This window comes from Leptosomus discolor, chromosome 14, assembly GCF_034619465.1.
Source record: "Leptosomus discolor isolate bLepDis1 chromosome 14, bLepDis1.hap2, whole genome shotgun sequence".
Taxonomy (NCBI): Eukaryota; Metazoa; Chordata; class Aves; order Leptosomiformes; family Leptosomidae; genus Leptosomus; species Leptosomus discolor.
Window position 1 is genome coordinate 12,498,888 of NC_141404.1, and position 143,667 is coordinate 12,642,554.

Genomic DNA, 143,667 nt, shown 5'->3' on the forward strand with positions numbered 1-143,667 from the left:
AGATACTGAAATATTTGGGGAAAAAAAAGATTGTTAATCCGCTCTAAATAGTAATGTTTCTCTAAATAGCCTAGAAGCATCACATTGAGTTAGAGTTGGGAAGAGATGTACGGGTGGTTTTCATTTTGAGGGCTTAATACTGCACATACAATTTTTTATAGCTGTTTTATCTGAATTCGTGACAGTTAGATTATCCCTTGTCTTTCTATTGGTGTATAATATTTTTAGTATTCAGAGATCCCTAGTTCAGCAACTGTAATCAAATAATTACAGATGCTATTAGCTGAGTTACTGCACCAATCCCGGTATATTTCAATGGGTAATAATTTAATAAAATTAGCACTTAACTTCTAGACTCCTCTGCACAGAAATGAAAATGAAATGGAAGTGCTACTCTTAACTTCCTTCATTAAGAAACTCCAGCTTTGATGAACAGGATCTGAACATCCAAACATTTAGAACGTTATTTCCTAAATTTCTACCCCTAGTGGCATTTGCGGGAGGACACCGAATTAAAAAATAGAACAGAAGCTCTGCATTTATATAAACCATGTGTGAGAGGGGAGATCGGAGCAGTGATGCCTCCCCCTCTGGCCGCGCTCCTGGAGCAGAGCACACACTGAGCAGTTATCTTCATCAGAACTTTGCGTGGCAGCACGGCCATACAAGTAGCAGGTAAAAGGGGAAAGGTCTCTGTCTGTAAGCCGTTCCTCTCCATCCTTAAGCCTCGTCTGTGAAAGAGGTTGCTCATCAGAAAGGAAAGGAAGATGGTATATCATCAAAAACGTTGGGAAAGAACAACAAAGGGAAGGAAGGCAATGGATACCAGAGTGCCTGTTAGCGTTCCCCTCCAGTGTCTCGGACATGGACAGAAGGCTCAAATCTAGATATGATGATGATTACCCCTCGTGATGACCTTCGGTCTTTAAAATTCAGTGTCTTTGCTTTACATGGTATAAGTCATATAATGATGACTTATAATAACTCTATTTCTCAAATATGAGTTCAAAGGTGGATCAAATGCAATGCAGTACAAATCCCTGCTGTCAGTGGCTGCACATTAAGGAGTCGTTATATGACTTACACCATGTAAAGCAAAGACACTGAATAGATTTGGGAACAATGGTGTAAACTAGATGCGAGCCCTGCAGCTGCAGAGCAGTTGAGTCTCTTTAGGTGTTTCCTCTGGGAGCTGCTGAGGCAGCCTGAGATGTTGTTTCTCACCTTCCCCAATCCCCCCATTCTCCGAGTGTTCAAATCCTTCACCCGTACACCATAAAAAGGCAGCCTGTTGAATTTATGTGGCATCCACAGGGGACAGAAGCTGGGACAGTGAACTTGGTGCTGGGGCAGATCAGGAGCATCCACTCCATCCATTCCTGCGATGCTGCTGTGGGGCTGCCATCCTCTGGCCGGAGCCTGCTGCGGCTGTTCTGGCAGTGGATGTTTGCACATGAGAAAAAATGCACCTGAGCATTCAAAGGAGACCGAAACAGTGAAGGATCTCATTGTGAATACAGGAGAAACGAAATAAAAGGATTACAGAAACTAATGGATTCATTAGCAGCATTACAGTGGTGTGGACGCTTCTGACTTTGGAATTCCCTAAGCTCCTGCTACAAAGCCTGCACGAGTAGGGCAAAGGAGGCTGACAGCCATCTCAAGCAGCAAGGCAAGTACAGAGCAGATCTTCCCTGGTGCACAATCACAGAGCAGTGGCTTACGGACTTTCAGAGTCCAAGGTTTCATCCATTTCCTGTAATAACTGTCTGTTAATTAATACTGCTGATTTGTACCTTTATAAATAAAAACAAAGCTGTTTGGAACTTAAATGCTATGGGATCGTTTTCAGTAAACTAGACTGCAGGTAGCTTTTTTCCTTCCGTCTGGCTCAGGAGTGAATAACATTTTGGCAATCCTGAAGGATACTGTTGTTCCAGGTGTAAGCGTGGGGACTCTGCCCTTCGGGACACTGGACACTCCCTGGTATAAAACTTTGTGACTGAAATTCTCTGCTCTGTGATAAGTGGAAAATCAGGCATATTTTCGTAATAGTGTTTCAGGTAAGCAGGGAAAAATAAATTCGAATTCCAGATCAAGCCTTTTGTTGAAGCACTACCCTATTGCTGGGTTTAAATCCCTTCTCATTCTCAGCCCCATCTTTGGATATGGTTCCTCACTTTCTATGCTGTGTGTTGCTGTGTGCTATTAAGGGAATGTTATGTTCCACTTGAGAGGTGGTAAAGTGAAAATCATACAAATACTTAGGGAGGAGCTCATTGAGATGCTTCAGGACTTAAAGGGCTATGAATTTGCAAGCTCTACTACATGATCTCCTTTTATGGGATATATTTGTATCAAAATACGGTATTTTCATGCTCAGATTTGACACATAGATTCCTTCCAACACAAATAGAAAGATGGCATCAGTCATCTGTATTTAAAATCCAAACAGAGGATGTTGCATATAGGAACTGTCATTAGGTAATGAGAGAGAAGATGCCAGTAATTCCTATTGATCCTCAAAGTGTGACCCTGAGTGAGGCCCTGAATCTTTCTGTGCCTCAGCCTGTGATGCTGAGACATGATTAGCACGTGTACTTTATCAGCAAGGATGTTGTGCAAGTTGTTTGATGAACGCTTGCAAAATGATTTGCGGCATTTGAATGAAAGAGGCTGTGTAATTGCAAAGCACTGCTGTGTTGTATAACTGCACATGTTGCAGGAAGTGTATGGCAAGTCACTTGCTTGCTACCTGCTGAATAGCCCATGAGCAAATTATCCTTTTAGTGCTGGAAGGAAAATCCTGTTACACTGAAGCAGAAGTGTGGATCCTCTGCCTTTCTGGGCCATTTACGCTTCCTTGTGTAAAACTCGATGGTAGAAGTTCGCTGCTGTGTGCTAAGCAGATTTTCATAGTGGTGTCTTCTGACTTGAAATTGTTATTTAGGCAGAGAAAAATCAGTGAAAGTCAGTAACTTCCATCTCAACAGCAGGGAGAAAATACCACACTTCAAGTGTGTCTCCATCAGGATTGAGACCTTGCCACTGGAGGTATCTTTGTCCCAGAGAAGGAGCGCGATGCTTGGATGTGTATTGTCAGTCCTCTCTACTCCTCACATGTCCAGCTGGAAGGCCAGATCCATGGATGTCTCTTATCTGTCACACAGTACTGAGCCCTTCTGAACAAACGTGTATGACAGTGAGGAAACTGGTCACTGGACCTCACTCAAGAGCCAACATCCCGTATCGCTTCTCTCCCTCTGCCACCTCTGACTTTAGGTTTAATGCCTTCTCTGATTTCCTGACCCCCGAAGTACACCATACACAGCTCCAGCCAGAACTTCGTCCTTCTGCATGTGTAAATAAAGCAACTTTTTCTTGATATTTGCGTTAGAATTCACAAACTGCAGCAGTGCAGAGAGGAAACAGTTCAGCTGTCACTTTTGCCACCAGTTTTTCTCCTAAGCAGGTGCTTTTATTCAGAGTGCTTTGCTTCTGTTTTACAGCTTTACTGCAGGCATCGGGCAACTTTGACGTAAGTATTTACTGTTAAAGTCAAGTCAAGTAAATACTAAAAGCAGAATAGTATTTACTGTTAAAGAAAGTTGGTAGGACCTGATCCAAGCACTGGCCTGTGTTGAGGAGATGAATTCTTACTGATTGGGCCTTTTGCCCCTGTAAGAAACCAGGTTATTAAAACTTCCTGCTTGTCTTTTGACTCTCGCTCTGACACTTAGAGAAGAGGCTGTGTGTGCCTCACCCCGTGCATGCTCGGCGGGCACAGGAGTGCCACTCATGGCGTTGTCCCCTGTGGGAGCAGCGCTGGGAGCCTATGGCAGTTTCCCTGCCAAGCTTTGTTCCCCCACTGAATGGGAAACCCCCTGTGGGGTCTTTCTGTAGCTGCTCGCTTTCTGAAAGCGCCGCGGGGCCCAGGAGTGTGTGTGATCTGTTTATACTGCATGCCTACAGTGGTCATTTCACACGGGTGTCAATCGGGCTTGAAGAAGGGGCTGAGTCTGGCGGGGACAGAAAGGAGCTGGAGGACATGCAGAGCAGGGGTGACTGCTCCTACTAGGGCCTGCAAAGGCCGTGTTTATGGGTGCGCGCTGAACAAGTGTGGGGAGAGGGCAAGCATTTCAAACCCCTGCAGTATGATGACAGTTTCTGTGGATATACAAGTTAATCTGCTCTAAAAAGCATTTTTAACTCTCTTTTCATCACTAGAAAGAATATTTGTAAGAACTGCCCCTGGATCCACGAAAGGCCTCTTGGGCCCAGCGCAGCAGTCGGTGGCAGGGCACGATGGGAGAGTAGGACAAGCCCCCTGGTACTCCCCAGCCCTTAGGGAGCGTGGTCTGGAGCCTCAATGCACCAGTAGTACCTATATATTTCAGCTCTTCTTTTCTTTAAAGAACAACAGGAAAATGTCCCAGCAGTGCCCCACAGAAGCAGAGGGCGGACAGAAAGTCACTTGTTGGGGCTGGAGTATTCACTGCCACTGTAGCAGGCTCAACACGGGAAAATACAAATTTAAGGAGCTGGACCCCAAGGCTTCTTCACAAGCATTTCTGTGTTCACGTAGACATTGATGCACTGGAGTGCTGGGTGCATAGTTTTTTGGTTTCTTGATATTTTACCTTCCTTTCTCACTGTAGCAGCTGAGAAATGCCATAGAGCTGAATTCTGCCTTTTAGGGACGGTCACCACTATACAAACATCCCCCAACTTAGGGTTTAAAAATGCTTTTTAGAAATGTTTGTGCAGTTCATTGTGTTCCACGTCAGGGTATATGCCCATTCATTTTGAATGTGAATATAAAGTCCATGGATTCAATGTAACCTACTTCAGTCCTCAGTAGGAATTTCACTGGGATGGAAGGTGTAAAGCTGCTGCTCAGCCCTGGACTCGAGCTGATCTTAGAGAGGATTTGCTAATGTTTAAGCTTTAAGGTAGCACAAAGACAAGAAGTTTAAATTGCTATAACTATCTTACCTAGATTTAATTTCAGTCCGCCTCCTTTAAGAAACTACTCATGAGCTTGATTTGAATAAGCAGCCTTTAATAATAAGCCCAGATGTGCTTATGATTGTAGGTGATCTGTTTCTGTAATGGTTGTTGAATTATTCTATATGATTTGGGAAAAACCTCCCAAAACAGATTTTTAAACAAATAAGCCAGTTTCTTAGGCAGATAACCAATTTAGGTGATGATCTAGAAATAATTATTCTTTGTACTGCTGCAGTTTAAAACAACCATCAGTCCATGACATTTTGAGCTGTGCTTTAGACCATATGTTGTCAAAAATCAAGCCTTGACTATTTCTGTGAATGAATGTGTGCCTCAGGCAGTTTGCAATCCACCCGGTGGGCTCAGCGACACGTCCCAGGGAAAAGTCAATGTCCCCCTGCTTGTTCTGACACTCAGGTGAATTCGATGGGCTTTGCAGCTGACAGAGCCGAGACTTGGAGGAAAGCTTGGCAGACATGAGAAGACTCCGGACTACACAAGGCCTTGGCCTAGCCTGGGCCCTGGCTCTTCTGGACGTGAGACCACAGTTCCCTGCTTGTGCTAGATCCAGGCCTGGGTTCAAACGCTTGAAAATGACCCAGCTGAAAACTGCTTTTTGGGCTGTCAGGCGTTTCCAGGCGTGTACGGGCCCTGCAGGACAAGAGCTGCTGTGCGGTTTGTGCACATGTGTTTGTGGCCAAGAAGCCGCGAACCCGTGTGTGACAGCCCCAGGGATGGGGTGCACTGAGCGTCCCCAGTCACATGGGCGCCGACAGCACCACGTTGTACGGCCTGAGACAAACCCAGAGTTACTGAAGGCCAGAGAGCCAGTTAGCTGGGAAAAATCATGCACTTAAATGGGCAAAATTCTTAAAACTTCCAAGAGGAAAGAAATCTGGGAAAGCATTTCAGATTTCTTCTTTCAGAATGCAGATCTAATTTTTTAGGCCAAATGAACAAAATGTCTGTCTAGAGAGCTCCAGAAAGAGGAACAAAAGTAAACTATAAATATTCAGCTCTTGATTTCAGGTTTTAATAAATGATGAGCTCTGGGAGAAGCATTTTTTTCTTTCAAATATCAAATGAATTGATTAATTTTATAATTTGGTTATATAGCGCTTGTCACCTTCTAGCTGGGTACAATACAGCAGACTCTGGCAATGCTTTAAGATGACACATCCCGAAGGAAATTGGGTCCAAGGGTCTAATGATGAAGAACCACTCCCCCGTGAAAGCCGAAGTCTGTATCTGTATCTGTGTCTATATCTATAAATAAAATCTCCTGCACACGAAGGTCTGATGTGAGACATGATGTTCAAAGATTACTTGACCTATATAAAAATCACCGAGCGCTCTGGTGACAGCCCCCGGGGCAGGGTGATGGGTAGAGGCTCACTCTGCTGCTGTTTGCCTGCAGACCTGCAGCGTAGGCTCTGCCTGCAGCACTGCGTCGGTCAGGACTCGGCCCCAGCTCCCTGCCAGCCAGCCTTGCACGGTCAGGAATCTGCCCTCCGTGTTTTGGAAGCACACCTGGCTGCTCACGGGAAGCCAGGCTTCTTGAAGACGTGGCCCATGTGGTATCAGTGGCTTTGACTGAAAATCTCCAGCTACAGACACCTTCTGCTCTAAGGGAGGTTGTTGTGGAGGCAAAGCAGACTTAGGCCTGTGTAAATTGTTAATGTTATACTTTACTGATGTTTACCAAGAAAGCCATGTGGCTGCATGGCAGTGTCTTGGCACCACCTGAGCATGCCTGATTTGATCAGCAGTGGAGTGGTTGTGACGTGTCGCTGGCTCAGACCACGCTCCTGGGCATAGTGGTAGAATAAAAAAATAAAGAATTATTCCACCACCTTAAAAATTGCCGATTGTTTTTCAATATTCAGAGGCAATTTTCTGGATGGATAAAAGTATGCAAGATCTGAGCTCTCTCTGGGTCCTGGAGCACTCAGGCTACTTAGTGGAAACTGAAGGAAGGGAATAATGTGAATTCCAACTGTTGCACACACAACTGATGGAAAAAAAACAATTCCGCTGATCATAGATGTGCTTGTGCTGTGAAGCTGAATTACAGGGGACTGGGAACATGCAATGTACTGTAAATTCCCTTTAGTTGCTAATGACCTGGTTGTCATCCACCGCTGAGGAAGAAGAGACCTCAGCTTTTACAGCAGTGGCATATTTGCATCGCTGAAGTCACGTCGCCGCAGTGTGCCAGCTCCCAGCAGCAGTGGTGGCAGGGGCTGCCGGTTGGCTCTGGACTGCTCTACAGGGTATTAAGTCCATTATAAATTCTGCCTTTCCTGATATGGCCGTAAAAAGTGCAATTTGCCAGGCTAGGTGTGAAATAAGTGATGTGCTTGAGCAAAACCCCTAGATACCAGCACATAGTTACTGTTTTAGGTGTTCTAAAACTGCGAGAGCTGTGCTCAGTGATTTATACCCAAAGCAAAATGCCCTTAAGCAAAGTAACCATTCAAATGACTGCCGAAGTGCCTGAACAAAGATAGTGTGCAATATCAGGGTAGCAAAATGTCCCTCCAGCTCGCTAGCTGGGATCTGCAGGAGCAGGGCAGCTGGGGCTGGGGCTGCTGAAAAACCTCCGGTTTGATGTGAGCAGTCGGGGCGTATTGTCTCTCTGCTAGGTCCCCGAAGTCTGGAGCAAGCGGTTCCCCTGGGAAGGAGCACCAGGAATTGCACAGTTTAGGGTATGTTTTGGGGCGAATTTTTGCTAAAACAGATCATTGATACATTCTTCCCTCCGGATAACGTCTTACCTGGTGTTGGCTAGGAACTTCACAAGCTGGCTGGCAGCGTGAAGAGAGGGCTGCCTGTTGCCAGCTGTCTGACAGACCTGACCAGACGTAGCCATTTGCAGATGTTCCCTTCCCAAGGACGGGGCATCCCAGCTGTTACCTGACCTGCCAGGAGGGCTGGTTTGCTTTGGGCTGCGGAGTCATGACAGCTGCTCTGCAAACACCGAGACAGCTCTGCCAGCTAACCACATGTGTCATCACTGGCTGCCTCAAATTGGTTTTGGCATAAGTAACTTGAATTAGATTGTCTATTTGTAGAATTTAAGTCATATATTTTCTTAACTAACTATACCTTAAATCCCTTTTCAGACTTCCAGATTCAATCAAGGGATAATTTGCCTTCTATTGGAAGATCTCAAAGTGCGTTTCCAGGAGTAACATGTTCATTTTAGAGATGTTAGCTGCAGCTTGGAGAGTTTACATAAGCTTCCTCTGCTCTCACGGCCAGTGTAGTTGTAGGAAGAGACACAGTGTTCAGCCTTCCCTACACCAGCACCACATTGTGTAACACTTTTGAAGCAGTGGTGTTACACCATGAGGCAATGCTTTCACAGAATAACCTTAGTTTAATAATGGAGAACTGAGTCCACCCTTAAACCAAACCATCTCCCAAGTAATTTCCTGGGAAGAGCAGATCCTTTGGGGAAAAGACCCACATAGTAAAATAAGCGGATACTACTGTTGCAGCATGTCACAACACCAGAGACGTTTCATGGGGGAGATGAAATACTGGTGGGATGATGAACGGAGCCATAGCTGCTCTGCTTCCTCCAGAGCCACGTTCACAGATTACAGTCCTACCACTACAACTTACATCAAGCCTCTTCTCTTCCTTTGAAGAGAAAATTGTTCCATTCACTATTTTCCGGAATGTTCACAATCCCAGGCTGGGAATATTTAACAGCACCAGGCACAAACCAAGTTATTTTTCCATTTTGCTCTGGAGGCACATGGTGGGCCCATGTGTAAGTAATCAGGCTGTGTGCCCACCATTCTTCACCAGCCTGCTGCTGGGCTGCCCTGCCGGCCTGCTGGGAGCTGCCCTGCTCCTGCGCCACTCACATGCAGCCCTGTAGCTCGCATTGCCTTGTCTCCACCAGGCAGCCACACCAGCAGAAGACTTGACTAAGCCAATACAGGAGGTAAACTTCACCTTGTACTTCTGTCAGCAAATTTTCATCTCCATTGCAGAGGCTCTGACCACTCACACAGGCGCAGTTGTGCTGCCTGCCTCAAGGAATCGATGCTTCACTTGCTGCTGTAGCTGTGACACAGGTGTATCCCAAAGCGATGCAATCTCTACCTGTGCCTTGAGGAACTTTGTTTAGTAGCTGTGGAAAAGTGATCCCCAAATACCATGAGATGGCATGAGTGGGTTCTGCACTGCTCGTTCCTGATTTCACAAAGTTGGCTTAATCTGTGCTCTGATATTCTTCATTGACAGGGGAAATCTTGCTTCCAAGGCTGCTGTTTTTCTTTGTATGTGATGTACAAAATATCTTCCTAATTCATGCACTTCATAACACATAAATTTTCCTATTTTCCCCATGAATTATCTTTGGAAAAGGTTTTAAATATTGCATTTCTTAAGCGTTGCACATTATTAAGATTTTTAACTGAACAACTTAAAATTTCGTGTTGAAGAAAAACCAAACCCAGTTGATAAACATTGTTTTCATAGCCTGTGCATCTGTAAGGTTTAAATCCCCTGAAACACAGGACTGAATATAAAGTCTATGTAGCAATAGTTTACAGGGCTTTCCCTTTTTAGTTGAATCAAAATCATACTGGAAACTTCACAAAGATCCTGAGAGACCTGTGGCCACAGCCATGAGTGAGAAAGTGGTTCCTAGAGCACAGAATTAGCTTAAACCCAAGTACGACAAATTTAAAGATGGCATATATTTGCTGCCACTCATGGTGGCAGCTGGATTCTCTTAGCTACATCTGTGGTTTAAGAAGCCTTCGCATGATCCCCCGGGGGTCTGCAGGAGACCTAGAACTAATGATACTGCAAGGGAAAAATTTGGCGCATCTAAACTTCAGAAGAAAGTTGAGATCTGCTTGTTGTCCTTGTGGTTACTAGTGGAGCTAGACTCTGGGAAGAGAAGTGTTTCGACTTTACGCCAGCTATGCACATGCAGACGTAATGCAGCCGGTGTTCGGCTCTCGGGGTCCCACGACGCCAGAGGGTTTAAGTAGATGTACATGGTGGTGAGTTCTGCAAGCCGGCCTGGAATGTAAGGCCTCTTCGCCTGGACTGTAAGGCCTCTTCATCCCGCCCTCAGACCAGTGCTGCTTTGCAAGGTCAATGAAACGATGGCTCCTCGGGACACCGGGGGCGGGCAGCTGCTGGGGCACTGCTCAGGGGTGGGACACAGCTGGGCGGGCACTGCTGGCTCTTCTCCTGCCCGCTGTCCCCGCCTGCCTGCCTGGGGCAGCCCAGCCAGGAGCTTTCAGGGAGCATTTTATTTACCTTTTATGAATGTAGAGGCCTACGGTTCCTTGACTCGTCTCTGTTTAGGTCACTTGCAATTTGGTGGGCAAGTTCCCAGCAGGGACTCCCTACATCCGTACTGGGGATGTGCGGTCCCCCAAAACACCCGGTGGTCCTTGTCCACGCACCCTTACCCAACCCCTGAGCCCCGATTTTAAGAACGTCCCTTGTACCCTCCCAGCTGTCACATAAGGCGCCGCTAAGGGTGTCTAAGCCAGCTCTGGCTCTCCCTGCCCTGGCAGAGGCCTCACCCGGGGCTCACCCAGCCCTGCCAGACTGCGTGAAGTCCCGGCGGCAGCTCGGAGCTCCTGCCCGGGTGGGAGCCTGCTGCCTGCTGCTGCCCACTGCTGCCCGCTGCTGCCTGCTGCTGCCTGCTGCCCGCTGCTGCCTGCTGCTGCCTGCTGCCCGCTGCTGCCTGCTGCTGCCTGCTGCCTGCTGCCCGCTGCTGTCCACTGCTGCCCTCCACTGTCCCCTGCTGCCCGCTGCTGCCCGCTGCTGCCTGCTGCTGCCTGCTGCTGCCTGCTGTCCACTGCTGCCCTCCACTGTCCCCTGCTGCCCGCTGCTGCCTGCTGCCCGCTGCTGTCCACTGCTGCCCTCCGCTGTCCCCTGCTGCTCGCTGCTGCCCGCTGCTGCCCGCTGCTGCCCTCCGCTGTCCCCTGCTGCCCGCTGCTGTCCACTGCTGCCCTCCGCTGTCCCCTGCTGCCTGCTGCTGCCTGCTGCCGCTCATTGCTGTCTGCTGCTGCCTGCCGCTCGCTGCTGCTCCCCGCTGCCCTCTGCTGCCCGCTGCTGCCTGCTCCTGCCCGCTCCTGCCCTCCGCTGTCCCCTGCTGCCCACTGTTGCTCCCCGCTGTCGCCACCTTCTGCCCGCTCCTGCCAGCTCCTGCTCCCCGCTGTCCCCCGCTGCCCGCTCCTGCCTGCCCCCGCCTGCTGCGTCCAAACCAGGCCCGCAGGCCGGGTACCCAGGACTCCCCCAGGTCACCAGGAACAGTTGCAGACAGGCGTATGCCGCGATTCAAACGCTGTGTATGGAAAGAGAGTTTCTCTGGTGATTTTGAGATTGTTTCTTGTAACTTTAGGCTAAGACAGATTTCCTCATTTCTTTAGCTTAATACCCACCTCTAGGGAAGGCAAAGGGTGATCACGCTTCCCTACAGGCTTCCACGCACTGACCTTTCAGGGCCTTTTAAATTATTTTAAAATCGACCCGAAATATATTTGGAAGTTCCAACAAATAACTTTTCCTCCAAAATAAATTCTGCCGAGCGCTGCGTGGGTTATTACACCACCACCCCAGGCACTTCAAAGTAAGAAAATGAATAATTAACCATGGATGTGACTTGAGCACTAACTACACTGTACACATCGGCAGCATTTCATGGGGAATGTTGTCCTTTAGTATAAACCATCAATTTAAATTCTATCTGCTGTTTTAAGTGGGAAATTTCAATTTGCCCTAAAAGATTATTAAACAGTAACGTAACCCGAACTTTGGAATCTGTTTAAGAGTGTTCATTTCCGTGTAATAAAAGCCTTTAGGAATTAAAAATAACATGAGTTATGTAAGGAGTGAATTAGAGAAATACTATAGAGAGAAATCCTGAAACAGCAATCCCTTTCTGCACTGCTGCTCCCGGTTACTTGAAAGGCCACCCAGCCCCCTGCTTACTGGTTGTTAATGGGAAAAGGTCCTGGACTTTTGTGGGGGATACCGAATGGGATGGGCTACGTGTGAGTTCTTGATTAGCATCGTTGGGACTGGTGTCCTGGGAGGCAGAGGGACATGTCCCTTCACAGGACGGCACTTGTGCAGAAGAGCAGCGCTCACCTGTTCCCTGGCACTTGCAGTTGTGAACACACCTTTAGCGGCAGGTTCTAGCCCGCATTTATTTTGCATCTTATTTGAAACCGCAGCTTTAGCTCCTCTCCTCATTTCTAACACCGTGTCCATGATGCTCTGGCTCGTGTGGATACTCACGCAGAAAGGTGTGCTGGCAGTGCCACCTCTGTGAGATGGTGCCAAAACACAACATTTTGTTCCAAAGACCTTTCTCTGAGTGTTGTGATGCTGCTGTGAGGAAAATGAAAACTACACCTCTTGCCAGCATGCTCGCTCTGAACGTGGCTAGGAGGAAGGGGCGTCCAGCTGCCGCCTTTTTGGGAGGACACATTTTGCTCAGGGGGGCTCTGCCCAGCCCCTACTTGCTTGCCAAGCATTGGGCATGTCCCCTTCATCCCTCAGCTTCCCAGGGAGTGTTGGGGGGGGGGGGGGAAGTTGCTCTTTGGGCTGATGCGGCTCATCCTGAGAGCAATTCCCTGGCTCAGTCCGTGATGAGGAGTGCTTTTGTCCTAGCACTGCCTCTAAAATCACAGAGCTTCTTAAATCACTTTCCCCTCCTCTGAAAGAGCAAGCTGCAGGTTTGGGGAGGGGGGGGGGTGGTGAGAAAAGTGAAATCTGGGCTGAAGTTCTCACACATTGACGAGATTCCAGCATGAGGAGCTTTTTTTTAAAAAAAAAAAAATAAAAGAAGGCAAAACCCCCAAGCACACAAAATATTGTGAAATGCTTCATGTAGTGATTAAGAATTGGCAGCGCTGCAGGAACTTGTACACCTGAAAGGCTTTCTCGCCTGCCGGCCTACCTCGGGTACAAATGGGTGGTTGTTGCTACCATTAAGATCGAAAGATAAGGGGGAGCTGGCAGAGGCCAGGAATGCAGGCTGTTAAGCAGACATCTCCCACCCATCTCGGCTCAGGGTTTGGGGCAAACAGCCGCCCTCCCCCCGGCTAGCTTCCCCATCAGGGCCACACAAAAAGTCACCTTTTCTTTACAGGAGCTCCCTTTCAGACTTAAAGCGTTTATTTACTGCTTTACCTCTGCAAAGCCCAACGCTATTTTTAGCTTCTGCCAAGACGGACCATGGTTGACTTTGTTCCTGAGATTGATATCCTCCTGCCTGCGTGGCACAGTGCAGCATCCTGCCGCCTTCTGCTCTGACTGGCAACAGTCACTCATTTTAACATAAAGCGACATTTTTTTGGCTAGAATCCTCATGTAGCAAAGGGGACTTGCATACAATACCTGGTACTGGGCTCCTTCCAGGCTGACTTTTTTAATTGCCAGCAATTCTGCAAGGCAAGACTGCAACAGTTTAAACACGATCTTCTGTCCTTCCCAGTTCCTGCTGAGCACTCAGATGTGTTTAGATCCCTCTTGGTGACTCTTGAAGTATGAATGTGCTAAAATACAGAGTATTTGTCATTGTGCACACTAAATGTTTGTATCGGTGCCATCAACCGTGGCCAAAACAATGAAACTTCTCTCCAGAGGTGGGAGCAGAGATGGCCCTTACAAAGCTTGGCTCTGTTTAACATCAGAGCAGGTTTTGCAAATTTAAGATGAATTCAGCAGCTCTGAGGAGGTCCCCCTTCCTGCACCATTGGCCTCACCTTGGAAAAAACTTGTGTGGAGTTAAAGCCTTTCAGACAGCGAGTCAGCTAGGGGGGATCTGGGGAGCATGGCCATGGCAGCCAGGGGTGGAGGATCCATGGCAGCCAGGGGTCTGGGAAGGGCACTGCTTTGGAGGGAAGGAGGGAGCTGGTCCTCTCCCAGACCTGGCCAATGAAGGGGAAGGGAACAGCAGACTGGCATTGGGGACCACGCTATGTCAGGGTGGCTGTATCCCACAAGCCGGGCGCTTTGTGGGAACAGGGGTGTGCAGAGACTATCCATCATCATACCCCGATGCTGCTGCCCATCATTAATTGAGAGCAGGTTTAAGATACCAGAGTTATTGTAACATTTTGATGAAAGCAAATCCCTCATGGTCAGAGCACCCCAGAAACCCCCTTTGCACCAGCGACGCTGGGTGTCCGAGAGGCACGAGCATTGCAGATGATGACGGGCAGCGGAGGACGGGGCTGTCCCATGGCTGCTCGGCTCCCAGCCAGCTGGCCCGAAGCTGCCGGAGCAGGCCCGGCAAGGCTGAGCCCAGAGCTGGTTGGTCACAACAGGCAATATCCCTTTTGCTTGAAAGAAGCGTGAAAGGCGTCAGCCACAGGCACCTCCTCACCAGAAATATTTCTCTCCAGTATGTCTTTAGGTGCTGTGCAACCCTTGGCACAGGATTTTAGTGCCTCGGTCCCTGCATAGTGTAACATTCAAAATCCAAGGGAGCAGCTTATGCCCTTAAATTAGGTTTGATTTTGTTTTCATTGTGCATATTTACAACTATGTCTTTCTAATGAAATAAGAAGACCGAACTGTGATCCTGAATGACTAATGCCACTGAAGAGGCTTCTAAAGCTGATGTGCCTGGGATAACCAGTGGATGAGTTATGCTTTCTGGGAAAAAATAATTTTCACAGACCTTAATGCTTTTACATAAAGCCCCACTTTACTTACCTGTTAGAGGGAACAGAATCTCCTTCGGTAATGGACATAAGTTTTTTCAATTATATCCATTTCAATCACACTTAACCCACTGACTTCCAGTACTTTTAGGTTCAAACAAATTACAAAGCCTTGCCACATATTAAGATTTTGCATTTCATCTGGACATATCCATTTAGTTAGCTGACATGCCATCTAGTTTCTTTGCCAAAGCTGCTTCACCGACTCACATAAGACAAATACTACCGTTGGTTCCGTTTCAGACTGAAAAACCGAGGCATGGAGGAGAGAAGGGCAGTCTGGGGGACTGGAAAGGGTGGTGGCAGGGCTGAGCCCGGCCCTCCCCGGTTTTGTATTCTTGTTCTTACAATGACTCAGCCAAGCCTCCTCCTGAAACTCGGGCTGGTTTCCTGGACCGCTTCAGGGACTGTGTGATTAGCCAGGGGAAGAAATGTAAAACGCAGCATGTGTGTTTAAGGAAGAAAGAAGATTGAAAAGGTGTGCACAATAAGGCTGAGTGCTTTGGAAATTACAGCCATTAGGTCGATTATCATTAAATCCCTGCCTTGAGCAGAGCCCAGGGGCCTCAGATCAACGCAGACAATATCTGTGTCCAGCGCCGGGAGCACCGCTCAGCGTGGCCCTTGCCGGCTGCTCTACCAGGTTTTTCCTGCTGAGGGGCTCTAGCAATCACAGAGACTCTGCTTGGAACACTCAAACCTGTGCCCAACTTTCCATTCAAACACTACACTTTCACGAAATAAGTAAATAAGCATCTATTGGCCACTGAGAGCTGAGACATGAAACATGGAATTAAGCAATTTGTAATGTACATTTATCTTTTGGCATTTTTAGAAAATTACAGCCGCTGAAGGAGAGTAGTGATCTCCCATAAATTTCCTAATTCACTGGAGTCAGTGCCATGCCAAACTGTTGGGTTGGCAAGGCGAGAAGCCAGTTTACGTAGGAGAATGACATCACTGTCCCTCACATCATCCCATCGTGAGTCTTAAATACAATACTTAAATGCCACTAAACCGAAACTACCCCGAGTAATTTGCTCACACCCGATATATCTTGTGGACCTAGGGGGGTTCTGTACTCATAGTTTTCAGGTATTTCAGAAGCTCTATTTAGTGCATCTCACTTATTGCAGAATCCTGCTGCCTGGGTGGGCTTGGGGGTGGCATAAGCGTGGTGTCTTCTTGTCTCGGGTGGCTGCAGGGAAGCAAGCACACAGCCGTAAGCTTCCCCCGTATGAGCGCATGGTGAAAGCGGAGGGGGCTCCCCAGGGAGCTGCGCTGCACACCCCAGAAAGGGGGTGCTGCTGGGGGAGGGAGCAGGCTTTGCCTGGGTCTCTGGGGAGTGGGCTGTGAGCAGTGCTCTTAGGGGCTCCCTGGGCCTGACTTCAAACCAGTGTGCTAAGCCTGTGCATCCGCTCACACATGGCCCTTTCAGAGATGCTGGATGAGGTGACCTGGAGGGGGACTCTGCTGCTAATCTCAGGAATCATCTGATGCCCGAGCACTGGGTGGGAGCAGCAGCACACAGAGCATTTACTTCCAGCTTGTTAGAAGTCAGTTCTCCAGAGTCAAGGAATGCTACAGGGAGAGAAACGGCAAAAAGAAATAATCTTCTCTGAGGCAAGTAAATATTCCAATAGTATTTGTCCTGTAGTCAAATAACTGCCATAAAAGCACTGCTTCCTGAGCCTCTTGAGAGGGGTTTTGCTTTAAGTACAGACCTGACTGACAATCAGGAGACCTGCAATTGCTGTAATGGAGACCCCAAGGGGTAACGGAGACCCCCAAGGAATTCAGCCTCACCCAAGGACAGAAATACCAGGACTGGGATCCCCATAAAACTGAGAGGATTCTATTAGACATCACTACTCTGTTGTGATGTAAATCCATGGCAGTCCTACCACATTAAGGCACTCAGTTTTGGAAGTGAGAACCACTCAGTAGCTCTCCAGCTGAACTGAATGAGATTTTTTTTCTGTTGGACAGGAGGTATCAGAAATCGTCAGTGTTGCCTTGTTAATTCTTAATGTCAAGATGTTTTTGCTCTGAGTCTCGAGTGTTGACCACTGGGGACCAGCAGGGCTTTGCACTTTGCAATTCACACGTGATTTACACAGGAAAGGTGACTGAGAGTGAGGATGGAGTGCATCTCCCTACTTCGTATCAAAGCTATATATGCTGGTACAGGTTGCAGAAAATCATTTAACTTTATACTACAGCTATAGTTAGAACGAAGCTTAGGAGACACAAGTAGCTTCACCTCAGAAAATTGGAAAAGTGCCTCCTTGGGAATAGGGCTGTGTTAGCAGGGTAATTTGGCTGACTAAGTGAATTTGCATGCAGATTTTGCTGCTTCAACAAAGCAAAAGAAAAGATTTTTCTTCCTTTTTGGCTGTTAATTTTTCCAGAATTTCCCTGCCAGGGTAATTGTCTAGGATGGCGAGCGATTAAGATCTGTTTTGCAAACAGAAGTATAATGAGGTTTTAATAACTGGCATTTCCACAGCAATACCCTAGAATCCCCATAAGATAAAATACACAGTCAGGAAGAACAACAGACATCTCCTGGGTTGTCACCAAGGACTCTCTGGCTTCAGTGCCTTTGTGTGGTTTGCTAAAAAACTGAATTGAGATGTAAGATTATAATTATCCGTGATGGCAACACAATGCTCATAATGAGAAAACAATGCTCTTTGGACTCCAACCCAGGGCAGCACCCGCTTCTTCCTCTCTCCATCCCTCTGACTCGCCGAATTAAAAATAAAATACGGCCCGGAAGAGCCAGCGCGGTGCCCACGGGCAGAGGGAGTGCTCCCAGCCGGGCCGGGCCAGCCCCACGCCCCGCTCCGGTGCCAACCGGCCCAAGGCCCCCCCCCCCAGTAATAAAGTGCATTTTGGGCCCACGCCAGCACCCGTACGGGAGGATATTGGGTTATTTTTTGCTTTGAGAACAGGAAGTCTGAGACAAGGCATTTCCCATTCTTGTTCCAGCATTATATGAATGGCCTTTAAAAGTGTTGTGGAGAAGTAACCACAAAGGAATGTCCCACAAAGGAATGGCTTTAACAATGCCCCTGTTTTCTCCACCACGTTCAGCTGCACAGCTGAGCACACTCCGTCGCAAGTCAGTGCAATTCTGCTCACATCATGGTGTGGGGAGCTTCTTCCTCAGTCCCCTCCTCTTGATGTCACTAACCATGAGACCACTTGGACATTAAAAATGGCCCTTTATCTGGGGCTCTAAGACTAACCATCCCCACCTGGCACTCGGGGGCACATTTCCGACAGCCTATGGGGGTTTAGACCCAGACCTGTTTTTCCAGGCGCTGCCCAGATCAAATGTTTAACACTTGCTTGAGTCATGGAGGGAGCATCCCACCCATGCTCAAGTCTCACTGCTGAGGTCCCACCACCTCCTGGGTGTGGTTGAACAGGTTTCCGTTGTCCTTGATATCTAGGGAGAGCCTCTCCCAACTCTGACACTGCTGTCTGACCCTTCCTGGCTCATTTTCCCTTCTGCAATCACTCTTTCCCCCACCTTATTCTCTTCTGCAAACCCCTTTTCTTCCCACATCTCTCTCCCCACCTTAATCTCTTCTTCCACTTTGCCTCTAAAATAAGATCTTGTGTTCAGTACCGCAATTTACAGCACAGCTTAGATTCATCCCAATCATTGTGCCAACAGCTGGACCTACAAGAGTGTAATTGATGCCTTCACCATTGCCCATTCCATCCTCTTCCTCACTCATCAGCTGCTGAGCAGGGGAGATGTTGGCTCTGCATCTCAGGAAAAGAGGATCTGTTCTGAGACTGACCCAAGGAGGGAGAAGGACAGGGTTTGCATGTGTTAGCCACGGACTGTCTTATTGGTAGAAACCTGCTCTCGAAGCAGCTGCTGAGGCTATTTTCAGCTGTAGTCCTGTCCTCAGCAGGTCTCAGGTCTACCAAATCCTGTCCTGAGCAGACAGGTTGAGTCTCATCTTTCTGAATATTTTAAAATAAGAACAAAATCCAGTTCACAATCAGTCAGTGGTAACTTCTTCGGGGTTTTTTTTGTTTGCTTGTTTGGTTTTTTAATGATGACTAATGATAAAGCTCAATGTTTTCAGCTAATTCTTGATTACAGTCCTGATTATGGCTTATGTTAAATCCCCCTGTTCACACTTGTCACTAGAAATCCATTGCTGACCACTTGTTAAAAAGGGAATTCGAAGTGACGGATCATGAAATGGAAAACGAGTTCCTTTTCCTACGGATACTGAGACTCCAAGTTGCACTGCTTTCAGCTTAGCAGCCATTGCCAGCTTCTGAGAAGCATATCTCCAAAATGTCATGTTGAAGGCTGATGCAGGGAAACAGCAAGCACTGGGATGGCTGGTGGAGCTGCTGGACAGCCTCCTCATAGATTCTTTCTGGTATTTTGATTACTGTCCTCAATGTTTCTACACTTTTACAGTATAAAAATAGTCGTCATGCCTCCTGGCTGCCTCTGTACACTGTCCATTAATCAATGCTTAGCTAATTCATAAATAATCCCTTTAAACTCTTTTTTAAAGTCTTCCAGCCTTTGGGCTGCTCTGTAAACTTTGCTACAGTGTATTTTGGAAAGAACCTTTAAATGATTCAAATATTGCCTGAATTTTTCATGGGTCCTCTGCAGAGAGGTGACTTTCATCTGAACAATCATCTTTAATTTGCACCACATGGGAAATAGGGCAAAGAAAAGTTAAATGTTCTCCTCAGGGTTATGCAACAGTCCAGTTAGAGAAGTAATTTCTTGACCCTAGTTCCAGACCTGGCCTCAAACCACGCGGCAAGTAGATACCCATCTCTTTAGAAGGTTTACCATAGTGATCTCGTCACTGGCATCTCACTCGCCCACTTTTATATCTCTAATTATGTGCTGACATAATTATCCTTCATTACAGAAAGTGCACGCTATGCACACACAGACAGGAAAATAAACCATGTGGTGCATAATAGAGGTAAAATTTACCCACCATCGTAAGTTTTTAACTATTGAATGTAATAGAAACCAGTTAGAGGGATGGGCTTTCTTTTTCAGGGTAGAACTACCCTGGTGTTGTGGTATACAGTTCATCCAAAAAGATACAAACTGTTTTCATTTCTTCTCACTTCTGTTCTACATTTTCTCCAGTATTAAAGCATCTTCTGGAATAGATATGATAAAACTGCTATTCTGCTTCATTCCTGGCACTTTTCCATGCCATCTACCTGTATTTATTTCTCCTTTGTGAGGATAAAAATAGACAAAATACACCACCTGAGGCAATCTGAGTATAGTAACTACTCCTTAAGTCACCAGATGGAAACCAGTGTTTTACTGAGTAAAAGTGAATAAAGATCCCTGGCCGGAAGACTGCCATCCACCGGGTCATCCATGAGTGAGCTTTTGGAGAGGAAAGGAGACTGCAAGCGAGACTTTGATGTTCCACAAGAAGTTTAGCTGGATATCTGCCATTAACAGTGTTAATGCTATTCAGACAAGGTCACTGGGCCAATCCCAGCCTGATGATGCGGCCAGCGGTGCCGGCAGCACACCAGGTCACGGTTTATGCTTACTGCCCACGGGCTCCTGCAGACACCTCACTGCGCGATTATTGCCAGTACCTCTACCTGCACCTTTCCTGACAGGCTGCGTGCAGCTAGTGTTGTTTGATGTAAACGAGGAATAGAGCCTTACACTGGATCAGAAGAGTGCTCACCTAGCAGTCTGAAGGAGAAGGTGGCTAACGGCTGTGGTTTATGGGCACTCAGGGCTTCTCAGGTGGCATGCTAGGCCTCCCAGTTACAGACAACTCCAATGTCTGATGTCAGTGGCCTTTCTTTGGCAGGTGGCACCTTCAGATAACCAAGCCGTTAGATGGCAGGAGTTTATTTGTCCAAATTGGTCATAGGTCAGTGTTATAAATATCAACTTTTTTAGTATCTTGGTTCCTCCTTAATGTTTTCTCCTTTCATCTTCCTTATCAGAGTCAACCTGAGACAGAAAGATATGGCTCCTGGTGTAGTATAAATCTCCTTTTTAACAGCTGAGGATCTGAACCTATATGTCTGATACCACCTAGGAAAGGAACTTCCCTGTTGTTAAGAGCTGGCTTTCCCATTTGATTCAGTCCTCCATCCTGCTGCCAAGAGAATGAGTGTCAGATTCCTCTGAATTTTCTTAGATGAATAGTTAGACAATGCTCATTTGCAAACTTACTAAAAGAAGAAAGCAGGGCTGCATTTGCGTTTGCTTGTATTGTTTTAAGCAAGTTGATACGTTCCCCAAACAAAAATGATCTTTGTTTTATTTGTAATACTAAAAGAGGTTGGGAGGCTGATGCTCTCCAGAAAATTCATCAGGAATTCTCCAGCCTGGTTTTTAACCTATGTCACCTCACCAGGAGTGATTAATATTTTGATAGTGCTGTATTTTGTGTGCTATATATCAGGTTTTGGCAGCATCAGGAAAGTTCTAGTGAAACATTTTTGTGGGAGGCAGAATGGGAGGCAGACAGGAAGATGGCTTTCCCCTGTCTTGGTGAAAGGAATGAAAAATATCTCCCATAAAAAGAGGAAAACTGCCAGTTCACAGGAGTGTAATGCAGTCTGCCTGTGGCTCTACCGTGTACTGTGTTCAGAAACTCTAAAAGCTCTTTTTTTTTTCTTTTAGAATCAAGACAAGCTGTATAATATTTATATCCTTCTTTAACAAACCAAGGGAGTGAGTCATCATGCTTATCTCACACTGTGGTCCCTGGCAGCATCATCTGAGGCACTATGCAGCGTCATATTATTCAGAATAGGACGGGAGAGTCAGCACAAGGGCTGGCACTGGAGGACCAGATCCATGTCTGGCTGCTGAGTAGCGATGATAGACACTTACACAAGAAATCCTGCTGTAGCAGAATCTCTGGGTTATACTCTTTCTTAAATCGGGGCATATTATTAAAGATTTGGGGACTCTTGGTGCAGTTTTTTTTTAAAGAAAGTTTTGGGCAAAAACCAAATAGCTTCAACTTGATGAGTCAATGTTTCTTTCAAGCTTTTCACCCCACTTGTAACCTGATTGGTAGCAAATTGTGCTTGAAAGACTATTTCAATCTCATACTTTGCCTTATTTTACCAGATCAATGTAATATTAGTCGCCATACAGAGCAGAACAAACTGAAATACAGTGTTGAAACTGTGCGTTGCTCTTGTCTGGAGTGCTCCTCAGACACAGGTCAGCATCCAGCTCTGTCAATGCACCTTAAATTGACCTTTTGTTCCTAATCCTCCCTTCTCTGGAGATAATATCCAATGAAATTACTGTAACTTTATTTGGGGAGGTCTGATGTTGATCAAAGAACAGGATACTTCCACATACAGAACATTATGAGATAAATAGCAATCTTAGAAACAAAGAGGATGCAGCATGCCATGTCCTTTCATAATGAGCTGTGACAGGGAAATAAAATTACTCATCTAATACTTCTGAATTTTGGAGGACCGACGAGAGGTTTCAAATGGGTCCTTTTGTTACTTTGCTCAATGACAATTACATTATTTTATGACGTTTTCATACTGACAGAGTTTTTTGTATCTTTTTGTATACTAATAGTGACATTCCTACTTCAACATTCGCAACTTTATCTTTTCTACCACTGTTCTCCAAATATCCATTTCTCTACTGGGAGCCTTCCAACACTGACCTGTGTTATCACTGTCCAACAACCACCTTAATATTTGAATATTGTATCGCAGCTGCCTGTAACACGAACTGTAAGCTTCTCTGGACAGAGACTGCAATACACATTTAGAGAGTGATATGGCTGAAACAATGGAGAGGAGATGAAAGTTGGTCTCCTTGCTACAGAGCCTTTCCCTGACCTCCTGCAAGCCCTTCAACCCTCCTCTGCTGCTGAGCTTTGCCTCTTACTTTTTCACTAAAGCACTGTAGATCCTTACAGTCTCTTAATAAAGCAGGGCAGCATATTTTGCTCTTCCCTCTGAAAGATGTCTTATGCTTTGGGATTTAGGAATCGAGGCAAGAGGTAAGCAAGTTGGTTTTGAAGGGCTTCACAGTTTGGCACTACGCCAGAGCTAATGGAGGTTTAAACCGAAATAAAAAGCAAACGACATTAAGCAAACTGGAGGTGATGATGGGAGGGAGAAATGAGCATTTTGGGAGCTACCAAATATTTTTTGAGCCACTGTCAACATATGGCTTTGCTTTCCATTGACTTATCAGTTTATTTATTGCTCTTAGTATCAGGACACAGATACTCTCAATCTGATAACCAGGGAGAATCCTTCTCTTACGTGGTCTCACATGTGCTGCATACCTCACATTGGTGGTCTTGCAAGCTGTGATAATGTCCTTCCTGCAATATATCTCAAGATAGAAATAACAACTGAATGTTGCACAGAACCTTTGGCTACATCTGTGTGCATTGCTTAGAAGTTTGTGACACTTGGCATGTTAGGGGCTTGCCACTGCGATATTCTGGGCTTTACACTGGGCTCTAATTCTGGATCTATGACAAGTTCCTTTTGCCTGGGTAGTACATCTCAAAGTTTGCCTTTATATCTCCCACCTTACTGATGACTTGGAGCGTGGTGCACTTAACAGTGGAGACAACATGGGAGATCTTATCTTGGGAAACTTACTGCAGGCTCGTGTCTTCAAACACAAGTTAAAATCTTCAAAATCTGACATGGGAATCCCTCAGTATATGCTCACCCTTGTTGCTCTGTCTGGCCTCTGAAAGACAATCCTAATAGTAGCCAGGAATGACTCTTGCAGGGAAACATTCACCAACATCCCCTCACATTGATATACATCTTTTTTAAAAGTACAAATTTAATACTGGAAGCAGAATAGAAGCCTTTTTCTTAAGGAACAAGGTAACGCATTGGAGACTCTCATTTTCAGGTTTGGCCTGTACCTGGCATCCACATTTGCTCTGGTGTACCAGAGTTTCTGAGTGTGTTCCTCTCTCATGAAGGATCATATGCTAGAGAAATATGCCCCCATCATCCTTTAATTAACCAAATTCAACCTGTAGAATTGAGTGGCTTTCCCACAAGGCATCATTTATGTTTACCCCAGAGCAGAACCACAGATGCCTAGAAGCTGGCTGCCAGGAAGTCTCACCTTCGCTCTGGAAAGAGTTCAAGCAGGCAGTTAATATAAAATTTCCTTTTATCTTACATTTGCTTCTTGCCTATCTCTTTTCAGCCTGTTAGGAAATAAGGTCAACATCACCTCAGAGAATACCTTCCATGGTGGTTTGCTCTCCCCTATTTCTTTGTGTTCACCAAAGGCAATCCTGACCTAATCTGAACCTTGATTCAGCTCTCACGTCTGGAGGGTCCATGTAGTGAGGAGCCAGGAAAACTGCCTAAACAAAAAGGCACATTCACGAAACAGGAATTCTGTTTATTCTTCTTAAAATTCTTACTATTCTTTTATTTTCAGTGACGATTTGAAAATTGTCCCTAGAAGAAAAACGCAGATTTTTTCCCCCGGCTGCGAGGCAGTGAAGTATTTTCAGAAGTCTCGTAAGGATGCCAAGCTCTTATAAGGATGTAGAGTGCTTAAGTCTTTCTGCCTTAATGGCTCCATCCTCTGGGATGCAATCAGTGAGCTTTCCAGGTATGTTATCAGTTTGATGCCCCCAAAATCCCACTGCTCCCGAATCCCTACGAGCTTGGTAATAACGTCCAGTGAAAAGTCTTCTAACCTGCCGAGCCTGCTCTTAGATGGGAACTAATCAGTCCTGCTGCCTTTTTAGTATCAAGTCCAGACTTGTCAGCAAATTACTTTTCTTTCAGGAATCCTACATGCTGGAAAGCAGATTTAGTTTCATTATCGACTTCTATGAAAGCAGGATGACTCTCGGTCCTGGGAAGTAGGTCGTATTAGGGAGACTAACAGGATTATGACCGGTTCAGTAGGACACTCGGAAGGCCACAGATTTCTCCCCTGCTGCAGCTGATAAGCACTGTGCAGCACATCTGAAAGTGCTGAATGTCCCTGACAAAGGAAAGACACAAATTCTCGTTCCTCAGGTACACACCTACTTCTGCCCTGAATAAAGAAAAAAATGGACAATCTCATAATGGGGTCCCAGGAGCCATCGGAAAGATGCTGCAAAATGATTGCCATTTTCCTCTTGACTCATCTCTTTGCTCATTACTCCTCAAAATTCTCAGTGTCAGAGTGGGAGCTGTGAGTACATGCGGGATGCAGAGCTGGGCACAGACCACAGCCCCTACTGTAAATCTCCACCAGCTGTCATACCAGCCACAATTACATCCTCTCCACTGCCTCTAGAGGGTAGAGCAATCATGAGTCTCTAACAGGATGGGCAGGTCGAACGGTGCCATTTCAAGCTTCCTAAAAGCTTTAAAATTTCCTTAGGAACGCTGCACAAAAATTGCCAGTCAGTGCAGCCAGCCGGCAGACCTGAGACTGGTGATACAGCAGTTTCGCAGCGCTCTGCCAGATTCATCCCGCTCCAAACATATTCATAGCAGTCTCATGGAAGTCCCAGGACTGCTTTGGCAGCAGTTGTGCAGGATAAATAAAGCTCCCATTGTTGCAGATGACTCTGCTTTCAATTGCATGGGAATCCAGGACAACAGGGACTTCTGACTGATAAAGGTTAGCACATTTGTACTTCTTTTCTAGTAACTCAGGACTTGAACCGCGGCACTAAATTGCACCTTTTGGAGTTTGTTTTTGGGCAGCTGTTTCCCAAATGCTTGCAGCATTTTTCTAAGCAGCTAAGCCTCCACTACAATGTTTAATTCTTGTGGCCCTAGCCTCACTGCACTGCTATTTGAACAGGCATGTGTTAATATATTCTCAGCCATAGGTATGTCTGGCTCTTCACATGAATACGGAGGGAGGCTTCGCCTCAAAAACCTTTGGGGGAGGAGGGGTGTATATCATGGGAGCAGAACACAAGAGTATAATCAAGGGCTTGTGTGATTTCTGAATGGATGAGTGGAAGAAATAGTGCTCTTTTTATGATATGTTTTGAAAGAAAGTCTTTTCATAGTTAAATATGAGCCATGTAGATTCACTTAAAGTGGCCATGATCACGACCTCTGAACATACCTAAAACCACTTTGGATTTCACTAGCTGTAAATATTCCTTCTATAGAATAAGTTAAAAAGACCTGATGCAGCTCGTTGCATGCTACCTTAACACTACAATACATTTGCTTGTCCCTCAAGCAGTTTACCAAACTGAAGTTACTGCTCCTAAACATACAGCATGTACAGAATAGAGATACAACCTCTTCAAAGACAAAAAGCAGTCCATCTTCGTTTGCTTAACCACCTTCCTCCTGAAACACTTAAGAAACTGCATGAAACCTCCCTGAACCAGAAATTTCCCACTAGTAGGCACCTGAAGAATTAGAAGCGTTATTGAGAATTTTATTCCAGCAATCTGGTCTGCCTATATGGCACGTGTTTTTTGAGCCTGATCAGAGCTCAGAAGACGGTTCATATAAATCAGCCTCAGGATGGTAATATGATAGCAGCCATGCTTGTTTATAATGCAGCCTTCTACATGGTGCAAAGTCTGAGTTTGTTTATAGCAGGCAATGAAAAAGCATGCCTCTGCCTTGCCCTTTGATTGCTCGCCTGATCTGAACTATTGAAAGCTGCAAACACGTCGCAGCCTTTTCTTCAAGATGTTTAATTCACCATGGTGCAGCCTTTAGAATAGAAAAAAAACAAACCCATGTAATAAAGCTAAGCAGAGAGTTTTTCTGAAGTCTAACCTCCCTTACATGGGCCAGAATGAGAGTGTAAAAGCATGTGTCTCTTCATACCAGCACAGGGACAAAATTGACCGTGGCATGCTGTGAAGTGACAGCCCTGCACATCCGAGCCCAGCAGTGCAGCAGCTCATTGCCTGCGTACTTGTAGCCAGCACACTCAGCCAAGCTGGTCTCAAAGAGGAGGCAAAAAGTGGAATTGGGACTGTGAGAGAGTTGTTTGTTTTCCCACTTCTCTGGATGCCAGACGTCTCAATCTGCCTGCAATTTGGGGAGGGAGGGATCCCCAGGGGAGAAGGATGGAAGGAACAGAGGAGGAGAGCTTCCTTTGCTCTCTCAGCATGGCAACCCATTGAGAAATAAGGGAAGACAGACAAGAATCTTGTTAAAATATAGTCAATTAGGGCTGAGGACCCCACAAAAGGAAGAAATGTTGCTTATAAACAATGCTCCACAAACAGCAGAAACGATGAGTCTTCGTTTCTCCACGTTCTCCTGTGCAGATTCTCTGATGTCTCATAGCACAGTTGTGCTCTTCTTACAGCTTTTATGCTTGGGGAGACACGGTGAGTTTCTCCCCTGTGCAGCATCTAATAGAGTGACATGTGGGGCACCCGGGATTTATTCATTTGGGAGCTCTCCTTGCTTCTTTTGTGAAAAATGAAAAATGCGTACATCACAGCCTGACCCCAACACAGACGCACCAGGGACCAAGGCAGAGGGCACTTCCTCACTGTTAAAAGCAGGCTGGAATGCCTGTGCTGCATCCCAGGCAATCCCAAGTAATGCCACGCGTCTAACTTGGGGATCATCGTTGCTTTTATAAGCTAAATGTCAATCTTTTTCCTAACGGACTTCCCATGGCCCTTCTCCAGCTGTGCAGAGCATGGGCAGTGGCAGGAGAAGGCAGACGGCCTTTGCCAGCACTCCTGGTTCATCCCAAGCTCTGCACACACAGGGAGCCCCTGTCCTCAGATCACCAAGATAATGTCCCCAATGGCTGGGTCACCATCAGCCCCAGCATAACTCGCTCTTTTAAAGCTCCCAGTGAACATACATTTTTCAGTACGTAAAACAATGAAAATACAAGTGGCCAGGACTTGCAGTAAAGATGCCTGGTTTTCTTCGGAGCGCAGGGCACAGGCGGACGATGCAGGCCTGGTTTATGGCCCTCGTAAAGGCTGCGTGGAAAGTCACCTGACGCTGGTGGCCTGACACGACCATGGTTTATGGCACATTGTTTTCCCCTTTATTGTGCTTCTCCAGGAACAAGTTGTCACCTGAGGTTTGCAAGATGCAGACTCTGTGGTGCGTAACAGCCCCGAATCCTCCTGCGGACTGACCTGACACACACGTATTGACTGCATTGCACTGTTCAGTTTTACAGCAGTCGAGGATTTAGCTTGCAAAGCCTATAGCATGTTAACTATGTCAGCTCTGTAATTTTGCTATTGGACTATCCTGTAGCTCCCTGGGAGGAGGACTGCATTCACCCATTGCTGTGCTCTCCCTGCAGGATGAGCTGCTGTTGGTGAGTGAGCTGATCTGTGCTCCTCTTTGGGGAGTTGCTCCAGGCTGCACCCTCCGTGAAAGACCAGGATATTCAGAGGTTACGCTCAAGTAATGTTTTTGTTCCCATTATCAGTTTTCAGTATCTTCCTTTAACCTTCATTTTATATTTATACTTTTGGTGACTATAATGACTGTCTTTCCTTCTCTCTCTTAATGTTGTTGACAGTAATAGTGTAGCTATACAGATGGATTGTCCTGGTTGGTGTACAATAGTGATTTTAAATCCATGAAGAAAAATTAGACTTAGAATTGTTATTTTGGTGCTGACCTTTTTTATTAGAGTGGGATACAAATCACAGAACTCTTCATTTTCTTTACCTTGCTGCCCAGTCCCCTCTGTTCTTGAATTAGCTGGCATTTCTTCCAGCTTATCACCAATGTGCTAAGATGGTGATAAACCTTACAGTGAATTATTTTGGGAGTGGGAGTAGGCAGTCTGAATTTGTGAATTTTTAATTCCAGATATATTGCAGAACCATTTTGCCTTTCTGTTACAAAATTCTTCTGGGACAAACCAAGATTGCCTACAGGTTACTTTTATGCTTTTGTGCTTCTTTCACTCACTTAACCTATTTTTCTGCATCCTGGATTCATCCATTAAGCCTATCCAGTCCTTCAAGCAAAGATACAAATTTCCTAACAGGGAAGCTATTGGTATTTGAAACTTCTTGTTTCTTGGGAGCAGCTCCTACATGACCTCTGCAATAGCTAAGCGTTTATTTTTTTTTCGGTGTGAGGGTTAAGGACCTGTCCCAAGCAGCAGAGGCAACACCAGGCTGCTGGCTGCAAAACACCACACAAATGCCTTCCGTTTGTAACATTCGAGTATCTTTTGCATAGTAAAAGCTTTTAGCAACAAACACAGGCCACAAGGAGTATTCATGTCGTTGTTTGATACACTAAATGCCATATGTGAGCATCTAGTAAACTGCAGATTTTTAAAAAATGTCACCAAATGTGTTTTTTGAAAAAGAATCCCTATGTCTGCTAATGCAAAGCAAGATGACAGATCTATATGGGAAAACATGGTCTACACTCTTCTTGCTCTAATAGCTGGTCTTCCTCTGTCTTCCTCTGTTTCACTGAGATGATCCTATTTCATGTAATTTCTATGGTAATTTTTCTGTACGCAAACTCCCAATTACTACAATATGCATGTAATTGGTTGTTGTGTTACTTAATCATGTGGCCAAATAATCTCTCCATAAATAAAACAGGAAGAATCACACACCATCAGTCTAGGAAAACAAACAAAAATAAGATTTTCTACATAAAGATTTGTAAAAAGACTTAATTCCCTTAGTCTCAAGAAAAGAGAGAGGGCACTCTGTCAGCCTTGCTGCTGCTGGGTCTCGCCGTCTCCTGCTCCGCCCTGGTGCAGGCTGGTATTCCCAGAGTGACCCTCCATCCTGGGGATTGTCAGATGGGCTCTGGGAGTATTTGCTAGGCATTAGGAAACGTGAGATTTGTTGTTTCATTGATCCACTCACATTCTGTCTTTTGGAAATGGAAAGAGGTGGATTCAGAAATAACAGGGAAAGAATGAGGAAGCTCCTCAGGGCAGGAGCCAGCAGAGAGCTGATGGAGCCAGAAGAACAGGAAGAACAGCAACATGAGGACCAATAGGCCTTTCTCCTTCACACAGGTTATTGCTATTTTTGTCTTCCTCAAAGTCTCATATCCCCAGAAATTACCCCTGAACTAGTCTTGGCTCCCTCCAGTTTCCTGATATGAAGTTTTCTGGTGGGAATTTTCAAAGTGCTCTGAAGAATTAAGCTTTGAAAAGTTCTGGCCTCCCTGGCAATTACAAAATGGCTTCCCCCCCCCTCCAAACAGTGATTCTTTTCCAAAATAATGGGGAAGAAAAAGTAATGAACCTGAGTTGCATGTAACAAAGAAGAGAGGGTGAGTGTGGGAGTGTAAGCATTGCACAAGGAGCATGTGTTTGCACATCTCCCTGTGAAATGGCAGTTTCCTTGCAGTGCTTCAGACCACACTATCAGGCAGAAAACCACAAGCAGGTATTCACTGTTGTACTGTAAAATCATGCACACGTCAAATGACTGCATCCCTCTACAGAGCTGCACCCTGTCACAGCATCTGGGTACATGCCTGGGCTCCCCTGCTCTCAGGAGCCCTTCCCTGCGCTATTTCACCTCTCCTCACCAGGACTTCTGCCTATCCTTGGAAATTCCCTTCCCTTCAGGCAGTAGGTGAGCCTGGGCTTCCATACTGCCTCCTCCCACCACCACACTCAGCTGTAGCTCCCTCTGCTCAGCCACCAGTTCCAAAAGTCAGTGGCCGTTCTTGCAATCCCTTAAAAGTCAGCTAGGTCCTTCCAGCTGTTGACTCCTCCATGTGTTTCCCTGCTGTCCTGCTGCTGTGTGTATGCGATAACTACTTCACATTTTTGTCTCCTCCATTGGGGCAGAAGAGGATTGAGGATGTCCCATGAATTTCTAGACAGCCAGTCCTCAAGATTTTGCCTGGTGGGATTCAAAAGCTCTCCACAGCCAGCAAAATCAGACTAACAACCTACCTGGCCTCTAGTACATGTCACATAGCCCAGAACTTCTCCATCACTGCCACTATCTGGTACTTAACCAAGCTCCAGCACACTTGGGACAGCAGATTAAAACCAAGAGTCTGAGGTTACATTGCCTTCAGCCTTACTCCTCTCCAGGGCAGACACATCTGATCCTCTGGGGAATTGGGTCCTAGATTACCACTCTCAGCCCAGTATACTGTAGGAAAATAACTCTAGCCTGGGTTAACCTTAATACAGAACTGCAGCAGTCCCAGCGCTAACTCACAAAAAGTTGTCCTTGCTTTTGAGGGCAGTGACACCCAGCAAAAGGATGGGAAAGATGACTAACAGCAGTGACATCTTTAAGCATATGACCCTTGCAACGTAATATTTCTGGGACTGTGTGACATTGCTATAAATTATTGTTCAGGAACATAGGAAACGAGGACATTGGACTGGAAAGTTTCCTACTTCCTTGAAACTAGTGCCTAGCTGTTGTATTGATGATCAGTAACAAGTTGGAAGGATCCTTAAAACCCAACCTATTTAAACATCAAGTTCCCTCACACTTAAACACCACTCCCTCTACTATAAATAATTTTCAGCTCTCAAGTTATAGGACATAGAGAGGAAGAAATCAGTTGCATTAGATTTGCAGGTCTGCAAATGTGTACATGTAAAGTTATGCATAGGAACATCCGCACTGAAAAGCTGTGTGTGAGCCCGAGGGTGTCACGACTCATCCTCTTCCAGCTGTAGCTGTGCTGGCTAAGGCGGTTATTGCCTTCCTCAAGTCCTAAGTGTCTGTCTAACCAGTACTTTAGTCCGGCCTATGTGCTAATGCAGGATTGCTTCCTACTATTTAAACCCCTTAAGGGGCAGACTTCCACCTTTTCCCTTGAAAGATATGTCCATAATTTAGTAAGTAGCACTAATAAGACATTTTTCACATACTTAGCCTAAAGTTTTTGAAAAATATTCTCTCTTACCTTTACTCAAATTCCCATAACAAATAATGGCTCTTTTTTCTTGGTACCTGTGTATATCCAAAATATTTCACGGAATAATTCATTTCTGTATTAATGTATGCATGGTTTTGCCTAGTTGTTGGTTTGTTCTCTAGTTTTGGTTAAGCTTTAATGCTGTGAATGCCTAATGAGATCGTATACTGTACTAGCAACGTCCCAGAGAGTATTGACTGTGAAATATCAACTGCCTAAAAAAACGAAAATTACTGACCTATAATTTTTGTGTTTGAAGAGCACATTCAGATTCTCACTTCAGTGAAGATTCTCAGTCCTACATCTTGAATACTCAGAATGAGATAAACGCAAGCCTTTATAACCCTGACAAGTTTGGGTCCGTACAGCGGTGGCTTGGTATTACTGCCAATCACAAACTGGTGGTCTCCACAACTGGATCAGCTGCTCCATGCAGCTCCCAGTTTGAGCAGGATTTAATGTTTTACCAGAGAAATAAATCATCCAAAGAGGGCAAAAAATAAAAGAGGATGGGAATGAGAAGAAAGTCTGACAGAAGTTACAAAATCAATACCTTATTAGAGACTCTCCAACAATAGGACAGAGGTGAACAGTCTCATCAGGGAAGTCAGTTCTAGTGAGTGACTGGCCCTATCCAGAGGTCTGTCTGGGTTGGTACCCCTGGAGTATCAGGAGGTGACAAAAAAGAAGTTACAACAATGAGAAAAGCCAAGGATGGAATTGGTAGGAGAAAGAGATGGATACAGAAGCCAAGTCATATGTAAAACAAAAGGTAAGGCAACTCAGAGCAATCCCCAGCATAGCATTGCTTACTCTGAAAGACTACAGCAAAAGAAACTCAGAGCTAAGTAACGTTATCCTGCAACAGATGAAGTTTCTACTGGGTTGAACAGCTTGATTCCTATACTATTGCAAACAATTTCCACAGCATAGGATGACTAAAATAGGATTTCTTGCTGTAGACCAAATCTAAATCGTAGAGGTTTTGTGAATGCATGGAGAAAGTCCACATAGCTAGCTTGCAGTTGCCTTTGATGGAAACATCCCTGAGATAAATAATGGGGGCTGCTTTGTTCAGATCAAATGCAGTTTGATGTTATTTAAACCTTCAGGCCAGATAGGTTATGAAACCAAAATGTACTGGACTAGCTTAGCCACTAGACAAGGTATTGGTAAGAGTTGCCCATTGTGTTGATACCAAGTGAGCCATAAGTTAGATAGACCTTCTAAGGGAATCACTTTGCTCAAGTAGCACTTTACAACATGTTTCTATCAAAAATTTAGAACCAACCTTCATTGTAAGAGGTAGAGTGGAAACAGCAAAGTAGCTGAAGTCTCCTCTTTGCACTGATTCTCAGGTGAGTTCTCTGCAGCATTCTACGATGTAAAATCTAAGAGAAGATAAGTGACTGATGCATGAAACTCACTTGGTGTCACCAGGGAAGTATTTAAGAAATCAGACAATGAGTGGTTCCAAGGAAGCTGGGAATGGCAGACCCCAGAAAGACCCTAGAACAGAGCTTTTTGAAGGAGGTTTCAAAAATACCCATTGCCATATGAACTCATAACAAAGTCTTAAGAGTCTACCTTGGAGTAGTTCCATTTAGGTAAAACTTGTTGGCAGTTTTACATCAAGGAGCCTGACTACTTGGTTGTACTGCTTCCCATGTGTATTGGGGATGGCCAGTACTTTAAGCTTTGGTTTCTGACAGACTAAATCACCAAAGAAATGTCAAACAGACGTGCCAGTTGTTCTTTACTTGCAGCTGTAGGTCTTCCCAGGTTTGCAACCCAGCTGAACATCACTCAAAATCTTCTGCTTGTTCTGATCTGAGGGCAGAGCTAAAAGATTTGCCTTTGTTAGAAATCTTCTGACAAGATCTTGAAATATTCCAACCTCTTGGGGCTTGATCTGTGTTGAAAGATGGCTTTTGCTCCTTCAGCTACTGCTGTGGAAGACCTCTGGGACTGATTTCCTTGAAGCTACTCAGAAGCTTGAAATCCCTTTAATAAAGAAGTCTCCCTCTCCCCTGCCATGACCAAAACATTCAGATGAGTCCACGTGCTAACCCTTGGCAGAATCCTCGTTTGATGGTGATAGCTTATTTGGCCTATGGATAGAAATATGAAAAAGTCATCCCACTGAGCATGTAGAAGCACCAAATTAACGCTTTTGTAGAAGATACTGCATGTTAAGCTATTAAAGAAAAACTTGAAAGTATCAGTGTACCTTGAGCATTGAGGCAAGAAGTATAACAAGTACCAACAACTGTGGTCTGCCAAAACATTAAAGTAGCCTCCAGAGAAGCCACGGAAATCAAGTGTGAAAGCAGGTTCCTACATGCATCGTATCACTCCAGGCAACAGACTTCAACATTGGCAAAGCAGTGATAATCCTGCAAGGAATTCCTTTGCCAGGTACAGTCAGGAAGAAACAATGGAGGATAGTAAATATACATATACTTGGCAGAAAGGGTAAATGATGACCATAGGAATCCTGCTTTTTGCTTAACGCAGCAACCGCAGACATCAAGGATCAAATCAAAAAGTTATTGAAAATTATGTTATCCTAAGGATCCCAGAGAGACAAGTGAATTCTGAGCAGAGGTTATCTTTAAAAATTATCAATTCATGTGTTTTCCATGCATAGCATATCTGAAAAATTAAGCTGATAATTCTTTTTCCTCCCTACACCCTACTACTACCAACCGCACCATGCATTGGAATTTTTTCAAATGCAATATACCTAAAACTGCACAAAAGATCTTCTTTCCCCCCAATTTTCTCAAGAGAATTAAGTGGTTTATTCTTGCTAAAAACCGAGCTCCGCCAAAATGCACCCTGAGTGAAAGGCCACTTCACTTCCACTACAGTGGACACAGGAGGGGTTGCCTAGAAAGCGAGGCATGCTGAAATAATGGCAGCCTGCTTTAAGCTGTGATGTTAGCACCAACTGAATATTTAAGCGAGTTTCATATTCAAGTAACAAACCAGCTCGTATCAAATATAATTAATATTCATTGCTAAATACTGAGAATAAATAAAGGTAGTCAGATGCCACGTCTGGCTTTGACTTCACCACTGTGAAATGTTAATTCATGCTTTCATCTTACCTCCCACACTCTATTGTCAGTTCTCCTTCTATGTTATTTAAAAGTCCAGCTTCCTGAACTCCTCTGAGTGTAAACTACTGCTGATAATAGGCAGAAGTGCAATTATGTGATTCCACCATCAAACAACTCTACAAGTTTCAGTTCCATTTCAGTATCCCAGTTAAACTCATCCTCCCTGTTTTGAAGTTTTCAAATGCAATTGCCCCAGGGACCCTTCCAGATGTTTGTCTCTGGGCTCCCAGCCCTGCTCTTTCCGTTACTCTAATCGGTATTTGCCTCCTCTCTGCAACATTCTGCACAATTCTGGCACTGCTGTGGTGAGAAACTCCTCCTCCTCATACCCCACAGATAGGAGCAGATTTCTCGCAATTAAGCCTCAGTCTCTGCTCAACTATCTGCAGCGATCATTCCTGTTCACATATGCCTCTGAAAAGTATCTTAAAGAGGAGGGGGGGGAAAAAAAGCATCATCTCATTTGTTTCTTACAGCTTCTATGACAAAAGGCTGAAGATACCTTTTTTAATCTGTCTTGGGTTTTTGGCTTGCTTGCACTTTGACCTCTCCAGCTTTGCTAGCTGGCAGATAGCATAGGAAAACCAGGAGGATGACAATGACAACAGGGCTGACATCTGAACAATCAGAGGGCAGGGGTTTCTAATCAAACTACTTCTTCTTCCTCCTACTGAACTCAAATTCCTAATAATACTTAGGAGACAACTTACTCTAGGAAAAATTCAGCAGTCACATCTTTATCAAAAGCCAAAAGCTTTCACTTCAGCGGTTTCTTGTAGGGACAACGAAGATTCATCATTTTGATATTCCTTTCACACACACATACACACAAAAAAAAAAAAAAAAAAAAAGGAAAAATACTTTCACTCATTTTACTGGGAATTTCTGATCTGAAATCAAAACTCAAGACACCAAAGGACACTGCATTGGTTCTTGGATTTGCCTGCACCTAGCTTCCTGCAGGAAAGTGATATCAGAGTCATGTCTTCTAGGACCTAGTTTTATTCCCTTCAAAGCAAAAGGTGTATCTTCCCAAGATTACCTTTAAAAAGTTTCTTTCTGTTATTAGTTTCACTTCTTTTAATTTATTCCCTCTCTAGGATCTTTTCTCTGCCACTTAAAACAAATGGATGAATTCAGCCAATGCTGTAACATTCATTTGAAGTAAAAACGCCAAATGAAGATCTCAGTTGCCTTGTTTTGTTTGGCCATTTTATGACCACAGTTTTCGTGAGGTTTGCATGTTAACCAGTTTACAAGAATAACTCCAATACTGGAACCAAATCCATCCGTGCAGACTCCACTGACTTAGCTGGGCTTACCTGGGCTGATCAAATTGCAGGATCAGTTCCTACATGTGTACTAACTCTGCCAGATCGTAAATAACACATTGAAAAGGAGTCAAATCTACCCCTTAATACATGACAGATTATTCTAATATGATAGATAAAGACTTGATGTAGCCATAGCATCAGCTGTGGTTATGCTGCTCCTGCCCTCTTTTCACAGTGTGTTAAACTGTCAGGATAAAGTGAAGACCAGGGTGAAGAAGAATCAGTGGCAGAGAGGAGGTAATCATTAACGTGGACTCTTGAAAGAAGGAAGGGATATGTGGAGGCAGGTTTTTCTCCTGCGGAAGAAGGCAGAGGAAGGAGATAAGGCAACTGCAGTGGGTAGATGGCACTGTAGGTCTCAGGCTGATAGCTGGGCTGCCATCAGCTTCATGGTGCACAAAAGCTAAACTCAGCAACCAGGTGGGAATATGATGTGCGGCCAGGAAAGAGAGGTGATCTCAGGGAGGAGAAATGGCTCAGATGTTGAAGTACTCAGATTTTTCATGTTATATTCTGTCTTTGTTTTCACTTGAACATAATAGTTTGCAAAATTGTTTGTTTGCTTAGCAGCACTAACACCTGGCAAACCTAGTCAACATCAGGAAACATTTTATTTGTCAGAGACAGTACCTGCCCATCTCTGCGACCCTTTCCTGTGACCAGAGAAGCAGAGAACTACATTTGTGGATACACAACTAACTCCACTAGTTGGTAAGACCCAACTTAAATGTGTGTTGCAGTCTTCTGGATCAGCCATCTGGTGCTTTGTTGAGGAGGTGTCACAGAGGAGGCCTGTGACAAAGCCAAGGACTGAAATCCCATCTCCTGAGTCTCAGCCTGGTACTGAAACCGGAAAGTTTATCTTCTTGTTGTCTTCAAGAACTCCCTGGGCAAAGGGCACAGAAATTCTTTGGTATCCTCCACAGCTGGATAGACAAGTGGCCAAATACTATTATGGGTGATACCTGCTTTTGATGTCAAAAGTCAAGAGACTTAAACAATACAAAATTTGCAGCAGGGCAACCAAGTACTACGCCGTGCCTGAAGAATTCACCTGATTTTCATCCTACTGCTCTGTGCCACCTTTCCTCGGATGTGTGATACAGGGATGGCCAGAACATACAAACCATCGTTTTTTTTGCTAAAAAAGATGACGTAACTCACTTCTTTGATATATACACAGCTCACGTTCTGGCGCTGACAGTGAGTTAGCTGCTGGATGACCTGTGGTGCATGACGGGTCACTTCATCTTTTGCTGCCCGTTTGTAGATACGGTGATCTTACACACCTCACCTCCCTTAGAAGAGGAGATGTACAGATTATTCAAACACCACATTACAAGCATTTTGAGAACCTCTGCAGGTTGAAGTGCTTTGGCAGAACAGCACATGCTGCACGGGAGGCACAGTTTTCTTACCGGCAATCCTTATCTTCCACTAATAATACATTTATTTTAAAAAGGGCTCTTGCAAGTATACCTGAGTGCATAGATACTTTTCAGCTTCACCTTCTGTCTTCTACTCACAGTGAGACACCACTTTCACAGCTGCCCTTAGCTGATTAATTACAGTTGTACAGAAAAAGATGGACCAGTAAAGTGCTTCCCATTCCCTTTTTACTTTGGATGTATGTCACTGTAACATTTGACTTCATACTTTACTGTGTCCAACAAAATTTCATGAGAAAAAGGGATCACTGGACTTTTCAAAGGTAGCAAACAGAGCAGAGACTGAGTCACCACCTGGCAGCATAGATGTAAACATACAACTTTTTAGCAAAACAGGCTTGGTTTTATTGTGAAAATTAAACTTAATTTTTTTTTTAATAGCTATGAAATTAGATGTCTTGACTCTGTGAAAGTCATATGAAAGATGCGGCTTTGGAAAACTGCTCAAAATATACTTTTAATCATGTAAAGCTTTGAACTATGGGATGTATTCAGTTGCAATGGATTTATCACCTTTTTTAATTAAGGATTAATGATTTATATTTCTTCTTAAAAGATAATGTTTGTTCAATTAAAGAGAAATCATCAAACCAAAGATCTCCAAATTGAAAACATCCCTGAAAATATTGTAATTGTGTATTTTACCCTAGTTTCCTGAGGAAATAGAGCTTATGTTATTGTACTGTCTGCCTGTCTGTCACTCTCAACAAAAAAATGATAAAGGGGTAGAAGACTGACCTAATAAATACCTGTACACTTTGTGGAAATGGCTGGTTCATTAAAGAACCACAGAATTATTTCAGCTGGGAGGGACTTTCAGAGGTCATTGTGTCCAGCCCCTGCTCAGAGAAAGACTGTGAAAAGAAAAGCTCTGAAAGTCTGGGGCTATCACAGGGCATTGAGGATTAGAAAACGTCGAAAATACGTTTACAGGATGTGAGACTCCATCCATACCACTACTTGTGCAACCAACATTGCAGCCAAACAAATTATCTTGGTTTTCCATCCAATTTTGTGCCTTTAAGAACATTTTCTGCATTTTGCTTGTTGCTTTCCTGTCTCATGTGCTGCAGGAGGCTCACAATTATTTTCTTCCCCACACTCAGCTTGAAGGTGTTCACAAGAGCCACTGATCACCTGCTTCAACCAGAAGGTCTCTGATTCGTGATTGCGTTAATTTAGAGCACTCGGGACAATGGATTTGATTCTTTGGCTCCCTAAACAAGGTCTCCTGGGATCCACCTTAACTCTTTAGGTACAAAGCAAGCCAGGCAGCACTAGCAGTGGGGCAAAGCATCAGAAGGACCACAAACAAGAGAACAGAGAGCTTCTGGCAACAATGAGAATATTTTAACTACTTTTATCGCTGTAGGATGAAGCATCTCTGATCATGGATATGGGACAAAGGAGAAAAACTGTGAGAGACCAGAAGAGGCTGCCTGAGCGGGGAAGGCAGCCTGGAATAACTGTGGGTATAGTCCCACGAGTGCACACTCAGTGTCTTGACAAAGTACGGTGCTGGCACAGAGGCACATTTGCATTAACGTATACTCATCCAGAAACATAGTAGAGTAAGCTGCACAGGCAGTAACCCCAGTTTTGCTGGTTTAGTGCATCTACATTAAGGGTGTGTGCTGGTGTAATTGCCCTTCTGTCATTAAATGGCTACGAATTTTCTTAATTATAGACATGGCCACTTCACACATTACGGAGCAACTTAAGAGGTGCTGGAAGTGAGTATAGAGACTGGCCAGGAGAGGATACCTCTGATGCTGAAGCCAGGGCAGCAAATGGAGCCGAGCTGGAAGCAAGATTTCCTGAAGCAGCTGAGGAGGAAATAAGCAGAATGGCAGAAACACTCCTGGTCTAGCCGATTCTGCCATGGGGCAGAGGATGAGCTAAGCACCCTCCTCCTTTCCTTCAGCCCAGTTTTCTGTGGTTCCTTCCTACAGTTTTCCTTGCGGTGTCCATCAGGCCCTGCTGAAGGTGGGGGTATCACAGTGCAGGGCAGCAGCAGGGCAGGGGGAGCCTCCCGGCTCCACCACAGCCAGGATCTCTCAGCTGGAGGGCAGAAACACAGCGGGGACACAGGGCTCGCCCCAGTTCCTAAAGGCTCAGCCTGGCACACAGGCAGATGAACGCCGGCTTGCGAGTGTTTCAAAAATAAACAGTCTGAGTTGGATTTATTTTTAAATTTCAGGGAGCTCAGGAACAGGTCAGCCTCACCAAGCGAAGTTCATTTCTTCAATGGTATTTTAAAGGTGATAGCACCTCTTTAACTCCATCTCTCATTGGGATGACTAACATGGAGAGAATGCCGGGAGGCTGCAGCCAATCCAACAGCCCTGTTGACCCAGAGAGCACATAGCAAGGGATCTCCTTTGCCTACTAATCTACAACCACAACCTGGAGGAGGAAATCTTTTGCTCAGGTGCAGCTTCACCAGATTCCCCAGTGCTTTGTGTGGGCACATGGATCAAGAGGGACTGGATTAGCTGACAGGATAGAGGCATAAATTTAGCCAAGATTCAGTAAGTGGGTGTAGGTAATAAAAGGAAGGAATGGAAAAGGAAGGACAAGAATAAAAGCGATAGGAATGGATACATAGACTGTATTCATCATGTTCCTCCTCATGATCTTTATTTTCTTTTTTTTTTTCTTAAATATCAGTAACCCTTGCCAGGGATTTGACCAACTCTTCTGCACAAGGAATTTGCCATCAGAACTACAGTAGACAGGAATCACTTGCAAAGGGATGTGGCTGTTGAGGATGAAGTGTGCAGTGCAGAAATAGATTTATTAAGAAAACAGAATGCATTTATGGAAGAGCTGGATAAATAAGTAATTGTGTATCAGGGCTGGAGTTGAGGCTGGCTGAAATGCCAGCAGCAATGATGTGGCCAGGTGGTTCTACAAAAAGTAACCGTCCTTTCCCTTGAAGGACAGAGCTTTTGTGTTTTGTACTGGAGAAAGGTGAATGGCAGAAAGTTTCAGGAGGGAGTGGCAATGGGCCAGAAATATTAAGCAGAAGTATTCTTCATGTAGTTGGGATGAAATGTTAGCATACATTGAGATCTGGCCTTCACCTTAGGCTTGGCAATTAATAAGATTTCTATTTCCTGCCTAGAAACAATCACAGTGCTACCATCACCGGCTGATGGTATAAAATGCCTACTATTTAATTACCTCAGAAATGCATTTGAGATTATTCTATATACATACTCAAAATTTGTTCCCTCTTAAATGTAAGTACCTGAATCAATTCTCAATAGATTTTTTTTTTTTTTTACTCACAGCCGTTTTCACACAATATAAATGATGCATTTTCACATGTATTTTCAAAACATTGTAAGGTACTTTAGTTTGTGTTGTAGCTGGACTCCAAAAAGGCAAAGCTGACTTAAGTTAGGAACATACAGTCAAGTGCTTGATTGTTATGTGCCATCTTCACGAACGGATGATACGTGGTTCCCGCGTCCAGTTACTGACAGGAAAATTCCTGCCTCTCTCTTCCTTACCGCCTTTTCCACAGCAAACAATTTGTACAGGTGCATTTTGCACCACTTCTGCTCCTCTAAAACAGTAGAGGAATTCATCAATTTTGGAAAATTATGTATCTTAAAATGAAATCAAACTCAGAGAAGATTTTTATGCTTATGACGACATCAGCTCATGGTTAACTTCAGGGACTCATTCTTCGCAGTAGTTGCTCCTTGCCCACACACCCAGTGTCCGTTGCTGAAGAATCAGGTAATAACTCGTAGCTACCTTCTTGCTGGGACGTACTGGTTTGTCCTGTATTGGGGATCACTTGTGGAAGGAGGACGGAGGGATGACTTTAAACCTGTGCATGATTTAGGAGGTTGGAATGGAAGTCATTAGGAAGAGCAATTGTTCTGGGAGGTAATTATAAGGAAAGCCTGGCGGTGTGGAGTTCAAAGTTTAGGACATTAAGAAACTAAAGATATGTGCATCAATCTCTGTCTGAACCTCTGTCCTAATCCCCCTCTCTTGCTGAGATACTGTAAACACAGGTTTAGCAGATTTGTCATGTTTTTGCCTGGGTCAAAGGTAACAAACCATTTCCAGGTTTGTGAATAATTTTTCTTTAAACAGCTTTTGAAAATTGAGAGGAGCAACAGGGAAAGTCAGAATGTACTTTTTGGAAGGCAAACTATCAAATTAATGGTTTTCAAAACCTGATCTTCCCACTAATATCCTCCACTTCCCTTATTTTTCCTCTATCTAGCCCTGGAGTTTTACTGCTTAAGGCAGGGCTTCAGACTTGGAAATTATTTTCCTCTCCTGCCCACCCCTGCAGACTCTTGTGTTGCTGAGAAGGGGCCAGCTGGAGCCCAGACAGGCTGGACTTGTCCCCCAGATTGGTTTTGATTTGCTCATTTTACAAACTAGAAAAATAAACAAGGGTTTATTTAAACTTTTAGTTCACTTACCTACTTGCAGGCAGACCAGCACTGCCTGCTTGAGTACGTTTTCAGTCCCTTCAGGAGGCCAAATTTTGCATGTCCTGAGCCCTTCCCTTCGGAGACCATCCTGCTGCCGGTTTCCCAGGACTGTGAAATAAACACTGGACGGTTTAATGCATCTCTCCATAGCCTTCCAACCACTCTTTCATCCCTAAGCGAAGTTGCTTCCCTCATTGATCTAACCCCGAACTGGACCAGCCAGATGTTACTTATTCATCCGCACCCCTGCTTTCTTCCATCCCAGGAAAAGAGATAGGTCTCTTCCCCGGGCGGAACTACATCTGCCATACAAGGCTCACGAAAAATAGTGGCACCCAGGCAGGGAACAGTCTTGTTGACAGCAGATTTCTCTCTTTCCACACGTCATACAAATACACCCTTAACACAAATACACCCTTAGCCCGCCTACCCATGCCCTACAAGCAGGCCAGGGACATGGGGCAGCGGGGCGCCCTGTCAGGAGATGGGGCGAGCCCTGAGCAGGGCCCATCTCAGACACGGCCCGTGTGAGTGCCCCAGCCCGGCCGTGCCCTGGCTCCAAGGCCGGAGCACAGCGCTGGGAAGGGCCTGCCAGTCCCCGTGCCCACCACGCGCTCCGCACCCAGCCGCCCGCACGTAGGCCTGGGTGCAGGGGATGAAGCATGCCCGTTGTGGGCATGGAAGACCCAGGGCCCAGATGGAGCACAGCGGGGTCCGCCGAGCCTCCGCGGGGCCTGACGTGCCCGGGGCCGACCCGCAGCCCCCCGGCGGGCCCCAGCCGGGCTCCGCTGCGGGGGTCACGGCCCTCGGCCGCGAGGGGGCGCGCTGCGGCGGCGGGGCGCGAAGGGCGTCGTGCGGGCGGCCGCAGCCGGCGCGGTGAAGGCGCGGGCGGGCCTGGGCTCCCGCAAGGCGCGCTTAAGGGCGCGGCCCCGGGCCTCTGTCAGGTGGAGCCGGAGCCTCCGCGCCGCGCCAGGTCGGGCCGGCGGGAGGAGCGAGTCTCCGCCGCAGAGGCCGGGAGGGGCCCGGGGCCTCGGCCGGCGGGCAGCGACGACCGCGGGGCGACCCTGAGCGGCAGCGCGCCCCGTGAGCGCGCAGGTAGCAGCGGCCTGCGGGGAGGCCGCGCCGGCGCCGGCGCCCGGCCCCGGCCCCTGTGGCCCCGCCCCTCCGGCCTCCTGTGGCGGCGGCGGCGGCGGCAGCGGCTGCTGTTCCCGGGGCGGCCGCGGCGCTGCCTCCCCCTCCCCGGCTTGCTGGGCTGCCCCTCATGCGGATGTGACATTTCACGGCGTTTACCGCAGCCGCCATTTTGAGACAGAGAGCGCTGGCGGCGGCGGAGCGGCACCAGCGCGCCGGGGCACAGGCAACGGGGGCGGCCCACGGGCCGTGAGCAGCGAGCCGGGCGTCGGCCAGCGGCTGTGCCGGGGCGCTGGGGGGGGCGGGAGGGCAGAGGAGGGGCCCCGCGGCGCCTCCCCGACTTCGCAGCGCCGGGGACACCTCGCCGGGGGAGGGGGAAGCGCCGGGCGCCGCCGCCGGGCCCTGACTCCTGGTCTCCCGTCCCCCCTTCCCCTCCTCCCGGTCCCCTCCCCTCCGGCCCCCGGGGAAGCCGCCACCCCCGGCCGGTCCCTCCTCCCCACCCCTTTTCCCCGACCGGGTGCCGCCGCCGAGATTGGGCGAATAGCGAGCAAATACGTGCGCGTCTCGCTGCCTCCGCCGGCTGCCCGCTCCCTGCCCGCCGGAGCCCAGCCGCAGCCCCCCGAGGCGGGTGCCCAGTCCCGGCCGCTGCCAAGGCCCCGCCGCTCCTCCGCCCCTTCCCCTCCCGACACAGGCCTGCAGCCCCCAGCGGGAAAGGCCCAGGCCCCCGCCGAGCCCGAGCCCCAGCCCCAGCCCGACATGAACCACCATCAGCAGCAGCAGCAGCACCAGAAGCCCGGGGAGCAGCAGCTGAGCGAGCCCGAGGACATGGAGATGGAAGGTAAAGCCGGGGCCGGGCAGGGCCCCTCGCCCTCAACTCTGAGGAGAGTTTCCTCCCTCGCCCCTCTGCTTTGCTGCCGGCTCCCGGGGCTCCCGGGGCTCCCCGGGCGCCGCGTCCCCCTCGGGGAGCTCCCGTCCTCCCGCCGCGGTAAACACGCGCCCGGCCCTCTCCTCCGCTGCGAGCAGGGGCGGCCGCAGCTCGCCGTCCCGTGCCCGGCCGCGGCCAGCCCCGGCAGCAGGGGTACCCCCTCCCGGGGCCGGGGGAGCTCTTCCCGGCGGCGCTTCGGCCGGAGCGGCGGGGGGACACCGGGGAAAGTTGCGGCGGTGAGGAGCGGTGCGGGGTCGGGGGAGGCGGCCCGAGGGGGGGGGGGGGGGGGGGGGGGAGTGTGCGTGCTCTGCAGGAATTTGCATCGCGGGAGGAGGAGGAGGGTGCGGGGGAAGCGCTGCTACAAAGGGAGACCCGCTCCCCCGGGGCGAGGCGTGCGGCCATGAGCCCGGACCTTCGGCCTGGCGGGGACCGGGAGCCTCCCGACGGGCGTTGGGAGGGGGGGCGGCGAGGGCGCGCAGCCGCGCCCCGGGGGGGGGGGGGAGGGGATGAGGGTCCGTCTCAAAGTAGTTGTGATTTCGGGGGAGGGTTTTGCCTTCCGCGGGGAAGGGGACGCGGCTGTCCCGAGGGCCGCCCGGCCCCCGGGGCTGCCGAGCGGTGGGGCCTAGCCCGGCCCGGCCCGGCGTCCCCCCCCGCTCCCGCCGCAGGGGTGGGCGGTGGGCTTCAGCCCTGCCCTGCCCGGGGCCGTGCGGCGCGGCGGCTCGGCCCGGCCGCTCATTGTATGCAGGCAGCCACGCTGCTCGCCATTTTTAATTAACCCTCCTCCGAGGGTTATTTACAGAACCCGCTGCCGGCCGGGCCTAGCGCGGGGTCGGCGGGCAGCGCTGGCCATGTGTAGCGCCTGCACAGCCCTCGGCCCGGATCCTGCACCGTCATGCAGTTGCGCTGCTTTCATAAAGGAGGCACTACATTTTCAGGCTTGTTCCCTGCTCCTGTCCGGTGTAGTCTCCAGTGGTGCCTTTAGCATTTTTTTTTTTTTTTTTGCATTATGTTGTTGTTTTTACACACCCTTCCCCCTTTGAACAACACCTTCCGTCTGAATTCAACGATGTGAAATTATTTTGGGCGAATGTACGGCGGCATTTTGTTACCTAAGGAAGGGCAGCCACAGTAGGCTGCTCGTACCGATGGTATTTGACTTGGAGGTCAAAAACACCAACTACCTAAATATCGTTTAGAATGCCAGGCTGTGAAGATGCCAGTTCTGTTATGAACGTTTTAATCAACAGTGCCGTAAATATTCACCAATACAAGATATTTTGCTTGGAAACGTGACAGTCGACTTAGCAATTGTACCTTTCTGCTAAATAATAGCTAATGAAATCAGGGGGAGCAAAGGTGTTTTAGTGGAAGTTTGTCACAGTGACTGTGAGATTACATTTCAAAATTACGTTATTACGTACAGCCTTTCTTTCTTAAACATAAATCTCTATTTCATAAAATAATAGCTAAAACTTATTTACTATCAGAGTAACTGGTTTTGTTTTAGAAAAATCTCCAAACTTGTTTACATACTGTGACAGGTATGTAAAAGGAGGTGATTTAAAAATACACCTCATATTGTTTGCATACAAATATTAACATCTTATGGATATTTTCCAGAAGATTGTTTGATAGCCTTTTGCAGTCTGCTTTTTCTCAGTATCCTTTTCAAGTCCTGTAGAACATTGACTGTATTTGATCTTTTTATTTGTGTGTTTTGTTTTTTTTTTTTTTTTTTTACTGGCTCGATGCTCTGCTGTGCTGGGCACACTGTGAAATACTGAACATTTTTATGCAGTTTAAAGGTGTCCTGAACTTCTGGATTGCATCCCCTCTGTCAGTGGGGATACAGGAGTCCAAAATACATGCAGAAGTCCCTGTGATGATTGTGAAAAATCTTATGCTGGTGGCCACCTCCATTGGAGGGGCGAGGAAGAAGACTCTGGGTATATCAACATAGCAACACTGAGAATACAGCATTAGCTCAGAAATCTCTTTGAGATCTATTAGGCCGCACACAGCTGATTCTGGGTGATGTTACAAACTTGCTAATTTGTGAAAGCTTACAGAACTGTCCATTTATGCAAAAGCAAACCCAAAAAAGCTTAGCCTTGAGGTTTTTTTTCAGTACTTGTTTTTTTTTTTTTCTTGAGAAATTTTTTAAGTTTACAAGATTGCAGAGATCAGATTATTGCTAACTTTTAATAAAAGTTGATGTCATGGATATATATTCATTTAGCATGTAAAACAATGTTCATCATCTTAATGTATGGGTGTTTGTGCTTTCTTGAGAGAGATACTTTCAAGCCGTGAGGAGAATACTTAGTAACATGTAGTTAGCTTAATTCTAGCATGCACAGAACAGTGTCAGATGCCATTCTTCACTCAGTGATCACGTTAGATTTAGGAGGTATGTGAAGAATGTGCAGTGGAAAATTGCACATCTTGATTTTGAATTATGTAAAGGTTTGCTTATTTCATGTACAGCTATACTTAATGAACAAATTTTGATGAGTGAAACAACCGTTTCAGACATAGTGGTAAAAGTCTGGGATTAAACTCTTTAGGATTAAATAAGATACAGTATTTTGAGTGTCTGCTCTCATGTCCCTGTTTTTCTCCTTTGCTTTTCCCTTATGACTAATTTACTCTTCCTTGATGACCTTATGGCCGCTCTGTGTAAATGAAAGTAGTACTAGACAAGGCTACTGGACTTCAGGAGGGAGGAAGATATTCCCTTTAGGAAGTAAAAATTAGTTCATCTCTGCATCATGAAGGAAAGAAACAATGACAGCCTTGGTCAGGGGCAGATACCCGCTCAGCGGGACCAGGTGCGATACAGGCTCACTGACTTGCAGTACCTAGCTAGAGTGCCATAGTGTTACGGATCACCTCTCTGTGCAGTTAGTCTTCTGTCACAGGTGGGTGTTTGTCATCAGCTTTAGCCTTACTGAGGCGTGGTGGTAGTGATAGGTGGACTGGGAAACTTTAAATTTGAGAACTGTTGGAAGAGGTTGCGTTCCCTCTGCTGAAGGCAGCCGCTTCCCTAGCTGGGGATGCAGTTGGACAGACAGAGCGTTTGCTGCCACTCGTTTTCATCTCGTCTGCCACGCCGGCGGTTGGGCTAGCATACCTCCCTGTGTCTATGAAGTGATCAAAATTAAAAAGTCATGTTGTAAAATGTTGTTTCAGTGTTTAGTTTGGTTCACTGTGCAGCTCCGTTTAGTGTGATATGAATGTAGTGAAGGTTTGGCATTGGGGCAGGAAGGAGCAAGAAGGGCTGCTCGAGGTGGCATGGATGTAGGCAGATCCCTGGCCAAATTGGATCCCTGGTCATGGGTTTTGTGTGCACCCCTCATCCTTTGCTGCATAAAAGCGTGTGATTTGCGCTGCCGTGGCTGCCTTCGGGCTGAAGCAGAGTGGGAGTGTGCAGATGAGCCGTTGGTGCCTGAGTTTTAGATAAATTAACAGTTTGGAGTGGTGATTAGTAAATGTCTGTCCTGTAGACATTCTGAAGAGTTTATTTGTAGGCTAAATAAATTTAGTGGGGGAAAAAAAAATAGTAGTTTTTCTGTCCTGTAAGTAGGGAATGTAGGTTGCTTTATCATGCAAAGAATTATGGTTGGTGAGTTGCTCTGTAAAGTGTAATTGGATCCAAGTCCCAGTACTTTATATATGCTTCCTGGGTAATGTCTTTTCACCAAGGTGTCTGCACTTCAAAGAACTCTGCTTAATACAAATGTGCAGTTACATATTTCATAAAGTTCTTTGGTGGGAAGTCTCATTTGCAGCTTAGTAACTGTAAGTTTCCCTTGTTTATGGTTTGAATCTGTTTTTTTTAGGTTCAGCCACTGCCCATAGTGACATACGTACATGTGCTTTGCGTTACGGAAGTTTCTGTTCCGAAGTAGCCAGCACAAGCTTATCAAGGCAGCGGCACAGCCCGTGAGCACGGGCTGACTGGTCGTTCGGGTTGCACACTTGTGTTCTCCTTGGGTCAGCTCTGCAGGCTCTCAGGCAATGCCAGCTTCTATGTTTTTCCCTAGTTAGGGCAATATAATGTTGAGATTGGAATTCTGGGTGAAATGATGCAAGATATTTACAAGAACAAGAAAAGGAAAAACTGACATGTCTATGTGTATGTATGTGAAAAGTTTAAAATTGCGCTTTCCTGCAGTTTCCATTCAATTGAAAGTTTGTGTTGCTTGCTGTTTGCTCCCGTTTTGCTCACTACTGACAGAATTTACTAGATTTCTGACCCGCTGTGTGATACTGCTCTAAAGTACATAACTTATTTTTTTGCCTGTCTTCTGGGTGCTTACTTCTCTCGCATATTTTGTCCTCATTAGTATTCCCAATTCCTGGCAATTTAATATCATTTGCATACACAATATGGTGTTCGTTTCTTTTTTTGCCTGCTTCCATGCCTTTCTTCTGAAGGCCTGTATCCCTCTCTTTCCCTGAGCTCCTTTGCTGTCTTCTATATTGTTTCTAGCCAAGTGGTTATAAAGTGAGGCCGTATGTTTGTGAGGAGAACATGCAGACTAAATTCATCATATGACCATGGGTATCTGCTTCTTTATGTGTTCTTCTTGCACCTTCCCCTCACCAGCCTTGACGTTTTTCCATGAAATAGGTGATGCTTAAGTGAGAGGAGATAAAAACGCTGATGCAGCAGACAACAAGCAAAATTAACTTAATTCTGAGGCTATACCTAGAGCAAAGAACCAGGCTTGGCCTCTTAGGCCCAGCAATGACAGTGTTTAGTACCTGGGGACGGCATGCGCGGCCTTGGGAAAAGCTGTGCAGTGCCTTGTTCTCAGTCACTCCATGCCAGCTGAGGAAGAGGTGTCAGTGACTTCTGAAGAGTGCTAACTGTGTCTGGAGTTTCCTCTGTGCATCCTTCATGAACAGGGTACTCAATAGGTCATCAGATTTAGTAAACTTTCTGTGAAGCAGAAGTGGAAACAGATGGATTACTGGAAAATATGTGTAAAATCCAGAGGGGAGTGGAGATAGCAGGCTATTGGGAATTAACTATATGTATCAGACTTACTTCAGTCCAGTTATCCCATGCTATTGACTGAATTCGAAAGAGAAGTTAGATCTTCTCTCTGTCGTTACTAGATAGCTATACTAAGTAAAGTAGCAAGTTAAGTGTATAAAAGTAATATAAGCCCAGACTTTAAAAAAAACAGTTGAGATAGTTGTTTGAGACCAACTGAATCAGTTTCAATTCTGCAGAATAATTTATCACAAGAAAATCTAAACAGTGCATCCAGGCTGTAGCAGTTAAACCAGTTTAGCCAGTACATCTTGCATGACATCATTCGATATTTGGGGTAAGGGTGAAAATGAACCGGTTTAGAGCTTGTGAAGGATCCACTTTTTCTTAAATGATAATAAATTTTAAATAAGGCTGTGTTTGCTTAAGTTTGTGCTTTGAGGTGTCTCAGATCAGTTCCTTTAAATTAACTTTGTATGTTGTGGCTGTAGAACGTTGATTGTGAAGCTGTAAAATATTGTATGGCTTGCAGTGCAAGGCATTAGTAATCCATAGCAAGTGTGGTTTTTCTGCTCAGGTACACATGTATATTAATATATAAAAAATCTGCTATGTGCTAGTTTAACAGTACCAGCAACAGGGTTAACAGTTATTATAAAGTGTTTTGGCAAGTAGAATGGGGCTGGAGAGTGGCTATCTTATTTGTCAAGTTATTAAATACGCAGTGTTGTTTTCTGAAACTTTTTTTATTGGACGCTTCCAATAATGTATTTTGTTAGGATAGTTTTAGCATTTGCAATTTGATACACTAGCAAAAAGAGTAAAAGTGCAGCTAATCAGTGGCAACAGCTGTAGCATAATGTATCTGTGCATATTGTTGCAGGCTTAGACTTAACACATTTTAATAGTTCTGCTAAACCATTTTTTTTTTTCAGCTTGACTTGCTGATTGTAGTGAAACAAGCTTTGTAGGTTTAGAAACATTGAATGGAGTTTGAATGACTTGACAGCAAAATGTGGAACGGTCAGCTTGGAAGCAGTGTTTTATTCTGACTTGTATTTGCCTAGTTTCCCTAGAAGGCTGAGATTCTGTCAACTAGAAATAATTAAGCTTCTGGAAGTTAGTAGTTGGATTTTGAAAATACTGAAACTGTAGTGAATATTTGCAGTTTGGGGAAGACAGTGTTAGTCTTTTACCTTAGTGCCTAGGAATCTTTGGGATTCTCTTCAGAATGTAAAAACACATTTGAAGGCTGTTTTGTATTTGCCTTAAAATGCATCACAGCTTGATTGTTCAGTGTAACAGCATGTGCATATTTGTTAAGCAAAATCTCTCAAAAATATGGAGATTAAAACTAAGTGGCAATTCTTGATAGAACTAAAATTCCGTGGTGTAATAAGTATAGCGTATCTCAGTTTGTGTTTTTAATTGCTGTTTGGCAGCTGTTTTAAACATTACCAAAATAAGTCATTCCTGACCCATTTAACAGTGAGGTTTTAAACAAAACCATCGTGCTTTGTGGCATCAAACAGCTTAGGAGAACAGGACGTTCAGTGTCTGCAAACCTGGAGTTCTCCCTGACTGCAGCTGTAAGTTGAGCTCCAGAGTGATGCCACTCAGATGTGCCAGGAGCATCCTGTTTAAATGGGGAAGGAGAAAACAGTAGTACCTCAGCTTATTCCTGCGGATACGCTGGTAAATAGAGATAGACAGTCTTCCAGGTGTCCTGAACGTCGGGGCTTTCCGCATCAAAACCAGCACCTCGACTTGCACTTCAAAGCACATTGCAAGCCAGAGGAAGACGATGTTGGTAGTGAGCTGGAATGTCCTATGAGAAGAAAGTTCAAAATAGATTTTTTTTTTTTAGCAGTCCTGCAGTGTTTGACAGCCTAGGAGAGGTGATGGGATTTTTTTTTAATACAGTCACACCTCTTTGATCTGAAACATAGCAGTGCTGGAAAACAGAACTTGAGCTTTGTATTTTGTATATTAAGGGATTGAATGCACTCTAGTAGAAGTTGCTTTAAATGCAGAAGTCTGAAAATTCTTAAGGTAGTTTTTCATAATTTCCCTTTTCGTAGTGTAAATAGGAAAGGATGTGTAGGAGTATCATTGGTGTTCATTGTAGCTCTAACCTTGATCATCTGGTGATTTCACAAGGTATAACTGTAAGGATGTTATTAAAAAAATACATCATCTCCAGCTGTGCATGTGTGGTTTTGTAAAGATCTAAGGAAAATTTTGTTTTAGAGCTCTAAATGTGATGTTATACTAATACAACAATTGGATGAATTTCTGTTGAGGTGTGTTTAAAAAAAGGAATGGTTGTGGTTTCCACAACAGAGATTTTCCTTCCCATATGTTTTGGTGAGTTATTTTCTAACATCACTGGTATCGTTTGTCAGAACTTTGATTGAGATTTTGATAAAAGTATGAGGGTGCAAATGCCTGCTAAAACTTGGTGAAGGTTTTAAATGGCAAATGCATCTTAGTGGGTTAATATTCTTACTGTTAAATGGATCAGGGTTTAGTGGTGTAAATTTTTTTCATAAAATGGCTAATTTGTGAATGAAAAATGTACAAACTTTACATAAATTAATGTTGATAAACATTATTTAAGAGAAGGGAAATTATGTTATTAAGAAAAAACCAGACTTCCCCATATAAGATCAACACATTATTCTGTGACTAGATAGGAAATTCTTGGTGTAAAACTTGCTTCTGAGCCAGGAAAGTACTGTATGAATTGTGCCGTTTCGAGTCCAGGCCAGGTGGTCTGTCTGCACTCCTGAGCATCTCGCATGCCATTGCCCATAGCCGTGGTCCCTCAGGGCCCAGCAGCATCTTGGGGATGCTCTGCAGACTGGGGGAACACCTGACCCCCCAGCGGAGGAGGAAGCCGCCCTGCACGGGCGCTGGGACGCCGTACCACCCCCTCTGCTGCTCACCCGTGCAGTTTGGCCCTTGTCTCTCGGTAAAGGATGAGGACTTTGGGGTAGGTGTTTTAAACTTGCACGTGTTCTGCAGTTCTCCTGATGCACTGGGCTGGTGGTGGCAGCAGCAGCAGGGGGTGGTGGCTCGTAGTGATGTGAACATTCTGGTCTGCAGGTCTTAAGATGAGAAACATTGGTCACCCTGCATCTGGGATCTGTATTTTCGCACATCACAATTTTGCCCATTGGCTGTGATAGGAACCACTACTGATCCAGTCCAGTGTTGAATTGCAGTTATTTAGCACTCTACAGTTTTTGGACAGTGACCTGTTGCAATTTTTTGTTTTTATAGTCTCTGATTACTGGAAAAGAACGAAGAGGTTAAAGTGTTTGGGGAGCGATCAGTTTGTTGTTTGGTTTTGTTTTGTTTTGGATGTGTCCCCCCATCCAATCAAAAAATACATTTTGTTTCAGGCAGTCAAGGTGGAGTCGGCAATCCTAGTACTGGGGCATGGTGGTTTCTGCATCAGCTTTGGTTTTTTCAAGAACAGAGATCACTTCATTTGGAGGTGGGGAAGAACTTATGTTCTCCCTTCTCGCTTGTAAAGCCAGGCGGCTCTCCTGATGCAGGGGACTTTGCTCTTGCTGTTCAGTAGTCATGAAACACGTCTCAGTTATGTATCGCCAGAATATTTCTGGTAACTGTAATCAGGTAACAAGTTTTAGACACAAGTTTGCCTTCGCAGCGTGTCTTAACTATTCAGTTTAGCTAAATGGTAGTTTGCTTCTGTTACAGATGTTAGAGCTGACTAGATGTTCAGGTGCTGTTGCATGGGTTTACAGGCTTCAAGTCCTAAGACAATGCAAGATGTACTTTTTTTTTTTTTAAAGATCTGCTGAAGCAGAGGCTGTGTGAACACTCTTTTGTTGTTCATGAAATCAAGCTAAAGATAGTTAATTTCCTTCTTCATTGGGAGTAGCGAGGAGCTGACCTCTTCTAAAGAATTTTTCATGTGGTTAAGTGTTAGTTACTTAATAATATTGAGGGGTGAACACAATTTCTGGAGAACAGTAGATACTATTAGAAGTTTGAACACAGAGATAACTGGAAGGTGTCTGTAAATTATATGAATTAAACAGTGGGTCACAAGCCACATGCAAAACCCTCCTTGCTAGTAGCAATTACAGTAGAGGTGTTTCACAATTTTCTTCTGCTTTCCTTTCCCTCTTCTCATTCTTCCTGTATGGTTTTTATCTCCTCTGTTTCAGTCTGACTGTTTCAAATGCTTCTTGGACTTCAACCCTGAACCAAAAAAACAGTTCCCCTTAAAAACTAGTATAATGCTTTGCAATATTTCCATCATGCCATGAGGGAATAACCATAAGCATTAAGTTTTAGGGGTTTTCTTTCTTTCTTCTTCTTTTTTTTTTTTTTTTTTTTTTTTTAAACTTAATGTCTTTACAGTTGAGGAATTACAAATAAGCAGCAGTAAAACCAAACCAAAATCTGCCAGAAATAAAACTTAGTATTTTTTTAAGTAGTTTATTCTAAAAGTTTAACCACAGGATTTGATAATGATTGTTTGTTTCTTTGAATATATTGCTTCAGCTATGTGTTGATTTTAAGATATTTTCTTGTTCTCAATAGTTTTGTCTTGTTTTTTTTAACGTGTTTTATTAATCAGACTCATGCTTTGGCTTACAACCTGTGCCCTGAAGTTTATACTCCAAAGTAGGGGGGCGTTGGTGTGGGAGGAATAGGGTCCTTACTGGAAAGGATTCATGGGGTTTCCCTCTGAAGGAGGGAAAGCTGTGCAGCTCCTTTGCTTGCTAGGGGAGCTCTGCTGGGGAAACCCTCTCCTAATCTTGATAATAGCACAGATTAAGGGGAAAAATAATGAGAAGGTTGCACAAAAATGGATCTCGTTTCACTTGGGTCAGTTGCCTGTTCATAAACAGCCGCGTTCGACTGTGACTTTGTTCTGTCTCCTCTGCTTTGCGAGAGTCTTTTGGAGATACGTAGTGAAACTGGTGGATTCTCCAGTCCCTGCAGCTGAACAAACAGCTGAGCTGGCTCTGGCGAAGAGCAGGGTGTAGAGGTGTGAATGACCCTGGGGACTGGGCGCATTGGCATTGCCACTGAAGAAATGTGTGTGGAACCGCAGCTTCTGTATTCATGCTTTTAAACTTGGGATAACAACACTTCAGCTTTATTGGTCACTGACCTTTCCTTCTGGATTAAGAAAACATTCTAATTCTTTAAGGCCTTTCAGCAGCCTTCAATGTAATGAACTGAGAGGTGTTAACATTCATGCAGTGAGAGACTGTGCCTCAAGTGGTTCTCTTCAGTATGTTTATCTGTTGTCATACAAACTATATATGCCTCGGAAGTATTTGTGTAAATCCATATTGCAAACTAATAATGAATATGAATCAAAATTTAGATACTTCATGGCACCTTTGAAGAACAAAACTGAAGTCACATCCAAGAAAAGTACTTGGTTGCTTGAAGTACAGTGTAGTCAAGGTCTGGACATGAGCCATGGGAGCCTTGCTAATACCTTATGTGTCCAAATGTGTAAACACATGCTTTTGCTAGAAAAGTTACACTAATAGCACTGAATTCAATACAGCACATCTTCAAGGCCCTTTTTCTCCAATAATATTATTATTACCTAGCTTTTGCGTAAATTAGTATAGTGGAAGCTCACCTGCAGTTAGCAGGTGTGTGTGCTAGAGCTCTCTGGAGTCAGAGAAATCAAACATCTCCCACATCCGAGGAGTGTCTGTTAACTGCTACAGTGTCAGGTGGCTGTGCTGTGCAGCAGTCCAGCTGAGAATAGTGCCTGCGAGAAAGAGGAGTCTAACCCAAAATTGAGCATGAGCTGCAGGGAAGGTCCTGGATTTTGGTCTGGGCACCAGACTTTGTTATTTCAGATGACTCTTCTATGCTGCCGGGAGCCAGGAGAAGAGTTTATGTCTAGTTCGCTCTAGTGCTGCTATAGAGAAGAGTTGTCTTCTAGAGTGGGTTTTTTTGACCTGTGCCTCACTTTTGTCTCCTCACTTGCACTGACACAACTGTGTGGGAACACATGGTGAACGAGATGAATGAAGAGATCTGAATTTAAAATATCTTCCATATTTTGGGTTTATTTTTAACCTATCTCAGTTTACTGGTCTGCTTTACTGTTTGGCCCTGCAAACAAGTGGGTCGTCTAGGCTGAGGAGGCAGGAGGGAGAGAAAACTCTTAAGCCATTAATGAGTTCTATAATGTTTTTTTGTTTAACTTTCCCAAGACCCTTTATTTGACACCTGGGCCTGTCTCCCCTGAGAAATGCATTAGGGGATAGGGCTGTAGCAAAGTTCCAAGGGTGAGTATCAAATCCAAGTTTATGGTGCTTTTAGTGCAGACACATGGTTCTACCGTTATAAAAACTGAATGTTTTTCAGATGCAAACTGCTTCTGGGGATGAAATTGTTCCCATTGCAGATCTGATGCTGAATGTCTCCACTTCTGTTAACTTTTTTTTTTTTTTGCACAAGGATATTCCTTGTAGCTAAAAATAGTCTGTTGCATTTTCCAACTTGAACATACATCTGAAGGATCTTCAGCTTTCTCACCTATACTAAGTGTGTTACTATTTTCTGATTTAAATATCTAGTAAAATCTTAAACAGTTACCTGAACTCATAATCTAAATGTATTTGTGGGGGGTTTTAACCTCCTGTCCAAACTAGCTTTTTTCTTATATTTTCAGCACAGTGATAAAAATTTCCAAGTGGCATTCAGACCTGGAGTTGGTCCTTACTGTAGCTGTTCTGTCAGCCAAGATCTCTGACCAGTGTAATGGTCCTAATTTAAATGGGAGCTACTGGTTTCTGGAATGTGATTGGATTATAGAAGTTTTTAGCAGGTCTTTTGAAAGAAATTTTGAAGTTAACCTGCTTCCTAATCTGGAAAGTTTACAGGAGAAGATGCGTAAAATTTCAGTCATCTTAAATTCAGCTTAAAGTATGCGTGTTGCTGTTAGCATCATGTTCACAGGTTAGACCTAAGAATATAAAACTCGCTTAGTACCGACTGGCTTAATGCTAGGCAGGGTCTAGTTAGTGTAGCAGGAGCAAAGTACTGGCGGAGATTAACTGGACTAGTGTTAATTTTTGATCTCTCATTTTGAATACACCTTGAAATGCACATTAACCACCTCAGATGCATGCTTTTTTAAGTGAAAGGGTATGTGTACAGTAAAAGTATTTGAAAATTTAGCAGTGTACAACTTTGTAAATAGAGAGAGATTTGTGTTTTCTGAAGTAAGATTTTTTTTTTAAGTGGAATTGTTCAGTAATTTATGGGTCATTTCTACCCTAAATATGGACAGTTGCATACTTTGAAAAGCTAGTTAAACTCTCAGTGTTATAAAGCCATTCTTGGTGGTAGTGTTGCACTTTTGAGTTCTACATCACGCTCAGAGATTTGGGCAGGGGTTGTTAACTTGGTAACTTGCTTCTCCGATGGGGATGCATCATGGTGTGCCCCATAGCCACATGGTGTGCCAGGCCAGTTACAATGATCACCGTCGGGTTACTGAGAGCAGTCTCTCAGCTGGGTGACTTGTGAGGATGGCAGAAGCCTGCTTTATGCCTCTGTGTGTCCTAGGTGAGGGTGCACCAAAGGTAGAGGAAGAGGTGCCTTGGGGAGAGCAAGCTTTGAAAATAGTCACTACTTCCAGAAGAATAATTTTGTCCTACCTACTGGTCCAGTTCAGAAGAGCACCTGGAGAAGTGGGCAGCTGAGAAGAGTGCCTTATTCTTGGTTGCAGCCTTGTCTAGATGCTTTTTGACCTGAGCAGAGGAGGGGCTGCAGGGGTACCTGCTCTTTTTTCCTCTGCTGCCACTGAGAAGATGGTATGGTAACTGCCTGCCAGGCAAGGAGTGGCACCAGCACTCAGATGGATAACACAGAATTTCTAGTGGTATATTTTAACTTCAGAAATTCAGCTTATATTCAAAAGTTTGTCACTTAATGCAAATTCTTAACTTCAGCTGTAAAGGGATGCCATAATTCTGCCTGAGTGCTTTGGGCACCAGTGTCTTGAATTTCAGTTTGCATGTGTGCGAATGGGTGGGGAACATTTAGTGGAACATCGTTCCTTTTCCCCAGTAGCTGGAGCTCAACATTTCGGTGGAAGTTCCCTGTACCAGCTCAGCAGGGTGAGTTCGGAATTGCTGTGCCTGCGGAGGAGGGTTGCAGGGATTTGAAGTGTGCTTGGACTTCAAGAATGCTGAATAGGCAATAAACACTGTTGGCACCGAAATTCTTACATTTATAGCCTTTCTGTTTGCTTGTGAAATTCATGGAGTTGGTTGCTAATAGCATTTGCAGAAAATACTGAAAGGAAAATACTTCCCCTCTCCACCCCAAAACTTTAAAACCAAATTTGGCTGTGAACGCTGCATCCATTAGGCAGGTACGATGGCAGAAGCAATAGCAAAAGGTAAAACCAGGTGCCTGCAGGATGTATTGAAAGGTGGTTCTGGGGTCATTTATTCTGTGTTAATGCTTAGAAGCAAATATTTTCATTTTCAAAGAAGCAAGGGTGGCATTTGCAGTGGTTTGTGCAACCCAACAGCAGTGGGTGTGGTATTTCTCCTGTGCCTGCAATCTGGTCCTTGTGATGGGCTTCCTCTCTCTGGCCATACCGCTGTGCAGGGGTTAAGTCCCAGGGCCTTGGGAAGGGGAGTATGGGGAGATCCTACAGCTTGATAGTTCTCTAATAAAATACCAGAGTTCTCTAGCATCCCACATATTATCATCTGGATGTTTAGTGAAGTCTCTTGTTTACCCAGACTGTCCAGGCCAAGGTGAGACAGACATCCAATCACCCTGTCCCTTGTCCATGTCTCTCTCTTTTCAGTCTTGTGGGGTTTCTTTGAACTTAAAAAGTGCGCTGAAAATGCATCAATAGTAAAACATCCGTAAGGGCGTTAAAATACCTGAATTTGGCCATATGAATTAGAGCAAATCAAAACTTGTGTATGTTTGTTTATTTTAACATTTTTATGGTCAAAGCGTGTAATGGGGAGGAAAGTATATCTGCTAGGTAAAAATCTAGACGAGGTATTGTGTCTGATGCGGTTTGTGAACAAGCTTAAACAGGTAAAGACTCTCCTGTTACATGTGCACAGATAAATTTCCTTTTGTGTAGCTTAGCTGTTAAAAGTATACCAGTGTTGTGTTACCACCATGATAAACACATTGCCACGTACTCATAGGCACCTGTTTTTTTGAGGTGAAAAACTGAATATTGTATCAAAGAGTTGGTTTGGTTCTTTTGCTGGTCTGAGTGCTGTGTTCCAGAGTGCAGCTTCTCCGCCCTGATAACCTCCAGCAAAATAACAGTTCTCTCTTCAGTCCCAGTCTTATTTTGGCTTTGTTTTTGTTGTCTTTTATTTCTCATTCTTTATTGCAAAGGTGTGGCATGGCATGGCATGTCTCTTCCTTTTTTTTCTGAAAGAAAGTTTCCCCTTTTGGAAGGAGAAAGGTATTCCTGCATGGGTAACCATTGCAGTTAAATTACTGTCTCTAGTAATTCTTAAATGCTGGTCTTACTCTGACTTTGACCAGTAACATCTGGAGCTCATTTCGGGTTTGGGTCAGACCTGACTGTAATGACATTTAAATCGGAGCGCTCTGCTTCAGTTCCGTAAGTTTGAGGTATTAAAAAAACCAGTGACTTTTAGATGAGAAACCTTCAAACAATGCACACTAGTTGCAGATTTTTTTTTTTTTTTGTATGTACTTTTATTTCTTAAGCAAGATCTTTGCTTCTGAAAGGAGAAACATCCTTATGGATTCTTAATTGCTTTTTGGTTTGGGTTTGGTGTGTGGGGTGAGGGTTGGGTTTTTTCATTGTTTTTTGTTTGGGTTTTTTTTGGTGAAAAAGATCTGGAGCTGAGGTAGTGCCAGGAATTACATACTAGACAGTTTGTGGTGTACCTCTGCGGTTGGATTTATTTCTCTCTCTGTCCTGTGATCCACTGCCATGAAGTGTCCCCTGCTTGCCTCCCTCCAAGGAAAACTGCTAGCAGTTTTAAAGTCATGGAAAAGTAGTCCAGGAAGAAGAGAGGAAATGAGATGAGGATCCAGTAGTAGGGAGGACTGAGAAAAAAAATCTGCTTTTGCGCGCTTCAGGGGTATACTCAAAACACTGAGAGCATTTGTGGGATAAAAGTTATAGCAGGAAATGTAAATGGACTATCTAGAGCAAAAGAAGTGTTAGTAGTAAGGGTTTCTGTCTCTTACTGTGAGTTTGTGGTGGCTGATGATGACACAAGCCATAAATGCTACATTATTAGGAAAATAAAGGGTGGGGAGAAAACTTAAGGGTCTTATAGTTTCCCTGAGACAAAGGAAGAATCCTTCATTGTCAATAGAATAAGGAATTTGAGATGCAGCTTAATTCATTGGTGATGTTTATACCAGCTTCTAGCCAGAGGCAAAGCAGGAAGGCAGTAATTAATTTTGGAAGTCCTCAAAGTTTGCTTCAGATGAGTGGCACTAGCAATGGAGCAGAAATAGAAGCAGTTGGGAAGATTTGTCAGAAAGGATAGAGTGTTGAGACTGGGAGTGTATTTGTGGAATTAGGGAGTTTTGCAGAGCATAAGAAAGATGTAATTCACTGGGTGACATGCAGTAGTCAGCTCTTCTAAAACACATTTTCAAGTCTGTTTTGTTGCCTTTATGCTCTAAGAATAGCTGACCAGAAAGCTATTGAAATACTGCCTGAGGATTTGGATTATGAAACGAAAACAAAATGTAATACGTAATAAATAAGAAAGGAAATACACAACAAACACGTAAGCAGTGAAGTACAACTTCCTCTTCAGAACGTATTTTTGCTCAAAAATGTGCTAGTTATAACTGCTGCCACATGTGGGGTAAATGCCTTTCCAAAGAAAAAGGAGAAGAATTTTCACCAACTTGTTTTGTCTTTTTCAGGGAAGAACTAATTTGGGTGGTTATTTGGGGTGGTGACACATCAGGGCACTAACGAGAGCACTGAAATATGCAAAAGGCCCAGCACAGAAAATGAGCTCCATCCGAAGCATCATCCCTCCACCCTTCATCTGCTTGGTTGCACTGCAAGATGAAATCTAAATTACATAGGTGCAAGGTCTCATTTCTTGAATGTGTCTCTCAAATTTCTGTTTCTAAAATAGTTGGTTGCACAATTTGCATAAACCACATAGTTTTGAAGTTTGCAGCTGCAAATGTTACCATACAATGTACATGGTTCGAGAAGCTCTGTCTGTGATAAAGAATAATTTTAAAAATGAGTGCTGCTTTACAGATGTTCCAGTGTTTATCGGTAGATACTTTTTTATTCTTGTTTGTATTCCAAGTAGCTTGAGTTTTGGAGATCTGTTCTCCATGAATGTGGATGTGGAGGAGTACACAGTAGTTTCTTTGCCTCGTTGATTTCAGTGCACTTGTAGTAGGATTTGAAAAAGCTAGCCTCAAACCTGTGTATGGCTGTGCCTTTTTTTGTGTATATTGCTTCCTCTAGAATACAAAGTATAACTTCATTTCTGATTGTATTTGCATAACTAATAGGCAGACTTGGCTACGTGGTCCCGTGGCAGTCTTTCTGGCACCAGAGTGACTGGTTGGCTGTTTAACACTGAATAGTTAAACAGGAAAAGCTTTTTTTGCTGCATAAGTTTTCTTTTGTTTTCATTTTAAAAAAAAAAAAAGTGACTTAAAATTGCTGACAAAAAAGTGATAAAATTGTCAGTGGACTGCTTAACTGAGGATTATAAAATTCTGCATTCTTTCAAGAATTCCTTGGTAATAATGGAAGCTAACACCCGAGATTCCGTATGTTTTCTATACAAAACAGTTTTTTCAGGTGTGCTATTTGTTTGAAGAACGTTGTTCTTCATGTAGACAGTATTAAAATATTAACTCAGTTTAGTGCTAATTTTGGCGTCTGCTAACATTTGGATGTTTCCAGTACAGTAACTTACATCTTCAAAGCAGTAGAGAGATGCTGATCATCAAAACATTTACGACAATAGTTGGCTCTTTCTCAGAGCCTGCGTAATTATTTCCCTGCATTAACACTTCGGGGTGGAAAGATTCCTGTCAGAATGGAATGGGAAAATAAAGGTTAAATCTTATTTAAAAGTGAATGCTGAAGAAAGCATAAACTGCTTTGGGACCTAATGGTTCTGTTGTAAAGACTGAGGAAGGCTCCTGGTTCAGTCCTCTGCTAATAAGGCTTTTTAAATTATTTTCATGATTGCTAGTGTTTGTGCTACAAAGTAGAAGGCAGAGTAGCCACCTGGCAGATGATTCAGCAGATTAAGGCTGGCCAGAAATTTGATGACTTTGGTTTCTTGGGAGTGTCCAGACCCCAAAACCTTCATGGAGACTCCTGTCAAAATGGGGACACTCCTGATGTGTAGGGAAGGGGATTTCCGCACCAAATGGGAGCGGGATGGAGTAGACCAGCCCTCAGTGTTTTGCCTGTTCAAAGTCAGGGACATCACCGAGTCCACTGCCCCAGGTAGGCACTTCTCCCGTGTACAGTCATTCTCTGCTTGTCCTTTTTGACTCAATGAAGTTTTTGTAGAAGATGGAACAATGCTAACAGACAGTTGGAAAATTGAGCTTATTAAGTAACAACCTCAAAAACTCCAGGGAACTGTGTCTTTCAGGAATTTGGGAAACTGATGGAGAATGGAAAACTCTGAAATCTGCTTCTTGGAGAACAAAAAAACGGCTTCTTGTCCAGCTCATTGTAAAGCATCCTATTTGAAAAAGGAATGTTTTTGTTTTTCTCATTCCACAGTTGTTAATTTTAGATGAGAGCATGACTACTTCTTGTTAATTACTGTGAAAACAAATGGTAAAATTAACCCAAAGTGTAGATTTTTTTTTTTTTGGTAGTAGGAATCTCTTAAAATCATAGTATACCATTATGCTTGAAATATATGCGTTAATAAACAGCAAAACCTGAATTTTAATAGGACGTAATGATTTTGCCAGTGGTGCTCCTCATATTGCTGGGAGGAAACAGTAAATATCCCTCTGTTCGCTGGATGTGCACGTGTGCGTGTGTATCAGTTCACACAAAGGACTTAACCAAAAAAACCCCAAACCTTGAATGGTTTAATTGTTGTTGTTGTTGTTGTTGTTTTCCCCACAGTGAATAGAGACTTCTAAATGCAACCCTGACATGAGGTGAGGGTTTATCAGTCCTGGGCAGCCTGGCGCTCGTTGGCTCAGCTCCCCTGAGCTGCCGTGCTGGGCCTCGCGGTGCCTCAAACGAGGAGGGAACTGTCAGAAGCGCCGACGCTGCGCTGGGAGGTGACGCTGTGACCTGTGGGTGCAGGGCTGGGTGGGGAGCCCAGGGCTGATCCTGCTCCCTGCCCTGCACCACATGGATGCGTCTCGGCAACTGGGATTGTGTTTCTTGGCGTGGAAGACAAGCGTGACTTGGGTGCACTCTCGTTTTGCGTGCAAAGTGCTGAACACTTTTGCGCTAGGTGTTTTTTTTTCCTACAGTAAAACTTATGGCCAGTGCAAAACTCTGTTCCGAGTCAGGAATTCTGGATTATTTTTTTTTAGGCTGGTAACAGGTTTTTCAGTGTGAATGTTCAAAAGCTGCTTATGGAGCCCCTGCATATTTGCATAAGATTAGCCCTCCTGGATTGAGCAAAAATTGTTTAATCTGGTGTCTTGTGTCTTGAGGTCTGTCAGTAGCAGATGCTTATGTTAAATGTTAGGGCAGGGGAGGTATGGCGAGTTCCCTTCCCTGCTGTGCTGAGCCTGAGGGTGTCTTGAGCCTGGCCAGGCTTCCTCCGTGCCTTTTCACAGCTCCTGATGGAATCTTCTTCCATTCATTGCTTTGCCTTCGGAAGTGAATGGGGAATAATACAGGCTTTGTATGACTTGACTGTGTTTCTGCATCTTGAACACTGAGTGCAGCCTGGTTAACAGGCTTGCTTTCCTCCTCCATCTTAAAAAGTACAGAAGTTACAACGAGGAAAATGAAGATCATAAAGGTATCAAATGGCCACTGTAGCGGTAATGACTAAGTAGACTAGGAAGCATCCATCTGGCCCTAGTGTCATGGATAGCTGGGCAAAGATGTGCTGCAAGTCTGGAAAGCACAGGTGGCAGGAGAAGGTGGAACAGAAGCGATGTAAGACCCAGGGAACATGGAATGTAACATCAGAGGGCAGGTTGAAAACAGAAAGAAGACTTATTTTGTATAGAATAGTTAAACTGCGGCAGTTGTTGCTGGGGTGTTGTAAATACCAATAATGTCTACTGGTTTGAAAAGTGGGGACATGTGCTCACAGGGCATTTTGAAATGCAGAGACCCCATCCACAGATCAGGAAGTCCCAGAGCTGTGAGACAGGGGCCTGGAAGAGTGCCCTACAGCAGTGTCCCTCCCCATTCCTGCCACTGCTTCCTTTCTTGGCTGGTGTCAAACCTGAGTACTGTGCTTGTGGGCCTCCTGTTTGGCAGTGGTGCTGCTGCCTGTGAGCCAGAGGGAGCTGGGAAGGTGTCTTGGCCTCCAATGGCCTCTTCTGACAAAATGTTTCATATCTTTCAAAAGTTTCACATGCAGCATGAAAAAGGATTTTGTTTCCTTTAAACTCACATTCTGGTAATTTAATGTAAAGCCCCTTGTGTTGTAAGTGGTAGAAAATAATGGTTCTCTGGTGAGGTTTTGTTTGTTTGTTTTCCTCCCTCCATGCTATTGAGGATATTTGTCTGGCATACCCCCTACCTGCCTTTAGTCACCTTTTCTCTGAAGTGAATATATCTAGTCCTTTTCCTCTGTCCTTGTTCTTAACCTGTTAATGTGTCGCTTGAAGTCAAACCAGCACATTATTTACAGTTCTCCCTCATGAACAGCATCTTTCTGCCTCCATATTATAATTCAGATTGTTGTAGTATTTGGTGCACTGTGCTAATTAGAGCCCATAGTAGTTCTTTATATAAGCACCGCTTGAAGAACAATATAGTCAGATACCGTGCTTGGGTAGTCCCAAGATCTCCCAGTTGTGCATCCCAGTTGAGCAGTGCATGCATCATGTGGCACGGCATAGGTCACCACTGACTGTGTACCCAAGGATGGTTTTGCATTTCTCTAGATTCACCATAGAACTGCCGGATCAAGCTTGTGGATCAGTTGGCTTGTGATTTCATGCTGATTTGCTATAATAGCCACTTTTAAAACAGGTGTAGTTGTTGTGTAGTTAGCCTAAAAGGAGTAATTTCTTGTGAGCGTATTGGATTTAGACACCTCTACTATTCAGCAAAGAAGCCTGGATTTAAGCTTGTTTATGTTGTCAAATGAGAAGGAATTACCCTTAACTCTGCTTGCTTTCTTTTTCGCAATGGTATAACGGGTTTTGAAGATTTGTTTGCCTTTCCCTCTTCTCACAGAAGCCTAATCTCAGAACTGTGAGCTATCTCTAACCAAGTCAGATTCTTGTGAACCTGCTTTACATATCTGTCCATTTCTTTGCACAGCATACAGCATAAGGAAGAAGAGGCAAAACAAGATCAGCGTTAGCCAGTCTCCAATGATGAAGGAAGACCTTTAAAAGTATTACTGAAAATAACAGGAAGGAATACTGAAGGTGTTAGATCCTAGGTATGAGGTCTCCGATGTGCACATTGCACAATTTCTCTAGCTCAAAGTGATCTGTCCTATTTAAAGGTAAATTAAGGTATCAGGCTAAAAGTTAAGTTCTTTTTCCTCCCAGTGTCTGTAAAATTAATTGCATTCCAAAATCTGTATTATCCATTGTTCTTTGCTAAGAATTTATTTTTGCATTTACGCTTGTAACATGGGCACATCAACAGTGTTTCAACAGTTTAAAAAATCGTGTCAGTATTAGGAAAAAAAGAGCATTTAATATATTCATGCTACCTTTCCGTGCTACTGCTAGTATGAGCAAAGCTCAGCGTACTTCAAGACTGAGTTCAGGAGTGAGCAGTGCAGTTGACATTTGCTGTAAGTATAAACCTGTTCTCAAACAGAATTTCAGAATCTGAAATAATGGTGAATAATATTTTGACTTTGTAACAAAGTAACTACACAGAATCAGTCTGCCTCCAGAGCTCACTTGGGCAAGTGGTATATGTGATCATACTAACCCATAGAAGTCAATGTTTTATACTGCTGCAAAACCTTTTTGCTACTTAAGTATATAGCAAGCATTCAGTCATAGTATTTACTTTAATAGATACACTCCAAAACTTTCTGAAACTGTAGACTGTACTCATCCAAAATGATACAGAAGTGAGTTCTGAAAATGTGTGTAGCTGACTGACAACTAAAAGTTATGCTGGTCCAGGTGGTGAAGGTGATGCTTTTCTGTACTTTCACAGGAAAAGAGGGAGGTGCTAATGGATGCATAATCACCGATCCCATAATGTGCTCGTATTATCCAAATAAACTTGTTTTAATTGCTATTTAATTGTCTCTCAAAACACCAAAAATGTGATCACAGCACTATAGCATGCTGAGCATAGTGTCATGTATAAACATAAATGCTCTGTGATGCTTGGACTGCCCTGGCTCCAGTTGAGAGTGTCGCCTTTTCTTCCCTGTGGCAGAAATTCTTTCTTCTTTGAGTAGTTTTTCAGCCTTTCTAGTGGTGATTTCCGAAGAGTTTGTTGTTGCAGGAGATAAGTCCATTACTCAGTAAACCAATAAAACATAAAGAGGGTGTGATACTGGAAAAACACATTGTTTAGGGTGTGTTCAGTAGGTTGGGACTGAGTGCCTTGTCTTTAGCAAAGTTGTAATCATACTACCATCTCTGGAATGTGAAGAGGCAAGACGTGACGAGTCAGGATAGTTGCATCTATAGCTTCACTGCTCTAGATACAGCAAAGAGAAGGTAGTGCAAGTCCAGTAACTGTTGCCATAATAGGTCATGACACTTCTGATGTTTCAGCCTTTCCTTATCGTGGAAGAAAATAATTTGTCTTGTCAACTGCTCCAGTTACTGGGTTTTCAGTATTACATGGGAGCCAGAAGCAGTCTTCCTTCCTTTCTTCCTGATCTCATAGTTTTCTAGAAGTGTAAGTGTAACGTAAGCTAACAAAGCTCATCAGACTAAGAAAAAGAACTATGAAAGCTTTTTCAGCAGACCTTCTTGTGCCCTGATGACTGCCAAGGGGCTGTGGCACTGTGGAATGGGTAAAGCCAGGTTAGTGAGACAGCCGGGTCAGTATCTTTCTGATAAATCACATCACTGTACTGAAGAAAAATTCGTGCTGATGCCGCTGTCTACCCCAAGTTGTTAAACACCTGGAGCTCAAAAAGTGTATAAAAATTTCTTAAAATGAGAAGGCTGTCTATACAAACTCCTTCATCAAGAATGTAAAGTTGTGATTATGTTGGATAATTATAGGTGTGTTGTTAGTGTCCAAACGGACCTCTGGTTCATGCAGTCTTTCATTTAACACTGAATTATTCATAAAGCAATGAGTTGAGCTGCTGAAAGCAGGCAGTGATTTAGTCACTGTTTGTTGTAGCAAATTTTGTGGGGTGACTTCTTAAATGGCAGCTTTTGGTGCACTTAATAATTGCATTGTTAATACCCTAAATACTTCATATGTGTCTGTCAGAAAGTAATCACGTTTTTAAGACTTAAAATTTTGGTTTATGTAGTGCCATCAGACTGCTGCTTCTGCAGATAAATAAGTTGCTGCAGCAAATTATAGAGCTGGTTCGGTGTAGGCTACTCGTTCTCAGCTATCTTTCCATCCACGAAGTTACACTGTACCTCCCTTTTATTTTCACATGAAGATAACTTCCTCAGTAGGATGAAGTTTCAGGTTCTATTTCTCTTACGGACTGGTGTCTTTCATGCATGTTAATAAATGTTAAGAGCTTCTTAGAGTAATCACTGTTTTACCTAAGAATAGAATAGTCGTGTAACCTATTAATATGATTTCTTTTTTTCTTTAGGTACATTGTGCCAATGTACCTAATGTACAGTCTTGCCATCCTGTATTTTGTCAAAATGTTGTCTTTGGACAGGCAGACATAAGGATGGGAATACAAGGCAACAGCAATATGGTGACTGATCAGTGTAGTAAGTGGTGGCTGCGGTGTTACTGTCTAGTCATTGCTCAATACTTTGTAGGCATGGCAGAGATGAGTCTCCTTCCAGGAAGTTGTCCCATCCCAATAATGTTTTTTTCTTCGTTTACTGTGTCCTGTAGCATCATCCCCTTCTGTGGGAGATTTGAAATTCACAGTCAATAATGCGATAATTATTTGTTTCAGATGACAATTAGAGGGTGAGACTTCCATATAATACTGTTTCCATTTTTTAAAGATCTAATGTTGGCTACTTGCCCTTTAGTAAATAAATGTCCTTTCTACAGTCCTTTTTCTCAGGATTATCTTGAAAAAAATGGAAGTTGTGTAGAACACTTTTTGTTTAATTCCTGTTCTCCTGAGTCCCCTCGTGCAGTAAGTGGTGTTTGTATTCTAACTGCAGGTAGGAATTAGAGGCCGAATAGTTTCTCTTACTTCCGAAAGGCTAAGTTCTTCCAGAGCAAGTGAGGGCAAATTTTTGCTTTGAACACTTCTAGTTGTTTAAAGATTGACTGTTGTGAGTTAATTTCATTCAGATCATGAAGTTGGGAACTTGTTTGGCCAATTTTGGTGTGTGTGGTTGTTTTGGGTTTGTATAATTTTTAAACCCTGCCTCCTGAGAGTAGTGCCTGTTAATCTGGCTTTCATAGCAATGGTTTCCAGACTTCTGGAGAAGCAAGTCGCTGGAGCCCACCGGTTTTCTTGTGAGCTGTTCGTGTGGTGATACAGGAAACAGTTCCACTGGTTCAATAGACTGCCTGCAGATGGCTTACAGGCGTGGTTTGAGGAGTCTTTGCTACACAGAGTTGTGAAGTAGCCTGTTCACATCTTTTTTTTCCAGTTAAATGTGGGTGTTTGTTCTTCAGCTTCTTCACAATACTGTTTGCTTTCAAGAAGTAATATTCTTGCTTTAAGCTTTTCTGAATGAGTCTCGTCTGTGTCCTCTTTGCACCACCACAGGTTGGTAACTGCTTCAGAAAGCACTGCCTTTACTGCTTGCTTTAGGGATTTTTCCATTATGTATTTTGAGATGCTGCCTGAGAGTTACAATAGCAAAGATCGATTTGGTGGTAAAAGAGGTGATATATCTAATACAGCACTTGAAATCACTGAATGTTTTTTTCATTGTAATTTCTAGCAATGGTGACTTTTTAATTTTTTTTTTTTCACTTGTGTGATATCCATGTGAGACTGGTGTTCTGAACTATGCACTGAAAACTTTAGAAGTTTGTTCAATGTATTTTAAATGCTGATGTATTTAAAAATATTTATTTTTAAAACTCTTTTTAAGAGATTGCATTATGTTCCACAATTGCAGAGGAGTTACACAGTGAGCGCTGAGGATCAGTGGCTCAGTGGGGCTGCACCAGAGGGTCATTACGGGTTCCTCTGCTTTCAGGAGGTCCAGTGAGTTCTGACACAGAGGTGCAGAGCTGGACCTGGACTGTGTGTTCAGCATGCAGCTGATAGTCTCTCATGCTAATGTAGTTTGATTGCTACAAGACTGACTTTGCTCATTTTTCAGGGAGATTTACATAGCCTGACTTTATTCTTCTACCAACTTGTATTTTTTGCTAACTCCCTTTTCTCAGTGTGTACTGCATTCGTCCTTCACTCATCCATTGGAATTCACACCCCAATTTATTATATCTGTACATTCAGTTCTATTTATATTAAAAAAAAACCCGGAAAAGTATTAAAAAGACCTTTTGAAAACTGTTATGAAGGCTTTGATTCTGCAATGTCCATTTAGGCCAGCAGCAGGGGAGAAAGTCTTGTGTTTTCAGTGTGCCCCCCCCCCCCCCGCCAGGTCATAACCCTGGGTAGGAAGTGTAGAGTGTTAAAATGTTCAAGCTGCTGCCAGCAGCGAATGACTGTCTGCTTCAGCCTGCTAACCCTACTGTTAGTGCAACTCGCCTGTGGTTTCTGGGATAGCCAGGGAAGTTCTGCATGGAGGGCTATGCAAAGTGCCTGTAGTGACATATGAAGGTACTTGATACTAGTGATTTCCAACATGGGGCGGTTGTGTGTGACAAGTTGTAAGCACGTTTTTCGTATCGCTATTACTCCTTCATTGCGGTCTTTTTAACCTCAAAAGGAAACAGAAATGTTTCATAACCTGCTAGGGAGGCTGCTTCAGTTTCTCCTCTGTGGCTGCCAGATCCAAAAGCTAATGACAAACATTATTTATAATCTTTCAAAGTTTGAATATTTGGTGTGATATGAGTCGTGACTGAAACCTATGAAATTAGTAGCTCGCTGTCGTCGTTGTTGAAGTAGTAGCGGGATTCTGCGGTAATTTAATTGCTGTGACTGTGAAGTCATTCTGTAGCTTTCGTCCACATGTGGCTGCAAGCACCTGTTTACTGCTGAGCAACATACCCCATGTCTGGGAGAGAGATGAACTTCTGCAGTACTTCTGTCTTGTAACAGGACTTACGTGGTGCCAAAAGCCACATGATCTTGACAAAGTCTTTTCTCCTTTCTCATTCATAGGAAGAAAATATAGCCAACTTTGAGATTCCTTCCCTGTAGATTTGAATTACTGTGAACAGTAGAACAGTTATCTTTTTTTGGTGACATTGAGTTCATCTTATTAAACCAGCTGAATCCATTTGAACAGCTTTTTTTGAGTACTGTCTTTTTTAATCATTGGTGCTATTTTTGTTCTGATTACTTAACAGTGTGAGTATTTAAGTATGATAATTGAAGCCACAGTCCATAACAAGGAGATTCTTTTTTAATACCTTCTGTACGGTCTGGCATCTCATGTCAAGACTGTAGTTTCAGAGAATTTACACCACCCCACCCCCCAGCATCCCTTGCAATAACCATCTTGCTTTCAGGCTTTCATCTCAACACTTCAGAGACAGACTTAGTTAATGAGTGATGAGAAGGGTGCACCTGCAGAGTTATTTATATATAATCCAGTAATTTGTCTGTATAAGGTAACTGACACTTCTTAGTAACTTCCCAAGCTATATTGTCATGCTCCAGTTTCTTTCCAGTTGCATATGTTGATTTTTAGACTTGATCTCATTTCGGCATTCATGATCTTTCAGCAAATAAGCAAAAGCTCTTGTTTTGCTCAAACTCACGAATATCTGAAGCGCCTCTTCTTGGAAGGTGTCTTAACCTCCAAACTGCAGAGATTCACTTTAAACACTTCAGGCTGTATTGTTTGTTTGTAATGTAGTGGCATGGGTAGATAGAAAACTGTATCATCACCTCAAATGTTTAATGTTTCAGAAGAAATGGTCGTTGCTGTTCTTCATGATGACATGACTGGGGTGATGTTGACACACTGGTTTAAGCTGCATTAAAGGCAGCAGTGTATTTAGTAGTATGGTTGGTAGGAAGGCTTTCCTGGCCAGTGTGGACAGGTTGTTTTTTCTGTTTCTTAATCCTGTATTGTATAATTGAATAAGTCTTTAGCATCATTCTCCTTGAGGCAAAGGAAAACATGTTTCTTAATTAAATCCTCATATGATTTGACAATTCTTTCCTATGAGCTCTTAAGGACAACAATGGAAAACATAAATTACTCGTTTTCAGTGCTATAGTTGAAAAGAAACATTGTACTGTTTGCTAGTAAATCTGTTGAACAAGTACTGTGTTTTGTTGGTGCAAAGTATTGACTGTAATAGATTTTATTAGAAGTTTAAAATCTTCTTTATTCATAGAGGCCAAAACCATTCACTAATGTTATCTGGGTTCTGTATCTGAAAGCTGTGTTACAAAATGTGTGTCAATGCATGTCGAAAAGAGCAGCAGTGGCATACATCGTGATTCAGTTTATCTTATCACTAGATGGTATCTCTCAGAAGCAGCCTCTGCTCTTCTCTCAGGCTGATTGCTTTTACTGTGATCTCTTCTGCATTTTCTCCCTCCTCTCTGCTAGCCATTCACACTTTTGAGGAATGTAGGGCAGTATCTTGTAGGAAGCTCGTTTTCTTAGCTAAGGACAGGTCTTTCACCATAAAATACGTCAACGTTTAAATCCTGTGTTAAAAGAATATTTTGCATAAGCTTTTAGTGAAGAGCTTCACTATTCCTCAGGTGTTTGCTTCAGTTTGTTTATAGATGCTAAGTTGCCTTGATGATAACTTAAAAAAAAAATTAAGAAAAAAGAAGAAATTCTTAGTATTAATTCAGTGTAAGCAATTGTTGCATTGCTGCTGACGTGCTGGATGCTTCCGGATAGAAGTGACCCAAAGGGCAGCTTCCTTCTTAGACTCTCACCATACTGTTGTTAAAAGATTAAATAAATAAAGAAAAAGGACATTGGTGGAAATAAACTGAGTGATATTTCCATCTTACTCTTCTTTTGGTCCCTTTTCTTGTTCTTGAGTTGCAGCACCTTAAACTTGTCCGTCCCCCGAGTCGTTGTTCCCGCCCCCTCCTTAATTTTGTTGTAGTTGTTTTGTGTTTATTGTACTTGCTGCTTGCAGCAGCGTTGGCAGTGCTGATAGCTGCCAGCGGGTGCTTTGCAGCTACGTCGCTCAGGAGCCAATCTTGTGCAAGCCCTTTGCTAATAAAATCCATACTTTAAATCATACTTGATTTTTCTTTTGTACTAATAATGAGAAATGAGAAAAGTGCGCACTGCCTGGGTGCTGCATACTGTGTGTTTCAGCGCGTAGGTTCCACTCCTGCCTCGGTGGGATTTGCCGCATCCCAGCGAGTTCCCGAAAGCAGTGCTTGAGCATTAGATTTGTGATCTCTCTTAGGTGTAATCCAGAAGTCAGGCTCTAACCTCATCTGTGTTTGTTCATGCTCAGGGCAGCGGTTATTAGTTCTGTGGATTTCGAAGAGTAAATAATCAGAATAGGGATGCTGGGTGTGAAAGTTACCTTTTTTCGTGTTCTTTTGGGTGCATTGCGCGTGGGGCTGGGGCCGCGGCAGCGCGTGGCGCTGCCCTCGGCGTGGCTGCGCGGAGGGGCAGGGCTGGGTAGCGGCGGGGGACGGCTGCGCCCTCCCGCCCTTCTCCCGGGCCCTGCGTTGGCCTCGCCTCCCCGGCCCGAAGGAGGCTCCGGGGCGGCCTCGCAGGGATTGCCCCAGCGCGTCCTGCCGCAGGCCGCCGTGGGGTCCCGCGGAGCGGGGGGCACGCAGCGCGCTGGGGCCGCGGGGGCCGCCCCCCCGCTCTCGGCCCGCGGGCGGCGCTGTCCAGGGTGCTGACGGCCCGCGGGGTCCCCTGGGCCTCCCTTCTGTCCGCGGGCGCTACCCGCGCCCCCGCCTGCCCGCGCCGTCCGTAGCTTGTGTAGCTTTTGGGTGTAAAGCTGTCCTCAGGCACAGAAACCAGCGGCGCTGAGTGGTTTGTGGTGTAGCAGAGCAGGCAGGGCAATAGCAGGACTGGTGTAACAAAGGGAAACTTATCGGAGCCTTTAAAAGGGTGTCTTTTAGGTCGAGCTTGTCCTTGAGGTGCTTGCAAGGGATTGTAGGTTTTACAGTTTGGTAATAAACCCCAGTTTATTCAACAATGTATCTGCTTCTCTGTAATCATGCTGAAATGATCCATCAACTATTGATGTGTAAGCAATGGAAGGAGGCGTTGTTTAGTTGTTGGTCAGGAAGATGCTTGTTCAGTCAAAGCAATGCACCTTTAAAATAGTGGGGTTTCAGTTCATGGAGTTGTTCCATATCTGTTGTTTTAGTGGTGTTTGTATATGTTTTAAATAGTTGCTGTAGCAAAACTTAACAGCAGTCATGGCTAGAAAGTGGCAAATGTTACCTCTAAAATGTTCCTGAGATGATAAAGGATTTCCTTTCCACTTTTTCCCAAGTAAGATTTACATCTTACTGTTAAACTTGATTAGATGTTTAGGATTTGTGGTTTTTTTTTTTTTTTTTTTTAGATCAGTAACGCTTAAGAAGTCTTAAAGTAAATTGTTAATTTAGAAAGTCCCCTGTTAGAAACTTATATCTGTATAAAAATGTGGACACCAGAAAAAGTAATTTAGAAGTTCATTTTTATTTAATGAGATTTGATTATGAGATGCTGACTGTAAGGCCATTTGGAAACTTAAGAATCAATTAATTCTTCGTATTTGTATTCTGCATTAGTCCAGACTTTTTGCTTCATCCGTAAGTATTCATCTATTTGAGGAATTTTACAGTTACACACATAGCAGTACAGTTGTTGTGCTATAATTTAAGTAGATAATATTTTACACGAGAGTATGTCATTTGTGTGTCTCATGAGCACTGCCTGAGAATGAAATGTTAATATAGCTGATGGATTTTTCTTTTCTCTGTTAGCTGGAGATACAGATGATCCTCCAAGAATTACTCAAAATCCCGTCATTAATGGAAATGTAGCAATGGCTGATGGACATAACAACACCGAAGAAGACATGGAAGATGGTAAGTAAATATTTGATAAAAACGTGGTTTGTTGGCTTCTTTATTTTTATGATTTTTGAGGACAAAATGGTTCGTGTCTTACCTCTGAACTGCAGCTCATTAAAAAACCTGAAACTGCTGGTTTTCTGAATAGACATCCTTTTAACGTAGCTGTACAAAAGGATTAGGCATCTGAGGGCTTGGGAGTTTTTTTCTCATACTCTTTCTAGGTATTCATTTAAAAATTGCTGAAAGTGATAGTGTCCATTGTTACGTTTTGTGATACATCTCTTTAAATGTGCTGCAGCTGGTGCTTTGCTGAATAGTAATTTTGTCAGTTATGCAATTTCTTCAGGACGTTTAGAATCCCTGTCTGTCCTGCTCTGTTGTCAGGCGACAGCTGTGATCAGTTTTTGTCTTTGTGTGGTAAGTTGGTGGTAACTTACTCTGTTGAGGAACAACCCCCCCCTCCATGCCCTAGTACTTGCAAATGCAGAGGAAGAATTATGTATTGATGTCCTGTTAATAAAAGGGGACATGTGTTCTTGAAATATTTGTGTTGGTCAATTAAATTAAAATAAGGGTGTACAGGTTTTTCTGTTACAGAAGATCAAATAATTTTTAAGTAGATGTGTCTAGGCTTATTTAAAGAAAGGTAATGAGTTTGTAATTCACTACTTGGGTGCATTAAGAAGAGTCAACAGGTCAAGGGAGGTTCTCCTCCCCCTCTACTCTGCCCTCTGGTGAGGCCACATCTGCAGTATCTGTCCAGTTCTGGGCTCCCCAGTCCAAGACAGGGAACTACTGGAGAGAGTCCAGCGGAGGGCCATGAAGATGATGAGGGGACTGGAGCATCTCTCCTACAAGGCAAGGCTGAGAGACCTGGGTCTGTTTAGCCTGGAGAAGAGAAGACTGAGAGGGAACCTTATCAATGCTTATAAATATCCAAAGGGCGGGTGTCAAGGTGATGGGGCCTGGGTCTTTTTAGTGGTGCCCAGCGACAGGACAAGGGGCAGCGGGCACAAACTGGAGCACAGGAAGTTCTGCCTCAACACGAGGAAAAGCTTCTTTATTCTGAGGGTGGAAGAACACCGGAACAGGCTGCCCAGGGAGGTGGTGGAGTCTCCTTCCCTGGAGATACTCAAAACCCGTCTGGATGCAGTCCTGTGCAGCCTGCTCTAGGTGAACCTGCTCTGGCAGGGGGGTTGGACTAGATGATCTCCAGAAGTCCCTCCCAACCCCTACCATTCTGTGATTAAGTCTGTTGTTATGTTTAATGAGGAAAATACACAATGATACTTCTCGTCTTAGAAGAGGATGTTGTCGGGGGCTCTTCTTATTTTGAAGAACTAAGTAAAACTGGATTGGGAGAAGGGAGGCAAAATGTGACTGGGAGTTGTTCCCCTTATTTCATGCTTTCTTGTGAGAGTACATTCAGGACTAGGCATAAACATTTATTTAGATTTGTGCAAAATGTTGAGCGATTTTTTTTTTTGTTTGTTTGTTTGTTTGAGAAGAGTCAGATGTTAAAGGTCAAAAAAGTGCTTACTTTCATGTGTTCAAGGAACATATAATAGAATACTGATAGAAAATAGTAATGTTCCGTGAAGAGAATATGGCTTAAGTTCAGCACAAAAGCATCACGTGGTTGAATTGCCTCTGTATCGTTGGCAAAGATAAAATATCCTACGATCAGATTCTCACAATAAAGTAAAAATTAGGTCTGCTTAGCCTATGAATTTTTTTTTGGTCCGATTGCCTGATCTCCTGCTTTGATTTCTTGCTCAGAGTCTCTAGCTGAGACTGAAACAGGGAATTCTGGTTTTATCGAAGTCAAGTTACCTGTTATAAAAGATATTAAATGTCTTTGTTGGGCCATGGTATTTGGAGGGTGGCAAGCGAAGATCACGTGGGTTGACACCAACTGGCAAGGATAGCTCTGTTCAACTTCTGTTCATATTAATGATGTTTGTACTGATAGGTTGTTATCAATACAGCCAGCAGGTAATACATTGGTTAATCAGTACAAAAATTTGTCCAGAAGTTGGGCTGTGTATACTTGCACAAATTAAGAAAAGGGGACTTGAGCTGTAGAAAGCAGCTCATGAAACCCTCACCGTATTGAGGATGGCAAGTAATCAGATGTACACCTCTTCATTCAGAATGGCACTGACCTTTTAACCAAAGAGCTAATGTAAAACAGTTTCTGGTGTTTACCAAATATTTGACTCCTCTTGGAGAACTGGTTATGAAGGTGTCATGGTAGGGAGAAGAGGTATCTGAAGGTATTCAGCAAAAGACTTGTGAAAGCTTCTGTGTTTGTGGTGTCACTCATGTCTTTGTGGACTCTGTATGGTCAGGAGCTTTGGTCCACTTTGCTGTGGGACATCTTTCAGGGTTAAAATGTGATTATTATGCAATACTCTTAATAGTTCCTCATTATCGTATTTGAATAAGGAGTGTCTGGCTACATCTTGGTGCTGTTATAGCTCTGCATTGACACAGGTAGAAAATAGTGTTATTGCAAAATGTTGTAGTTGCAAAAACATTCCTGAAGACTTGCATCACATAAGTGGATGATGACTCTTTTCCAAGTCTTGTAAATCAGATTAGTTGCTTGCTGTTGCATTATTTAAACATCAGTGCAGTTGCTCTCTAGCTGTTTGTTGTCTTGCTATCCTGGTTTGCATCATGATGTACATGTATAATGGGCAGCTTGGAGATTTCCAAGGTAGGAAAAAAAAGGGAGGGAGACATTGGCCTCTTTGATAAACGTGCTCTGTTCTCCATTGCTGTTATTCGTAGCAAGTTGGATCAATTTGAGCTGATAAAGAATGCATGAAGAGAATTGAGGTACCTCTTCAGTGAAAATATTAATGAGTTTAATAGCTCCTGCAAAAGAGGTGTAGGATAAAAGGTTGATGCTTCCAGCTGGATCATAGAAACTAGCGTTCTGTAGAATTTCTGAGTTCAAGAAATTTTCTAGGTGATTTTTTTTCTTCCTGCTTAGCACAAAAAGCAACAACTGATAAGACTGGAAAAAAGTGCAGCTCTCATCCCCTTTGCTAGGCAACTAACCACAGGCATTGTGAAGAACACGTAATGGGGGCAGTGGTGGACCACCAACAGGACTTTCAGATAAGGCTGTGTTCTCCCAGGCGGTGTGACTAGAACCTGGTTTTGCTATGTATGGTGTCTTAGCAATGAAAAAGAACCAGCTGCAGGAATGCGCTATGCTTCAGACAGAGAATGACTTAATGAGCCGGGCTTTGTGAGCTGGAAAAGCAGCTTCTGCAAATAAAGTAAAAAAAAAAAAAAAATTAAAAACAAGGCTCTGATGAAATTTTCTTTGCAAGTCCATCACTATTCGAAACAGCACATAGAATAAATTCTTTTAGAAGTCAAAGTTCAAACAGAAGGTCCTTAGCTAAACATAAACTCATAGCTTTGCAGTTACCTACTGGAGTCTCATTTCTGTGAAGAATTGCAGAGGCTAGGAGGCTTTCAGAAGCATCAGTCTTAGCCATATGCTAGTATTGCATGCAGTATTTGGATCATTATTAAAATATTCATAGAATATTCAGCCAGTTTCTCCATTAATAATTCAGGTTCAGAATGTTTTAATAACCTAAATGTACTTTAAAGGTAGCAGCATTTACTAAGAGAATAAAGAAATCTTCTTTTTCTCAAAGTTATAAACACTTAAATATGTACTTCAGTCTTAAAATGGATCATGTTCTGTATTTGATTTGAAGGTCTTTGTCGTATCAAAATGCTAAATGTGACATTCATCTCATCAGTGAAAAAATCTTTTCCACATAGCGAATATAATCCGTTGCATGTAACTTCACCAGGCGTTGTCAGCTGGGTCTGTTCTTTTTACCGTGTGTTCAGGATCATGTGTCATATTTGTAGTTCAGGGATTTATAGAAATCTTACTTGCCAGTCACTACTAAATTATCCTGCTGCTGATTGTAGTCTTTTATGGGAAACTAATGGACATATTTGTGATGGTGAAAAAGGTTTTATTTAGTTACGTGCTCAGACTACTCATCACACTTAGAATTTAAACTTTGGTGGTTTTTTTTTTTTTAAAAATGTAATTCATGTTTTAATTGATTACACTTGCTAAAGATACGGGCTTTCTGAAAGGAAAGAAAGGTTGTTATTTTGAGGGGTTGTGTTTTGTATTTTTTTTTTTTTTTAAAAAAAACTTGTATTTTGGGATTGACCTGTGTTATGAGGCTGCATTTTTGTGGAGTTAATACTGATTGCTCAAATATTTTACTGAGAAGAGTACACTTTCCTAGTGAGCTCTCATACACACGCTTTCCTGAAAAGAAATCAAGAAATACAGGCAAACTTTCTCTGAAGCATTTGCAGATGCTGCGTGGGCTGCCTTTTTTAGCTGACACCGTAACAGCACTGCTGCATCCTTGTACTGAAGTGCTCTGAAAGCTGCATCAAAGGAGGCAGAAAGCAAACTTGGTTGGCTCGTTTTTCGGAAGCTTAGTTTAAGCCCAGAAGTAGTGATCTTCCTCATGAATAGGGAGGCGTTCTCGAGCTGGTTTGTGATACACGTGATGCAAGACTGATTTTTAAGTTGTTAACTATGTTACGGATTTTTTTGATTCTGCCTGCGAGTCAAGTTTGAGAGTGTACAGCTCCTTTGGCTGCAGCTTGTCTGGCTCGTGGTCGTAGAAGAGCAACTCTCTACTCCATCAACAGGCAGTGAGTACGTAAATGGGTAGGGAACAGTTTTTGAGTAGGTGATACACTACTGGTTAGCTACACTTAGATGTAGGCAAAAAAGAGGAGAAAATAGTCCTTTGAACCCTTCCTTTAGTAAGCTGACAGCATAGGGTAACGTGAAGGTCATTGCAGGTGTAGAGGAGAGAGGAAGCTGGTTTCTGCTGTAGTACTACTACTTTCAAGACATGATTGGGAATGCTTAGCACAAATAAGATGAGCTGTGTTGCCAAGATCAAGATCAGAAGTAGGACAGCTGCTTGAAAAGAAAACCATTTTGCAAGGGAGAAGAATGAAATCTGCCAAAGCTCCCCAGCAGTTGTGGACAAAACTTGTTAGTTTTCTGTATTGAAGTGTATAATCTTTATACTGTATAATCTTTATAATTGCATGCTGTAATCAAGAGAGTTTCATATTTTAAAGTAAGGTAGCAACCAGGATTTGCCTGTTTGTTTTTTTTTTTTAAAAATAATTCCAGCACTGTCTGGTGCCATACAAAGCTTTCTGAGTGAACGACTGTTGCGTGTGCAGAAATAACACGTTTGCTGTATACTGTGTGCCTTGTCACATAATTCCATGATCCGATTTCTGGCTTGGTGTCGTTGTTCCTCAGTGCTTTTGGTTTTGGGTCTCGCTGCACATGTGATGTAGCTGCTTCAGTTCTGCATCACCTGTGGGTGGTGTGAGAATAGCGATCTGACCATGGCTGCGTCTGCTGCCCTATACGCTGCTCTAACCTCCTTACACCTGGTAGCAAATCTTTCCATGTTACACAGGTGTTAAGTTGGAACCATGGAAAAGAAGGGGATTGGCTTATGCATACTCTGTACTTCATCCCTGCCCTGTAAAATTACTGGGATAAGTTGCAGGGTTTTCCTCCTTGTATGCAATATGAGTCACGTCACAATAAAGAGAGACCAGCCCTGTGCCTTCCTGAAGCTGTTGCAGTCTCCAGCACCCTGTTATAGCTGTGTACAACAGAAGCAGAACAGATTGTGGTATATGAAGAACCGGGGATGTAGGAAGAAGGCAAAATTAGTTTAATTGTGTGTGTCAAAATAAGCTATTTTAAAAAAGTAGTGTCTCATTTAGCTTTGTTTTAGACCACAAAATCTCTAAAATTTTCCATATAACACAAAGAATACAAGACTCTACTCTTGAGCTATTCTTCAGCAATCTGGTAGAGATTTTAAAAAAAACCCAACAACCAGCTAATGGGGTTCATCTGCTTTGAAAAGCTAGTGTTGCAAGCAGAAGACAACTAAATGGTGATTTGGTATCAATAGGGCAGTTGAACAGATTGTGAAAACCCTTTGCACATTTTGGTTCGTGTAAAGAGCTACCTTAAACTGGGCTGTGAAGATGCCACACAACAATAAGAGTTAGAGTGGGCTGTGATTTATATTCTGAAGTATTTGATGTCTCTGTCTTGCTGTACCCGCTGCTTTAGAAGACACTTGAGTGGCAGCAAATTCTAGTGCTAAAGAACTATTTCAGAAAATAGCATACAAAAGGAATGCATCTTCAGTGCTCTGTTTTCCTGAATGGTGTTGCAGTGTTTTAAAAATGAAAAAATTGAAACTTTAGTTGCTATGGAGTTCAGTGCCTCTCGGGGTCCGGGGTTTTTTTGGTTGCTTCCAACATCCCACTACATAAAACATGCTCACGTTGCATCATTTTTGAAAATGACATTTTGGAGTGAAGAACATCAGGTGTTTTCAGGTAATTTTGTGTGTGTTACAGATACAAGTTGGCGATCAGAAGCAACATTTCAGTTTACAGTTGAACGCTTCAACAGATTGAGTGAATCAGTTCTCAGTCCTCCTTGCTTTGTACGGAATTTGCCATGGAAGATCATGGTTATGCCACGACTCTACCCAGACAGACCACACCAAAAAAGCGTAGGATTCTTCCTTCAGTGCAATGCTGAATCTGATTCCACGTAAGACCCTTTTAATTACTGTACAAGTCCTCCTTTGATACTAGTTAATCTGTATTGCAAGAAATACAAACATCTAAAAGAACTATTTAACCTAGCTTTCTGCATGAGGAAAGAGTTCTTGCAAAGGTTTACGTCCCCTTTTTCTCCTACCTTTTTTCTAAAGCCCACAGCGTAAGCGTAATGCTCTCTTTAGGAGGAGGTAAAAGTAGCTTTTGTACCTCCCAAGTTTGTGGTAGAATTTAGGTATATTCCTGTTTGATTGCCGGAAGAAGTCTTTGACTGACAGTTTTCTTGGCATGGGAAAAGTCCTGGGTTTAATTCAAATAGAAGTGGTACTGGAGCTTCTCTAACCCTGCTGAGCTATAAATCCTGCCTTGTAAAGTGTGTGAGCAGGTGACTGCTGGCAACTGAGGCAGAGCAGTGTGTGAGGGAGGTAGTGGTTTCCTTAAATGGAGTTCATCGCTCATCAGGTGAGGTATGGGCATGTACATGTTCTTGGAGTCATGCGGGCAAATCAAAATTGGGTATCTTTCATGACTTGTGTAAATAATATGGAAATTTAAAAAGCTAAATACAAATTTCTGGGGCATTACTGCAATTTATCCAGCTAGAGTGCAGACCCCTCATAGGTATCCTTTCCAGTAGGGTAGCTCCATTCTTGCACCAAACCTCACACAACTAGTAGTTCACTCTGAATAGTAAGTTGCTGTTTTCCATCATTTTTGTAAACTAAAAAGTGAATGCTTAGTGCAGAAGGTAAAGAAGAAAGTTGTAAGTGTATTAACTATTCACAGAAGTGGTTCACATGCTATTAGGCACAGAAAAAGGATAATGTGATCTTCGAAAGTATCAACCAAGGTGCAGCTGGTGGAACTAAGCAAGCAGTAATGCCACCACACGAGGCAGTGGCAAGACCTTGTCTGAACTGATCCTCAGTCTGACTGTCTTGCACAAGTGGAATGAATTTGAACAGTCATAAAGAAGTGCTGCTGAGAAAGTTAGAGTGGAGTTTATCTTGCAGGAGGGAGGGTAGAACTGCCTCCTTTCCTTAGCCAGAGGCTGAATTACCACGCTCTGTAGACACCAAGGCTACTGTGAGTTGGCCTATCCCTCTGCATTGAACTAGATTAGGAACTGCTCACCTCGGAGAGCAGTTAGCTTCTTAAACCGCTGCTACCTGTGGTTGTCCGACAGTATTTCCTTAACAACACTGTTGCTTTAAGAAAATCTCCGTTCCAACTTTGCATTCATAATGTAGCTTCAGAAAGCCTCAGGGATTCATGCCTTCAATAACAATTAACCAAATGTTAACATCTAATAAGGGGGCGGGGTGGAAATCCTATATGTGAAAGTAATGCACCAAAAATCCTAACAAAAAATTATTTTAATGACTATAAAAAGCTTTGTTTTGAATGAGTTTCAAATGTTTCTTCTGTATTTATAGATCATGGTCTTGTCATGCACAAGCAGTTCTCAAGATAATAAACTACAAGGATGATGAAAAATCCTTCAGTCGTCGTATTAGTCACTTGTTCTTTCATAAGGAAAATGACTGGGGCTTTTCCAACTTCATGGCCTGGAGTGTAAGTAATTGGACATGTATTAATCTGTTACTAGATAGGAGCAGTCTTGAACTTGCACTCCTGGATACTGAGATACTTATAGAAAAGAGGGTTTTTTCAAGCTGTTATTTTTTTCTGTCATTGCTGTAGATTCTTTGTCAATTTCTTATAAATTCCTCAATTATTGTAGATTACTTTTACTTATGATGTGATTTAAATATTCCCTCGTGCTTATTTTTTGTTTTCACTGTGTGGTAGTCGGTGGCATTTGGATACAACATAGATTTTCTTGCATTTGCATGTGCTCTTTGTATATGTGTACAGATATTTAATGCCCTAATAATAGTCCTAAGGCTTGTTTTGAATTGAGACAGTTTTTAAAGTGTTTTCAAAGGTTGGGCCCTTAATTTTTCATCTGTCTGGAATATTGTCCAGAAGAAGCAGAGCCTTTGATTACCAACTGTTATTATCCACAGAAAACTGAAATAATGCTGCAAAATCTTAAAAGCCAGGAACAAGTTTCCTGTGTTGAGACTTCAATAAAGAATTAAAGTGTATTAAGCTGAAAAACAGCTTTGTTGGTGTCCTTCAATTTCTCTTCTTCAGTTTGTTATTACTGATAGCTCAGGCTTGGAACTTAGAAAGTGATGTCTAACTGGCTGCTTTGCTCCAGTCATGTTGCAAGCCCCAGTCTTCATGTTCGTGTCATTCTCGTTTTACAGGAAGTTACTGATCCTGAAAAAGGCTTCATAGAAGAGGACAAAGTTACTTTTGAAGTCTATGTTCAAGCAGATGCTCCACACGGAGTGGCGTAAGTATCTTTGTTCAAAAATAAAATCCTTAATTCTAGTATTTTTGTGTTGCTTGAGATTGTTTAAGTATTTTGTGTTAACTAACGTTTGTAGCTCTCATTACACATTCTCACTTTGTCACCTTTAATTGATGAGTTCTCACACAGCAATATTTTTCGTTAGTCACATACAGATTTTTATATAGGCTAAATTTCAGTTTGCATTAGCCAGCATAATGTGGAAATTTAACTTCTGTATGAATTGGTTTGTGATTTAACACCTCTGCAAGTCTATCCTCAGCATTGCTGAGCTCTACAGCTAAGGATTTCAGAGACAGTCAGGCAGCTCTGCTATCTGACTTGCCTTGGTTTACAGTTGTTTTAGAACTGCCTCATCTGTGTCATTCTGCTTCATGTCACTTGTAAACAAAGTGGTCATACTGAAATGTAGACTTCCTTTAAAAGTACAGCTCAGGGTTCACTTTCGTGATACATAGTTTTTCTGCCATGTGGAACCTCTTTAAAAAGAAAACCTAACAAAATCACAAAGCATTTAATGGCAAAGACAGTTGTTACTGTCAGGCAGGAGTGAAGTGTAGTTTATTTGAACCTTAAGTAACAATGAAGAGTAGCTGCTGTCTACCAGGAGTGCTGCCTTAGAACAAATACTCTTTATTATAGTTAATACAGAACTATCTTGTTTCTAACCCCTAACTATTTTCCAGGTGGGATTCAAAGAAGCACACAGGATATGTTGGCTTAAAGAACCAGGGAGCAACTTGTTACATGAACAGTTTGTTACAGACTTTATTTTTCACGAATCAGCTACGGAAGGTAATTAATATGTGAAAGAAAATGAGATTGATAATTGAAATATCCAACATGTAATATTTATAAATTATTCCAAACAGAGCTGCGTGTTCCTTTTGCCGCCTTCATCTGTTTAGAGAAGTTGTGACTTACCTGATGATGCACATCTTATGGAGGCTGAGTGCAGGGAGATTTTTTTTAGTTTGATTGTAATCTTTTGTGGTTTTTTGAAAGCAGACAGAGTACCTGGTGAAGACCTGAGCTTAAGGGGTGTTTCTTGGATGGTATTATCTGTTAAAGTTGGGAGGGAGGAAAGGCTGACTGTACGTCTTGCAGATAAGAGACTGAAGTAATTTCCCTTTCTCGAAATAGTTAAAATAGAGAAGCCAACTATGACTTTTCAGCTCATGAACCATGTAAAAACATAAACGTGTATGACTTTAGTTAATTTGTTCCATCTTTTAATTTATATTATGCACTTGAATTTTCTGTTACTATGGTTGGCATCTTTGTAGTGATGGAAAGTGCTAAAATTTCAGTAGTTCAAACAGGTTAATTTTTAGATTTTTAGATTTGCTTCATTTGTGTGTTTTTTATTTACTATAGGTGTTCTTTCTTCGCTGGAAGGAAGGACAGCTTTAAATATCAGCTTAATAAATCTCATCCAGACCCAGGATGAAATGTACTAGATAATGTAGCATTTTAAAGTAGTGCAGTAGCCTTAATGGGATAAAACCGTAAATTATGCCTTGATATTGGAGGTGGCTGTCTGGAAGAAGGGATATACTTGGGAAAAATGTAACTTGGCACCATTTAGTTTATCGGAATGTCCTATTGATCCTAATTCATCCTTTTGCACATTCCTGTGCTTATTGTATCTCAGTGAAAGTGAACTGGTCTGACTTGTGCTTTCTCTTGTGTGTACTAGTTGTTACATTTCCATTAAGCTTTGTTTTCTCCAAAATTTCCCTTTTTAATGTACCTGCTTTCCACTGCCTTAGATTTTCCACCTGTCACTGTGGCCTGTAAGTGTCCCAGTTGGGATTTCTTTTTTCTCTTTTGCGATGTGCTGCTTACTCTGAAGTGTTGCAAAAAATAGGACATCAAACTCCCGTAGACTGTAACTGAGATCATACCAGTGCCGTGTATGAGAAATAAATAATTGACTTGTTTTACATGATGCACCTGTTTCTTTTTTGCAAGAGGTATAATTTAGTCATTCAGTTTATCATTCATTGTAATGCCTGTTCTTTTTGCTCAGTACTCATAATGTTTGTGCATTTTATGTTTTTGGACAACTTCACTTTGCTTTTGAAAGAACAATGTGTTTTTATAATAGCTACATCTAATCCAATTGAGTAGTTCCTTTCAAGACTGTTTTGTAGGTGGTAAATCAATATGTACTGTGAAGAAGAAATTATTTTTGTGATACAGATTTGTTTCAACTGAACTAATCTTTTCAGGCATTCCCCTGTACTTCTCCCCCAGCCCCCTGATAAATACCAGCTTTTAGGGAGTGTTAATGTCTGGGTAGTGGTCATATGAGAAAGCTAGATTTACTAGCTGGTAATTGCAGCTTCCGTTATGGAAATGCCCAGTTCTTTGCTCATTCTTCAGGTTTTCAGAGCCCCTACAAATAGAACAGACTACAGGGCTAGTTTTGGACAGTTTTAGTACTCATTTGCCGTCCTTACAGGTAAGGAAGAATCAGTAGTTGTCTTGTAAAAATTAATTTTTTTCAAACGACATTTTTGTTTTCACTTTGAGCAAACTTGTTCCTCTTAAAACTGAGTAAAATAAAATGTGTAGTATGCTCAGTTTGCTTATCACCAGTTCCGTAATTTCTGTTAATCATCCTTACTTAGAAGAAATAATGATTTCTATTGCTGCTGTTTAGAGTTTTGTTGACAGAGAAGTTGCTGTCAGGAGTAGAGCTGGGAAAGCAGTGAACAATAGCAGAGGCAAGCATATACCTATAGGAAGTCAGGCTCGGGTGAAGCATGGGTGGGGATTGATGGAGATGTCTTTTCTTCTTTCCTCTGTTTCCAGACAACAGATTGGAGGCTCTTGGGTATTTGAAATGGCAGGGAGTAAAGCAAAGGAACTTTCTCTATGGAGCATATCTTTATTTGTCTGTTTGTGACTGTTAAATGCATACTGAAATACGTTCCACCTAGGCAAGGGACAGTGATAACTTCCCAAAAGGGTCCACCTTTGGTCTTGGACCATGTTATATGAGTCTTCCCGTGTCTGTCATTAGCGCCTCCAGCCAGTCAGTACTTGTGGCTGCATCCAGTCCATTTTAAAACCCTTCGCTGGTTCCCTTGAAGTATTCCTTACAGTTCTTGAGAGCATTATGGAATGCTTCTATAACTATACTAAAATCATAAGTACTGGTCCAGTATGTTTCTGCCTGATCTGGCTCCCCTCAAGTTATCCAATGTATTTTACGTTACCTTGGAATTTCATACACAGTATTTTCTTCCCTTCTTCAGTAGTTGTTTTGACTTCAAGCAGTGTGTTCAAGCTTACCTCTAGCATTCTTTTACCATGTAAATGTCTGAAATTTTTCTCATATCTCTGTGTCTGCTGCTTGTTAGCCATTGCCTATACATGTCCCTATCACTCTTTTGTTCATTTCCTGAGGGAACTTCTCAGGAGTTAAATTAGAGATTCTACTTTTTTTCAAATGGATCAAAATGCCTCACTCCTTGATCTCGAGGTCAAGCTTTCAGAGTTCGGGAGGGTAAGGCATAAAAATAAAGGTTTGTAGAGGATCGTATTTGAAAAGTGGTTTGTTTTAGCTTAGAGAAACACTTGAGCTTTCAGAAGTGGGCTTTGATACTACTTATGTGCGCAAACAGAATGAAGAACCAAAGAAAGGCTGTGTGTTAAATGTTTAGTTTGTAGTAACACATTTAGAATTTCAGAAGAAATAAAACTGGTGTTTTTATTCAGTGGCAGCTGGAATGTTGTAATTAAATTGTAAATTATTATTTTAATATTACTTGAGAGATACAGGAAAGGAATTAGTTGTCCAGATGGTATATGAGGAGACCAAACAGGAATTAAATGCAAAGGATCTGATTTTGATTGTCAGGGTATTCTGAACTCCCATTTATACCTTTTTGATGGAAGAGTTGACCACTAGGTTGACTTTTAGCCTGCTGTAGCATCATCTTGGTTTGTTATGAAGAATATTTAGCATTTTAATACTCTATGAAAATGTGTCAGCACTGACTATATTTGAATTTTTTCATGATTTGATTTTCATATCTTATTTCTATTTGTTTAAACATAGCAAGTAACTTACTATATATTTGCTTTTTAAAAAGCATTTATGGGATGTTAAAAACAATGAATAGGGGCTCATTATAGAGATTTGGAACATTTGAGACCTGGTCATTCAACTATTTCCTGTTTCTACCTTCAGCCAGTGAAGGCCAGCTTATAAAACGGTTCATAAACCAGGGGCAGGGAGAGGTTAGGTCAACTCTGCAAGATGCTGACTTGTTTTGATGTGTTCATATTTGAAAGCAAAAGTAACTTTTGCTACTACAATCAAAGGTATAATTTTAGCTATTCATATTTGAATTGGCGTTTGCCCAGATCAGCATGGTTAACTGTAGCTCTGCATGGGATGATAAAAATAGAGAAGCAATTGAAAATAATTCTCTTTATTAGCTTATTAGAACTGTTTTGAAATCGTATGTTCTGATCTTAGGAAAGAAATTTTTATAATCAGGGTGGTCCAGCTTTAGAGTAGGATGTGCACAGAGGTGGTGGGATCTCCATTCCTGGAGATGCTCGGAGCTCAACTGGGTATGACACTGAGCAACTGGACCCAGCTTTGAACTTGGCATCTCTCTGAGCAGGAACAGAGTTCAGAGCCTACAGAGTTCTCTTCCAGACTAAATCACTATAAACTCTGAAAGCACTGCTTAGCTCATTAAAAGAGCTGCTGATGCAATGACATGAGAAAATACTATTTTTTGTTCTCTTAATTTTTCCAGGCTAGACTGGTAGTTAGCCTGGTGGATTGGCAAAAATAAGATCATGGAGAATTACTGAGTTAACAGTTAAAACTTGTTGCTGATGATAAAATTGAAGGTGCTATTTTCTTCAGTTTATGAAATTTTAAAAAGCAGTTTAAGCAAATTTCAAAATTAAAGCAGATCAAAGGAATGTTGCCATTAGGGTGGAGCTGGGCTGTTGTTCTTAAAATTACCCCAACGAAGTAAGAGTTTTGTTGGCTGCCCTTCAACAAAGAGTGGATGATAATAAATTCAGCTAATTTCTATTCATGTTTTACTTTTTTATATGTGTAAGTACTGCTATTAACTATGTAGCTCACAACTAAGTAGAAACATAAACTTGGAGGTTATAGTGTTCAGTCAGGATTCTGCTTTAGATCATCTTCGTTTACTGTTAAATTTTGGAAACTAATTTTAAAATTTAAAAAGGTGAATTGATACGAACTATCATACTGCTTTACAGTTTTATAATTAGCCGATGCTTTTCTGTCTGAATATGAGGGATTTGTCTTCTTTATAAAACTGTTCGATATTTCATTAAATAACTTCTTGTATTTAATTTTGGTACTGTAGCTATTCTGCTGATAGTTTCTTATTATATTATTCTTCTAAATAGTTATATTGCTGTACTTTTGAAAAAAATTGCGGATATTCAGAAATGGAATAGGTAACTGGCCTGCCAACTTCTTAACAACTTTTTTTGGGCCTTTTTTCTAGCTTTCTATCTTTTTCATCATTCCCTTGTGTTCTTTTTTGTATCGGCTTCATCTTTATTTAATGTGTGTCTCATCTGGTTCACATCGCTTCTGTACTGAGCTTTCATATAACAATGACTGTTTCCCCAACAATTCAGCTCTGTATATAGGGAGCTGAAGTGCAGGGTGAGTTAGAGGTGCTGGACACCTCTGCGGTGTAGGCAGATGCAGAGATCGAGTGAGAACTACTGAGATCCAGTTCAGTGCTTCAGTTGCAGAAATGTGTCGTTCCCTGTTGTTTCACAGGCAAAAATTCAGGTGGCAATTTTTCTGTTTCTTAACAGGCCATTTTCTTATATGCTGCTTAATATTGGAGTATTTATTTTTATGGGTTGTTACATGATCTCCCTCCAGAGTTATCTGTGTTTTCCTTCTACGTTCATGCTTTTCTAAATGAGCATCTACCTATAAATACCTTTCCTTGCTACTGCTTTTCCCTAGATCTACTGGTGTACATTTAAAAAAAAGTAGATCTCATTTCAGTGCCTATTGAACTCTCCTAATCCCTGTTTGGTCCATTGGTGTAATTTCTTTGTTCTTAGTCCTTCCCAGATCGGTATAATCAGTGAATTGAATTGTTAAGCTGTTTTATTTGCTGGACAGCAATGACATTAAGTGGAAATGAACGTATTGGGGAATCTCAAAACCTTCCTCTGACATCCTTCTCCTCTAAGTGGGCCATTTCTGTTTTCACTCACTTGTTGCTCTTTATGTGGTTGGGGGGGGGGGGGTGTGTGTCCACTGTAGGTGACAATATTCACAGATAGCCAAGCTACACCACAAAAGAAGTTATTTTCAAAAGCCTATAGTATTGATCAGTGTATCTGGTCCTACTGTGATGATTGCGTAGACATACCAGGCATGATAAGTTGTTGAATGCTTTAGTGCATTTACTTTTCTAGGGTAGAATAAGGGAACTATTTAGATAAAATACCGTGAATGGAATCTGTTGTTCACAGCTTTCTAACCACTGTGCTCTAAGAAGAGTCATCCCAGACAATTAATGTCTTTACGCTACAGCACGAGATTTTTTTCAGACTCTTTTGGAGTGATGGTTAAATGGAGTTGTGTGAAGGAAGTCACTGAAGAGGAAAGAATGCATTAAACAATACGAGCAATAAAGTTTTCCGTAGATACTAATTGAACTAAATGCTTTTTCAGGCTGTGTACATGATGCCCACAGAAGGAGATGATTCATCCAAAAGTGTTCCTTTAGCATTGCAAAGAGTATTTTATGAACTGCAACATAGTGACAAACCAGTTGGAACAAAAAAGTTAACAAAATCTTTTGGGTAAGTTTCAGAAATTTGGACTATTTGTTGGGCTATTAAAGGCTTCATAAAGCTTTTCTTTAAAAATCTTTTATTTAAATCAGGCTATTTTTAGAGAGGTGCAGAGAACTGTTAACATAGGATTATGTTACTTTCTAGTTTTTCTTAGTTTACTTGGATAGGTTTTTATTTATAGTTGGTACTAAAGCCAGCTGATCCAAAAGTCAGAGTTTTGGGGAAGAGAGTGTTACACAGTCAAACACGGCTGCTAGTAGCAGGTTTATAATTTACCTGTTACCTGAAAATTGTGTGATGCATTTGACTAAAGTAAAATTCAGCACAAAATACGTTGTTGAAAAATTGCAGTGCATGTATTATTAATGTCATCTTAAAAATTTAAGTCTGTTTTAAATGTAGAGAAGGAGCAGAAATTTGCATTTCCATATTGTTAGTTCTGCATTAGTGACCATTGTAACGTTTTCTTCTGACATCAAAGATGCACCTATTTTTGCCTATGCACAATTCAGCAGCATTTAGTGTTGTATCCTGTTTTGTGATTTAAAGCTTAAGGGGAATATGTGTTGCATGAAGTAAAGGTGTCTGAGCACACAAAGTAATTATTTGCATTCTCCTCATTCTAGTACCCTGTTTTTCTCCATAAAACATTTACAAAAAGCCTTGCTTTTGATTTTTATTTTTATTTTTGCCCTGTATCCAGTTCACTGTCCACTCTGGTGGTACTTCGTGTGAGATGGTGTTACAGGTGTAACGGATAGTGTAATTTTAAATCTGGGGTATCTAGACATAGAATTATACAGTCTAGCTGTATTAAGAGTGTTGTGGGGTTTTTTGGTTGGTGGTGGGGGTTTTTTTGGGTTGTTATTGTTCTTTTTGTTTGGTTGGTTGTTTTTTACCGAACCTGATGTTTCAGGTGAGCGCAAGTTAGGACAGAAGTTTGAGATTAGCATGACCTTTGTAAGCCTTCTCTTTGCATGTCATGTAAGCATGAAGTAGAATTTTATCAAAAACTGTTCTAAAAGATTGTATTTCGCATTACTTTGTCACACTAGTCTTTTGTAGGAATATTGACAAATTTTTTTAATTTAAAAACAGGTTAGGAAGTTTGTATCGTCTTTTTCACATAGCTGTCCTGGTGTCCATCCCACATCTGCTAAAGCTTGTAGTAGTGCTCTGTCCTGATAAGACTCTTCATAACCTTGCATATTTGTAACCTTTCCTTTTCACCTTTTTGGGGGAATTTGAAATGAAATTGATAACCTCAGTGTTTTATGTTTATCTGGTCATACCCTCTGCCTACTAGCACACTGTATATTTAGTTTATCAGCGCTCCTGCTTCCTGTTACACTGGAAAGACTTGCTGATATCGTAAATATTTCATCTTGAGTTAAGATCCCAACTGTGTCATCTTCAGTAGCATGATGAGACCTTTCCCGAGGGTGTTGCAGATGCTTAATTTTGTATCTGAGAGCAAGGTTTTAAAAATGTGTTCATGCCTGCCTTCATTCTTGGGAAGGAATTTTTTTAATGTGTAGTGAAGATTTGGTCTTTTCTCCCCCATTAAATCAGAGAGGGGTTTCTGACCTTGTGAGACCTACCTATGCTCTTATGCTCTATGATGTGTAGAGCATAACTTCTTACCGGATATTGTGAGTTTCTAACTTAGTTTGGCCTCTTCCAGTAGAAAGTGATGCCGTTGTCTGTAGGAGCCCTTTTTTATCCTAATATTACTATGTAACCTTGTTCTTTGATTCTGTCCTTTAAGCTGGCTAGCGTTTAAAGCAGAGGGAGTCAGGAGGTTGTTTTCCATTCTTAATTGTCCAACTGGTCACTTCATTCAGCTTGTTTAAGTGTGGACCCACACACAGTTGTTTTGGCACACTTTTGGGAGTAGTATGCTGCTGTGTGAGTGGCTGTGGGTTACTGAGAAGAGAGTGGGAGGGGAAGATAACGTTACTATTGCTCCTGATCGCCCGTGCTTGTGGCTTCAAGGGCCGGGGTTGAACCTCATGCTGAAGCTAGAGCCTACAGTAACCATAGCTTATTTCATATGGTTAGGAGTGGTGACTGTTGCAAAAAGAGTTGTCAGAGGCTTAAAAAGCGTTCTTGAGTTTAAGTTAAAGAGTTCATAGGAGAAAGTATTTCATACTAAAACTAAACCCACTTTACCTGTCTTTTTTATTAAGGCAGCAGTGCTGAATACCCTTGTTGCAGTGTGCCACGTTTGCTACGAGGCATTTAGTGACTGTTGCTCTCGCCCCTCCTTTCACAGGAGTGTATCTGCACATGGACAGTTCAGGAAGCTGGGTGCCTCCTTGGAGTTACTGTGCACCCAGGATTAACTGTTTAGATGAGCACAAAGGAGCTAGTATTTCCTATAAATCCATTTACTTCCTTTCATGTGCTGAAATAATCCCTGAGCGCTACTTGATGGCACCTGAAGGGCCCTTAGAAGAGTGGCAGCTGGAAGCGTGCTGTGGAAACTGCTCTGACAGCGTCGAATTGCTCCCGGGCCTTTTTCTTAAGAGGTTTTTTGACATGAAGTGAGACTAGGTTGTAGAATTCTTCTGCTAGCAACAGCCTGGCCCTGGCCTCTTTGGCTGACTCCGGCTGCCTTCCTGGTCCCCATCCCCAGATCCACAGAGAAAGGAGGCAGGTGGGCACAGAGCGGCTGCCAAAAATGTCCCACAAATTCCCTGCCCTTCTTCCTGCCAAGTAAATGCTACGGAACTAAAAAAAAACCCTGTCCCGTCAGCCAGTACTAAATCTCAGCGCCTTTACATCTTGCTGTGTATTGAATTCTTGATCTGAGCTGTAGTTTTCTTCGTAATATAGTAATTTTGTATTAATTTGCCTTACAAAGGTGGGAAACTTTAGACAGCTTCATGCAACATGATGTCCAGGAATTATGTCGAGTGGTATGTTTTTACTGTTTCTTACTGATGATGCATAATGTTGACTCTTGATTTTGCGTACATATAATATAATATAATTTAGTAACAATCCTAGTAATACTGGCACTGATTAATTTAAATTGGGTCTCTAAGGCACAGAGTTTTTGCCTTGCTTTATTTCTCTTTTTTACGAGTAGGATTGATTATGGCCTTTTGAGGGTGAGGAATTTGTAAAGGATAGGGAAGGTTGAAAATAAATGGAAAGTATGCTAGTGGTCCTTATATAGCATGGAGAGAAATGCAGTTTTGAAGATGCAAATGCTCTTACATATGTGAGGTTTTCCAGACTCAAAGGAATGTAGTTGGAGTAGTCCCCAGTGCAGTTTAGGGGGGAAGAAGAGGGATTTAAAGGACTAAAAAGGATGTGCCAGTATGAATAGACTTAACATTTCATTTTTATGCAAGTGACTTAGTTTAATCAGTGAAGTAGTCAATGTGTGATGAATAAGTTCAAAAACTGCAAGTTTATTCTATGTAAAAACTATTTTTTCTTTCAGCTGCTTGATAATGTGGAAAATAAAATGAAAGGCACATGTGTAGAAGGCACTATTCCTAAATTGTTCCGAGGGAAGATGGTGGTATGTATTTAAATTTTTTTTAAAAAAATTAAATTAACTGTTACTTGTATACATTGAAATTCTGTGGGTTTTGTTTTTTGTTTACAGTCTTATATCCAATGCAAACACGTAGACTATCGATCTGAACGAATAGAAGATTATTATGACATCCAGCTAAGTATAAAGGGAAAGAAAAATAGTAAGTGACACATGGTGATATGCACCAATCAAATACTTCAGCATGTTAGACATCGTTAGTGCCTGTTGATTTCAAATGTGTGTGGTGGTGCTCAGCATGTTGAAATATACTTGTGTTAATACACCTCATCAAAAACATTTTCCACAGAAAATGTTTTTGCGTATGTTACCTTTTTGCCCTTCTCCCCTTTCCCTTCCCTGCTCCTTCCTCCCTAATTCTCTCACTGATGCCTCTTCATAAAACTCTGAACTTTAGGAGTTTTCCTGGTGCCATAGAAGTGCGTACTGTGCTGTGGTAATAACAGTAGTGTTGTTACAGCAGGTTGTAGTTCATATGTGAAGTTGAACTCGGAGGAACTAGATTCTTCTTTAGACCTGACCACAGCAATAAGCAAATAAAAAGAATGAACTAATGGGAGCAGTATAGCAGGGGTCTGTTATCACATTACCAAGTCCTTGGCATACAAGACATGAAACGGGACGTGGTAGAGCCCAGCAAACAGAATCATCCAGCTTGATACTTAACAGCTGCAAAGTGCGAATAGGAGATTTGGCAGACAGTTGTAACTATGTGATTTTTAAAATCTGTTGATACTCTTATGTGTGCCCCTACAATTTGGTGCATTTCTTGACATTAAGCAATATAAAACTTAAAAAGACAGAAATACTGAAACACAAACTCTCATGTCTCAATATGTTATTTGATTAATACATTAAGCCCCCAGGCTAGTGTAAATGTATTTTTTTCTTCCTCCTTCCCTACAATTCCCCGATCTTTTTTTCATTTAGTTTTTGAGTCCTTCATTGACTACGTTGCAGTGGAACAGTTGGATGGTGATAACAAGTACGATGCAGGAGAACATGGCTTGCAGGTATTTTTCTTTTTTTTTAATTTGGTTTATATCTCTGTCCTTGATAAAATAACTTAAGAAACCTATGGTAGCCAAAAAATGTTGCAAAACCCATTCTAGATGATAATCAACTGATTTTGGTGACTTTTCTCCTTAGACAAGCTTTTACGTAGCTTCTTTAATTGCTGTTGGGTTTTTTAAAATGGAGCTTATCTAATTAGCAGTTAGTTTTACTTTTACACCTGTAAGTGTTTTAGTAACTGGAGCGGCTAACTTCTCTACTGATCTCAAGACTGAGAAGTTCTTCCTCCAAGAGTAGTCTGTTCTGTGTGTCTAGTAAAAAAGTGGCATAGCTCTAAAAGTAACTTTAGAGAGGTCATTTTTGTATCATCAACAAGAATGCCAAATGAACCTGTGGCATTTCAAACATTTATGCGTGTGCACGTGTTTGAGCTTTGCATCTGCACTTTGCTGAAGTCATTTATAGAAAGTGTTGTTTTACTGAAGTTAGCTTCTGAAGGTGCCATATACCAGGTTTTGTCAGTAATGTTCTGTATCTTCTTCAGCTGTTCTTGGGAAGGTACAGTATGGTAGCCAAATATTTGTTGGCAGGATACAATGAACATGAAATTCTTAACTGATCAAAAATGAGGGTTTTGCCTCTGTATTCTCTCTTAATTTTATTTATACAGGTAACTTGCTCTTAATGCAGTGAGGTGTCCACATGGGCTTGTATGAATGGCCTGAATTTAAGTGAACTGAGTTCTTGTGTTGTTGGAGTAGCTCTTGGGAAGGCTGGTGCAGCATTAGGATAGTTCACCTCCACCCAAGTTTTGAACCATTCTTTGGTGCACATTGTGTCGTCAAACCTGTAAAATAAAAGCCCGTAAGAAGAGTGTCTGCAGCAAACAAGTATTTTGAGTTGCTAAAAATCTTGCAATTTCAACCCTCTATTTCCTTTTAAATGTCTAGGAGGCAGAGAAAGGTGTGAAGTTCCTGACATTGCCACCAGTATTACACCTACAGCTCATGAGATTTATGTATGATCCTCAGACTGACCAAAACATTAAGATAAATGATAGGTAAGTTTTTTGTTTTGTTTTGTTTTCATTGAAGAATTTGGACCTGTGAATGTACTTTACCAAAAATAATTTGCCAAAATCCTATTTTTGATTCAACTGCGAGAGGAAAGTATGCACAGTCACACATGTGGAGGTCCCCAAAAGGTCACTGATTGAACGTTAAGGTTCTGAATGACAAATCAAATACTTAGTCATTTGTAGCTGCTGTCTGGAATATAAAACAGGTGACTGCAGCTTTTAAGGCTTTGTGGAACATTCTTTGTGCCGTGTGTGGAAAGTTGGTATGTTCCCATAGGCTGCCACAAGAGCAAGTAGCATGAATAAGTAGTCCTCTGCTTTCCCTCCATCTCTTTGCCTGCCCACTCATTGTAAGCAGAGGCTGATGATTTCTCAAGGAGATGCATTGTTGGTTGTAAACTAAATCTGTATTGCAACGATTTCAGTCTCACTGAGGAGGTGAGACTGCAGCAGCTGAAAGACATTTCAAAATAATGTTCCAGTCCAGGGGTACCTGTGCTAGAAAGGCTGTATTTGTGTGCTAGAAAATAAAAGGTTTTGAGCTTTTCCCTTGACACAGTAAATCCAAAACAGCACTGTTTCAGTTGAAGGGCTGTTACACTTGTTACTGAGGGCATACTTTTTCAGAGGTGCTTATGAAGATTATTTTTATTCCATATTAAAACAGTATAAATTCTGCCACTGTATGCTGTATATGCTGGATAGAAATGGCATTGTAACTTGTTATATTTTTGTAGCTTGCTTTAGGAGCGAGTACAGGTGTCCTGTATCTGTCTTTAACGGCAAATACTACTGTCTTAATTATTTTCAAAACTAGGTTTGAGTTTCCTGAACAGTTGCCACTAGATGAATTTTTGCAAAAAACAGATCCTAAAGATCCTGCGAATTACATTCTTCATGCAGTTCTAGTACACAGTGGAGATAACCATGGTGGACATTACGTCGTTTACTTAAATCCAAAGGGTGATGGCAAAGTGAGTATTGAAAAGCACCTAAACATATTTGTGTTTTGCAAATACATACTTGCAGTTTTCATAATGGGCAAGTCTTTGGAGTTTTTGTTCCCTAAGAGAAGAATGAGCTGGCACACTCACTTCATCACACAGGGTTTGGACTTCTCCATGTAGTTCGTAGCTTGATACTCTTTCATTTGATGCCTGTTCTAACATATTTGGGAAACTTACTTTGTATTTACAGAGTTTGTAAAGAAAAAACAGCAGCTCTCATGTCTAGTTTTTGCTCTTTAGGGAGGAGCCTGCATTTGAAGGCATTAAAGAATCACCTGCCTTCTTAAGAGGAGCAGCTTCATCTTTGCTATTGGCTTTTGGCAAAAGACTTTTAACTAAAGGAATTCCTTCAGCTGTGTGTGTATATGTGTTGAAGTTCTACTGCAGTCAAATTTTATCCATCTTTTATTTTAGGGTGACTTTGTACTGAAGCAAATATGATTGTTACAAATGTTTCCAGGACTCAGAAGTTCAGTATCTTTGCATGTCCCACTGTTAGAGGTTTAGGTGACTTGATTGGATTGTACGTTTATAGGTCAGGTGTCTCTTCCCTCGAGTTGACTGGTTTTGTGTGCACATGACTGTTCACAGTAAAAGTCAGATTTTGCTGTGAATTTATCACTATTTGTCTTTCATTCTTAATTTGCTTTATTGTTTTAATTTAAAATTTGCTGTAAATTACTTTAAATGTACAAATAATTGCTAGATGTCTTGTGCATCACTGATTTTTATTTTGGTTTACAACAAATAAGGTCAGTTTTCTGATCCATGTAGAAGTGTGAAGTATTTGAATAACAGTCTTAAAAAGTTCTTTGAATAATTATTGGGCTTTTGATATTCAGTGTAAAATGTTCAAATATTTCAGTAAAGGTTTGGTAATTATGGCCTTCCTTATGCTGAGTGCAAGTAGCAGGTAGGACAAATCAGACTGAACTAGATTTTTTTTTTTTTAAACTCATGCTGCTTGAAGAGCAATTTTAGTTACTTCAGAGAGCTGAAAGACGTGCCAGAAATAGGACTAATTTAACATTCAAGAACATGTTTTTGTGTAAAATCATATTTATATAAAATTTTCTCTCTAGTGGTGTAAATTTGATGACGATGTTGTATCAAGATGTACGAAGGAAGAAGCGATTGAACACAACTATGGAGGTCATGACGATGACTTGTCTGTACGGCACTGTACGAATGCGTACATGTTGGTTTACATCAGGGAATCCAAATTAAGTATGTATACTCTGCCTGTGCTCCAAGTTAGACTTACATACAGGGGTTTAGGGCTATGTTTTACTTCTGAATTGTTGACAGCCTTCCTATACAAAGGGGCTTCGTTAGTTACAGTTGGAATTTATAGATTCTGTGGAATCAACCAGCCTTTCTCTCACTTTTGGAAAGTATCTGCTAATCGAGTGTCATCCTAGCACAGTAAGGCAAGGCTGTGTGTCTGCAAAGTGCTTCAGCCTTCATTCTTTGATAGGGTGGAAAAATTGGTGAACTAATTTCAGTGCTGGAAAATGCTGCAGTGGATGAAAAATATGTAGTTATATGTATACTGAAAAATTTGAGTGGTGGTAAATATTTTTTTAATCTTGAAATGAATGTTTAATTCAGAAGTCTATGATACATATTTCATGGAAGTAGTGCATTTTGGCTGGAGATAGAAAATGCTTTTTTTGCCAAAACATGATGATATCAAACCATGTTTTTAATTAAAAGATGAAAAAATCTGTTTTGACTTCAAATCAGAGGAAAGTCAAGTGTGTATGAAGAAAACCTTGTTTGATGTAAATCTTGAAATGACATCACAAAACCTGCTTTGTAGGTGAAGTTTTGCAGCCTGTCACGGACCATGATATTCCTCAACAACTGGTGGAAAGGCTACAAGAAGAGAAGAGGATAGAAGCTCAGAAGAGGAAGGAGAGGCAGGAAGCTCATCTCTATATGCAAGTGCAGGTCAGCTTTTGAAACAGATCACATTGCAACTACCTTACCATTAAAATTCAGAATGTTGAGCCACCCAAGACAAACCTTGATTTTCATTTTGTTTTAATTTGTGTTTGGAAGTAGTGTTTGAAGTGAAATTATTATTTTAGTGCTTGTAAGTATATTTACATATGCAATGAATCCTAATGGAACAAACAGTACTGTATTTTACAGACATTTCTGTTTTCTCTAGAAGTTACGTGCTTGCAAGTAAAAAATAGTAAGTTCAGGTGAAAGGAAAAGAACCAGGTTATTTTAAATGGCTGCCCTGCCACTGCACTTTTATCTCCTTCAGGAATTATTTTCTAAAATTAGAATGTATCTAGCCATAGGCTGCAAGCCTGGACTACTGCCAAACTGAACTCATCGAGTAGAAGCAGAAGGAGAGAGTGCTTATATTTGCAATTATCTTTTTGGAAAAGCCAGATGGACTAGATTGTTATGAATTGCCTTAAGGAACCCTGTTTATGGCTCTTCCCAGAGACCATCTGGCACAAGAAAATAGAACCCAATAGAACATGCCTCCATGTTTCCTTGTGTCTTCTTTCTGGTGTTCAAAAGTAGAGATATTGGTGAAGTTTAGCTTGTTCTACACTGCATTTACACGAGAGCCGTTTTCAGTGGAGGGACTGGCTGAGTTACACCACTTGTCTTTCTGTTGACAAAGAGCGCATGGGAGCTGTGGGAGATACAGGAAACATTTTAGGGCAGCCTCCTTGCATTACACCAGTAAAATAATTATGCAGCCTTTTTTAACTGCCAGGATTGTTAGAGCACGTGTTTCCAAGATTGGGATCTAAGTGCAACTGGTTTTTAATTGTTTGGGATTTGTAAGTATTAGTGTATTTTAATGACTTACACTGATTTGACTATCAGTCACAATTTTTTAATTTTGTTATAAGCTGTATACGTGCAAATTTTCTTCATGAGAACACAAATAGTGCCACTATCCAGAGAGCCAGTCATGTTGCATAGTAGAGCATCATGAAAAGGTATTACATCGTGCAGCTGAGTTAATATGAATAGTAACCTTCAAATGTAATTTTTCAGATAGTGGCAGAGGATCAGTTCTGTGGTCACCAAGGCAATGATATGTATGATGAAGAAAAAGTGAAATACACTGTTTTCAAAGTATTAAAAAACTCCACGCTTACAGAATTTGTTCAAAATCTCTCTCAAACGATGGTGAGTTTTCTGTAGCTGAATATCTGTATGAATTTATTTTATTACTTTATGGTTTCTTCATAGTCTTTATCTTCTTCAGAAATTGCAAGCAGTCATAATTTAGACCTTTTAAAATAGATGAACTGTTTGGGTTTAATAGAAGTATCTTAGCCTTTTTGTTTGTTTCCTGTCACGATTTTTTTTTTATTTTAGGGATTTCCCCAGGATCAAATCAGATTATGGCCAATGCAAGCTAGAAGTAATGGAACAAAAAGACCTGCAATGCTAGATAATGAAGCAGATGGCAATAAAACGGTAAATATTCATTGATAGAGGACACTATTTCTGTACACCCCCCATGATTTTTAGTTCTCTTTAAGAATCTGTAAGTTTGGGACATGAGATTTTTTTCAGGATTTTAATTTAACATGTATCTGGTAAAGTCTGAGACTTGAAAAGACTTGAGATTTAGTGGATTGATTTGGATAGGAGGGAGGAGTGTGGTGCATGATTTTTTTTTTTTTTTTTTTCCATGGGAAAAAAAGCATCATCATGATTTTTGTGTTAGATTTCAAACAGAAATGTCTTTTTAAGTCCTTCATTATTTGGGAAAAAACCCTCTAGATTTAGTGAAATGTGTTGCTTAAAATGTAAAACACCGTGTCTAAATACCACAGAAAACAGTGATTGCTTTCACTGCCCTGTTACTTCTAAAGTGAAGTAATTTTCTTGCCATAATAGAGATAGCTGTAGGTATGTTTTTTAAATGAAAAATAAATCCATTTTAAATAAAAGCTGTCATTTGTGCTTCATTTAAATGTTTTGGGGCTTTTTTTTGTGTGTTTTTATAGTTGTCATTGTTTCTCTTAATAAACTCCGTAGAGTTCCTGTCATTAATGCAACTTAAAAAAAAAAATAATTCTCCCACTCATAGAATGTCATAAAGTTCTTGTATCTGATGAAAATGCAGATATCGGGTTATATTATATTCTCCAGAGACTTTTTTTTCTTCTTCCACATCTTCCTACATAGATGATTGAGCTCAGTGACAATGAAAATCCATGGACAATATTTTTGGAAACAGTAGATCCAGAGATGGCTGCTACTGGAGCAACATTACCCAAGTTTGATAAAGATCGTAAGCATATATGCTAAAACTTGAGTAAATACAAAATACTTCTATTTTGGGTATATCTCAGAAAACATTATGCACTCCTTTTTTCAATAATGACATGGTGTATCGTGAAATTACAGCGCTGAAATTAGTTTTTTTTCTCATGCAGTTTCCCCCTCATTTCTCTTCAAGTGATTCCCACCCTGACATCCTCAAATAAGCTTTACTTAAAAATAAATCTTGTTTCTTAATTTGTAGATGATGTAATGTTGTTTCTGAAGATGTATGATCCGAAGACTCGGAGTTTGAATTATTGTGGACATATCTACACACCTATATCCTGTAAAATACGTGAGTTCTAAAATTCAATTTCGTTGTTATAATTGAACTTTTTTAATGACAGTGTACATTGCATATCTCTTTTCCTTTTAATATTAGTTTTATCACTGAAATCAAAGGTAGGCCACAGAAAGAAATTCTGATTTCTCCCAGCACCTGAAACTTTTTGCAAGGCTGAAAGCATTGCCTTAATACATCGATGGCTGTCAGTTAATTTTTCTGTTGCAGGGCTGCTGTATTCACAGGTGCTCCTGAGCATCAGTGGCTGTTTCAGAGTTGCTGTAAAGCTTTGTGTTGTGGTACTGCTCTCCAGTTTGGGTTTTTTCCTTCTATTTCAAGTATTTTTTGTGGATTGTAACTCTGCAATAGCCTTTAAAATAACTCTTCTATGACTTTTCACTGTGGTAGCCTGAGAGCAGCTGCTCAGACTGAATTGGGCGTAAGGCTTGGTTTTCATATGGGTCCATTTAAAGAATTCAGCAAATGTCCACTGAGTAAAAATACTTTGATTTGGATGTCTCATTTTGTTGACTTGTACATACTTTCTAATTTTGTATTTTAGCTGTCTGTCTGGGTTTTTTTTAAGAGATTAAAATTTTTCTCTGGGGAAGGAACAGTGTTATTTCATCTCTTTGATCTTGGATGGCCTTGCACATATTTTTTTCGTTATTGTTCAGGTGAAGTGGAAGGAAACCTTAAAAGCTTATCTGTGGGTTGAATGTCAGTAAAGGAAGCTTTAACCTGGAAGGCTCTCTTTCTTGGCGTTTTAAAACTATTTATCCAGGGTAGAAAATGAGTTCTGTCCTTTTTGCAGGAGGTCTCACTAGCAGGTAGTGCAATGCATTTCACAGTCCTTTTCTTTTCCAATAGGTGACTTGCTTCCAGTTATGTGTGAGAGAGCAGGATTTCCACAAGAAACTAACCTTATCCTCTATGAGGTTTGGATTGATAGACTTTTTGTAACATTTTTGTCTTTTACATGCTATAACTAGAGAAAAAGAAGCTTTATTGGCTAAAAAAAGGTTGCTCATAACAATGATAATTTATAAATCATAAGCACTTTGTAACCTGTAGCTTTGAAGTCTATAGTGCTGCAAGAGAGTAGCAGCAGATAGTTAACTTCAGAACAGATTTAAAATCAAACAACTAGAAGTTTGAGTCTTTAGAAACAAAAAATCTTTACGTGAAGTCCTACTTGAGCAGCTTTGCTGTGCTACAAGTGTGCGTATCCTCAGAGTCGCAGTGCTAGAGGAGCTAATGCTGCTACCAGTATTGGCCACTGTGTTTTCAGTGCTCCCCTTAGACAGTGGAGTTGAGAAAATGGGCATCTTCCCCTTCCTTCCCTAAGTCAAAGTCAGCAAACAAAATACTTAGTCTGCTAACATGTTTCTGCCCAAATACAGAAATAGCAAATCTTTGTAACTGCTGTGTTTATTGAGTGCTGACGATGCAGATCTTGCCAAAGCAAAGTTCTTGCTATGGTAAGAACAAGGAATTGGGGTTTTATTGCAATTTTTGTTAGCAGTCATGCTGCACTCTCTGGCTGTTCCAGGAGAGCACACACATTTCCTTCCTAAAAAGCAGAACTGTCAGGTTCTGTGCAGGTCAGGGTTGCAGTTTGATTCCAGTTTTAGACAGGTGCTTTTATCCCAACAGGTCAACTTACAAGTATAAATACATAGTATGGATATAGATATTTTATAATATACGCATTTTTAATATGGCTTTGTTTTGTTTTGTTTTGCCTTTTTTTTTTAAAAAAGACAAGTGAATTGCTGTACAAAAGTTCTGCGCTACTAAAATAGTGAGCATAATCAGTGTTCTCCAAGCTTCCTGAAAGCTGCATCAGTAGAAAATTGATCTCTGAATTTTGGAAAGTTTTCAGTGCCAACAAGATAATGCTGAATGATAAAATACTGTTGAAAATTAAGATAACTTGAGTGAGATTCCAGAGGTAAAAATGAGCAGCCAGCTTTATCAATAACAATTAGATGTACTTGGACCTTAGCTAAGATTACATTTAATTTGCATATATATCTATCCATTGTTTTCAGTTGAAGGAAGATAGTTACCTTATCTGATGATTTCTTCACTATTGTGATCTTTATTTTTCTCTTTTGTTTATTGTGATCAACAATTTTTGTTTATTGCAGGAAGTTAAACCCAATTTAACAGAAAGGATTCAAGACTATGATGTATCTCTTGATAAAGCTCTTGATGAACTCATGGATGGCGACATCATAGTGTTTCAGAAGTATGTATTTTGAGGGGCAAGCTTATCATTGCAATTAAATCACCTTGGTTCACTTTGAAAGCAGAACTTCCTTTTAACTTAGCATTTTTTACAAGAGCAAAGTATAATTTTCCAACAGTAGACTTGTTCTCAGCAGTTCTCATTTGTTTATTCAAAGGAGAAATGAAAAAATACTGGTAGTATTTTAATTATCATGTGTCACGTTTAAGGAAAAGCAGGTTTCATCCTGGTTTAGGAAACTGATAACCTAAAATAGGTCTTAATGTTTCCAAAGGGTGTGGTTCAGTAATGCGTCCGAGTTCTGCAGCTTTTTACTTGGAGCCACTGTCACTTAGACACTGAAGAGCCTGCAGTATTTCTGTTCGCAGGCTCAGTACCCTTCTCACTGTACAAGGCTCTTGGCTTGGAGCTCCTTTCAGCCTAGAACTCGACTAAACTGCTTTCCCTTTTTTTTTTCCCCTTTACTCATGCGTACAGTAAGTTCCTTATTGCTCTACGGTGATGATCTCATTTTGCTCCCAATTTGCCTGAGCATATGCGGCTCATAGGTGTACTGGTGCTTCAACTGGAGTTTTCTCCAAGGCCAAAGGAGAACTCCTGCATCTTGTGTCCATTAAAGGGATCTTTCATAAGCTTGTCAGGGCTATAAATCAGCATTTCTATGCTCTCACTCCTGATGGTCACACCCAACTGTGTTGCTCTGTTTCTCTCCATGGGCTGACAGTGGGTGGAAGCCAGCTAGTCTATCTTCAGCACTCTTACCCCAGATTATGTGAGATGAATGTATTTCTCATGTCATGCCTTGGAACTCGCATTCCCTGTTGACCCAGTTGGTGTTATGCACCTTTGGCTGGCTGCTGACTCCTGGGTAAGTGCACAGCTTGTACCCTGGTGCTATTTCTCCGCTGAGAAGATAGGGGTACCAGTCAGTAGTGACCCAAACCAGTGTCTGGGCCTGTTGGTTTGCTGTTGTGGTTCAAGGAGTGCTGTTGTACGTCTGGCCTCTGCGCAAAGCAGTTAACACAGGAGTATGTGGAAGGCTGTGGCAGCGGCAGCACAGACACGCAGCAGTGTGCCGGGGTGGGAGGGAGGGAGGGAGGGAGGGCTGGCTGCTGCTGGAGCGCTGCTGTGAAACGGCTGGGCTCAGGGTGTTGCCAGATTGCCAAACGAGCGAGCGCCGTGGGCAGCCTCTTTGCCCTTGCACCGCACAGAAATACTCAGGGGTTTGGGTCACTACTGACTGCATTAGTTCTACTGTGTACAAGTGGTGGCTCTTTAAAAAGGTTTCTAAACTTTATTTCTGTATCTCTCAGCTGTTGCTGACTTACTGTAGAACATTTTTTTTGAAAGCCCTAACTGCTTGTGAGGGTAACAGCATGATATGTAATGGTGTTATCATTTGTTTGCTCTTGTAGGGATGATCCAGAAAATGATAACAGTGAGCTGCCAACAGCTAAAGAATACTTCCGAGACCTCTATCATCGTGTGGATGTCATTTTCTGTGATAAAACCATCCCCAATGACCCAGGCTTTGTTGTTACTTTATCCAATAGGATGAATTACTTTCAGGCATGTGTCCCATTTGTTTCTCTGCTTTTATTTAGTTGTTCTGAAAGTGATTTTTGCACTAGTTCAAAAGTGCATTATACATACTTCTAGAAAAGAATAGATACGTTCTTGTACACTTTTTGCATTGTGGTATTGAAAAATGCAAGGAAGCCACTAATGCTTGTGAGAAGAAAATACTTAACACCCACCCCGCTTTATTAATGATGCGTTATTTGACAATAAGATTCTTTCTTGATATGCCATTCTGCTCTGTCAGGGAAGTGATACTCTAATGAAATTACATGTTTGCTTTCTAAGTGACATGTAAAACTTGCTCAACTTATGTAGCTGTTAATAGGAAAATACCTTGGGAATTGAGTGATACCTATTTTCTGCTTGTAGTGTCACCCAGAATACCAATTTTTTAGACTAAACTGTATCGCTTTCTTCACATGATGCTGTTCAATGCTCAGTGGCACTAACAGATCAAACCTGTTGTGTTCATAAAGGGTTACCGAGGCGTTTAGAAGAGGAAAACTGGACAAAAAAAAAAAAAAAAGTAAATTTGGTCTGCCCTGTTAAGAGCCTGAGTAGATTTGGCTCCCTACAGTCCCTCTGCAGTTGCTTTTGTCAGTGTCAAGAAGATCACTTAAAACCAGGCAGTTTATTTTCTGTCACCAAAGGCAGGAACTTGGAGCACCTGCATACGCAGGGGAAGTCAGGGATGACTTTTGCCATCCTGTTCTCATTGTCTGCTTTTCGGCAACTCGCTTTCTCTTATTTCGTTTTCACTTGCAGTCTAAGTTCTTTGATAGTTTGGTTTGGTTTTTTTGATACGGGAAAAGTAGTCAGAGAATCCCCATGCTTTTGATGAGGCAGTGACATGAAATATACTGGTGTGAACAATGTGGTGATATTACCCAGCAAGCTAACTTCCTTGGAGTGAATTAAAGAATAGTGGGAATTTTCAAAGAGCAAGTCTTACTTATTTCCACAATAATACTATAATTAAAAAAACAAAACGAAACAAGAAAAACAAACAAAAACCAAAAGAGGAGTAGAACTATTGTTGTGGATTTTGTGGGTGACAGTGATTTATTGTAATAAAACAGACAGTTTCTCATTTTTTGTTTCTAGTATAACTTAGTCCGTGTTAACTATTCAGAAGCTAAAGAGGCTAGTTTATTTTGCCTTGGGGATGTAGACATAGTGGGTCTCAGAATTTCAGTAGCATAACGTTCTTGATGTGTAATGAATGACTGTATGATTGTAGAACAATGTCATAACTGTCTGAAATAATTAAGAACTTACAAAAAAATTTATTTGCAGGTTGCAAAGACAGTTGCGCAGAGACTTAATACAGATCCAATGCTATTACAGTTTTTCAAGTCCCAAGGGTAAGAAGAACTTCCTTAGTGTTCTGTGTCTAAACTATTCCTTAAAATACTTGCCCAAATATAGATGGGTAGCAGTTCCTTTGTAGCTTTTTCCAGGTGGTTAACTAATTCTTTACCAGTGAAATGTTAGCGTTCTGGCATGCACAGCAAGTTGCATAGACAGTTTCAAGTATTGCAGTGGATGGCTCTGGAGCTTCAAAGAATTGCACGCTTTGGAAGAGTTCTATCTAGTATGTGTTGTTGAAAACAGATGCATTTTTAAAGGATCATTTTTTAAATTTCTAAAATCATTAATTACCTCAAAGCCTTACTGTATGGGACAAATTACGAAGCTAATGCAAGTGCTGTTACGGTGAATGCAGATTTGCAGATTTCTAGAATGGAGGTGAGCAGAAACAAGTGCAAGTGCCCCTAACAGCAGGATTTTTTTCAGGTTTTACAGGTTTAAATGCAGAAGTTCCTTCACTGATTTTTTTTTTTTTTCCTTCTCCCTTAAAGCCTGTGAACGCAGTTTTATGAAGATGATAATGATCTAAAACATTCACAGCTGCTAAAAGGGACATCTCTAGTTAAAGTGGTGTTGTCAGGCACAGTTGGGTAAAACTGGGTTTGAACTTGTATAAAACCATAGCAGAAACCAGCATATTAGTGGTTATATGTATGTGCTGCAGGAATAATGCACACACAAAAATTACATCATCTTTTTGTGTTCATGTGAATGTAGAGTGCTCTTTGTTAACCTGTAGGTATCTCCCTTCATCATCAAAGAGACTGTCATAATTTGAGTAGCTCTTTGTAGTTTACAGTGCTGTGTTCACTCTGGAATTTGCTGTGTCTTACGGCGTCACAAATTAACCTTTCACAATCTCAAGCATGTGCTGCTATACTAGTAGTTTCAGAGGAATGTAGGTCTGCCACCCTGCAGCCTTAAAGATGAGCTTGTAAACATCCCAGGGAGTTACCATGCCCAGTGAATGGTATTTCTGTTCCCATATGCTCACCTGGTTTTGGAAGTCGCTAAAGCACCGAATGTAACACTGCTTAGGCTGTGCTAGCAGTTAGGTGAAACTAGAAGCCAGGAATAAAAATGTACTTGGTACTTTGGTTTACTGAGCAGTGATGGACTGTAAAGAGATATTTATGTTGTTCTTTTTCCTTCTGTAGTTACAGGGATGGCCCTGGTAATCCTCTTAGACATAATTATGAAGGTACTTTAAGAGATCTTCTGCAGTTCTTCAAGCCTAGGCAACCTAAGAAACTTTACTATCAACAGGTAAGAGTCTTCTGTTTTTATTGGTGCAAGTTAGAAAAAAATAATTCTGCCCTATACAAAGTATGCCTAAAGTGTTTTTCTTTTCTTCCTTAAGCTCAAAATGAAAATAACTGATTTTGAAAACAGAAGAAGTTTTAAGTGCATATGGCTAAATAGCCAGTTTAGGGAAGAGGTGAGTGAGACTGTCACTTCTGTGTTAAAGCTGGAATGGCTGTGATTATGGTTCACACTCTGTTGTCCCTGAATAACAAAACTAGAACAAAATTGTGCCTTACGTAAAAAACAAACAAACAAACAAACAAAAAAAACCCACAAACAAAAAAAACAACAAAAAACAAAAAAAACCACCACCACAAAACAACAACAACAAAAAACCAAACAAAAAACAAAACCCAAACAAGCAAACAAACAAAAAAAACCCTCAAACCACAAAAAAAAAATATTAAAAAATTATGTCATTTCTTAACAAATTTTGACGATAACATGGGTAATTGTTATATTTTAAAGATGAATTTGTGGTGAAGAGAAGAATCCTGTGTATTCTGTGCTTTAATATGGTTGTTCACATGTTCAGATTTTGATAACGATTGTTCTGTTACAAATTCCCTAGGAAATAACAGTATATCCAGATAAGCATGGGTGTGTGCGGGACCTGTTAGAAGAATGTAAAAAAGTTGTAGAACTCTCTGAAAAAGGTTCAGGGAAATTAAGGTAAAGCTGGAAGATTTTTATTTCTTCTGTGTGCCATCGAGTGGATTTTATGCAGAAAAGTATTTGTAGGATTTAAAATACTGTGGAAACCATTATTATCAAATGAAGTCTGGTAATAATAAGAACTCTTAACTATGAATATAAATTTTATGTAATTACTTATTTTGTATTTCATGAGATGCATAAGTTGCATCAATTGCATTTGTTAACTCACAGTTTAATAATTGTTTCTAGTGCAAGCATTCCATGCTGTTCACTTCTCAAGAGTTAAAAGTGAGGTCATTTGTAATTAAATATAATTAAATTAAAAACCTTTGTCTTGTAATTGCACGTACTGGCTGCTTTTGTCATGACCCAGAAGTAATTTAACCTCTTCTAACTTTTCAGCTTAATTTTTACTAAAGACCAAATTTGAAGTTTTACAAATACAGTGGTAGCATCTGTTTATGTCCTGACTACACTAATCCTTCTCAAGGTTTGAGAAAAAAAATGTCGCATTGATTTTTTTTTTTAAAAAATCATTATTTCTTTAATTTTATAAAATGCTTTCCCTGTTTATTTTTAAGGCTGCTAGAAATTGTAAGTTACAAAATAATTGGTGTCCATCAGGAAGATGAGCTGTTAGAGTGTTTGTCACCTGCAACAAGTCGAACATTTCGAATAGAGGTAAATGTTACTTTCTTAAAAGAAACTTTAAAAGTTGACTTTGAGAGAAAAAACTCTCTGAAGTGGTAATTCTCTTTTTCTGGATTCTGATTTTCAAATGCTGTGATACTTGCAGGAAGCTAGGTTACATGATAATATATATGTTTTTTTGAAGACAATCCTTCTAAAATTTTTCTTTTGTTTCACGTGCTTCCCTATAATGATTTCATTCTTTAGTTTATGTATGTTTATTATAGACTGGCAAGGGCTTGTCCATAGGACATTTGCTGCCTTAGCAATAATTCGAAGGTTTGTTTGAGGACTTACAATTATAAATGTTTATGCCTAGAACCCACTTTTGTACTCTAAACTTAAGGATTCTAGAAGACTTTATTTCCTTTTCTGTTAAGTTTGAGCTTTTTGAGCCAAATTTTAATGTGATTTTTCTAAACATTTCATCATTTAAATCTGTTAACTTGCTTCAAAGGTCAGAAATTTAAAAAAAAAGTTTCCAGTAAGCTGTACTGGGGAGATGACAAGAGGTGTGTGATATTGCTACTACAGCTGATAGAAGATTTCATGTCCAAAAGGCCATTTGGGGCATCCAGGAGAGTATTCTGAGTCAGGGAAGCTGAACTACTGTCCTGGCAGGGATGAGTGACTCTCGTGAAAAGACTCTGTCAAACAGTATGGTTCTTCTAGTTGTTTTTAAATAGACTTGGTTTAGATCAGTAACAGTACGTCAATTATGCTTTTAGTTACTTAATAAGTTACTTTTTGTGGAAGTTTTAGCTGACTGCAGCCATAATTTTATGTCTGGATCTAGGAAATTCCTCTGGACCAGGTAGATATAGATAAAGAAAACGAGATGCTAATCACAGTGGCACATTTCCACAAAGAGGTTTTTGGGACATTTGGAATTCCGTTCTTGCTGAGGATACACCAGGTACAGTGTGCCTCCCTTTTGCTCCCCATGGGATTATATTGATGATGTTTTCTTAAAGCACTGCCGAAGACATTGATTAGTATAAAAAGTGTGTAGGAAAATATTGCTCCTGTATAAAAGGTTCTGCCCCATACATGCACTTTTACGGTTAAAGCGTCGACTGCCTCAGTTCTATTCTGCGTGTACAGATTGTTCAGCGTTTCAGTGAGCCTGTGCAATATCTAGAAGGTAGGCATTCGGCATCAGCCGAGAACTTGAAATGCTAACACATACACCACCCCACACACACACACACCCCCGACAAACCTAGAATCCTATTTCTAATACCACTTCAGGAGTTTTGATGCAAACTTGATGCCAAAAGCAGCTAGACCATGGTTGCTTGGCTTCCTACTGAGAGGTGAATATGGAAAATGAGTTGCTTTCTTCAGTATTGTCTAAGATGACTTTGCATTTTATAACTTCTGTAATTTGATGTGCTTTATCTTCTAGGAAATTAATACAAGAGTGAAAGCTAATTTGAAAGCTTAATTTAAACTCTTTAAGTTTTTTATGTGGTGCTGCTCCAGATGAATGTCTCACTGATTCTTTTAATATCAAAGTGTATTTCTGAGGGCAGTTAAGCAATTTGCTTCTAAACTTTTTCTGGCTTGTGTATGTTTGTGTGAAAATTGCCTACTTTTCTAGAAGTTTTGGAATGAGAAATATGTCACATCTCTGCATCCCATAGAATTTTACTGTGTTTCTGTATCTTTGATCAATGTAGAGTAAAACCTGTGTGTAAATTTCTGGTGGAAACCATTTGCACTGCATTTTCCTGTCTATGACAGTTGAGATATATGTATATAGATAGATAGATAGATAGATAGATAGATAGATAGATAGATAGATAGATAGATAGATAGATAGATCTATCTATCTATCTATCTATCTATCTATCTATCTACCTATCTATCTATCTACCTATCTGATCTTTAAGTTGATGATATCCCTTGCCCTTTGGGGCAGTTTACATATACACCATGCAGAAACATACTACAAAAAATGAGTAATTGAAGGGGAGCATCACAGGTGTAGAGGTTTTAAAAAGTAATATGCTTAGAAAAGATATGTAAAATTTTTTTTTTCCCCCAATTCCTATTTTACTGCTAATTTTCTAGCTTTGTTTCTTATCTTAACTGGACTTGCACATATCACTATCAGTGCTTGATCGATTTCTGGGACAGTTTGCATAATGATGAATCAATAAGACTTAAAGTTGCTGAATTTATAGCAAGTTTTATGTTGTTACTGTGTATTGTAGCGGATAATGTTGACGTGTCATTTTATAAATAACTGAAAGATCAAGGCAATGTATTTCAATGAAGCTTGAAGCAGGAAATATTAACAGCATCCCTTTTATTCCTAGATTTTTTTGACATTAAAAATGTTGTTGTAATTATTAGGGTGAACACTTCAGAGAGGTTATGAAGCGGATTCAGACAATGCTGGACATACAAGAAAAAGAATTTGAAAAGGTAATGGCAAGTTTTTATTGCTGACTGTAGACCCTAAGTGAGTTTGTTTTAAGAAGTTGGAACACCACAGATTTGGGATAGGTGTTGATTTTGATCAATAGAACAGTTACTTGACTTAAATAATGCTTTTTCTGAGAATAATTAGGTAGGATGTGTAGGAGTAGTGTTTCTGTCCTGCATCGAAAGAGATACTCAGCAAAACATGAAAGTAACCTAGAAAAGGGTAGATGGTACAGGACCTCTAGAGGCCACCCACTTCAGGTTCCTGCTCAGTAGAACTAGCTTAAAGCTAGCTGGGTTGCTCAGGTTTTACCTAGTTGAATACTCCCAGAGATGGGAATTGTGCCACGTTGTGGACACTGTATTTTAAAGCATTACCACTATCATTGTGCATTTTTTTTCCTTCCTACGTGTAATTGGAGTTTTTCCTTTTGCAGCTTGTCCTTTTATCCTTTTGCTGTGCAGCTCTTTGAGGAGTCTGCTTCTGTGTAACGCGCTTCAGTTGGCGGAAGACTAAGTGCCCCTATTCGCCTTTTCTTCTCTGGGCTAAACAAACCCATTTCTCTTAGCTGCTTGTATGCCCTGGGCTCCAGCCCCTTAACTGTCTTACTGGACCATTGCTGGTCTTGCTCCAGTTTGTGGCTATCTCTTTTTTTCCCTAGAGGGCCTGAACCTGCACATAGTACTATCGATGCAGGCTCATGATTTCCTGAGCATTCCTTTTATCCCATTATCCAGGTTGTTGGTGGAGGTTTTAAACAGGATTGGCCTTTATCAAACGCCTGAAGTGTACACTTACAACAAGCTGCGAGTTAGGCTATGAAATTAGACTTGAAGGCTTTACTTTAATACAGTATCTTAGCAGGCTTTTTTTTCCCTTTTCATAGTTTAAATTTGCAATTGTAATGATGGGCCGACACCAATATCTCAATGAAGATGAGTATGAAGTGAACTTGAAAGATTTTGAGCCCCAACCTGGTGAGTTGTTAAGATACCCTGACTATTCTTTTGACCTGCTGCAGTTGCTCTGCCAGTTGTTACAATGAGATTATCCTTAACTCAGGATGCAGAAAGAGTTTGTTCTTTGTACCCGAGATACGTTGTACGTAGTAACTAAGCAAGTATTCATATACACTTGTGTGCACACTTAACAGTGTTAAGTGTGTGTGTTAGTCGAAGAATATGTATTTTATAGGCACATACATAATTAAATAATCTGCTTCCTTGCGAGTTAAAAGTTTGCATTTGAGTAACCAAATGGGTCAAATATCAGTATGATGTACTTTACAGAAGAGAGTTACAACATCGGTTGCGCCTTATCTGTATTGTCCATCTGCTCTCTTGTAAGTTTAATTCTCACATTTTTATTGCAGTATGTACTTGTGTTATTCCTAAAAAATATAAAGGTGCGTTCTCTTAAGTTTCTTATTTTAAGTGTGTTGCAAAGAGGTATTTGAATTCTCATATTCATTGAAGACACTTCTTGTTCGTTCTTGATATCTTCAGTGAATCTGAAGAATCTAACAAGAATCTTACGTATGTGAATAAGACGCTGTTTAGATTTTCTTTTCCTAAAGGATGATTCACCAAGCCACAAGTGCAGCTCTGTTCTGAATTTGTCTGTGGATGGATTACCATCTTGTTTACTTGACTGATATTTAAAGCTCTGTTCTCTGAGGAATTTACACATAGGAGAAATGAGGTTAATCCTTCAGGTGTTCCACCACAGTCATCTTTTGAGACTTCCAGTTGGGAATAGCACCTTTGAATCTGCAGTCAGGGTTCTGTTGAAAGCTTTGAATTCATTGGGGGTTTTTTTCCCCCTAGTTTAGTTGAGTGTTCGTTTTTGTGAGCTGCTCTGTCTGGTAGAAGCAAGATTGAGGACAACATGCTCTGCGCAGTTTTATTTTTCTGACAATTGTAAGCTCTGTTTTTTGTTGGCAGGTTGTGCAAGGGCCAAACTCTGATTTTTTTTCAAGCTGTGTTCTGGATTTCTGCAACAGTTGTAAAGAAATCCTGTTACTGTCCATTTATTTCAAAACCCACAGAGAGTTATACCTATACTGTTACTGAGTACTTTGCAGGAACCTATCAGAAAGTCCTCTTGTGCTGTGTTACACAGCCAGGTTTATGGCTTATGGCTGTGAATAGGAGGGGACTTGCCAAAACTTTGAATGCCTGCGTCTGCACAAGTCATCTGTGAGCACAGAAGTGTGTCACTGGAGGGACCTGCGCTAGTTATGAGGGGTCTCTGGATGATGAACTTGGAGGTGCACATTTCTCCATGGACAGATAAACTCTCTTGTGTGCTCAGAGCAGGCAGACTCCTGGTTTTATTCTGGGGACAGGAAGGGGAAGGCAATAGTCTGAAATGAACTGTTGGACTTTCTGAGCAAAGCAGAGCCAGTATTGCCAAAACAACATGACAGACTAACCAGGTAACTAGGTCAAAAGTACAGAACATGGCAGAAAGTGGAAAAAGGAGATCTTGAACTGTCTGTAGGAGTTGGAGGAATGTGAGATTAAAGGCTTTAATTTGAGAGTTCATGGGATGTTGCCCCTTTGCTATAATACACTTTGATAGAATTCGTTACCCCCCAAATTCTCCCACAGGGTGATAATACGATGCTCTAATGCCTTCTCATCTAAGTAGTATCTCAAGGTGTGGGGCTCAAGCGTTTCTAGAAATACCAAATTTTTACACATGGTGGACTGAACCAAAGGTTTGGTGTTCTCTGATTTGATTGACGTAGCTGATGTCAATGATGTCCCTCTGCTTTTACAGAGATGCACTCTAGCAGCGATTGTGCTTGTGCTAACAATGTAGGGCTTCATCTCTTTCTTTAAAAGACATTCAAGTGATCTCAGCAAGATTGGCAGTTCTTTCTTATATTTGACATTGACCATTATGCCAAACAAAAAGACAAATAATTCTGATTGAAGAAAATATATCCAAAAATGCAGACGCAGGCAACCAAGAAGGTCAAGTGTTTTATGCGTTAGTGGTTGCAGTGGATGGCTTTGAATGTAGGACTGTGCTTTTCTTGCTGGGGGGTTATTTAGTTTCTGCCTTTATCATTTCACTTCAAAGAACATTTCATGCTCTGCATTGAGGACATCTTAAAGAGAATTTCTTCCATTTGCAAGAAATATGTGGACTCTGTTTTTTCTTGAAAACTAGCAGTAGATAAAACCATACTGGCTTGAACAAGTGAAAAAATCTGTATGTTTTCTTTATAATTGAAATATGACTAAATGTTTTTCCTTGGGAAATAAAGAGGTCAGTTACATGATTTCTTAATTAACAGATTATTTAGATTTTACATGAACTTAAAAATATTCCCACTAAAACCAGGTGATAAGAATAACTTAATACAGCAGAAATAACTTACAATATTGCAAATACCATAGGCTGACATATTTAGATGATGAATGCTGTCCTGTTTCAAACAGGCTCAGCCCTTTGATGAAAGCTGGTACTTTGATGTGCCTATGGCCATAAAGTACAACAATGATTTTCTTGCTTCAGCACACACTTCACTGCTGTAAACTCCTATAAGTGACTGAAGAGGAGAAAAACCAGCTACCTGATCTAGAAACAGCTGTAAAATGTGTTACTGGAAGGAAAGCAGCAGTCAGGAAAGCTGCCCTGTCGGTTATGGACTGTAGGATTCTTCTGTAGTCCTCTTCCGTAGGCAGTGGTTCCTAGCAAACTGTGAACAGGGCACACAGGAGTAGTTTGTTTAAAGGAAACGTTCCAATTTAGCCTTGAAACTTCATTGGTTTTTTTTCTCTCTCTTCTTTTCTAGGCAACATGTCTCATCCAAGGCCATGGCTAGGGCTTGACCATTTCAATAAAGCCCCAAAGAGAAGTCGCTACACTTACCTTGAAAAAGCTATTAAAATCCATAACTGACCTACTTAACCAGATTGTCAAGGCAAGGGACAAAAATAAGTGTGTGTGTGCACCTTTTTAACAACTGTAGAACTTTGGTACACGTGCACTATATCTGAAGTCTTCAGCAAGAGGATTTGCTGCTGATGTTAATTTTATTTTGTTGAGGCTGTTCAGTTTGGCTTCTCTGTATCTATTGACTGCCCTTTTTGAGCAAAATGAAGGTGTTTTTATAAAGCTTGGATGCCAATGAGAGTTATTTTATGGTAAACGTAATGCAAGGCAATTGTCAGCATAATGAGGGAAGAGTTTAGTAGAACAGTTGACATTGGCAAAATATTTGTCTGTAGTACGTTTATAGATGGCATAAGCTGGCTGGCTGCCCTTCCCGGTGTGGTGTTCACCATCACTGCAGCTAGTAAGTCTTATGTTTAGACTCACATCAGTTTTATTTCCTTCAGTTATACTTTAAATGACATTTTTGTGCATTTGTAAATGCAAAAAACTCACATCATCAATAAATAGCAATCTCTACTTCATTGTGTACATTGTTGGCACTTATTCGGGATTTTTGTCTCCTCCAGCTGCATAGAATCTTTTTTAATAAACTAGTTTTCGTTTAATTTAGTCACTACTTTGCATCTGTGGATGCCCTGAGGCCTAAAAAGAGATATTTGGGTCTTTTTATTAAATTTTCAACCATTGATAAATACCGTTGCGATTTATTATGCCATCTTCTGGCAAATAGAATGACACTCAAAAGTTGGCAGAAGCAAGTGAAAAGATTATAAATATCATTAATTTAGTTAACATGGGAAGAGATGGGGAAAACACAAGAAATAGCCTTTTAGCACAGAGGGCATGCTCACTAGTGTTTAGTAAGCTGTTGACTTTGTATAAAAAAGGAGAAAAAAAAAAAGAAAAAGAAGAAAAAAAGAAAAAATGAAATTGTATATTTAATGAATGAACATGTACAATTTAACACTTGGAGGTTAATTTTGTTGGGTGAGTCTGCAAGTGAATTTCACTGATGTTGATATTCATTGTGTGTAGTTTTATTTCAGTCCCCAGACTGCTTCCTTTTATTTTGGAGCTAATGCCAGCCGCGTGTCTAGTTTTGAGTGCAGTAAAGATAGAATCAGCAATTCACACTTAATTTTACATTCTTTTCCAGTATTTTATTTTGTTTCTGTAGCCGCAGTGTACAACAACTCTTCCTGTATATTGCCTTTTTTTGCTGGAAAATGTTGTATGTTGAATAAAATTTTCTATAAAATTTTTTTCGATGAGTGATGACATGGACATTGAAGAAGAATTCTCCTCGCCTTGGAAATCGTTTTTTGGGAAATGTTTTCATTTGTAAGGTTTTGCTAAAGGTGTGGTTTTTTTCTTAAGTGTTGACAATTGTGTAACCCTCATATTGGTTGTTTTGGGGAAAATTTGTGGGGTTTTCTGTTTAATTGCTTTGGGGTTTGGAGGTTGTTTTTGGTTTGGGTTTTTTTTGGGTTTGTTTGTTTTGTTGTGTGGTTTTGTTTGTTTTTTTTTTTACCTCCTAACTAGTCACATTTGAGCTTAACAAATGAAAGGTTTTCCAGGAAGGAGCCATGTACAAATAAGACAAATGGAAAAAATTATTTTACTAGTTTGTTTGTAAAGCTTGTAGTAGAGTCTTTGTGGTAGACTTGACTCTGCCTGCCTGTACAAAATTTTGTGGTCCAGATTCTCGAGTCCAATATTATAAATGGTGTAAAAGTGAAATCTGGAGTCTCTAAAGGTAAGCTCTCTTAATAGAGTAATAGATTCCCACCGTAACGTGTTCCCTGTATTCATAACCAAAACAGAAAGTGCTTAGAGCTTCCCTTCCTCAGGCCCATCAATAAACGTGTAGTAGGGGTTGTGTACATGTGATGGCCTTTATACTTTTTTATGAGATGGATTCTGGTGATTACTGAAAAACACCAGAAAGTATTTTTAAATTAAACTTTAAGCTCTGTTGTTGCATTCTTTTAGCTTTAAAAAATTAACTAATTGCTCAAGTTTCGGTACATTTGGATTTCTGTTTGATTTATATCTTGCAGTGCTTTTAGCTGTCTCTTATTTCCAAGCAAGGCAAACTAGTTGTTTACTTTTTTTTCCTTTCCATTTGTGTGCATAGGTTGTAGGTAGAGGGGAGTGCTTAAATGGCATGCCTTAAGCAGATAAAGTTCTCCTTTGATTTGTATTTGCATCAATCTGGTGAGAATTACACCACCTTCAAATGGTGACTTGGATTGTCTCTACAGGCTTTCCCTAAACGTCAGGATTTGTATTCAAAATATTTCTGTAACATCAGAGACTCTGGTCAGCAGTAGTAAGCCCTAATTATATTTTGTGAATTTAATGTTATGGTAGTCTGATGCAAAATTGAACTTGTATCTGAATGTCACTATGTTTTCACGTTAATTTATGGGATGTTGGCAGCCTTTAGGGAGTATCTAAAGAAATCACAATACTTCTATTTCAGAAGAAAATATCGCTAACGAAGTAAATTCTGGGTGCCTTTTGATTTTTTAGATGACAAGTTTCTATTTTCTTTTGTGCTATTCCCACACTAGTTTTGAACAAAAGACAATACATGAAGGCATCCCTTATGCAGTTTTTAAGACTGAGATTTTTTATGAAAATTTGGGGGGGGGGGAGCACAAGTAACTTGTTGCTCAAATGTGGAAACACGCCTATGAAGAGAAGAGGAGAACAGGAGGTTTTCTCAGGTGCAGTATGGTCGTTTAGTTCATTCTAACAAATTTACAAGAATACAGTCTTCAGAATTACTGTACTTTCCATTTCTTAGTCAGATTTTGGAATTCTCTGGATAATAGACAGTGAGCGCGTTAAATTAAGTTAATGATAATATAAGTGTTAAGCAATAAGGATGTCATTTCATGGTACACAGCATCAGAGCAACATGATGTTAATGGCCCGTCTGAATCCTCCCTACGAAACTAGCAAGCGTTGTTCCTGTAGATTCATGTAGTGCCTTTTATCCTAAAGGAGCCCAAAGCGTTCTGTGAGCTCTAGGCAAATCACACCAGTGACATAGCTGCCAACTCAAGTGACAGCCACCAGAAGCACCCGTGACACGAGCAGGCTTGCTCAGCTGCGCCAGGACACCTCTGTGCTGCCACAGGACGCGTCGGAGGGATCGGGCCAGTGTCGGATGTACCGCAGGACGTGCAGAGCACGCAGTGCCTCCCGCTCCTGGATCTACCTCAGCTGCTGCCCCTCCGGCTGGCACGCCAGCGTCCCACCCCAGCACCCCCCGGAGCTTGGACCAGCCTGTCCTGCGGCACCGTGCTGGCTGCAGGCGGCAGTGCCCACATCTGAGCTATGCCGTGGTTTTGCTATTTAATATCCTTTGTGAGAAATCGTTTTCTGTAGGAACTGTATATATTGTAAATAAACTAGACTAGGAGAAACACTGGATTGGCGTCTTGTCCGTTCATTTTAGAAAAGATCGGGAGCGAAAGCTAATGAGTTGCTCAAAAGTCAGGGTGATTTTGGTTAGATCCAAGAGAGACAATTTGCGCAATTCAGCCACATTGTGTGTCAAGAAGGACATTCATAGTGCGGGGAGAGCTGGCCAGAAGGTGAATACTGACTTCTGGGGTGATTTCCAGGTTTTGAACTCTTGTTTTTTCTCAGAGGAACTAAACGAGCATTTGAGTATTGAGGTGGAGAGTGTTCGTGTTTGGTGTGTGAGCAGTGTGGTGTCATTTATTATTGGCTTTTAAACCAGCCTGGTCTTTAGGGTTAGAAGAAGGGAAAAATGTTCATGTGTGATATGCCCAAATCTGGCTTCTAATCGGTGCTCAACTTAGTTTCTATCCCGGGTGGAGTTGAAGTTAGCAGTGTCCCAAACAGAGCAGGAAATTAAATTTGCTAACCACCAGGCTGTAGCTGGAAGCCCTTATTTTTTATGAAATACTTGTGTAAACTATTGTGCCTCCAAATATTGGTATAAAAATGTTCTGACTACTTCTGTTAAATGTTTCCTGCACATCTTAAATTGTATATGTAATTTCTTTGTTTTGTATATATCCCTGTATTTTTGGTTTTTGCATCTTTCCTCCTAAATGTTAGCGGCTGGATGCATTATTTACCACTACTTAACAGCAAAGCTTGCTGTTTCACGGCCAGATTTTAGTCTTAATATTTTTAAAAAATGTGTGAAACGGTACAAAACCTGTTGGGCTGACACCTATATGGCTGCTTGTGGATTTAATTGCTGTGGTATTATTTCCCATTAGGTCAGAGTAGGTTGGGTCACTAGAGGATAAAGAGTTACAGACCTTGGCACAGAGTGGAATCCGGGGCAGCTGCTCTTGGAATGGCATTTGTTGTCCCATGGTGTTGAGAAGGCTGAGAGGTGTTGGCTCTGGGCTTCATGCAGGGCCATGGAGTCATTGTAAAAGCTCCTTTATAGAAACACTTCCTCAAGAAATTGCACGGCCAAGCCTGTGCTCCTTTTAGAGGCTGTGAGTTTCTAGATGTATAGAATATAAAAATAATTCAAACGCCGGTACTGGAAGGTTTGTTTCCCACTGGCTGGCTTGCTTTGGCCGCCTGCTGTGCTCGGGTCCTGAGGAAGGCCAGGGGAAGGGTTGTTAACCTGCGCTCCTGCTGGCACCAAGCCCCACTTCAGGCTCCATTTGGGCCTCACAGCTGGGGCTGTGTGGAACGCTGAATCGCGCTGTACTTGCTCTAAAACCAGTTTCTGCTTGGCTGCTAGCGACAGTTCTCTTCAGCAGTGTCTCGCGTTTGCTGTTCTCTCCCTCAGCAGGGCCGTGGGTCTTCCCGGCTGCACAGCGGGCTGAAGGGCAGCCCGCTGCTGGGCACAGGGCTCAGCCGGCTCTGCCCGGCTTCCGGGGGCCTGCGGCACAGTTGCTGAAGAGTTTTTACTTGAGTTGATCCAAATGTCCTTTTTTTCACCGGTCTCGCAGTGTAAAGACTGCAGTTCTTGTCCTCCTTGAAGCAGAAAGACGTGCGCGCCTCCCCCCCCCCAGTTTAGCTGTTTTAAAATGCGCTGCTGGCAGAGGGAGGCGCTCGGGGGGGCGGCTGAAGGTGAGCGGGCAGCGGGGGCTGCAGCTGCTCCGCGCCCTCGGCCCTCAGCGCTTCGGCCCTCCTCGGCGGCCATCGCCCGGCAGCAGCGCCGGCTGCCGGCGGGGCAGCGCGCCCTCTGCCCACCAGGGGGCGGCCGCGGGGCGGGAAGGGCGGGCGGGCCCTCGGCCGCGCTGAGGGGCGGGCACCGCGGCGGCGCGGGATCCGGCTGTTCCCGCTGGCCGCGGTTTTGCGGGAGGGGGGGTGGGCGGGCGGGGTGTTCCTTCAGAACGACACCCGGCAAGGGCTCCGGGCGGGGCGGGCCGTGCTGCCGGTGGGCGTTTGCTCTCCGCGCCCCTCCCTGGAGAAGCGGGGCCGGGGCCCAGCCGTGGGCCGGGCCGGTTCCCCGGTGCCCTCCCGCCACGGGCAGTGGGGAGGGTCCCGGCACGTACCTGTGGCAGCAGCGACCGGGCACGCAGAAGCGGCAAACCTCTCCCAGGTCAATTCCTGCCCTTTACCTGTGTTCTGGAGTCACTGTCGCTAAACAGCTGCTTAGGGACACACTCTTCCTTTTATGGCTTAAGTTGACTAAATGGCTAAAACAGAGAGTTTGATCCAACTTAACGTCAGGCGAAGTGGGAAATGTTAAAGTTCTTCTGACTACGTGGTGTCCACAGATCCCAGAGCGTGAGCAGGGCACCCCCGCCGTGATAGAGCACCGTGGTAGGGGAGCGGCCTGAGTGCTGTGTGCCATGCGTCCGACTGGCCCGCAATAATTACGGTGCTAGCGTGGAAATATTTATGATGTTAAAACATTGAAATATAGGGGTTTCTTCTATTTTTTCTGTTTATCTTTCCAGCCAGCAATATACAGCGGCAGCTACTGATGGTGTTGAGCAGGGTCTAGGCACCTTCTGTGCAAATAATTACAGAGAGAAGTGACTTTGAATGAGACCTGTCAAAGCTCTCGGTACGGTGTAAAGCCTAGTAAGTGCTTTCTTAGGAGACGATGCACTGCAGTGGGAAGGCAGAGAGGTAAAATGAGGGCCTCGTGTTGTGGTTTTGGAGACTTTTTTTCAAGCTGTGCTTGCTTATTTTTCTATTTTTATGTCTGCCTTTTGGTTCTTGATTTGTAAACAGGGTGCCTCAGTCTGGCCTGCATCTCTGCTTTGGATGCAATGAGTCATGGAAGCCATGCAGACAGGAGGTGTTTTGCCAGTATTGTTAAGAATAACAGGTTTATTTTCTGATCTCATGTATGACACAGTAAAGACAGTCTTATAACTTAGTGTTTTGTTAATAAATAATCAGCTACACTGTACCACCCACAGCCCTGCAGGGGTAGGTCCCAGAAAAAGAAGCGCAGAGAGAAATGAAATCCCAACCAGTCAGTTCCAGTGCATAGAAGGTAAGTGCTTCTCCAAAACGTGCATGTCCAAACCTCGCAGTTACTGGTGGGTTGAAAAGTCCAGAAGAGTTTATGTCCCAACTAGGCTGGAGATTTGAGAGGAGGACTAGTAGCGCTGAAGTACTCACTAGCTGGTCACTTCATAGCTCAGGACAACGATTCAGATAGAGCATAAATTTATGCGACTGTAAATTAGCCTTCAAGGCTTTTTGTTTTATTGTCAGTCCAACCGTGTGATGGTAAACTCCAGATGGATTCACCAGCAAGGGAGCTGCAGAACCTAAGCCTACTTCTATATGTTTCTTAGCAGTAATTTTATGTGTATCTTATGCCATTAGGAAACGGAGACTTGACATCATCTGGTTGCATAAACTTTGTTTCTATAGTCTTTTGTATCTATAAATATGAAATTCGCAATATGGGCAGTAATGGTCTGCGTCTTTGAAGATCCTCATGAGTAAAGGTACAAAACAGCATCCAAAACAGCACCTGCAGCCAAAGAGGAGATAGACATGCGTGGAATGAGTTACTGACACTTGTTTTTGCTGGCTACATCTGTACTTTTTCTCTAGCTTATTCTGTCTGCCTTTTCACTGCATGAATCCACTTCTTTCCCAAGTCTCTTAATGTTTGAAGTATCTTCCAAAAAATTAGTCGTCTTAACTGCCAACATCTTATGGATTCGTTGATTCTGAGCCTGATTCTAAATTACAGTAGGGAAGTAGGCGATGTTGTACTAATTTTTACTGGTCTTATGAAAAGCAATAACATACTTGGTTAAATTTAGCAAGTTTGCATCCCCTGTAGCTGTGATGCCTGTGCCTAGAATGGACAGAATCACTTCTCATCAAGTAGAGGAGGGCAAACTGTCTCTATAAGTACTAGCTAGAACTCTTATTTTTAATGACTCTTTTTTCTTTTTTAATTTTCTGCTATGAGGAGTCTTCAAAGCGTACATGAAAGCTTACCCAACCATACACAAGCTGGTGCACAGAAGGTAAGACAGTCTGCCCAGTCTGTAGGTGACCTTTGTGGTGATATGCTGGCGGCAGGAAGGGCATATTGTGGATGTTGGTTTGCTTGAGAAGATTCCTGCTATGATGATCGGAGGCTGAGACACCAAGTAAACTGAGTTCAAGAGGAAACGAGAAATGGCAAAATTAGAAGCACAGGGAATTTTTTACAAATGATGACATCTTAATTGGAGAATGTATGTTCTTAACATGGCTGATCTAGAGGCACCTATGTTACTATTATTCATGTCAAGTATATTCATAAGAACTCCTGTACACTTGTCCTGTGTACCTCAATATGTTGCTTCTACCTGCAGCCGGTATTTGCTCAGATAAGGACTTACACAGGGAATTGCCTGTGGGATAATCCCCATAGTCAGGCGGTCTTCACCACCCACTGGCGGATGTACTCTGACATTGAGATTTTATCTTCTGATATTTAAAATAATGTGAAAATGCAAGTTCTCCCTGAAGAAGAGATTTGGAAGATACAGAGGAGCTTTCTGGATCAACTTTTCAGTATTTACAAGAAATTCATCAAATTCTAACATACAGATGTCATCAGTCAGATGCTGGCGCTGTCCCCAGTTGGTAAAGTCTGTAACTTCCCTCATGTTTTTTCAGTCTGGACCTGACTCTGTCATACTCCTTGAGGGGCATGCCCCTTGTAGGTACATGAAGGGTGTTTTTTCAGAAATGTTTTCCATGAAAAATACCATTTTAAGCATCCTAAAACAAGTTTAGGGTACATTCACACTGTAGCCTGAAGCAAAGCTTCAGAAGTGGGAAGGTATTGTCTGTTAGATAGACGGGATCTAGCATATCTGAGTTTAATTGCCTTCTGGTCTTAGGGGTTTTTAAAAATGTGTGTCTCTTTCCCTCCTGTAAGAGATGTTGTTTGACTGTTCTTTGAAGCCTTTCCTCAGTGTCTTCTTTGAGTTTCTCCACTTCAATAAAGGTGACAAGAACAGGAACAACGGAATACACTGGACTTAAAATTATTTGTTCTGAAAGACCTAGCTTGTGTTTAAAAAATGGGTGCTTCTGTAGATTGGCTAGTGATGGGAAAATGTGTCTGAGTCTTTCGTGTTAGTTATCTTCCAACATTTCTAGGGGAATTTTCCAGCCTCTTTGATTGTGATTGTGTCAGAAAACTCCGTCTTCTCTGTTGATTTTAAAACTAAAAACATTTCACTGTTGTTAGCATGTAGAACCACAAACATTGTCAGAAATAGTCCCCTGGCACTTACCTGGTTGCTCAACGGTGACTGTTTCGTGGCAGGAGTAAGGTGGGGGAGAAGGATACTCGTAACGCCCTGTGCAAAGAAAAACAGGGCAAGACGTAAAAATGCATACAGCTTATGCCTCCCGAAAGCCCTGTTTGGAGTCTGACAAGGAGCTGCATAGGGAGGTGCCTTGCAGGGGTGGCCTGACATGGCTCAGTGAAGTACAGGGCAGGGAAAAAATACTAGTGAATTGATTTGTGGATTTTTAAGGCTGAAAGACTAGCTAGTCTCACTATCTATATAGCATAAGCCAAGAAACCAAATCATTTTTTCAGCACAAAGGCAGTAACTGCATCTAGTCTAGCATAACAATGGAATGGTACTTAGTCTTAAGGACTCTATAGATAAAGGATCCACAGTACCTCTAACTAGTTTCAGTGGTTACTACCCTTATTATTAGTATTTAGAGCCTTTTTTCTAGTTTGAATTTTATCTGTCCTCAGCTTCCAGGCAAGTAATTTCATCATATCCTTTGTTCTAGAAAAAAAGTTGAAGATCTTTTTACTTTTGTTGTGGATAAGGGAGAAGGGAAGCTGGTGACTCAGACACCTTATGCTTTTTTAGTGCTTTTACTAATCTTACAAATTAAGAATGCAATCAGCCTACCTGAGCACAAAATGAATGAATGCATAAAAAAGTACATTCATGAATACATTGCAAATAAATTCACATATAAAACTTCACAGCCAGCTAGCACGGATGTGGTATCAAACTACCCGACTGGTCTGCAGCAGGAGGACAGTCACTACGAGAAGTCTTGTTTCGTCAAGCCCACACAGCATCAGAGAAGCCCTCACCCCCAAGCGGAGCAGCCTTGACATGGGAGTCCAGCCTGCGTCGTTGATCCTTTCAGAAACAGTGTGAGTTCCATCCAGGCAATAAGCCCCCAGGGATACAAAATGGGATACGAAACAGGAATTTTCCAGAGTGAGGCAAAATACAGTGTCAAAGTTGAAAAAATGTTAGCAATGTTTCCTTGAATGGCTTGACAGAACTGGTAGAGATTTGCAATGGCACTTGGGTTTAATGGTGGTGCTGGGGTGTTCAGGGTTTTTTTGTTTGGTTTTGGAGTTTTTTTGGAGAGGGGGTTATTTGTGGAGAAACAAATTTGTTAAAAATGAAAGAATTTCCTTCTGATCGGAAGAGGAATGTGTTTAGTACAAGCGAATTATCACTTGATGTATTTTTGTGAAGGACCTACTCCCTGCACAAGGACAAGACACTGCAACTCAGTGTTAGATGTGTTGAATGCCTATCCCTTGGTTGAGTAGCTCATGTGGGTTTTCTCCCCAACCTCTTGCAAGCTCTTCTGAGTTTAGAAACTGGCCAGAGAGGTCTTTGAAGACAAAAATGCTTACAGGAATGCTGATCATAGTAAAATGCTCTGAAAATGAGTCAAGTTTAGAGGCCCAGCACTGACACATCTAGCCTTATTAGTCACCTTCTGACCTCCCATTCTGGTTTTTTTGCTCCAGTCCTGTCTGGTGAATGGCAGTTTCCTCAATAGCAGGAAGGTAACAAAGGTAAAATCACTGATATCTTAGTGTGTCTTTCAATGAGTGTGGGCTCAAACAGGCAGAAGACAAAGGAGTGTTGTGAGATACTTGTGTAGGTGTGAGTGCAATGCCTAGTTTCAGAGGGAGAAGCCAACCCAGCGGAGCCGCAGCTGTCATGCCTGCATGCAGTCGTTGAGCTGAATTGTCAGCAGTTCAGTCATGATGTTTCCCCATGAGACAGCAATGGGGAGGGGTTGTTTGTCCCTATAGAACCTGGCTGCAGACCTGACTCATCCAGGGAGGGCAGCTCTAGGCAGCAGGAGCATTTGGGAAAAAGTCAGTCCGCTGGAAAACTAGATTATAATTTAAGCAAGACGTAGCCTGTCCACATATTCCTGACATTTGCTTGTTAGGAATATGAAATTATTGTGGAGCTACAACTGTGGTTCCTTTTCCAATAAAGCGTGTGGTGTTTGAAAAATTATTAACTAAACAAACAAAAATATTTAAGTGATGTTTCTGTTAGGGGATCCTACCAGCTTGCCTACCCCAGCCCTGGGGTTTATATGCTGGCACAGGTGCTTTCTAAATCCACCATGTCCAGCTAAAGCCGGGCCCCTCATGAGCTGTCTCAGTTATGCTCTGGAAACCAACTGCCAATGTTTGCCACACAACGACCATGGGGCTGCTCTTTCCAAAGCCCTTCCAGTGAAGCCTGCTTACCCTCCTGGCTGCAGTACTCTGGTGCAGAGGGTTCTTGCCTGTAGGGTTCATGATGCGGTTCGTACATGATCATAGGAATTTCCGTACATCCCTTCTCACTAGCCATCTCTGCCGTGCACCTGCCAAAAGTAGTGCAAAATAAAATCTGCTGTACATGACTTTCAACGCCCTGCATTTGTCAATGCCTGCTGCTGTGATTCCTAGTTCTCACACTCAGTTTTTACTTAGAGGAAAATTAGCAGTTCTCATATTCTGGCTTTTTTATAGACAAGTGCAGTCAGTTCATGTTACACTTCATGATGAGGAAGATGGGAAGGGAGAGCAGAAAATACCGTCTTTACGTATTTCTTTGTGCTGGTAAGCTAAAAATGTTCCCTGAGAAAACACACTATTCAAAGTGTGTAAACTCGTGACTGAAAGTGTTACCTTTGCAGAAAAGTTACCCAAATTTTTTTCTATGGATTGTCAAAATAATCCAGGAGGGGAGGAGCGCACTTTGGGGCACCTGTGAAAAACCTTCATGTGTCATTAAGTCAGAGCCTGCGACAGTGCAACCAGTGGCAATTTGGATCTGTCTTTTGCTGGGTTATTGTGCAACCTTATCATCATCATTACTGTGACCAGTTTTGCACTGTGAAACTATTGTCTCATCACTAGTATGACAGAGTTTTGTTGGGCAAGATCATTATTAAATATGACTGCTCTGCCTGAGGCTCTGAACAAGATCAGGCCACAGAATATGTGTGTTTTGCAGGCGTTAGCAGGAACTGTTCCTTGCAATAAAGGAGAGTGGGAGGAAGAGGACACAGCTGTAGAGGTGTGTTTGTGTCACTGTAAATGGAATGGTGTTAATTATTCCTAGCTGTCCCTTGAACCAGTATTAACTGGTTGATTTCCTACTAACGTTAACTGTGGGAGTCCTTTGCATAAGAAAGTTAGAGGTTTTTTGTGCAGGTCAGCAAGGAAGGGCAGTTTTGGGGAAAAAAGGAGCTAAGATGTTTGTAAGAAGCTGCTGAATGAGTCTGGTGCAGGTTTATTGGCTGCTCAGGTACTCCACATAGCTCCTTGCATTCCAGCTGAGTGTCCTGTGTGGCTGTGCAGATGCCTTCCCTGGTTTGAATCAGGACTGTGCTTATCTAACCTGCTCACTGGTGATGCAAAAGTGAGGGGTTATACAGTTAAAGACGCTTGGATAAGCAAATAGATACTGAGAGATGTAACATTTGACAGGTTGACACAAGCCTGAATGTGTGGGGTCAAACTGGAGTAGGATAGAAATTGCTGAACAAGGCAAGATGGACTCAACAGGTGTGTTTTAAGGTGTGTTGGACAATATGTACAGGGGAGGCCGAAAGAGGGGGGATTAGTAGCACTGATACAAAGCATCAGTCCTTTTAGGGAGGAAGAAAAGGAGGAGTTTGAAAATATTGCTAGGGAAGAAGTGATGTAATTTTCACAAATCTGGATGAATGGGAATTGATAAGGAAAATGGCAGCAGAATAAATAATAAAGGGAATAGGTAGGATGGTGTGGAGAAAAAATCAGAAATGCAGCTTTGGCCATGTTAAGACCAAAGGTGCTGGAGAAGATTGGTATTATGTGGATTGGAGAGGAGGGATGGGGAAAAGTGCGTCTCAGTGTACTTGTTCTAAAGAAGCTAGAAGAGGTGGTTGGGAATGTCAGAGGTATTAATAGGCCATTGTTGAAGCTTCATGAGGATCACACTGAGAAGAAAAATGAAAAGCCAAGAGTCAAGAGAACTTGGGTACGATGAAACTGTGAGAACCACAGAAGAGTAGTGATCTACAGAGAAGAAAGAGTGTGTCAATAGTAACTTGGGTTCAGGAGTGTGATGATAGACAATATTGCATTAGCAAGTGTTGACCCAGGGCTGTTTCTCTGGGACAAGGATCAGTGGGCAAAATTGTAGGGAGCCTCTTGAAGTTTTTGGCTTATCGCTGTCTTGGTACTTAAACTCAGTACACTACATAATGGATGGTGTCAGTCTGGGTGACATTTCTGCTGAATTTGTCTCACTCACTGTGAAACAGGGAAAAGAGGAAAGGGCTTTTGAATTTCATCCAGTGACCGTAGGCCCAGGCAAAAGGCCTGTCATAAGGCACAGTGTAGGAGGGAATAATAATGGTTAACATAGTGAGAGCTTTGCAGGATAACGACAGAATGCAAGCAAGCAGCAACTAATCCTTGCTCCACCCAGGGAGGTATTAGTATAATGTCACCAGCTAAATGTGTAGGACAAGAGATGCAGAAGTGAATCAGCAGCAGAGCCAGGAATAGTGTGGGAGTCCCACTGGATACCGGGTTTGTGTTTGGTCTACTAGAGCCGTCAAGTACAGAAACTGTGGGCCGTAGGCTGTGATAAAGTTGGTGCCCTGAATTTGCTGACTTTTAGTGTCTTGTTACATGCTTCTAATAGTGCTGCCAGTAGCTCTGTGTGTTGTGATGGAGGACCTGTCCCAGAGCAGATGAGCTGGGAGAACTGGATGGGCAGCTGGGCCCCAGCTTCTGCAGGAGCTTCTTCAGCCTACCTGGGAGAAAGTACCATGGAGGGGGTTAGGTACCCTCTGGGCCCGAATGCTGCAAGTCCAGAGGTCCAGGAAAAGCATTCTCTGCAATGTTTTATGCAACTCATACACTGGCATGTAAGTGGTTACTGTCAGTTCTTGGTGTCAAACGTGCCTGTGATGCCTGAGAGCTCTTTGGGACTGTGACCCCCAAACCAGTAAGTGTTGTTGCCATAGATTAGAGCCAGAGACTTTCCTCTCCTCTCTGATGTGATCATCTGGTGGAAAGGAAGGTTTGGGAGAGAATAATTAGTAGCCCTGTGGGAAAAAAGTTGTAAGGAGAAATAGGCAGCAGTTCCTGAAGAGTAGGAAAACATCCTGTAAACTCCCCTCCAGGAACTCCTGGCCCTAGCTATTGAGCAGTAGGCCCCTGCTTAATAGCTAAGGGGGTGATAAGTTGTCTTCTCTGCAGTCACACTGAGCGAATGGAGCTCTCTGCAAGGGTAGAGCAGAACCTTGTGCACTCCTGAAGTGGGGGCTTGGTTTATCTGAAGCACTCAAGATTGACTCAAGCAACTGCAAACAGCTTGATTTGCAGGCAGAAATGTGTAGTCCCAAGGACACCAAAACAAGTCTGTGCCCTCTGTCCTCTGAAGTCTCAATCTCTTCTACCTATGGGTATAATCAGTTTGGACTGGAAAATAAAGCTCACTTGAAGTCCTGTGGAAACTAGTATTTAAAAAAAGAGAAGCAAATCACACCCTGAGGCATATACACAAAGAGACAGTTCAGGGAAAGGAAGGTGGAAATGACAAAGCCTTTATGTTCCAGGAAGGACATATCCTAGGGGAGAATAGGCAACAGCAGTTTCCATCTTCTTCCTCTGGATTTGCTCCACGCACTTGTGTTCTGGTGTGAAGAGCAGTCCTCATGCAGCCAAGCAAATCTACTGAACTGCACAGTTCTGTGGTAGGGCCCCACTCTTGGCTCTCACCCGCACCTCTGCACGTTCCCTCCCAAATATCCCTGATGGCTCAATAACCCCACAAATGAGAACAGTTCAACGTGTGCCTGCAGAGAGGCACAGGCACTGTCAGCTGTGCTTTGTAAAGGGGAAACGGAGAGACAATCTTTTCGGGAGTCCTGACAGAGTGGTCATTTGGCCTCCCATGTGTGGTTCAAATAGTTGCAAAGAGAACAATGACTTTCCTCCCCTCTTTGTGGTATTTTTCAGAAAGGTGTTTCAGGTGCTGCATGTTTGCAGTGGTTGGCAGAGAAACAATCCCGTCTGTGCAAATCATTTTTCACCTTTTAGAAATATTTTTTCCAGTTTGATTTCAAGTTCATTGGAGATATGCTTTTCCCACAAATACTTCTTCAAAGGTGATATTGTGGTATTTGAAATGAAAGTATTCATGAGCCTGGAGAGTCCCGTGGGATTCGTGTCCGTTTCGACCTAGGTATAGCTCAGCAGAACACAAACTGGGAGCTATTCGACAGCCATTTCAGAAATCTCGTTACTTGAGTGCTAATGCATCTTTGTTTTAGTCTTACGAGCCTGTTCCAATGAAGTATTTATGATTTCATTTGAAAATTGAAGTTCACTGCAGTACTAACTCTTCTCCATTCAGATTCAGAAATTATAGTCTGAAAAGGAGAGGAGGCGGCTGGGATTTGTCAGGTACATGTGTATCAGAGTCCAGGTAACATTTCCCTTACCTCAGGGTTCTGTTCTGTTGCAGTTCTTCCTCAGAAGTAGATTGAGCTAGTTAAAAAAATTATGTGGTACTTCTGTAAAAGCTGATCAAGATTTACTAATCCTTTTTTTAATTTTTTTTTTTAACTGAGGCTTGTTTTAGCAAGGTGGTTAATGTTGGTCTCATACTGCAGACTCCAAATGAGGTTTCTAAAACATTTTCAAAAGTGCTTGGCACTGGCCTATTTCAGTTCCAGTTGAAGCAGAGGAGCTGCTCCCAGGACCCAGACATGGATGTAACAGCACTACATACCCAGGACTTCTGGGAGCAGAGGAGAAAACGTAGGGACAACTTGGATATGTGAGAGAGGGACTGAAACTGCAAAGGGCTGTCTCTGTGCCCTGTCTATACTACAGCTGGCAACAAGGCTGGATCAGTATCATGTCACCTGGCAGGAGGTTATCCTATTTGGCTGTCACATCATGTACCAGGATGGCATCCAGGCTCTTAGGCAGGACAGGCAGCAGTGACTTAGTAAGAAATGTGTTTCATCTCCATCCCAGCTCCAGCTGCTCTCAGTGTGGGGTTTGCCATTGACTTCAGTAAGAGGAGGTTCAGAGACGGAAAAAAGGGAAGATGGAGTTTGGGGGGAAACATTAAGTGATTCAGGAATTTGATGAAGACAGGGTAATACATTCAAAAGTTTCGTATTTTAGAAAATTAATGTTAAAACATTACAGTAAGTGTTCTTCAGATTTCATGGACATGTAGAGGTATAGCGGCTTTCTCCAGTGATCTGTTGGCTTGTAGGATACTAGTCCAAAGGCTTTCAGTTTGCTGTAATGTGTTCTTGTTCTCCTGTCATCACTAGTTTAATGTTTTCTTTGGCATTTAGCTCTTCCAGCTGTGTTTATGAGACAGTTTCAATTTCTGCTATTTTAAAGAGTGACCATAAAATGCCATTGCTGGCACGCAATTGCATCTGTGGCTTGAACAATATCAAGTGCCTCTGGTTTACGTTATTTAAGTAATTAGTTCTACTTTTCAGCTAGCAATGAAACACTGAATTCCTCAGTGGAGAGATCTTTTCTCTTTAGCCCTGAGTTGGTCGTTTACAGTAACATTCACAATGTGCTGAGGCTTTTCAGATGTTCAGGAAGGAACAGTTCCAGCTCTAATACAGATGAAAAAAAAGTTGGGGAGGAGCATTCAGGTATTTGTTTATTCTTATTCTTAAAATAGATGATAAAAGAAATGACTGCCGGCAACAAATTAAAGATTATGTATTAAATATGCGGGATGTCTGAAGTAGACAATCTTTTCAGTGAGATGAAGGGTGCTCTTCCAATTCCCTGTTTTTTACTCCCAAATTTAATTTTTAATCCTCTGGTTATTTGGTTTTTTAAGCCAGCTTCCTTGCTCAAATTGAGAGGATGTAGCTATGGAGGATTCAGCTGAATATGAACCGTATTTCTTGTTGCAAACTATTCACCTGGTGCCCTTGGCTTGTCTGTTGACTGCATTGACTCACTAGCCAATGTGTGAGGTCATTGTGTGGTCGGTGGAAGAAGCTGGTTATTCATCTGTTGAAGTCATCAGGATATTTTTGTCATTGAGCCAGGCAAAACCCAGAAAGTCAGTGTGCAGATACTGCTTCTCTTCCTCTTGTGTGGAAGAGAGGAAGATATTTATGTGTAATTCGAGTCCTCATGGCTTCCAAGGAAGTTGACAGTAAAATGAGCATGACCATTGTTCACAAAATCAGGAGGAAGCATATACTGAAAAGAAAGACCTCTTTGATTTTTCCATTTTGGAGAAACCCTTTTCTCCTTCATGGTGTTGTGAATGATGACACAGACATAAAGAGATTGGAAGGTTTGGGGGTTTGTTTTTGTTTTAAGAGTGCAACCCAGTGTTTGTTTGCTGTGAAGTGCGCCCGGAGGGCTGGTTGCCTGGTTTCTGGGCCTGTGCAGGCAGCTGCAGCAGTCACGCATGCAGATTGGCAGCCTGGCCCTGCCTATATGGACTCACAAGGCTGCTGGATAGGCAGGGATTCCCTGGATTTTCCAGTCCTGTCCCAGGTCAGATGTTAATGTCAGGTTATTCCTTCATGAAGGGAGCTCCAGTATATAATTTAGTACATTTACTGCTCCTGTTGCTCTCATCTCTAAAGCAGTTGAAAATACTGAAGACTTTCACAAACCTTGTAGCCTAAAATTATCCATGGGAGTTTATTCCTGTTTCTTATTGTGACAGTATTATGCTTTTATAGAAAATCCTTCTTCCTTCGAGACAGTCCAGTCTCTTTGCAGCCTTTCCTTCACAGGGCTAAGCAAGCTTTTGAGTCCTTCTCATTTCTGAACAGTGAATTCATCCTTCTTGGCCATGAGTGGCCAATGAACTCTGTCCTCAGCCTGTGTAATGGTGTGAATGTCATATTTAATGGAAAGGCTGTCTTTAGAATAATCCAGTAGCACTTTTTCCTTTTCCACAGCCATATCTTGCCGATGGTTTGTATTTATGCTGTCATTAACCAGCAGTAGGTCTTTCTCCTCCAGTGTTGTTTTGTACTAATGAACTCCCAGCTTGTAGCTGAAATTCCTGATATAATTTTCTAAATGCACTGCTTTGTAACATTATAATACATATGAATTCTGTCGCAGCAGTTCTCTAGTTATTCTGTGTAAAGATTTTCTGCTTCCATAATTTGTTTCTTCATTCATGCATTTTATTAGCCACTCCCAAGTTTCTGTCAAGGTTATTAATTAAAATGCTGAATAAAATCCATCACTGATTTCTGCATTAACCTTTGATTCAAACTAGGTGCCTCTCTTAAATCTTGTTCCTTAATTTACTCTTTGAGGTATAATCCATTTCTTCCTTCAGATGACGAACTTCACTCCCATTTAAAGGGCTCTTATTCTGAAGGATGAGCACAACTGGGCCCTGGGATTGCATAAGAACTTGTCCCTCCCTGATTACAATTCCAAAAATAGAATACTAACCACTAAAACAAAGTATTGTCCAGTGGTTTGTGCATTAACCTGAACTGGAGGAGAAAAACTATGGGCTCGGTTCCTGTTCTGCAACAATGACGATGAGCAACTTAATGAGTCTTGGTTTTGCTTAGCTCTGTTGTGTACGGAAACACTGTATCGGGGAGACACCACAACCATTCTGCAGTGGCACGATCCACTTTTGGTTATGCCTTGTCCTAAAACTTGAGCAAACAACAGAAGATAGGAAATGCCAAGTTTAGATTCAGCCTTTCTTCTCTATTGACACAATTTTGTCTTTCATGTTTCCTTCAGCAGTCAGGATTGAGGGCAGCCTTGCACGATTGTTTCCAGCACTTCATCACTGTCTTAAAATTTGATGTTAGCTATCTTTTCATTTAATTCTTTTATGGGTTAACATTCCCTTACTAACAGTGTTGAATCATGGGTAGCCAGCATTTCATTTATACCATGTAAAAAGATACCCATAACTTGTCCTTCAATTGAAAACTGATAGAACAGCTCAAGTAACGTTCACGTAGCATCTGGACCTGGTTTAGCAACTCTTACAAAGTTATTGTGAAGAAAGCAGGTGTGTGCCCTGCTTTTATGCATGAGCTAAGCCCTTTCCTCTGATGCATTAGTTTGACTTTCCATTCTTACTACTGTTCTCATCTTCACCTTATCAGAAAGCTCATTTTCCTCTTTTCTGTCTCTGATCTGTTCTAGAAGAAAGTTAAATATCCTGAGAAAAATCTTTGCCTTCCGATTTTAGGAACATGAGAGAGAGCTTGCAGATTTTGGAAGCCTGACAATTTAATCATAAAGAGTTAACATTTACAACAGAGCACCACAGCTGTCATACTGCTCGAGCTCACTGTCTTAGTCACCTCCCTTTCTTTATTTCCTGAGGAGTAAACTTAGTATTGATCCAAAATAATGTGAAAGTTCTTACCTTTAGGTAGCACTTGCAAATCTGGGGAGCAAAAACTCTTCAAAAGTTGATCACTTCATCCATATATTTGCAGTGCAGCTGTGTCTAGGAAAGAAAGCAGCACACATGACCAGCAACATGACCTGCCGTCATGCTTCAGTAGCATATCCAGTTGAAGATGTGAGCGAGTCGGGTTGGTAGACAGTGTATAATTACCCCAGTTTGCCCACAGTCCCAGCCTACTGCTCACACCTGCTCTGCGACAAAAGGAATGTTGTGTGACAGGCTTGCACCAGAGTTGCTTTTTTTTTTTTTTTTCCTAATATCCCAGAAATTTTACTTTGTGCCAACCTGAAAGCTAGATTAAGACAATTAGAAGCAGCACAGGAATAACTTAAGGGCAGTGGAGAGAAAAGTGTGTATCCTAACCCACTGTGCTTCTATACAGACCATCACAGGGAACAATAAAGAGCCATAGGTACAGTTGTATATGGGCCTCTGATATTTTATTATTGATGTCAATGATCACTTTAATTTTCTGACCAATTAAGTGTTTGTGCTTAGATCAGCGCAGATATCTGTGCAGGGTAGTAACCATTGACGTTATAGCCAGGATCTTCCTGGTAATTAGGTTTGTGACTGAACTGGGCTTTTTGTTAAATAGATGCTTTGTCTCTGTGGCGGGCTGACCTTGGCCAGCTGCCAGACACCCACCGGATGCTCTTACTGTCCTCCTCAACAGGACAGGGAGCGAAAATAAGATGGCAGTGTTCTTCAGTCGAGATAAAGACAGGAAGATCCCTTACTAATTACCATGAAAGGCAAAACAGACTAAACTTGGTGAAAATTAATTGAATTTATTACCAATTAGAATATATTTGGATGATGAGGAACAAAGACAGAAACAGAAACACCTCCCCCAGATGCCACAGGTTTGGCATCTCCAAGTATAATGGTGGCCATGTGAATTTCTTAGTAAGGATCATTCTCACTTCATCCAAACCCACTGAGAAACCGTTTCGTGCAAAGACTGTTCTCAACAACAGGAGCCCATCTGCAGTGCTCCTGACAAGGAGAGAGCGTGAGGCATCGGCTTTGCCTGGAGGACTCGCATCGCTGGTCCAAAACATACTGTTCGCTCAGCTCCTGGGCAAACAAAGCTTTGCTCAAGAAAGGGCTGCAGCAGTGCAGGAAGCCCCGGACCTTGGGGGGTCGGGATTAAACACTAATTAGCAAAACAGTAAGGTATGGCTGAGAAACTGCCAATGAGTAAAGGAAGAAGAGAGTGAACAGTTGAATTTTCATGCCCCTGTTGTCACCATAACTTGGAAACTCTTTGAAACAGAGAATTTTGTTGTTCATGGATGGTTTGGTGTTAATGGGAAAGCACATCACCTGCCTCTCATCTGGACTTGAAGGACAAGGTACAGAGCACTTTCTCAGATTTGCCTTGCTGGCAAGAATGGAGGCTCAGCACATTGTACACTAGATATGTGCTATGATTTCCATTCCATTCCATCAAAGGAGTTGCAAACTCCCCTGACAAAAGCCACATCTCCAAGCTAAACTAAAAATATGAAAGGATGGCTGACAGTAACTGTGGCTGATCCTGTTCTTGCATTCCAAATCTTCGCTCTTTCACAGGTTTCCTGTGTGATATTGGGCAAGTTATTCACTCCTCTGCATTCTCTCCATGTAAAGGGGTAATAGACTGATCATAATATTGTTACACAACTTAATTTTAATAGAGATGTTAAAATACTGCTTTATTGAAACTGAAATGCTTTGGGGAGATACAGTATTTTGATAACATTTTCTCAGGAAAGGTTTTATTTTTCAGGGCTCATGGGTCATTTCTGATGAGGGAGAAAGATCACTCCCATGTGTATGGCTAAATATGGTAGGGGTATTGAGTCTATTTGGTGAGGTTAAAAGTCAAGAGATACTGCTATAATGTATAAATACAATAGGTAGTGAGAGGGTGTTGAAGCAACTGAAATATGGGATAAGTAAAAGGAGTGAGACTGTATTGGGGAGTGTGAGGAGGCAGGAGCAGCAGAGAGGAGCTGCTATGGACTGACCACACCCCCCGATTCCCCCTGCACCGCTCAGTGAAAGAAGAGGAGTCAGGAGTGAAGCAGAGTCTGGGAGAGGAAAGGTGGTGTGTTAATGTTTATCTTTCTGTTCCCCACTACCTGAAATGATTTATTTTAACTGGCAATAAATTAAATTAATTTTCCCCATGCTGAGTCTGTTTTGCCCATGATGGTAATCGGTAAGTGATCCCCCTGTCTTTATCTTGACCCATGAGCTTTCTCATTCCTATTACTCCTGTTTTCTTTCCCTGTCCTGCAGCAAGTGAGGGGCTGGGTGGGAGTTTGGCTTTTAGCAAAGGTTAAGCCACCGAAAACTCTCACTCTATGCTTGTCTTTACTCATTCTGTTCCTTGCATATGTAGTCATTAGCAACTCATGGTTCCTATGAGATACAAACATCATAAGTTTTTCAGTCAACAGTTGCCTCAAATTCTTCAACAACAAACCCATCTGTAAAAATCTGACCCTCTACTAGCACATTAGAGACATTTGTAAGTTTTCTTGGAAACAACTTATCTGTGTTCATGACATGCTTTGCACTGGTGAAAATCAATAGTGAAGGAATGATGTTGATAAAGAGAATAAAAAAATGAATGAAAATGGAAATGGCAGGGAGCCTTCTGAGACTGACATATTGTGAATGAACCTGGAACTGAGAGGAAACCACAGAACAGAACAGAATATAGAAAATATAAGTCAGAATACATCTCTGGGTATTCTTATTTGTGCTGGTGAAGGTCGTGCTGGCACTAGAGAAGCACATAATGGGCTCGTAACTTTTTAGGTGTTCATATTAAAACTTTCCCATCAGTATAGACAGAAGCTGGATCAGGTTTAGTCACTGCGTGTTCATACTGCAACATACCATTCCCTGAAGAGGTGTTTTAAGGTCTAGTGAAAACACTCTGTATTGAGGAAAGAAAAGAGAGAAGCAGAACAGAATGGAGTGAAGGATAGTTCTTTTATATTTCTATTATTTATTTATATATATGGTAGCTAAATATCTTTTAATGTTAAATGCTGCTTGCCAGATAGTCCTCTGTGATCTGGACCTCAGCGATAGGTTTGTGCGCACGTATGTGCCTTTGGGGAAAGTAAAAAGCCATGGGTGCCAAAATGTGCGTACGTTTTGGGTTAAGTGTCTGTAGCCTGTGAGAGTGGGGAAGAGGAATGGCTACTGAGGTGTGTGCCGCAGGGCTGGCTGTGCAGGATTGCCTCCTGCCCAGCTCCCTGGGGAACCAGGTGGATACTTGGCACAAACCGGATTTTCTTTTGTTCATGGAACTTTTGATGAGGTAGGCTAAAGGTAAATTTTAGGACGGTTGTGGTTGCATATCAGATTAATATTTCTTTGTGGCAGGATATGGTGAGACTATATATTTTTTTATGAAATATTTTTTTTCTTGAACATATGCTGGGTGTTCTGGAGGGCACAGAGTTTAGACTTGGCTACAGTTCCCATCTTCCATGTTGACATATAAAAATGTTAATTTAGTGGTTATGTATATTCTTCTCGCTTATGTTGTGAAGATGACATTCACTAGCCCTGAAATCTTTCACTTCTTGCTTTTCAGTGACTGTAACGTTGCAATCAGAGACACTACCATTACGCAGGAAATTAATCTGTGGGAGAAAAGGCCTGTTTCTTTGGGGAGGGGCATCTTTTTTTTTTTTTCCCTGAAGCATAGAGGAAGAGAAAAAGTGACAGAAGCATGAGTGCATCCAAAAGTGCTCATGCACAACAAATTCTTACTGTGGTGCAGGGTGGCTTAAGTGCATAGATATTTAGAACAGCTTTAATATGCTGTTAACATACTGCCAAGATGATGCTCATGAAAGAACCTGAAGTTGTTTAGGCTCTGAGGGCTGTTTACAGGCGTACAGGAGGCAGGCACTCACTTGGGAGCCAGCTCTATTTTGCCTGTTCCAAGTGGCACTGGGCATGCACATGTTCTCACCTCTTCAGCCTTTATTGTAGGTGAGACGAGAGGACACAAAGATCCTCTTGTCTTCTGCCATACATGCTGTGGTGACCCACCAACCTCACTGTGATTCTCCAGCCTAAGATTTTAAACTTCTGTTGACATGGGTATCACTGGCTTTCTTTTGCAATCTTAATCATGCTGTTTACTCCAAGAGGAGCAGTGTGATACTTAGCAAAGAGAAAGATTCTATCAGTCCCCTGAATATCAGGTATACTATCAGAGACAAACAAGGGTGGAATAATCATTATAAATGAGTCCATCAAGAGCTGATTGCTTTTCCTGTCCTCACAAAAGATAGCCTCTTGTTGCATGTAGGAGCTACATTGACAAGTACTTGGGGGCTTCTCTCTTATTTTTGCTTACAGTCTTTCATGTGATCAGACAACTGGATCAAAGATTTTTTTTTTTTTTTTTTTCCTGTGTGTAGTTGATAGCCCTTGTTCTGACTGTGGATGTTGTAACCATGGAGGGTTCACTGTGTATGATAAAGGCTGTAAAACCTCACCTGGGGATTCCTGCATAGCTGCTGGTGGAGCCAGAGCACTTCTAGATATCAAGCCCTACACAGGCCCATATGTAAGACAGTATCATGGTGAAGCTGCCCCAGTGAAAGCTCTGGGAGCCTGGCCTAGGACTAAGAGCATCCCAAGGATGCGCACAGCAGCACAGCAAGCCCCTGCTGGGGCAGGGCAGGGCAGCTCTTTTCCTTAGCCAGGTCTTGTTCATGACACATGTGAGGGTGGAACGGAGCACAGTGGAGTTTTCTGCATCTCACCATTGACTTTAGGGGGGCCTCAGCCAACTGGCTTATGCTGTGCTCCTTACTTGTAGGTGAATCAAATTAAGAAGTGTTCCTCCCTTTGCTCCCTTTTAAACAGTTTATATGTTCTTTGAAGCACGATTGTCTCTTTCTTGCTGTTTTGTGATCAGGGTCTAGCCCAGTTGACTGAAACCTTTGTTAAAGCATGATAAAGACAAAGTTGAATTGAGATCTTATTACAGATATCACATATTTTTATATAGCTCCTCTGCTACTGGAAGACTAACAATGAATAATGGTCCTTTCCTAATAAAGCCTGGAGAAAAATCTGAACCATCTTTCTTACTTATAAAAAGTAGAGACCTTGTGTACACAATTCCCCTCCTGTTTACTCCAGCAGGTATTTGTTTGCAGTCAATGGTATCTGTAATTCAAGAAATCTCAGTGCCTGTGAATATCCCTGCTATTGTCTACCATAAATATAGTGCAGGTAGAAAAAATACCTCTCCCAGTTAAAATGCCATTTTGCTGTAGCTGAGCACACATCCTATTGACCGGAAACCTGCCTGCCCTGTTTGGTATCTGAATGTTTCTTAGAACACTGATTACAGAAGAAGGATAAGAGTGACTCAAATATGAAACATCATTCTTTTCAGATAAGATCTGGAGATGAGTTATTTAATATGCAAAGTAAATATTTGAGTGACACATGGCACATAGCTCAAAACAAAGCAGAAACCACTTATACACAATGGTGGCTGAATGAAACATGAAGAATCATATGTAGGCTTTTTCTAGTAATTTGCCTATTGAAATAAGATGTAGAAAAGAGAAACAGCCACATGCCATGCAGGAATTTGAAAAATCACTGTGTGCTCTGCAACTAATCTGATCTGAAACTCTAGCCTGCTATAGCTGGAATCTGTGCCTAGCCACAGTGTGGACCATTACACAGTTTTGTTAGTAGCAGAAAAGTCATGATTTTCCTCCGCCCCCTCCCCCCCCCCCGAGTATTTTCCTGTAAGAGTTATAACAGCTCTGAGCCTGGTGTCAGAAAGATGGTTGTAGCATTCACATAGTCTTACTCATTGACCACGTGAGGCAGAAAAAGCTAAACTATTTAATTCACAGTTAATAATTGAATCAAAGGAAAATTAGTGAACATTTGCCTTGGTTTGCAAGGAATAACATTATGAAAAATGTTTTGTTTTCTTTTTTATTTTGGATGTTGAAAAATATCCACAGTCTTAACTTGGTATTTGAAAATCATATATTTGAAACAGTACATGGAACAAGTCAGTGAGAACATTTCAAAATTGATGGGGAAGTTATTTAAAGTAGGTTGTGAATTTTGCTCTTTTTGACCAGCTTGACTCTTAATGGTTTTCAAGGGGAAACTGTGTCCTGTTAGCTGAGAAGTCAAGTCCTTACATTCACAACAAATTCTACTTTCATGCTAATAGATCCCAACTACCAGCAGTAATATATGTGCTTCTAGGCTGGCACCACACAGTTTGGCTTGGACAAGGCAGGCAAGGCTCCAGGAAGTCGGCTGGGAGCTGTGAGATTCCTACTGAGCTCTCCGTGCCTTGGAGTAATGGACCACAGCATGAAACACTACAACAGAGAAATCCTGCTGCAAGAATGAAATTGCATCTACTGGTTGTTATCACACCTTAACAACTGCTAGAGCCAGAACCACAAAGGAGTAGACTCACAGGCTGGAAAAAATACAGAATTGAGAAATTTCATGCAGAGAAGACAGAACCCATTCTGCTGGCATGACCGTGGTGCTGACACTGGTGGTTATACAGTTGGGCTGTGTCCAGGAGTTGTAAAATTTTCTGCTTGAATTAATGGGCTTTCTGACTTTTCTAGACCATGGGAATCAACAGGATTTCCATCTATGTGATGCATACGACAGAACCACCAGTGTGATCATCATACTGATCTCAGAAGGAAGAGCACTGGACTATTAGCCCTCAGGGTCATTTTGGAAAGTTCTTTTTCCACGGCCAAGTAATTAACTTCAATGGTGAGGTCTGAGATGCTGGAAACAGCTGATCGCTAGAGCTGACTTGCAAGCCAGAGGTTTTTCTGACCTAAGAAAGGTTTTGTGGTTGGATGATTGAATTATTGTCTAATTACAAACTTTGGTGCAGTCAGAAGAATAAGTATCTCAGTATTTCAGTTGTCCCTAGAACTCTACTTTGTTTTAATTCTAAAAGTGGACAATGTGGAAAGGAGGTTGATCGTGGTTTAAATAGGCCAAATGTTTTAGAGGTTGCTTCCCCCCTCAGGGGACTGCAAGAAAAAAGGACGTGAAAGGCACAAAGATGCAGAAGCCCATTGCCTGCTACCTCTCATGCAGAGGGGCTTCAGGTCTCTGCCCCGGGAGGAGTCCAAGGGTAAGAGAGCTGCTGCAGGGTCCAGTGCCTGCCTCGGGGGGGCTCCCAGAGGCTCTTGATTACCCTAATTAACTGGGACAGTGATTAACTTTAGTGCCAGTGCGGGGCGCTGCACTGACAAATGCACCCTTTTGTTGATGTTTAGCATACATAGTTTATAAGCAGATGTGGATTTTTTTTTTTTTTTTTTTTTTTACCTGTGTTTCTTAAGTTTAGGTAAACCTGTGAGAAGCAGGGAGTTGGGTTCAGTGATCCTTACGGGTCGCTTCGAACCTGAGATGTTCTATGAGACTAGGGGTTTCAGCTTCTGGAAGCGAACAAAATGATCTGAAACTGATTTTTTTTTTTTCCCCTTTCCAAGAGAAGAATATAACTTGAAATCTTGAACTCCTGGATCTTCCTTCAATTTCTTCCCTTGAAAGAAGCAGTATATTAAAGCATCATATCTAAAAGAGAAAAGATGGAGAGAGCTCAGCACAGCTGCTATTAGTTGCGGTTGGTTTATGGCTGAGCTACTAACACCATCAAAGATACAAATCCTGATCGGTTAACTCATGGAAATGCTAAACATTCTTGAAATTCCTATGCCGAGATTTTCTTGGAAGATTACTTCAACTGTTCAGTAAGTAGAGAATTACATTGTATAAGGAAACATATATTCCCTTTTTACAGAAGATGATCATGATGTCTCTTTTTTTTTTTTTTTTAGCCCTTTCACTTGATTGAGATCCAGAGCACTTAAATACCTGCCAGAAAAGAGGTTGCACTTAGGGAGAGCAGCATTCCCTGTACCTCTGTACTTGGCAGGGAGGACAAAACAGCTTTTCTGTGTGGCTGGTGTGTTGATGACGATGGCGTTAGTCAAAGAGTAATTTATGCAAGTTACCTGCAAAGTGTGCAACTACAGTTATATGAGAATGTGGCAATAATACGTAGAAAGCAAAGTCATAAATGTCAAAAACTAACATACAGGTTAATGATACATTAATTAGTAGAATCAATATTGTATTAAAATGGAAAGTCAGACTGAAATTGTACAGATACCAAGGCACTTGCAGTCTAGGACATAGTTTTGAAACCAACAAACCCCTCATTGACTTCATCTGGGCTCAGGTCACCCTGCAGCTGGGTTACTGGATGCTGCCACCTGCAGTCTGCATCGGTCCAGAGCGCTCTGCCTCAGTGGGGGACAAAACAGATACAAATCTGTCAGGTCTCTTTCTCACTTTTAGAAGACTCAGGTTTGAATGTATTCATATTTGCTGTCCTGAAATATCTGCTCCTAAGTGATTTTACAGACTAATTAACAAAATTACAGAATTAAAAAAAAAAAACCAACCACAAACAAAACAAAACTCAAAAACACCCACAAAACCCCAGAGCTGTCTACTTAAATCTTTTATCATCCATTCTATCAAAAATACAAGAAGAAATAGTATTGCCTGTTAATGGTCACTCACAAATAGTCTTTAATCCAGTATCTTGTCTTGCTGTGTGTCACATGAAGACTCCCGTTTAAAAGCCATGGCTCCTTTCCGTCACCAAGTTCAAAATAGGCCGTTCAGAGATCGGTGTAGGGGCAGGATGAGTGAGTTTGTTTCTGGAACTGAAGCTGGGGCCAGAACCTATAGTCATCCATAATCTTCTTCCTTATAATTGAGGTACCTTTAAAGTTAGTTTTGGACTTGCTCCCAGAGCGCTTTCACATCTGAATGGCCCTGTTGTTGAGCCTTGAGCAGTGGCTGAGGTATCAAGTCCTTACTATTTAAAATTATCCAATCTACTTTATAGGGAATGCTTTTCTCGATGGAAGCAAAAGACGTGATAGATCACTGTAGAGGAAGTTAGGAGTCCTCTGCCTGAAACAATTCCCTGAAGCTGTTGTCCAGCAATGTTCAAATGTTTGTCAGTCTGTATCTGGATCAGTGCCAAGAGGGGCTTGCAGAGAGTTAAAGGTGTGCAAAAGTGGTACAGGAGATCAGAGAGGGAATTATCCTGAAATCAGCTGTAAGTAGGATGGTTGTTAAGGTACTTACTGTACTGTAGGACTTGCTTAACGCTCTGCTGTCAGGCTGTGAAAACACATCCTTACGTTGGTGTATGTCCCTTCTGCATTTACAAGTCATTTGTGCTCAGTGGAGTAGTTTAAAGCAATTTTCTGCTATTTCGGGTTTCAATCCTATTTAACTGCTGAAATTCTACCCTTTTTAATGCATTCCTTAATCTGTAGGCACTGTGACATTAAAAGGCAGTCACGTACCCTGGAGAGGTCGCTAGTTGTGATCACTGTGGTCAAGTGAAAACCAGACAGATCCACTTTCTTTTTTGGCAAGACAAGTATTCTGCCCATGCATAGTGTACCATCGTTGGTACCCAGCTGGCTGGGCTACCACGTCATTCACTTG

General features: G+C 42.1%; 2 protein-coding genes across 3 annotated transcripts; one reads left to right on the forward strand and one right to left on the reverse strand.

Annotated features, from left to right (window-relative positions):
* The first annotated feature begins 43,859 nt into the window (after positions 1-43,859).
* USP7 (ubiquitin specific peptidase 7) lies at positions 43,860-118,319 on the forward strand. 2 transcript variants are annotated; one of them, XM_086473293.1, is made up of 32 exons: positions 43,860-43,964; positions 73,392-73,496; positions 73,869-73,901; positions 79,968-80,166; positions 81,611-81,749; positions 82,451-82,539; positions 83,244-83,352; positions 89,279-89,409; positions 92,270-92,324; positions 92,858-92,938; positions 93,026-93,116; positions 93,905-93,987; positions 94,939-95,048; positions 95,884-96,040; positions 97,156-97,300; positions 97,896-98,026; positions 99,107-99,241; positions 99,434-99,535; positions 100,253-100,358; positions 100,593-100,685; positions 101,544-101,611; positions 102,827-102,927; positions 104,343-104,496; positions 105,805-105,872; positions 107,037-107,145; positions 107,240-107,317; positions 107,756-107,856; positions 108,423-108,522; positions 109,328-109,447; positions 110,893-110,964; positions 111,852-111,942; positions 114,774-118,319. In XM_086473293.1, the coding sequence occupies exons 1-32, from the start codon at positions 43,883-43,885 to the stop codon at positions 114,878-114,880; spliced, it is 3,345 nt and encodes a 1,114-aa protein (XP_086329419.1). In that variant the 5' UTR covers positions 43,860-43,882; the 3' UTR covers positions 114,881-118,319. The 2 variants fall into 2 exon arrangements, with proteins under 2 accessions (XP_086329419.1, XP_086329418.1); XM_086473292.1 differs by lacking the exon at positions 73,869-73,901.
* A 3,404-nt stretch (positions 118,320-121,723) lies between these two features.
* LITAFD (LITAF domain containing) lies at positions 121,724-125,967 on the reverse strand. The gene is made up of 4 exons (XM_086473295.1): positions 125,862-125,967; positions 123,607-123,672; positions 122,312-122,471; positions 121,724-121,832 (listed from the first exon to the last, which is right to left on the reverse strand). The coding sequence occupies exons 1-4, from the start codon at positions 125,965-125,967 to the stop codon at positions 121,724-121,726; spliced, it is 441 nt and encodes a 146-aa protein (XP_086329421.1).
* Positions 125,968-143,667: the final 17,700 nt, after the last annotated feature.

Excerpts from the sequence above, each read along its gene's own strand:
- LITAFD (XM_086473295.1), bottom strand. The coding sequence starts at position 125,967 with ATGGCTAGTGAGAAGGGATGTACGGAAATTCCTATGATCATGTACGAA. Across the intron at positions 123,673-125,861 it reads AGAGTACTGCAGCCAGGAGG|GGCGTTACGAGTATCCTTCT; the intron begins GTAAGCAGGCTT and ends TTCTTTGCACAG. Across the intron at positions 121,833-122,311 it reads ACCAGCTTGTGTATGGTTGG|GTGCTGTTTTGGATGCTGTT; the intron begins GTAAGCTTTCAT and ends CTTTGGCTGCAG.
- USP7 (XM_086473293.1), top strand. The coding sequence starts at position 43,883 with ATGAACCACCATCAGCAGCAGCAGCAGCACCAGAAGCCCGGGGAGCAG. Across the intron at positions 80,167-81,610 it reads AATGCTGAATCTGATTCCAC|ATCATGGTCTTGTCATGCAC; the intron begins GTAAGACCCTTT and ends CTGTATTTATAG. Across the intron at positions 105,873-107,036 it reads CAGTTTTTCAAGTCCCAAGG|TTACAGGGATGGCCCTGGTA; the intron begins GTAAGAAGAACT and ends TTCCTTCTGTAG.